Here is a 109,854-nt window from a genome sequence, read left to right as displayed (position 1 = left end):
AAATAAATGCACTGTTATTCACACATTTTCCGAATAGCTTAAACTAATATTTTTTGTATCATCCATTCGAATATATAGGTACTCATCATATAGAAAATATACTAATTACACAGTTCCTTTTCATAAATGGAATAAGTTATGCCTTCAAAATTGAATTATCTACAAATATCTTTTCTTATATATTCTAAGAAATAACGATTCATAAAGTTCTAGTTTGATTTATAAATTCATTGAAATTGAATATATAGATAGTGAGAAAGGGCTGCATATCATATATTTGTCACGTATAGGACGGCCTGACGGACTGATCAGAATCGAATTTGAGGACGGATTCGTCATCGGTGAGTCAAACACTATCGTTGGAGACCATTCCCGTCACAAAATTCGAAAAGTACGGCCATTGTGGCGAAGTGATATCTCGGAAACTATCAACATTTAAGAAATCTAAAGAAACGAAAAATGTAATGTGTGAATTTTTTTCAATTCAATATGTTATGAACCTTCCTTCATCTATTAACTCGAGAAAAAAATGGAATATTTCAATACTGTTAGAATTTCATATTATTGAAATTCAATTACACAAATGGCGGATTTTTTTTGGATTAAAAGATGTCATTCGCTGATGGAGAAACGGTATATGATGATGAAAAAGAAAAAACGCACATCACTTTACATTGCATTACATAATTTTTTCATTTTTTGTTAACGAAAAAAATTATTTATAAAAAAATTTTGCAATTTCTTAAACTTTTATAACATGAAATTTTCAAGGAGGTATGTATACAAGAATGGCTTCACGAAGCGAAAAATGTTTACTATAAATTTTTTCAAGTTAATATTAATGAAGGAAGTACGAGAAAATTTTCTTAATCAAGAATTGCCTATTTTTAGGGTTAAATTTAATGACAAATATTGTAGATAGAGTTTCGGGAATAGGGAGTTTTTCAAAAGAAATTTTTTTTTTTTGAGAATTTTTTTTCAGATTTCTCAAATATTAATAATTTTACATATTTCGGCAAAAATCCAGATACCTTTTTTTCATCTTAATTTCTTTATGACTTTTGAAATTTTCTTTATGATACTAAGCGCTCAAAATGTACTTCTCCAGACATCATTACGAATAAAATCAGCTAGCATATATATTTGAGGAACAGTATCGTTTGTAATTCTAACAATGATTTCATAACAAGTTTTCTACCTATCCCTATTCTTCAGTGCAATATTGTCATAAACTAGTAATGTACACAATTTTAGCCAATCAGAGAAACCCTACCCTCGTAAATCATAAGAGTGTCATTCATCTCGAGCCATAAAATACAGTCCAAGATTCTATTGGCGTTCATGTTGCAAAAAGGCGTAAACCTTTGGGAGGCGTTCCAAAAAGCATAATTCTATTTGAAAAACATCTACAATTAGAGCAAATCAAGCAATTTTAAAAAAATGCTTGCACCAATTCAAAACTCATAATATCACTGAACATTTGTGGATGAGTTACTTGAAATGAGAAGTCTCTCTAAAGCTGAATAGTCATTTAAAGAAAGTGTTTAATTTCAAAGTTCAATTTTCAGAATACTATCGATTTTTTTTTGAAAATCGAGACGAGACCTTCAAGTTCACTATCACGTCATTGTTCACTCAAAAAATGATATGAATCCGACCTGTACTTTGGAATTGGAATGCACTGAAATTAGCACTGAAATAGCAGTGGTATGAACAAGGTATTGAACACCCTTAACCGAGATGCTTATTTGATAAAACGTATTTTATATTTAATTAGACTTGTCAATAAATATATCACATATGGGTTGCCTAACAAATTTTAGTCCAGATTAGGTTTAATTAATAATTAAAAAATTTTTTTTTTTTCAAACATTTCACTGGTTTGATTATTAGATAAATTCTTTACCAATCGAAAGTATGAAGCTCATAGAATGTGCAAACGTTAGGTTGCCTATTTTTTTCCGGTCACAACTCTCGGGTAGCCAGGTATGAACAGGTAAATCTATACTAGCATTTTGCAACGGTCTGATTATTGAATCAAAATCAATAAAAATAAAGATTATTTTATTATGAACACGGTGGTATAAGGTTGCCTGCGAAAAATCAGTCCCGAATCCCGGTTGTCGAATTTTAAAAAGTTAAATATTGCTGCGAGTGAATGTGAATCATTTTGGAGTAAATAATCATTAAAATAGAGGAATAGTTATTTAATTTTTTTTTTAATCAATTAATTATTTATGTGTGTATATTTTTTATGTGACACTAAGGTATATATACATTTTCACTAAAAAAGAAGGTTAAAGTGATTCATATATAATATTAATCTTGCAAATATTATCTTTATTATTAGACGACAAAATAAAAAACAATTGAAAAAATACTTCTGTTTATTATGAAAAATTATAAATACAAAAATTTTTTAAAATTATTCAGGTTCCGAGTCATCGGACATATAACTATGAATCAACTCCTGAATCTTCTTCGTCATCATCACTCTCCATTTCAGTTCTTTCGACAATGTATTCTATCGTTAAAGGTGTATGATCCCCAATGAATCCTACTGGTTTTAAATATTCATCTAAGAACCAACCACAGTTCCCAGGCTGAAGTTTCACGCATATTGGATCCGTTGCATTAAGCCACATGGAGTTTACAAAAATAGTTCGTGAAATTTTCTGAATAAATGATATCCAGCGTGGTATGGTATAGAGTTGGAGTCGAAGCCTTTTATTTTTTTTTTAAGAAGTGCTCGCTGTCTTCTTTAGCAGAGTAATTTTTCATAAAAATGCGATATCTCGCATCATTCACACATGGAAATGTATTTCTAAGGATATTCATTTCTATCTCTGTTTTCCTCATCTGTAAGTCCCATGGATCGTACTTTCAATGTCTTAAGAATGCCGTTCAATTGAGAAGGGTGGTGGTGTGAATTCGCATGTAAGTAACGGTTTGTGTGTGTTGGTTTCCGATATACAGTATGTCCAATTTTTATGTTCGAATTTTTATTTATCAGAATATCCAAAAATGGTAAACTTCCATTCTGTTCCTGTTCCATAGTGAATTTTATCCTGTCATTAACTGAATTGAGACGAAGAAAAAAATCCTGTAGTTCCTCATCCCCATGCTGCCAAAAGAGAAGAATATCGTCTATGAATCGCAGCCAGCGATTGGGTTTCAAATGGTTTGTTGCCACTGCCCGCTTTTCCAAACTGTTCATGAACCAAGTCGCTAATGAGGGTGAAACTGGTGAACCCATTGAAGCCCCATCTGTTTGCCTGTATTTAATTCCATTATATATGAAATAGGTGTTCTTTACAGCATGTTCAGTGAGGTCGACTATATATGGTTCGAAGTTATAATCGGTAGCAATAATATCCACAGATTCATATAATGGCAACATTGAAGAGTTACGACATCAAAACTCACGAAAATATCCCCTTCACAAATTATCTGGTTTTTGAGTATTTGCAAGAGATGTTCAGAGTTTTCTATATAAAAATCCATTTTTTCAATTTCAGGTTGTGATTGCTGCGCCAGAAATCTTGCTAACTTCTTCAAAGTTGAGCCGATAGATCTTACAATTGGACGTAGTGGTTTGTTTTATGGATTTTAGGTAGACCGTACATTTTTGGACATCTGGATGTTTTTTCTCTGGGTATAAGTTGTTCCTTCACCTCTTCATCCATATTCAAGTTTTCAATTTTTTTTTCATAATATATTTTATATTTTCAGTGCATCCACTTCAAGTCTTCTCAGGAAACTGAAGAACGAGAGTGCAAAAAAAACTTTGGTACATAAATGAATTGAATTGAATTTGGTAGCTCAGCAGACCTCAAGTGCAAGTGTAGCAGATGCATTGGAATTTCTATCAGAGGACATGCAACATCCTGATTTCAAAGATGCTGGCCCTTCTATAGAATTCATTAGAATTATTGATAGGCTTTTTGACTTTCTCAACTCCAGGAATCCTTTTGCGAAAGGATACAAAGTCCCTTTGAAAAAATCGAATGAAGTAAAGTAAAAAAAATTTCTAGAGGTATGTTGAACCAAAAAAAAACACATATACGTCTCAGGTAGATTTAGGGGTGAATCGGTTGCTTCGCGTCGACCCCTTTAAATACGCCGGGGCCGATGTTGTGTGGCGCATTATGACCATTGAGCAAACCGAATCACTACATTATGATTGAGTTTTAGTTCACAAACTTGGTCTATCTGGACCGCACCATAATTTTAAATTTCGTTTGAGGGTAGGTATTGGTGTTTTAACTCAGGCTAGCTCGATTGCAATCTCACTACTTTTCCATTGAAGCAGGTAAAACACATTGAGCATTAAACTTGATATCAGTTACAACTTACTTCTGACAGACAGAGCATATATGTATAGAAAAATAGTTGAAAACCATGTGATTTCAAATATGCTTGAAAATATTTCAACTATATATTATATAATTCGATCTATTTTAAAATGTTACCCATTTCAAATAAAAATAATGTGAATGAACATAATTCAGCTAAGTTAGGAACAATTCGCGGATCATAAGATTATCTTGTGATCGAAATGCCTACTCAAAGGTACCCTTGAATGAAAAATAGTTATATACGATTTTTGTGAGAAATTAGTGAAATTTTGAACTAAATTTTTGTTTGAAATTTTGGATGAGTTGAATGACATGCGAGATATTGAAATCTACTGATCCCCATTGAAAAATTTCTGCTCTTTCCGAATATTTCCATCCAATTCCAATTCTTTACTTTATAGGATGTTGAATCTCAGCTTGTGAAAATTCGCATATTTTTCTAATACGGACCTGATTTTTTTATTCAGTTCAAAGATTAATCTATGGATCTAGTCGAGTGAATTGTGCATTCCAACTATCAATCAAATAATCTGTGTGGTTCAAAAGTTATAAGGAATTGAAAATATTAGTGAATTCATAAACCACCCTGTATCTCGGCTATGGGGATGATTATACCTATCATATATAGGTTTTTTGGACTCGACTAGGGTAGCTCTACCTCAGTTTAATGTATGAAACACTCTGTAGTTAGGTACAGTTGAATTTGTTATTAGAAAATAGTTTGTATATAAGTCAGAGCAATGAAAAGAATTCTTATTGCCAGCAAAGAAGTCCTTTATTAGCACGAATTAAAGCGTACAACATGGTACAACAAGAAGCAGCTTCTAATCTCGGAATTAGAGATACCCAAAGTGCCAGAGTGAGATTTATTATACAGGGTGTCCCGTAAAGACCACGTCAAACCGAGGCAGAATGTAGATCAAAGGATAACCCACCTGCTATGACAAAATTCCCCTTATAAAAGTCTTACCGTTTTCGAGATATTTTTTTTTTTTTGAAAATAATGAATTTTTGCCCCTTTCAATAGTTTTGCCCTTACAGTTGGTACAATTTTACATCTTTCGGGTTAATTTTTTCTGTAAAATATTGCTGAAGAATGATTTTAACGTTTACATTAAAAACATCCTCCGAAAATTTTAAAGGGGGGCTATGAGAAATATTTTTATTGGAAATTTTGGTAGTGGATTATTTTGTTCATGAAGTTTAGCACATCGTAGTGGCAAAAAATGTACCGAGCTACTGCTACACATTACACCAATAAATTGTCTATTTTATAGTGATTTCAAAGAGGTATCACACAAGTCATTTGTTATTCAAAGAAAAAAGATATGGCTGTTTTTTAACCAAATGTTTCTGACAAAATCGAGTTTGTCAATTCTGTTGAGAAATCTTCGATGTTGCATTACTTAGTGAATAATGGCAATTGTTTACGTGAGAAAATATTACTCGCATAATTATTCACCTCAACGAAATTCAATTTTGCCGGCAAATTTTGAAACATCATGCAGATCCAGGTTTTTTTAATATGATCATTTGGAGCGACGAGTCTTTCTGTACCAAGGATGGGTACATGAATCGCCACAATTCGCATAGCTGGAATATCATGAATCCACTCGAGGTGAGAGAAGATAGATCACAATATCGATTCAAGATCAATTTATGGAATGGAATATTTAATGGTGCAATTTTGGGCCCGATCGAACTGCCGCCATCACTGAACGCAAACAATTATTTGGAATTTTTAATCAACCAGCTGCCCATTTTATTGGAAGATGTGCCACTAGCGCTGCGACGTAGTCTGTGGTTTCAACATGATGGATGCCCAGCACATTACGGACTCGAACTTACCGCACATTTGAATAGAACTTATCCCCACCGGTGGATTGGAACAGAAGGTGAAATTTCGTTGCCTCCTCGGTCACCTGACCTAAATCCTATGGACTTTTATCATTGGGGCTTCCTAAAAGACAAAGTATACGCAACACCCATACGTGATGAAGCCGAATTGAGAGAACGCATCCGCAATTCGGCTTCATCACGTTTGGGTGTTGCGTATACTTTGTCTTTTAGGCAGCCCCAATATTAAAAGTCCAGAGGATTTAGGTCTTCATGTACCCATCCTTGGTACAGGAAGACTCGGATCTGCATGATGTTTTCCAAAAATTGCCGGCAAAATTGAATTTCGTTGAGGTGAATAATTATGCGAGTAATATTTTCGCACGTAAACAATTGCCATTGTTCACTAAGTAATGCAATATCGAAGATTTCTTAACAGAATTGACAAACTTGATTTTGTCAGAAACGTACTCATTTGGATAAAAACAGCCATATCTTTTTTCTTTGAATAACAAATGACTTGTGTGATCCCTCTTTGAAATCACTATAAAATAGACAATTTATTGGTGTAATGTGCAGCAGTAGCTCGGTAATTTTTTTTCCACAACGATGGGCTGAACTTCAAGAAAAAAATTATCCACTACCAAAATTTCCGATAAAAATATTTCTCATAGCCCCTCTCTAAAATTTTCGGGGGATGTTTTCAATGTAAACGTTAAAATCATTCTTCAGCAATATTTTACTGAAAAAATTAACCAGAAAGATGTAAAATTGTACCAACCGTAAGGGCAAAACTATGGAAAGGGGCAAAAATTCATTATTTTCAAAAAAAAAAAATATCTCGAAAACGGTAAGACTTTTATGATGGGAATTTTGTCATAGCAGGTGGGTTATCCTTTGATCTACATTCTGCCTCGGTTTGACGTGGTGTTTACGGGACACCCTGTATATTTATCAAAGTTGTCTATACAAATGAAGTATATTGGCATGGATCAAGGGTTCACATAACATTAACTGACATATTTGTATGCGTAATATGGCGTGTGTATAAAGTATGATAATAAGTTGTGGGTCTAGTGCTGTGAGATAAAGCGTAGCCTACGAGGGGTCTACGGACATTTCAATTATCTCTCCATGTTTTGCTCTCATTCCATGATTTCTTTCTATGTTTTACCGGTGAAGGTGTGATCTCTATTATTTCTTTTATTGTATATATTTAGATGTGTTAAGTCTTATTTATGCCGTATGAAGAGAGATAAGGATTCAAATATCATTTGAAGAGCAAGGTAAACATACTGAACATTTCCCCGGGACGTCCAGAAATGGACATTTTCAAAACATCCTTGAAAGGTCCAGGACCTTCAGATCTAAACTGGACCTGAAATGGATATCCCTGAGACGTCCAGTAAAGGACATTTCCAGAACATCCCGAAAATGTCCAGGACGTTCAGACCTAAACTAAACCTGAAGTGGACATCCCCGGAAGTCGGGTGCCATATGGGAGAAGACGTACCATCGAAGTGGAGAACGCCTCGTCAAAAAGATATAAAAAATGGATGAATATTTTTTATAAGTTCCAGGGAAATGCCATCAGGACCAGATGTACAATTGGTTTTCAGTTTGGATATTATTTCTATGAGCTCATTTGCTGAAAACGAAAATTTTCAATTCCAATCGAAAAGTCATCAGAATTTTAACAATTGAACGAATAACATACAATAAAAATTATTCAAAAGAACATTCATACATATGCTGTTATGTAGTCTCCATGGGCACATTCGATGAATGAAATTGACTCTTCAAATTCAAATACTTTCTATTCGTGAAAAAAGACTCTCCTTAGACAATTGTTGCATAAACAATTCTATTATGGATATATTCGTGTCTGCAATTTAATTCTGCTTTACATTTGATTCTGCCAGCGAAATGACTTGTGGAAATAAAATATCAAAGCAAATTATGTTTCGAAAGCCATGTTTATGATAAACCTACTTTTGAGAGAAATGCTTTGCAATATCTGAAAGAATTCTTTAAGGTATTCGCTTATTTTTTGTAATAACCGTGTAGAAGGTAGAAGGGTCGTAGTATTAAAATACGATCCAAATGATAAATTTAATGTACATTGAGAAGAAAAAATGATATCTAACTTTAATATTTTACATTATACAATTGTCTAGTTTCAAAAAATTACTGCAGCTTGACATCCAGCCTAAGTCGAGCCCCAGTTTTCTTGAAAGTTACATCACCGTCTTCTCGAATAAGTTTTCTGCTGTTGGTATTATCAGTAGGAATCGGCAAAGTCTTCTTCCTCTCCTTCTCGATCTCTCCTGTAATATGCATTAGTATAAAAATCTGTATAGAATAAACAGAATGATTATTCAATTATTACAGAAAAAAGTAGGTATATTATTTTATTGGGAGTATAAGTATTACGTTTTGTGATAAGACTAAATGTTTGATGTAAGGGAACAGGAAATTTTATACGAGTGTGATGGGAATAGGATTTGAGGGCAACAATAGACCAATACATCTTTCATGCTTGGAGCTAAAATCCGCTGAATTGAAAAGCTTCGAACTGTGTCCTAATATTGAGTATAGGATCCAATGTATCTGTTATGAGTGTGAACAGAGACTAAATCAGATTCCTGAAATACTCAATCAATGACCTACACATTTACCTATTGGTAAATATGTAGGTTGGCTGTTGTATTTGATTTGAAGTTGACTTTCACACCCCACGTGCATCTGGTTATGTCCTGTGGATTCCAGGCGCTTGGCTTTCTGTTGAGGGGTTCCAAGTAGTTAATCGATTCCGGGACGCATTTTCCGTTTCCTATAGGGCTAGCGCAACCAGGTGCTCTAATCTAATAGGGAATGGAACCGCGCGAGACAACTCCATTCCCTATGTGGTTTGCGCAAATTAAACACTAGTTGCCTACTCCAAACAGTAAGAGACCTTCCATAATTTCCATTGCAATAAGACTTGATCACAACACAATCAAAATAACAAAAAGACAAACGTATGGATTGAAGAAACGAACTGCGCAGACGCAACATTTAGCTGGTTTTAGGCTGGTCACGCTGACCGTCAGCGCTGAAGACTACGCGCGTAGCAACTAGAAACTCGTTTCAGAGTCACGCTGAACGTCGTGAGGTACAGTCATGCCCAACCACAACTTCAATCAAAAAACCAGTATCAATATCGCGATTCATTGTTGCGTTGACTGTCCCCGTCAGTCTTTTTGTTACTTTGATTGTGTTGTGATCAAGTCTTATTACAATGGAAATTATGGAAGGTCTCATGAAAGAGTTTGATGATGAATACCGAATTCTGAAATGTCATATGACCAATGAAAGGATTGCAACAGCCAGTGCTTGATTGGGTCAATAAATTTTCTGCTGTGACTAAAACATAATGGATTGTGCATCAAACCTATAATGATTTGAAACTGCGTTGAAAAAATATAGATGTCAAATTTAAAAACACTAACTCTCCTCTATATCTCTAACGGTAATTGATTTCTATTATCTATTTTAATGAATCATAAAAAAAAAATTTCTAATATCTCGAACAGGAACTGAGATATCTATCAATGATCTGCTTTCTGATATCTTATCATTTCTAAAAAAGGAGATCGGGCGTTCTTGAAGGTTTTTTCTTTATGGGCCGATTTTTCGCATGCGGTAATCAATATTAAACACCAAAAATGTCGTTAATTCCAGAAATGATCATAATACATCCTTTACCTTCGTTAAAATCGCAATTGCCTGTTTTACTCTTTAAAATATTCCTAAATTTGTCGCGCGTAATCAATAAGTTAATTCTACACTAGTATCATTATACAGGGTGGCCACTTTTTCAATGGGATTGTATTGGTAACTTTTAAACCATAAGAGTTAGAAGGTCGATCAAATGAAGAAAAAGTTGCATTCATAGGAGCATTGTCAAGCAGTTCAAACAAATCGAGATTATCAGGGCCGGTTATTGAGATATCATAGGAAAAGTAAATTCTGTCATTTTGATTTTTCTTTCTTTCCCACTTTATTTCAAATATTATCAAAAACTGTTTCAGGAATTTTTTATTCGACAGTAAATTATCCTCAGTTTGACGTAATCAGATTTCATATCCAACGTTTCGTACTCCCTGGGCCACCCTCAACCTCATTATTTTCAATACGGACCTGCATATTTTATGACACTTTTCTAAATAATTTTTAACGTTGAATTCAACGATATATCATACGATGTCATTCAAAGTTGATTTTCTGGTGATTTTAACCCTTATCCAAATTTCTTTGGGCCTGATCTGTATTACATTTAGGTTCTTTTAGTTTAATTAACAACATGCAATACATTTCGATAAGAAAATCAACTAACTCATCTTGAACTGAATGGAATATATTAGAATCAAAGCAAGAAACAAGTAAAAATTATTTACATATTTCAATTCATACTAATTAAACGGAACTATCATTTAATCAAAGATGAATCAAATTTTTATTCGAGGGTAACTAACTAAATGAAAATTAATGATATCTCAAAAATAAAATTTATGATACTACGAATCCGAGATTCTTCGCGAGAAGATTGAGAATGTATTGGAAGGTATTCATGGAGATGAAATAAACAAATGTATAAGAAGTATGGGTTCCAGAACCTTAAAGTGCATTTTACAAAATGATGGGCATTCCGAACAATTACTTCATTCATTTTCATTTACTTCCGAATAATCATTTAATTTTGCTTTGATTAAATGATAGTTCCGTTTAATTAGTATGAACTGAAATATGTAAATAATTTTTACTTGTTTCTTGCTTTGATCCTAATATGTTCTATTTAGTTCAAGATGAATTAGTTGATTTTCTTATCGAAATGTATTGCATGTTGTTAATTAAACTAAAAGTACCTAAATGTAATACAGATCCGACCCAAAGAAATTTGGATAAGGGCCAAAATCACCAGAAAATCAACTTTGAATGACATCGTATGATATATCGTTGAATTCAGCGTTAAAAGTTATTTCGAAAAGTGTCATAAAATATGCAGATCCGTATTGAAAATAATGAGGTTGAGAGTGGCCCAGGGAGTATGAAACGTTGGATACGAAATCTGATTACGTCAAATTGAGGATAATTTATTGTCGAATAAAAAATTCCTGAAACATTTTCTGATATTATTTGAAATAAAGTGCGAAAAAAAGAAAAATTAAAAGAACAGAATTTACTTTTCCTATGATATCTCAATAACCGGCCCTTATAATCTCGATTTGTTTGAACTACTTGACAATGCTCCTATAAATGCAACTTTTTCTCCATTTGACCGACCTTCTAACTCTTATGGTTTAAAAGTTACCAATACAATCCCATTGAAAAAGTGGCCACCCTGTATACTTAGGTACTTTACTAAATTTCCATAATAAAAATAATTAAGTAACTCTCACTGAAAAGTCTTTCGATATTTGTGGTACTATCGACAGAACGTAGGTATTGAATTGAATCATCTAGTTCATCTGTTAGTGTCACATTCGTTTGAGACCCTTTTTAAGTCCAGAAAAGTAGACGATCATTTCCCAATCATCTTTGAATTTTTCAATTCAAGCTACGTAAAAGTTTCTCGATTTCTAGGTGAAAAAGTTTAATGAAAAATTGAAAACCCCATGAACCTGGAATAAACAGCTTTATTGTTTTCTATCTCGAAGTCCTGAATTTGACGGATTATGATATCTGATATTTTTAATCTCGTTTTCAACAAACAGGATTTGAAGGTAAACTTGCATTAGAGCTCAGTTTAGTACGTGAAAAACGGTAACTGCCATGGATTTTTCTGTTTATGAACTAATGGATCATGCGAATGTGAAAAATTCAGACACAACATTTGAAAAACGATTCATGCGCTAGCTCATACCAATTTCATCAGAATACATTTCGGGAATTTTATCGATGACTAGAGAAGATATTCGTGATTGAATTCTTCTTGAAAATTGACAGAAGTTAATTTAACGCATAATCACAATCAAGTTATTCATGTCTTATTATTGAAAATAAAAATGGTAGTTAAATTATGATTACCGATTTCGATAATCCTTGATGCTTAAAATTCTTCATAAGTATTTCAGAATTTCTCATAAAATCATAGCATATTGTCGAATAATAGTATACTTATTGCTTCATTCCTTCATTGGGACTAAAAATATCAGTTTTTATGGCCAAACTAATTGTTCTGTAAGTACTGAAACTTTGGACATATAGCGGAATACTTTAACAAAAACACACCAACTACCCTTCACGTTGCCAGTATCCCAGAAATATCTGAAAAACGAATGTATTGTAACGTTCTTGGTTAAATAAATCGATTAATTTTCAAGCACACCTGCATGCGAGAGTATTTATTTGAACAGAATTTATTTCAACTGAATAGCACACGGCCCTGGTCGATGACTAACCGCCATTGAGTTGTCTTTTTTTTGTAATCACCATTAAGGGTTTCTGCTACTAACCAGGTTAAACTTGATCAAAATTCTTCTAAGTCTTTATGCAGAACATTCTCACTAACATAGAAGTCCAAATCGGTAATTTCTTCTGCGCCATGCTAATGAGCTCCAAATCAAGTTCTAGCAATTTGGTATTATCGTTGGGTTAGTTGAATATCTTATGAACTACAGAAGCTATGAGAAGATAATTCGAAAAAAAAATCAAACTTTAACGCACTGTATCTCGGAAACAAAGCTTTCGCGGGTCCATATTCATGTTCAACTTTTTTTGTATCCCCAATTAAGGAACATCCTGCATCTAGAGGGGCTGAGCTAGGTACCTAAAATTGCCGGGCCCACTCTAGAGGGGCGGTAAATAATAGAGGGCGGCATTATCTACTTTTTCTGGGAAATCTGGATTACTGGAAGAAATGTTAAAATTTTTTTTTTGATTTGAACGAATTTCACTAATGATTTACGAAATACGAAATTCCAATTCATTGTCTCAAATGTTTAAACTGTCTTCCACCTTGTTGCACACAATATTCTTATGACAGGGGAAATTATTGATATTGTTTTTTCATAAGTTTTTTTATTATATTGGAATTGTCTTATCTTAAGTCAAACTCGATCACTATTGGGATATCTAGATCGCTGGAGTCTGAACATAATATGGTGAGGCATTATAAATCATTAGATTAGAAGAATTTAACACAATATTAGACAAATGACATCAATTGAAGATCGTTTTATCCGATAATTTGATTATCTGATAATGCCACACCATATGTTCAGACTCCAGCGATCTAGATATCCCACCTGTGATCGATTTTGACTTAAGAAAGGACTATTCGAATATAATAAAAAAAATTATAAAAAAAAATATAAATAATTTCTCCTGAGATAGGAACATTGTGTGCAACAAGTCGGAAGACAGTTTGAACATTTCAGACAATGAATTGGTATTTTGTATTCGTTTTTCTTGAATTTTGGGATGAGTGGTCATAGAACCTAAAACGACATTTGGTTTTTCAGTGCATCTGTTGAAGAATATTTTCTCTCGGCCATAACTCCAGAATGCCTGAAGCTATCGCTGTGCGAACTCCAGGTTTTTCATGCAAATTATATGAAATTTCTTTCTCTGTTAAGAAAATTCGATCATTACATTTGACTTCTGACTTAGCGCCTCCTATAGGAAGCATCTAAAACAAATTTATTGTGAGTATATTTTATCTTAATCAACAAGATGTTCTCTCAAACGAGATCTAATTTGCTCGAAAATGTTGAGCAAAACTGAAGTTACAGATATTTCAATCTGTCAGATTTTTCCCTTTCCCCTACCCTTATTTGAAGTCATAAAATCGAAAGTGATAATTTTAAAAGATACAGAATTTCCCAAGGATTACAGTGATGATATTTGTTCATCAACTTGATATCAAACATTTTCGAGTAAAATTGATATTTCTACTCGACAATAGCTATTACGCTCCCTAGTGGTAGAGGTATGAACTTCAAAACAATTTCGAGTGTGGTTTCTTGTACACTTGGTATCTCTACGATGAGTGGATCCTCAGATATAGCCGCTCACCTCGCTTATTTACCCACCCTGTACAATTCATTCGGATCGAAAGCATTCCTTCACAAAACGGAAAGCATTTGCTTTGTAACAAATATCCCACACAAAAATTTTGATTTGCATCTCTTAGTTCAATATTCATCCTCGAAGTCGTAATTACGAAAATGTATTCAACGGATGATAGATAATTTAAGTCGCCAGAGCCAACATTGTTAGATTTTTTTTTGGTCACATTCAAAGAACAATATTTATAAATTTGAAAATGTTGAAAAAATCTGACGATGTTTAATCCGGTCACCTCGGTGACCACCGAATATTTTTATTATCTGAAGTTCACAGATTATTATAGATAATCACTAGGTTGATTTGTTTGTGTGTATGAAACTGAAACCTTTGATGGTTTTTATAAATTAATGAGAAATTTATATATCATGTTATGATTTTTCGAAAGGATTTTATTGCGATTTTATTTGATATAGAAATTGTTGGTTTACATTTAGAAAACACAAGTTTGTATCAAAATTTCAAAACTAATGTCAATAAAAAATAAATTATTACACCAGCGGGTTCTCCTCAAAAAAGGGCCTGTTAGATATTTTTGTTTCATGTTAATAGCTGCAATAAGGAAGAAGTTGAGAACTTTTCATTTCAAGCAATTTTCAAATTCTCTCCGATAGCTTGCGAAAACAGTTGAATTTATGAGCTAACGGTTTTAACTGAATGAAATCTCTCGAAAATCGAGCCATATATTTTTTGGAAATTTCAAAGGTGTTCTGAGATCCCCTTACTAGACAACGAATTTTGGACGCCCGATACATGGTAAGAATGCGTACAAAAATCCGCAAATTTCAAACCGGAGTTATCACGTTTCACTTTCTTGTTACAGATCTTACACAAATGCTACTGACGTCAATAACCGAAAATTTCAACATTGAAATAACAGAAACAATCTCCACTTCAACTGAAAACTATAATTTTTCTCAACTTTAAACTGCAAATATCAAAGAAAATACTGGGGATCACAAATTGACTTCAATAAATGATCAGCAAGATTGAAAAAATTATGAAGAATCATAAATAATAAAGAATACTGTAAATTCTACTCAATTTTTAAATTCAACCAAAACGTGAACAGGGAGGATCATACTTTTTAAGGACGAGTCTCAAGATTCATCTATGGGAAATAATGAATCACAAGAAAATGCCACTTTTTCATACCAACAATGATTAATGATCATATGATTATTCATTGAAAATTGAGAGTTCATTCTGAGTGTATTTGTAATCAAAAACATCTAAACATTACCCAAATCAAAAATAATTTCATCATTTTATCATTCAATTTATGAGAATATTCGTTGAATTTCTCAAATCTAAAATCATATCAGAGAATTCAAATTGATCGAGTATATCATAATTCGAATCAGTAAAACAGAACCTAAAAATAATAATTCTAACCCAAGAGTAGTTTCATAAGAATTTTAGAATTTTGATTGTAATTTGATGATATAAGGGTTCTAGTCAATTCTGAATATCGATATACCAAAAAATAACAATAACGGCATGATATATCATAGTAATCAATTCAACATTTCTATAACCGCACTCCAAATAGTAGGTATTCTGAAACTCCAAATATTTTGAATGAGTATTCGTAGATTCATATCCTAAAAGACATAATTAATCAGTATATTTTTTCTTCATCAGTTGAAATCGTCTATCAGAAAAAAGGGAATAAACAACCTGTTCGTGCAAAAGCATTGATTTTTCTGTCAAATGAGCGAATCTTTTTGGCAATAATAGAGTTCGTTTATCTGTAGGTACTTTTTCCGGAGGTTAACACAAAAATGAGAAAAAAAGATAACAAATGAATATTTCCATTAAACAGATGAGTTTCGGCGTGATTTCGAATAATAAAAGATCAACATTAACAAAAAATCCCTCTCACATCGAATGGGACAAAAAGATTGGGAGATGAATGAGTTCACTATGGAAGGCATCAGATTGTCTACGTATTTTCTGATGAAACATTACAATTGATAACGTATCGACATATATAATTAAAATGAATTGTCAGATCGGATGGTTCGTGGAAGTTATGTTGACATTGAGGTTCCAACCATTTATTCTATGAAAATAAATGATCCGTTCGAGCGCAATCCACAAATTATGAAATGTTCACAGGTTACGTACGTTTAGACCATCATGAATCGAATACCCAAAGGGAACTTGTGATAAAATTTGATTCAGAAGTTTTAAAATATCCCTGAATTAATTTTTCATCGAATAAAACATTTCGAACTCAACTTCTCTATGTTGTACAATACTATAGGTAATATATCTGAGCGTGGTTTTCAACCAATCATTCTGAGAAACTGTTTTTCTATTTTGTTTTTTCGCAAATTTAGAAAACTATGGACCGACTGTTATTCTGAACATCTTCAGTAGAGTATTCAAAATATTACTCTATAATATTGTTCACGCTCACGTGAAATGTCGAATCTCGGATTTTCAGCATGAGTTCATTAAGTGTCGGTCGACCATCACGAACTTGACGTTCGTAACTCAGTACATCACTCTCTAGAGCGTTTGACTGACTGGACCATGGTATACTTCTCGGAAAACTGTCCTCCTTTGGATTGATAACTTCACTCGTTTTTTGGACCTTACGAATAGGCGACTTTGGGTTCGATGTTTGGGTTATAGATCGGCTGAATTCATTGCGTCATTGCGTATTCTGGTGTTCCCCAGGGATCCATATTGGGTCCACTTCTATTTATAGTCTTCATAAATGATATTTGTTCACATTTGTTATCCCAAACATTGCTTTATGTTGATGATTGCAAGTTGTTTCGTCGAATTCAGTTTGTTGAGGTTTGCTGGGATCTCCAGAGTGACATAGATGGGCATTATGATTGGTGTTGCAAAAACCTGCTTCCTCTTAACATTCATAAGTGTAGCCGTAAGAAATCAATAGTGAAGTTCTCATATAACGTAGATGGTCACGTTCTCAACAGAGTCGTTCAGTAAAGAGAAACTTTGCTTCACTCCCCATATGCGTTTCATTGTTTCGATTGGCATCAGCAGAGGAGGAAATTGTTGACGGCTTCAATATTTGGAAACATATGTAAAATGCCTCCTATGTCAAGTTATTGCTCAACAGTTGAAAGCATTTTATATAAACATTTTTCTGCAAAAGCTATAGATTGGGAAAAAATAATGGAGATCGAGCGAAGCGTCTATTAGAGAATGAACAGTGGCCTTTTTATTAATAAAAAAAGGTCTAGGTCCTTCCCCAGATGGCATTTTTGAAAAAGGTAATCATTCAATTAAAATCAAATGCCCTTTTTCAGCAAGAAATAATATGATAAAGGACGCTATTGAAAGGAAACAAATCACATATTTAGAAAAAATGATGATCAGGAATATCGATTGAAACAAAGTCAGAATTATTATTTTCAAGTTCAGGGACAATTAAATATAGCTGAAAGAGAAAAATGCTTTTGTCGTGTGAACTTTGAAGGACACTTTATTCATCGAAGTCAACATCGATGAAGAGTTTTTCGAAGGAAAATTTCATTAGAACTGTGTTTTACCTGAAATAATTGACCTAAGACATAGAGGCTTAAAAATAAGGATCCTCAATACAAACTAGATCTTCACTTTGAGAAAAATTGAAGAAAACAGAAGGCAATTAGAAATATATCATTATGAACCAAGCTGATTTTTTTAATTATAAAAAAGTACTATTCCTTAAAACTGTAGATATTTATGGAATGAGTTCATCAAAATTCTCAATGAAACTTTTTCATTTCGGATAAGATATTTCAAAATTCATTCCATTTAATTCATAATTCTCAATTCGATATCAAGTAATTATGGAAAGTAGAGTCTTTTTCAAAACCTAAAAAACAGTTCTTGTTTCTCAACTCTGTTCTTATTATAAAGAAACCGTCTTTACAAACATAATCATAGATGACCATTTGACAATCATTTCATTTCATCAAAATGTCGAAAATGCGGCTGCATATTCCGACACGCACTAGTAGAACTCGAGAAAGAAACGAGATCATCCCAATGCGTTACAAATTCATTCTATCTGGGCTGAGGGCCTAATACGGTCTCGATATTTTTACTACGATAGTCGACGCCCACCCGCTCTTGCCCCTTCACGTTGCGACCCCTGTGCTTCCCAAGCAGTGTGGTGTAAACAGACTCTTAAGACTCTAGGTTTCATCATGAGAAATTCAGGATGGTTCCGGGATACAGGGACATATTTTGTTTTATTCAATGCGCTTGTGAGGTCAAAGATGGAGTATGGATGCGTAGTCTGGAGCCCTGGGTATAATATAAACATCAGAGAAAACATTAGAAAATATACAGAGACGATTCTTGACGTTAGCTTTAGAATCATTGGTGTTTATCCAAACCGTAGTGTACCACATGATCAGTTGTTGAGTATATTCCAAGTTGATTATCTAGAGCGGCGTCGTACCTACTTAGGTATACTATTTCTTAGGAATATATTTCACTATTTGCTATCACTAGATGATTTTCCTAGACTGCCTGTACGCAGTCCAACCACATTTCATCTGCCTTTTCCACGCTCTAACGTCCTTCTTTTTTCGTATGTCATGACAACATGACCATCCAGGATATTGTTGATATTTTTAATTGTAATCAATCTGATATATTAATAATTCATTTTATTTGATCCATTATATCTTCACAGATGTAGATCACGTTACAATAAAAAAATACATATATAAGGAAGGCTGTTCTGGGATCACGGCTTCACTGTGAGTAGTTAGGCGTGAGCTTTTTTTCAATAAGTTTTTTTTCGCTCAAGCCTAACTCCTGATTTGTTTTGGCTTTTATTATGTTCTTCGTTTTCAGTGTATAACTTTTCTTGTATATTTATTTTCTCATTCTGTAATTGGACTAGGCTGTCGAATGGTGTAATTATTAAATCAAATTTAAAAATTTAAAAAAACAATCAGTACCTACCTGAAATGAAATACTTTTTTAAACGGTTAGAGTATAGAGGAAGATGTATACTTTTGGAACGTAAGGCTGAATTTGTCCTTTGATAGGAAAAATATGGCACTTTTATTCCCAATAACACTTACTATTTTTTCTGAAGACAAAAGATATAAAATTTTAAAAATTTCATCAATTTTCTTTTGTGTTTTTACTTATCACAAATTTTTTGAATTTTAGGAAATTTTAATTTCCTAAAGCCCAATTACACTTGCAGCTACATTATATCGAATATAAATTTAATTATCTATAATATTATTGATATACTGAACTATCTGAAAACTCTGGAATAGAAATTAAAAAATATTTTCTTTCAGGTAGCACTCAATAAAATTCATCTTTTCCTGAAAGAAATTTTAGATAACATGAAAATCTGTACCATACAATTCCTAAATGTGATTCATTAAGCTATTTCAATACTATTCCAATCCGAATATCTCAATATTTTTCCTAAAAAAAAATTGAGAGCGCGTTATTCCCATAGCCATATCAAGCTATTTAAATTCTATTTCCATCCGAATAACTCAATATTTCTCATTAAAAAAATTAAAAACGCTTTATTCCCATAGCCATTTAGCTATTTCAATAATCAACTCATGCGAAAAACTCAATATTTCTCCAAAAAAAAAATTAAAAACGCGCTATATTCCCTTAGTAAATTCGCATTTTCTGCCTTTCTACTTCCATCCTTCACAACACCTCTCTCTCTTCGATAGTCTGCAGAGCGAAGCGAGTAGAAGCCACGTGAGGGCCAGTCCATGTTATTATAGGTCTATGATGACACCGCATTCAAGCTCCAGGGTCGACTTATCAATAAGTCTGCACGTCATATCTCTAAAGATTGAGATTTTAATTTCATAGTGGACACGTACTTTATTGGGTAGCATCGCGCTTAGTTTTCGATACATTTACATAGAGTTCATATCCTTTTTTATATTTTTTTCACATATAGCCATTGTCCTATTGCTTCTATTGCCTTGTTATGAGGATGCTGTTCAAACAACTTTTTTTTGCATTTTTAGCATAAAAGTCTTGGCAACTGCGCTTCTACTACAAGTAAGTTCACAAAGTACTCAGGCCAGCAAGAATTGGCATCAATGGCAATATGGCCAATAAGCCACCTAACATGAATGAAATAATGCGAGGTATTCTGTTTCCTTATTACCTGCTTTTTCGATGGCAGCTTCAGCTGCCCTTGATGATATCAATGATGATTTTTTTTAATTATCACTGTGAGGAGATTTGTGCCACACCTTTGCTAAAGGAGTTACGAAGCTCGTCTTGAAAGTCTTTTTCATTTTACAGTCCATTCATAATTTGCGTTCAGCTTTGTACAGGTAACTATAAGTGTAGCAGTTTTTACACCAAATGAAGGGTCTTTCGATTTCTCCTAGTGTCAATCTGTTTAATTTGACAACTTTATTTCTTTCCATCAGGTTCTTATACTTTGAATAGAAAATATCATGTTCTTAAGAACTTCCGTCGACAGGTTTGAAACCTCTCTGATCTTTCCTTAGACGTTTTTCTGAATTTGTACCATGTTCGCAGAATCTGTTACCACAAGTTAAATGTAATTCAACAGGTAACTTATTGATAAGTGCATCCATTAGACCTCCTCTTTCTTTGAACGACAACATACTATAATGAGTTCAATGAGTTTACTAAGTGTCAGGGACACTGGAAGAATCATTCAAAGATACAATATTTTATCACTTGGTTTTCATTCAGTACTTACACTTTTATATTTGAGGATTATTGACTTCCTGATAATATTGAAAAATATCCTGTGTTTGAGCAGCAAATTTTATTCGATAAAGATTACATGAAATGCTAAATGTTTTCTGCATGGAAAGTATAATATAACCAACCTACTGTGTAGCAAAATGAATGAGAATAGAGATGTCTACATCTTACATGAATGAAGATATTGCTGCCCTGTCGTAGACGTTCTATTTTTTACTCGTAGTATAAACAGGGTGTAGCTGTAAAAGAAGGCGATTTTAATAAAAGAAAAGAATTCTGCCAATTCATCCTGAGATGAACACGAGCAAATAGAGATTTTCAACGTCTAATTTTATTTACCAAAGAGATGGATTCTTTGATAGAAAAAAAAATTATGGCAAAGAGAGAATCCACATGCCACGGTATCAATGAAAAGCCATAAGAGGTTTTCAGTCAATGTTTGGGCGGGTATGAAGGACATATTTATTATTGGACCTTACATTCTTCCTGAAACATTGACTGGAAATGATTATCAATTCTTGCAAGAGACACTCCCCGATCTTATGGAAGATATTCCATTGAGTCAGTTTCAAGGAATTTGGTAACAGCATGATGGTTGCCCTGCCCGCACAGAAGTGTAGGAGAATATCTAGACTCGAAATACCCCCGGCGCTGGATTGATAGATTAGGACCTGTCGCATAGCCTCCCCGTTCTCCGGATCTTGCACTTTCAGAATTTTATTTTTGGGGTCATACGAAAAGTATTATCATGACAAGCGACCTCCGGTAAATTCAAAAGAAAAACTTATTCAGAGGATAAAATCGGCAGCCAAAGAAATCCTTCGAAACCCAGAAATGATTTGTTCAGCGGTGGATAGTGTGGCGAAAAGAGCTAGACTGTGTATTCATAAAAATGGGAATGTTTTCGAAAACGCATTATTCTAAGTAAATTTTCTTTCACAATTATTAAATAATTTTTCAATTCTTCTGCTGATGCTGTTACTTCTCAGGTTTGTGAAATTTGTCATTATTTTCAAAAAATTCTCCAATAATACGTTACCATTAATATCTGGAAAATTATTGAAATACCCAACAGCTGCAAATTTTCCTCAATTTCCTACCTGAGGAATTCGCTTCTATTTCAAATTCGTTTCAAGGAACTTGCAAAATGAAATTCACTGAAATGCAATTACACTGTCAAATTCTCTGAATTACCCTTGCTTATAACGAAAATTAATATTGTTGGATCTGTTCAAACTTACAGTCTAAGTAATACCTCGAGAGGTCGAAAGTTTGACTCCCCACAGAAATTCATTGAAATTAGAGCGAATTTTTTGTATGTGATAATTTTAAACTATCATCTGGAATGTTTCTACAGTGCAATTTCCAAATTTTGGCTCTCATAGCCCAACCAGTTGTTTTTTTCAATTATGTAAGAGGACCAAAGGGGAAATTTGGATGGCAGTTATGAAGGAATCGTTTGATATTTTTCGATTCTGTTGTCATATTCGTGTTAGGTATAAAAAAAGTATAATCGTGAGAGTTATCAGGTGAAATTTTTTTTTCGCTGTAAACACGCAAAAAAAATTTTTTGTTCGATATTTGGAAAAATTATTTCACAGAAATTCTTAGAAAAATCAGCTGATTCAGAAAATAAAATTCAATTTGACAACCGAGGAAAGAAAAATTCAAACGTTGCAGGTTTTCCGGCGTTTTGAATTGAGCACTCAAAAGTTCTCTGATTTGACCAAAAATCGTAACTTCAAAGGTTATACATAACTGACCACACTCAATAGAATATTGCTAAAAAATGACGTTGCACACCCTGTATCTCGCTTATACTTCGAAAACGGGGTAAATGTCATAAGGCAAAAATGATTCACCCAATGTCATCTACATGACTATATAGGTTTGTCCGGTATAAAATGAAACACCCTGTATAGTATAATTACTTCGAGGAAATTATCAGTAAAGGACATAATGTTTTGATCCCCTGTTTATTTTAATCACCTATCTGCCAAGTGATCTTTCACCGTGAACGACAGAGTTGGTAATCCACTACTTCGAAATTTCAAGCATCTAGATTAGGGCTGCCATACGTCCCGGTACGCCGGGACATGTCCCGGTCAATAAATTGACCGTTATGAGATTCATTTCCTTATATAGATTAGGTGAGAAAAAATTTGTTTTCATGGAATCTCAAAGGATGTCAGTAATCATATATCTGAAAATCTGTTTCCGTTGTTCAAACATTATTTTTCAGAAACTGAAGGATTAAAAATAAAACTATTAAAATTAGACACATGGCTGAATAAATCGTATTATAATATCACTTCATTTTGTATTGAATCCTTAGAGGACCTTGATATTTCCATATAAAATATTTACGTTTTCAGCGCGGATAATACAAATAGGTACTTACTTTGAAGTACAATAAAGGCGAGTTTTCTTTAATTAGAAGAGATTTTTTCCGAAGACATCAAAACTATCGGTTGTCCAGCGCACATACTTCACAATACTGCTTCCAATTCCGCCGATATAATTTCAATTTCTGTGCAGTATATTGATCTTAAAATTAAAAAATATTTTTCGATATTTTCTGTATGAGTCAACCGATAAAAGGTTTTTATGAGTATGCAGAAACAACTTACAGCAATGTACTTTCTCATTCTAAAATTCGATGGCTTTTACTACTTCTAGCTATTGAACGCTTGCTGAAGCTATATGGGTGTCATTGAAAAAAAAATTCTTCGCAGAAAAAAAAGGCCTCGAAAGCTGTAATTAATTTTTTTTCGCCTCTTTATTAGAACTTTATATTCTATTTCTACAGAGTCAAGCATTCATGATTGACAATTCCATTAAAAGGATTGAAGAATCATCAATTACAGTTATTAAAGTAAAAATTAATTGAGAGGACACTAAGAAAGAGAATGGAAGATTACTTAATAAATATTTTGGGAACCAAACAATTAAGTCGACTCGGCCAATGACAAAATTCGATTTTTTTGCATGAATGGTTTTGAATGATGTTCCTTAATGAAATCTAGTAGAAGAAACTGTTGGATATTTGAATGGGAAAGGTTTCACACTTGAAGATTCCCTTTATGAAAAATTTATGTACCTATTTGAATTCTTTCATTAATACAGAAATATCAGATGAGTGGAAAGCTAAAAACATACACAATAAATGGATGTCATTCCTTCCTCAATAAAACAAGAGAACATGAAAAAAAACGAATCTCATCAAAATGTGCCAATTAATTTTCGCAATTCTGGCACAAAATATTCATGTGGAACGGGTGTTTTCTTTTCTATGAGATCTTGACAGTGGTTTAAGAACGAAATGCATCAAGCGCAGTGGCGAGCATAATTCAAGTTGTTTATAGGTTATTATGAAATGACATGAATACGTAGAATTTCATAATTATGTAAGAATAAAAATTAGTTGAAAAGGCCTAAAAATTGAAATATACAAACAGGCTACGGAAAATGGCACCGAGGATCAAACCTAAAAAAAAGGGTACCTACCTACTTGTTTATTATTGCGACTTTATGTTGTTTTTATTGCGAGTTGATATTGTTTTTGTTCTTTATGAATTATTTGAGTGGATTTAATAATCAACCAAAAGAAAATTCAAAATGACTAAAACCGAGACTAAAACTGTACAAATTGAGTAAACGGTTAATAAATTGAACAACTAAATTAACATAAAGACAGACATTCGAAATTTTTGTTTTTAATAATACAATTTTTCCTCATCAGTGCCTTATAGTTCAACGAAATTATTGAATTTACAAACTTACCACGTGTATATCCACTTCACCAAAATTGCAAGTAAGAAACTACAAACTAACTAAACGTATCGGTTGCTCTGGTGAAGATTAACAGAACAAGCCATTACTGAAGGTAGTCATAGATTTCTTCCTTGTTATTCTTTTGAAATACATATACAAATCGACATTTACAATTGAATAAACAATTTTAAATTTATCAATAGGTTGATACTGACTCTCTAATCAATAAATGAGAACATCGAATTATAATAGTTTAATGAGTCTTCTTGATAAAGGATATTTAATATAAATCAAATAATTACTACCTTCAGTAATGGCTTGTTCTGTGAATCCTCACCAGAGCAACCGATACGTTTAGTTAGTTTGTAGTTTCTCACTTGCAATTTTGGTGAAGTGGATATACACGTGGTAAGTTTGTAAATTCAATAATTTCGTTGAACTATAAGGCACTGATGAGGAAAAATTGTATTATTAAATACAAAAATTCCGAAACGTACGTCTTTATGTTAATTTAGTTGTTCAATTTATTAACCGTTTACTCAATTTGTACAGTTTTAGTCATTTTGAATTTTCTTTTGGTTGATTATTAAATTTGTCATTTTTAGAATTGGAATATATTTCAAGATAAAAATAAACTAAATATATCATACAGATATATTATTGTGAAGGATTAGACACAAAGTTGTCAAATTATTTGATTTATATTAAATATCCTTTATCAAGAAGACTCATTAAACTTTTATAATTTCAGTGGATATGTCTGAATAAATGAGTCCTATTTTATTGGGGAATGTGTTATAATTCAACTAAGTACGAAGTGCCAAAAAGTTAATAGTCCTAGAAACCCCGGATTATTATTAAAAAATACCTCTCAGATGAGGTTTTAATTTTTGTATGGTATTTTAACCTATTTTTATGCCACTTGTCCCGGTCGATGTTCCAACATTTATGGCAGCCCTAATCTAGATATACCTATGCAGTTTGATAAGAAATACATAATCGATACCTATGTCAGTTTAATTCGACCAAATTTTATGTGGTAGAAAAGGATGATAAATCAGAGGAAGGTTTGAGATTCCTTCACTCATCCTGAAAAAGGGGGCGAAAATGTTGGTAACTTTTCGTTTTTCGCAAAATAAAGGATATGTACATTTTCTTTCTAAGAGTGTGACTACAAGTCTACAAACGTGGAGAGAATTAGGAATGCATACATAAAGTTAATGATATTGGAATGATATTTTTGGTGCAATAAAGCTGAATGAGTTCCCAGTACTTCAGTTAAATGAGTATTTATTTGTTGAATTCATTTTTTTTTCATATGAGTGAATTATTATGTATTTCCTTAAGCTATAATGAAAATATTCAATTGCTTGAAATATCTAACGGATTGTGTTATTTCATTTTCATTATTCCTATCAAAAAATGTTTGAATTCGCCGTTTCTATCATTCTGTGAAATGTCTTTTGAATTTCTTCCCACTATTCAATATTTTTTATTTACATCTCTTTTTCTATAAACTTCCTCGAGCTCCTTGCAAATTTTGGTTTGGATAGCGTAATCAGACTTATAGAAAATTCAAGCAAAATATCTGATCGAATCTTATCGTTTGGGACTAAAACCGACAGATAATTCGAAAAATATAGATGTGAGGAAATCTTATATGAAGAACTCCATAAGCAACGAGCGTCTGAGCGTATGAGAACTGTCTCTTCAGACTTTATATTCTCATTTTTCCATACTTCGAAGAAAAGGCTGAATTTTTCCAACAACTGATTCATTATCCGAGTAAGCTGTTTTTCTACAATGTCTTGCAAAATGGTTATAGCCATATAATGTTATCTAAAATTTTTACGCGTTATGATCAAGCACTTCGAACGGATTGCAACATATCCATAACACTGTTTAATGTACTCAGAACGTTTCCATTGATCCCTAGGGGGAATTAAATAGCGAAGAGATCCTCTCTGTTACAAGGAGTTTTCCCATATGACTCCTAAAAGCATATAAAATTCTGTTTTGCAGAACCTAGATATTTTTGTTAGATATAAAGGGTAAATATTACGTAAATGTATCGAAAGCGTGGTAGAAAATTCTGGATTTTCAAGTAACTTGCTTGAATGGCACCGAAATACTGAATAAATATTATTCGCATAGTTGCGATTGATAGTTTTATTATTATCTCTTACTTATTTCTGAATTGTAAGTCCACAATCCATATTTTCATTATTTCATTCATGTTATCATATCATATTTCTGTTTTATTTGTATTCATGCGAATAATCAAATGGATCAATCAAAAAAACTTCTTAAAAAGATATCCTACATTGAAATGACAACTTCCAATGATCTGCGAACCCTAGATCGGCTTAAATCATATTAAACTCAGCACTCAGCAGTACATTTGTATCACATTGCATTTTTTTATTATGAATCAAACGCTGTAAACTTCATCATCATTCTACTTTCCGTCAATTACTTGATGAAGCGAACAAATCAAACGAAAACATTCAAACTGTAATAATCTGAAATAATATGCAACGAAAAATAAAACTCAACTAAAGAAAAATTCAAAGTGATATTTTGTAGGTACACATGTATGTGTCCCAAATTAGTTGTGTAGTGAAGGGATCTCAGAATTTCTTCGAGATAAATAATTGGCTCGATTTTTGGGAGAATAAATTTGGCAAAAACAACAACCTTATAAATTCAACTGTTCTCTATCTATAAGAGAAAATTGAAAAATGGCGTGAAATGAGAAGTTGTCATAACTTCTTTATTACTGGTGCTAAAAACATGGAACAAAAACATTCTACATGCACTTTTTTCAGTATTCTTGGGTTCAATTCCCTTTCATGGCTAGGATTATTTTCTATCTTTCGAACCAGTTGTTTTGATGATTTGAAGTAATGAATGAGATAGTGTTTTATACTGTATATATTACCCGCATGATATTAAATATATCTTCTCCATATGTTCTCGCATATGTTACTTTAGTCTTGTCAATACGAATTATACTTTTAAGTTAAATGAAAATGGTACAAAGGTTTACACTGTTTTGATAGACATGACGGATAGCAAGAATATTCAATGGATTCGGCCCTTACTTGATGGAAATTCATTTTCAAATAAAATGAAACAATAGGTAGTGGGTTTTTCACCATAGCCTTCCATTTGAAAACTGATTACTTAGCTTGCCAGTTGGTACTCAGAATAAAAGAGATAGGCCAAACATATGTTATATATTCGAAATCAGGGGGAAAAAAGCTAGTCAAATATAGAAAAATATAATACAGGCACAGGGTGAAGCTGCAATCAATATGTTGCCCACTCTGTATATATTTCATTTTGTGAAATCATTTTGAAAAATACTAGGCGATTTCGTGAAACTCTTGTTGAAAACATTTTTTTGTACCTCTTTTAGTAACAAAGTTAAAGGGGGGGGGGGGTCAAATTATGGTGAAAAACCCGGTACATTTAGACTGATGTCGTTCGAAATGTAATCTAAAAATGGCCCAGTGTTGGCTAAACCATTGCTATAAATATTAATTCATGTCGACCATAGATGGTCGATATCGAAGTGCCACCTCAAATATTTGTCAACTTGCAGTCCACGAATGCTGATGCAGTCAACAGCCTTCAGACTACCAAGAAGAATAATTGGCACAATTGAAACCGAATCACGAATACTAAATTCAAGTTCTTATTTCATTTGTATTCACAATAAGGGATTTTTTTCAACCGTCTTGAAAAACCTGCATAAGTAGTTCACACTTCGTCTTCAATTCATCCGGACTATCAGTTTCAACAGCCAATGAAGTATCATCCGCAAACAACATTACAAAACACTCAACAAGACACTCTGGCAAGTCATTGACGAACAATATAAAAAGTATAGTGGTCCAAGTACGGATCTCTGGGGGACGCCTATTTTATTATAATATTTCATGGGGACGCAGTCACTATTTTGCACGGATAAGGAGCGATCAGAGAGGTAGCTCAGAATCCACTAAAGAAATAGAGTTGTTTTGTTTGATCAACTGAGAATATTCTATTTTGGCTCGTTCATATAAATCAGAGTGTTTGGTGATGTTACATTTCATACGCTCTCTGTCTCAAGAATGTTGGAGTTAATCCATGTTGCTCAGTTTCTGAAAGGAAAGTGTATTTTCCTTATTGGACAAAATAAATTGATAAGCGACTTAAGCATATCGACAAATTTTTTAAATTTTTCATCGATTCAATTATAGCTATGAACAAGAGATGAAAGATATTGTAAATTTTCAGATGATACAATCTTTGAAACTTGAATACGATTATTTTCAATATACAAATCATTTTGAGAAATATATTCAAGAACCACTGCTTTGTGACACTTAGGTATGGTTCACAAAAAGATAAATTGACACAATCATAAAACATTTGAAATTGAGACACAGTAGTTAAGAACATATTCTAAAGTAGCCAAAAATAAAAAATAAACACCTTAAGGTAGGCTATATACAATTAGTACACCAAAGGAGACTTTCTGGTTTTATTGACATTAAAGTCTGGTGGTGTTTCTTCGATCTTTTTATTTTTAAAATATGATTTGGATTTCCTCCGATTTTCCACTATGTTCAGCATTAGTAAGGGATCGGGCTGTTCCACTTTCATCAACGGTAATCAATGCAGAAATTGGTTTAGTTCAGATGAACCTGGTAGATCAATAGGTACTCTATCCATAAAATTTGGAAGAACCATAATCAGTTGATCTGTAGAATAACCTGTATTTGGATTCGCTATCTCCTCAACGGAATTCCCAACAGCTGTTTTAATCATTGAATTTGTCATTACATCTCCCTTCAATGTGTTAATTTCTGCGGTAAGATTATTTATTTGTTTATTTTGGGAAAGAAACAATTTCTTCAATTCAATTACTTCGCTACGCAAAGGGGACACAATTCTTTTCATGGGCCTAAGAAGAGCAATTTCAATCGGAGCATCATTATCCTTTACTTCTCGAGACAAATCAACAAAGGTCTCACGTACGGGGATAAACAGTTTTTGCAATGCAAATTACTAATATCTTCACGCATTTTACTGAAATTTTCAATGGAAATGCATATACACTTTATATGAAAGCCATTTTCAGAGATAATATACTCAATTGAATCTTCTTATCGATTAATTTTTATCGAACAATGAGAACAACTCAAACTGCTTAAGTCTGTTATGTTGTCTACAATCGTTCTAACCAAACAACTCTTTCCTGATGATATGTAAATTAATTAAACATTGGAAAGAATATTTGTTGGAATTTCAAGTGAAATATGACTTGGCATAGTGAATTATGTGAACAGTGATTGAAAGCTAACAAAATTAAGATGGGAGTTGACAAAACCCAATATCTTTTATTGAGAAAGAGCTCAGATATTTTCAATTTATTAGACTATCACTTAATAACATAGCACATTCAGCCATCATTTCATCCTATCAAGTTTCAGCTTCGAAATAAATAATTATATACTTCAGGAAATAAACAAGGTAATATGAAGACTTATATGTACCGGGTTTTTCACCATAATTTGACCCCCCCCTTCAACTTTGTTACTGAAAGAGGTACAAAAAAATGTTTTCCACGAAAGTTTCACGAAATCGACTAGTGTTTTCAAAAATGATTTCACAAAACGAAAAATATACAGAGTGGGCAACATATTGGTAGCAACTTCATTTTTTCGAATGGAACACCCTGTATTTCTGTATATTTGACTAGCTCTTTTTTCCCTGATTTCGAATATAGAACATATGTTTGGCCTATATTTCTTATTCTGAGTACCACAGAGTTTCAAATTTTAAGAATCAACTGGCAAACTAAGTAATCTGTTTTCAATTGGAAGTCTGCGATTATTCAGAATACCCTCATTTGAGTGATCTCGTTGGCAACGATATATAATATACGTTTTAAATAAAACTATTCATCGAATATGCACTACACAGAAGCGGAAAAATTTGAAATATTTCCACTTTATGTGAAGAACATTAAAAATAAGAAAGCTACAAGGGGAGATTATATGGAGTTGCATCCAAATCATCCAATCCCAATTTATAGTGAAAAACGTATATCATATCGTTGCCAACGATATAACTAAAAAAAAAGCATTTTGAGTTATCTCAGCCTACCACTTGAAAACTGATTACTGAGCATGCCAGGTGGTTCTTGAAAATTTGCAACTCTGTGGTACTCAGAATAAGAGAGATTGACCAAACATATGTTATATATTCGAAATCAGGGGAAAAAGAGCTAGTCAAATATAGAAGAATATACAGGGTGTTCCATTTGAAAAAAAGAAGTTGCTATCAATATGTTGCCCACCCTGTATATATTTCATTTTTTGAAATCATTTTAAAAAACACTAGTCGATTTCGTGAAACTTTTGTGAAAAACATTTTTTGTACCTCTTTTAGTAACAAAGTTAAAGGGGGGGGTCAAATTATGGTGAAAAACCCGGTACATGAAACGATTTTCCCGCATACTAATGTATTGTTTTTATGAGTTTGTTCTGCATAACCTTAATATTTTTTCTGAATAAATGTTTTTCTAGATAGCTGAATCGCACAAGAATCTGTTTTATTTTAGTTCCCTTAAGTTTATGTCAATTGAAGAAAACTGCTTTTTCTTACCGCAAGGAACATCGATAATAATTTGAATATCCAGTATAATCACAGCTCAAATCTCCGTATGTTGTACAAGGATGCGGCGATGGAAGTTGATCTTCTCGGGTACTCCACGTCATCCTTTTACCGTATCTGCAATCATATATTATCTGAATTGAGATTAATTGTAACCGAATTACAAAAAAAAAAAAAAAAAATTATCATCAAGAACTACACAATTGGTCAAGAAAGTACCCGAAGTTGATCATTTAAGAAGTCCTCTCAGAGACAAGGTTGGCACTTTTCACAATTTTTTTAATAGATAAAAATGTCGAATGGAAAGTCTATCTTGAATCCTAGGTGAACATGAAATTTCCAATACCAAAGTACTGTATTTGATATTCAATTTCAGCAGTAGATTCTCTAGGTCAAAATAAACATTTTTTCATTTAAAATTTTTTCCGATTCGGCTTGAATAAAAATATGGCCATTTTGAATTTTCATAATGAGCTATGCAACACAAGTTTTTCCAACCAAAAGATATACCGTTTTAACCTTGCAAATGGACTACCAGTATCAACCTCCTTTTTCATTCCATTTGATGAACGAAGTAGTATTCATTTTAGAAAGGTGTTATCAAGCTAATTTCGAAGGTGAGCCCTCTCTCTCTGAGGATTGGGGTATGCCCTTATGAAGAGTGACATGAAGCCTGCATTTAGCCAAAGTACCCAATTTCATGAAGTTCCCAGAAAACGGATCATTATTCGAGAAAATATGAAGAATACTTCTATTTTTCGAAATGATCGAATATTTATTGATGAACGTTCAACTTCATTTAACTTTAAATTTCTGGTATTTTTATGGAATGTAATGGTCATTATGGAAGATCTGGATGAAATTTGTGTTCGGAAACAAGAACTTCAATAAAAAACTGCATTACAAAAATTATTTCTTTCGATAGAATCAATTGCAAGATATAACTTATAAATATATTTTTCATGGATTTTCAACAGCCTGTATATTTTCAACTGAGCCTAATCGGAAAAAATGATGAAGCAAATTAGTGTTTTTTTTTCAACCACAGGATTTTTCCGTTGAAATATACAATATGTACAGGGTGGGCAAATTTCGATGTTTTAGCACTACAACTTTTAAACCAGAGGAGATAGACAAAATCTGATACCCCATTCTCGGTCTCTTTTTCTGAAAAACTAACAAGGGTAGTATTCATTTCTGGCCACTTTCTTTTGTTTTCGAGTTATAAGCGAAAATTGGAAAAATTGCGATATCGAAAAACATTTATATCTCCGCTAAAACTGATGATAGAGCTCTGAAATTGAAACATTATACAGGCACTTTTTTACGTAGAATCCAGTGGCGTGCTTGTATTTTCAAAAGGTCTTTAATTACGAAGCTATGACCCAGAGTTATGTTTTTTCAAATGGGAACACTAGATTTCTGTGCCATTTTTTTGAAGTTTATTTTTTCCTGATTTCAAAAATATATAATATCGTATAGTTTGTATTGAAATAAATAGTAGAAAATGGTCGAAAACCATTTTTTACTTGAGAGTCTCAATATTTCTATGGTTTCAACTGTTGATGAGCAAAAAAAAATTGAGCTTTCTATAATAGGAACAGTGTCCTTCCGTCAATCTGATTATTTCTATGCTATTTACTAATTTATAAAAAATTCTAATCTCGATATACTTATTTTATGAAAATAGTTTCGAAAATATAAATGAACTCGGAGAAAATTTCCTAGGTTGCTTGAACGCAGTTTCAAATATTCATCTATGGCATTCGGTGCGAAATATCGAGAAGATGTGTCGACTGTGGATTGTCATTATTAGGTTGAATATTATTTCTTGCTTGTTCTTTTCGTAATTAAATTGTTGAGTTCAATCATGTAGGTATGAGTTGTTTCATATGCTATTTAAAATGGATTGGTACTTGTGCGTATTCATTCTGGAGACTATGAAAATAATCTTCTGATACATCCATCTCATTACAACTCTTTCGATTGAAACATTCGATCGTGTAGATTTCCAAATCAATTTTTGGATGAAAAATTTATAAAATATAGATTCGAATTTTGTAGAAATTAGTAAAAAGCATAGAAATAATCAGATTGACGGAAGGACACTACTCTTGTTATAGAAAGCTCAGTTTTTTTGTGCTCATCAAAAGTTGAAACCATAGAAATATTGAGACTCACAGGTAAAAGATGGTTTTCGACCATTTTCTGCTATTTAGTTTGATACAAACCATACAATGTTATATATTTTTAAAAACAGGAAAAAATAAGCTTTCAAAAAATGGCACAGAAATCTAGTGTTCATTTGAAAAAACATTGGGTCATATCTTCGTAATTGAAGACCCTTTTGAAAAAACAAGCACGCCACTGGATTCTACGTAAAAAAGTGCCTGTATAATGTTTTAATTTCAGAGCTCTATCATTAGTTTTAGCGGAGATATAAATGTTTTTCGATATCGCCATTTTTCCAATTTTCGCTTATAACTCGAAAACAAAAGAAGGTGGCCAAAAATGAATAATTCCCTTGTTAGTTTCTCAGAAAAAGCTACCGAGAATGGGGTATCAGATTTTGTCTATCTCTTCTGGTTTAAAAGTTGTAGTGCTAAAACATCGAAATTTGCCCACTCTGTACATATATATGTATAAATGATCTCTGGTACTTTTTTGACATCTTAGTTCGAAGAAATGGAATACCTCGGTCCAACGAAGAAGGACGGTATATTTTTCACACTTCTTGGCCTTATGTCATCCGTGTTGATATTTTTCTTGCCATATCTGGTAGTGAGTAGAGCTGAAGCATGATTCCAAATATGAAAATAAATAATTTGAATAAATATTATTAGCTACCTCGGTCGATGTCCTATTGATTCTTATCAATAAAGAACTTGTTGTTGTTGTTATTAATAGCTACTCTGATATTATCATCGTCTTATGGAGCAACACTTTATGTTTTATTCATGTATGTATTCATTTCACATAATATACATTTGTCCATTTATATCAGGCATGAAATATTTTTTCTCAAACTGCTAAGAAAATTCAATTAAAAAAAAAATTCAGTGTGAATGAAGGACAATTCAAATAATTCAAATTGAATCATTCTTATTTTAAGTCTATTCGTGTATGAGATACAGTTTGTTTTATTTATTTCGTCGAAAGTTTCACCTCGATGCTGTGGAGTTTTTCATATAATATCAAGGATTAAATATTCAATAACTAGGTACCCACTAAATATTGAGTAAATTGAGTTCTAATTATTGATTAGCAGACCCGAATTAGGCAAATTATAAAATGAAAATGAAATGTTATATCTAGTGAATCATCATGTACCGGCTTTTTCACCATAATTTGACACCCTCTTTAACTTTGTTACTAGAAGAGGTACAAAAAAATGTTTTCTACAAAAGTTTCACGAAATCGACTAGTGTTTTTTTAAAATGATTTCACAGATCAAAATATATACAGAGTGAGCAACATATTGATAATAATAATAATAATAATAATATTATTTATTTTCCTCAGCGACAATATTACAAATCATTGTATAAGGAATGGTCAATTTAAACAATATAACAAGAACAGAACATTATTCTAATAATGAAACAAAACAGAAGAAACAAAATATCCCTAAAGTTACCCTAAAAAATCATTTAAACTATAAATACATTTTGACACAAGGAAATCTTTAAGTTTTTTCTTGAATCGAGGCAATGGCAGATTTTTAATCTCATTCGGTATCTTATTATAAAAACGAGGTCCTGCAAAATTAGGAGATCTATATGCTAATGAATGCTTTGCAAAAGGTTGATGTAATATATCCTTATTTCTTTGTCTGGTATTGACCTCATGATAGGAATGAATTTGGACAAAATTATTCAAATTTATATGCACATATACACACATCTCAAAAATATACAGGCCATACAAGGTCAGGATACCATATTTTAGAAAATATTGTCTACAAGATGTTCTATTGCCTATTCCAGCAATCCTTCTTATTACACGCTTTTGGGCCAGGAACACTTCCCCCACATTGGCAGACCAACCCCACAAGCATATTCCATATGTCAACCGAGACTGCACCTCCGCGTAATATATCGTGATGAGTTGTTCCGTAGTCAGGACATATCGCAAATTTTTGAATTTATAGCATATTGAATGTAATTTCGAGATCAATATTTCGCAGTGATATTTGTAATTCATATTCTCATCAATATATATTCCTAAAAATTTAGTGTGGTCAACCTGGCTGCACAGTTCCCGATCAACCTCCACACTCAAAGGACGAAAGCCTTATTTACGACATTAATTACGTCGCTGACGTCTGCGTGAAAGTTGAAGCACAATACAGAAGCTCCGGACTGGGAGGTGCCATAGGTTCCACAAGTGTTGGCATGCTGCAAATACGCACCGAAAAGTGCGTTGCCTGCGCAGAATACCACAATAGGATTACAAAATGCCCCATTGACAAAAAGCGCCCGCCGAAATGGACGCTTTGTAATGGCCTCCATCCCGCTAATTACGAGAGATGTTCCAATCATCCTTCTGAGGAAAACCTACGAAGAACGCAGCAAAGAAATCGCAAGAGAATAAATATCCTAAAACATATGGAAAAGCAAACTGATGGCCACAATTCAGAACATGATGACCCAGACGATTAAAATTATGGATTAAAAATGGCGTGAAAAAGAAAATCTGAATCCCTTGAGATGCCGTCTGGAACGCAGACGACATCACGAATAAGAAATACGAGTTTGAGCACTTCCTGAATAGGCATGAAGTAGACTTAGGACTGGTGTGTGAAATCCACCCCTCAAACCATGCCTTTCTCAAAAAATCCGCAACTTCCAGACCTATCTTAAGGACCAGATGGAACAGCCATCTTGATCTCGAAGTTCATTGCTCACTCTAAAATAGATTTACCCGATCTTGAGCGTTTACAGACCAGGTCGAAAACTACTAAGTGAGGACCTGAGACATGTTTTCGATCCCAGAACACCGACCATGATAGTCTGATACCCGGAGATCCAAACGCCAAACATCTAATATGGTATAGCAGAATCACCAACCAAATGGAAGAAGTCTGAACACTCAAGGAATTAGGTATTATAGACGCATCGAATCAGCCAATTTACTATGGGCCGATAGGTCTCCTAGACGTAATGAACATCGTGATGTTGAAGACATACCTCTAGTTCAACGGATCACTACCTCATCTGAGCTTAGTTTCGATCACAATCCTCTTATGGCAAATTAAGGGGACGAATTCTATGAGGATCCACCGAAAAATTGCGCCAATTTTGGTGTTTTTGATCTTCTATGATAAAAGTGACTTCAACTGGTGCGATTGTGACTTTCAACTATTCATTGTGGATTCCATTCGGTTTCCGATTTATGCAGCGATTATAATTGACATAACTTATTGTTTCGGACTGGTTTATTCACCTGTGTATGGCGGAAAAAATGTTTTGACTATATTCTATTTATATGCTTATCTCTGTGTGATTGAACATCTTGTATACCGTTCTCGATTCTGCTAAGGCTGCCAGGAGAAAACATGGAGGGTACCCTCCAAGTTTTCGACGAAAGCATGAATTCGGCTGATATTTCACTTGCTGCGTTTAAGTTGATAAGTAGAGATAGGGCAGGTGGAGGTGTTGATGTTTGCATGTATATACAGGAGCGTTTTAGTTTTGAGGTAATTGATTTTGATTTCGAATTTGAGAGTTGAATGTCCTTGGATAAGGCTGCGTATCATAAAGTCATATCTTATGGCTTCTAGTTCCAATGGAAATGAATCTACTAGGAAGGCTTTGAGGTCTCTGAACGTAAGCAAAATAAAGGCTGGGGCTATACCTGATAATTTAAAGGACGCGAATTCGTTCAGTGATTTTTTCTCGACAGTCAATGGTATTATCATAGAAATGAGCTATTATTTCATTTCAAAATTGCAACGCTGGAACATTTAGGGTCCATCATAACTGGTTTTCGAACTAGAGCCGTAGGTGACGATGGTGTAAGCTGGATGTAATCGTTCATCCTGTTATCGATTCGTATGTTCAGCATCTGGTCAATAGCTGCATATTATCCAGTGTATTCTCTGAGCAGTGGAAGTGCACTATTGGTATTCCGCTTCCGAAAATAGTGGAGCATCCTTTTCTGATTTGAGGTATATAGTATTCTGCTACTCTTGACTTAGGTTTTGGAGGAAGTGTTGTCTGACCATATTTCACAACACTGCAATGATTTCGATTTGCTGCCATCGTACCAATCCGGCTTTCGCAAGAATAACAGTACTGCCACTACGCTGGCATCGGTCACAAATAAAATATTCCCTGACCTTGATATAAGTTACTCTGTACTTCATGTTTTCCTTGATTTTTCGAAAGCATTTAACACGATGAATCTTTCTCTCCTGTGTGCCAAGTTGAAGTATTTTCAATGATAAGGTCATTCCTGACTTTCCGAAGTTTTAAAGTAGTGATGGACGGCGAATGTGCGACACCGAAATCCATCCGGGCTGGCATTCCACAGGGTTCCATATTGAGGGCCATTATTATTCATTATTTATGTGGCTGATTTGTTTTCGCTCTTGATTGACTGGATTGTTGAGGCATTTGCTGACAATGTTCGGTTTGTGTAGTCGTTGAACTGAGCCAATGAATTCAATTTATTATTATTATTGTGTTCACTCATATTCCTTATAGCATATCTCATAAATAAAACGTTATTATTACATTTGGTATTTCTTTATCTTCGTATTATCGCAACTCGTCTATAAAATCTAGAACGTCAGTTAAATTAAATCTTTTCAAACTTTAAAAAAGGGTATTTTCTGATTATGAATGAATATTTTTAGGAATAAAACCAATAAAAATTACTTGAAGGAGAAAAAAATTCAAAATTCGTGGCTATGTACCTAATTGATTTCGGGGAGTGTTCAAAAAGTTTCCTAATTCCAAAATTGATTTTTTATAATTCCATTGAATTTAACTGATACTTAACGCATTTGTGGATCATATGTAACAGTTGCGATATTCGACTAAATGCTATGGTGCACGTTACATATGGAGAAACATTTGGGATAGCCGAATGGATATCTTGGTAGTTATAACTGATTATGCTGCCCGGCTTGGGGATATGCCGCAGAAACTTCAAATCAAGCAGAATACGATCCTGAGACGAACTGTACACACCATGCCTTGTCATTGTCAACAACTTACGAACACATGAAGAACTGCAAATATCATTCTCCGATGATCATTCCAAAAATGTGGAGATTTTCAACAAAGTGAAAAATCACCCAAACCCCCTTATAAGGAAGGCTTGCCCCGGGGAAACACAAAAGACCGAAGATGGCATTTCCTTTATTTCCTTATAGGAAGTGCGTTTATGTCAAATATCGACTAGCACAGAGACTGTGTAAATAGTAATTACACAAATATGTTTCATTGATATATTGCCATCTCCTCATTACTTCACTAGAGGTAAATTACACTGAGATGAATTAAAAGGTTAATGGTGTGGATACGCACCAATTTTTGCATATCCGATTGAAAACTATCGCGGCGTCTCGATTACATTGCAGGTGATATGCGCCAGGTGCCTTGTATATATTTTTTATCAGATATAACTGAATCAAAGTTAAATTTGCTTTGCAAACAATAACATTATGTCTTTTATTGTATGATTCTACATATATTTATGTGCATCTATATAAGAACTCACCTTCTTTGGTATCCAGAAGAAAAATCGAAACACCAATAATTGAGAGTAAAATATTCATCTGAAATGAAAAGACACAATTAGTATTATGATAATTGGTTCATCAGCAAGAAAAAAATAATATGAAAATATTTCTTCACCATTTATTTCACAGTTATATCTGAATATTTTATAAGAGGAATAAAAAAGATTCTTTTCAAGTTTATGTTGGAATTATATAGATTGTGAAATATGATCAAGATAATGCGGTTATTCGATTTATCAGTAAATAGTTTCAATTTTCAGTAAATTCATTGTTAAATGTTTTTCGATGTTATGACATGTATTTGTCTTCCGTATGGTGGTGTTTGGTATTTGTTGTAGTCTAGAAATACCAATAATAATGATAATAATCAGATGAATCAACACCTTTACAACTGCACAAGGAACAATTGAAGCGTCGAACTATTGGCTCACATCAGAAACGGAAGGATTTCTTTTAGCCATCCAAGATGATCACAACGAGAAATTTCTGAAAGGATATCATAAAGTATCGAACTATTACTGACGATCGATGCCGTTATGGGTGTCCAACGAATGAGACAATCCAACATATCACGGGAGGATGTCAATGTTAGGAAATGAATATAAAGAGAGACAATATGCAGTGGGAAAGATACTACACCAATAAGTGGCAACCATATTAGAACTGATTCATTATGAAACGAACTCTATAAACTGTACTATAAATTAATTCATTCAGAAAAGTACCATACTACAAGTATCAACCGGAAAACATCCTGGAAAACGAAAGCTATAAACTGTTCTGGGATCGTACAGTTTTGACTGATAAAACAGTCCCTCACAACAAGCCAGATATACTGCTACTTGATAAACATCAAAAGACATCAATACTCATCAACGTAACAATATCGAATAACAACATACGTCAAAAGGAGGTCGACAAAATTTCGCAATATAGGGACCTCTAATTTCAGATAAAGCGGCAGTGGGGAATGATATCAACGAGAACTTCCAATTATCATCTCAACAGCAGGAATAGTACTCAAAAATCTCAGGAGAAATATCAAGCAATTGGATTTAGTGAAAATATATGTAATATAATTCTTTTAGGTACTGCAAGGACGGTGAGAAAATTCCTAGGAAGCGACGGTCAGATCCAAGGATCGCCTGTGAGTGGATCACAAGAGGACCACAAGGACCGGACACGACCGAACTCTTCTCTTCTGATATTTTAAATATTTGGAATTGAGTGAAAGTTCCTCTTAGCGGGGAGTGAGAAAGCTACAAAGGCTCTAATGATTCGTTTACTTTTTGTTCGGCCGTTGTGTGTGATTTTGGTTCCTAAGAACGTATATTGGATACTAGTCGATATTTTTCGGCCATCTTGTAATTGAAAACATCTGTACCTGACCCTAATGCATCTGTCTTTTGAATGGTGATATGTATTTAATCCCCCATTTTGCGTGGAAAACCGAAGTCGACATGGAGGCAGGGGGTTACCAAAGCAATGTGAAAGAGATACCTTATTCCAGGAGATTGGGAAATTAGAGAAGGATTGAGACTGGGAAGGAGTAGAACACTGTAGAGTGGATATACTCCATTTTTCTTCGTAGGTACTACATAATAAATTAAAAAATAGTAATTTACGTAACAAGTCCGGAAAATAGGGTTTTTTTGGACGAATAGACAAAATTCCAGGACGAGCGTAAGCGAGTCCTGGAAGTCTGTGAGTCCAAAAAAACCATTTTCGGGCGTGTTGTGTACAATCTTTTTTCGGCAACCATGTAAAATAACTCTATCGCTGCTGCTTTCCATATTTTATTGCGATTGCGATCAAAAAACATGCAAATTTTTGACAACTAATTTCATATGAACTGTCAGCCGTTATCTCGGTTGCTATGGATTCTATGATTCTTTTCCGGCCTAGTCCGGGAAGTACGTACTTTCCGGACTAGGCCGGGAAATGCTACTTTCTCAGAGAGAAAGCGTCCGGGAAGTGAGCACTTCCCGGACGGTTGCCGAAAAATACTTTTTCATTTAAAAATTGAGTTTTGACATTTTTGTCATGGCTGACTTTGACACTGAAATCAAAGCCTTGAATTTTTAATTAAAAGAGAAGAAGCATTGGATATGTCTTCTGTTAGAAGCTAGGATATAGAAGTTATTATTATTGGAATGAAGCCCTATATGAGAAAATTTTAATTTTTTTTTTATTTCAAATTGATTTTTTCGGCAACCGTCTGGGAACTGCTTACTTTCCGGACGCTTTTTCTCTGAGAAAGTAGCATTTTCCGGCCTAGTCCGGAAAGTACGTACTTCCTGGACTAGGCCGGAAAAGAATCACGTCATTTGTGTCATTGTGAATATGAAAATCTTGGTAGGTATATTTTTAATAATTATTGCAGTTGATCATTACCATAGCAACCGAGAAAACGGCTGACAAATCATATGAAATTAGTTGTCAACAATTTGAATGTTTTTTGAAATAAGAATTAAAATGTATATTAAAGAAATGTGTCGTCTCATTGATCTATTAGTCGATACGGTTGCCGAAAAAATATTGTGCACAACACGCCCGAAAATGGGTTTTTGGACTCACACCTCCAGGACGAGCGTAAGCGATTTTGTCTATTCGTCCAAAAAGAAAAAACCCTATTTTCCGGACTTGTTACGTAAATTACTATTCTGGGAAAAATATGCAAATGATAAATTAAAATAATGTGAAATTCAATGAGTAATCCGATATAGTTAAGATGGCGGATAATGATGACGTGTCAGAACGGTACTCCGAAGAAAGTGCCGATTTTGAATCAAAAACTACACACAAATGTAGCAGATATTTCAAATGTTGCGTTAAAAAGCAATATACAACGTATATATGTAAAAATTGCGGAGGTGCTTACCACGAAGCATGTGCAAAAAGGCTTATGGACAAAAGTGGCTTATCATTTTTGGACGAAACCTTTATAAAGTGCTGTGAAATGAATGAATCTACAAAAACCACAATCGAAAAATCAGGAGTGGTGAAAAATGGGTCAGGTGAGAGTGAAATTGGACTACTGAATCAGGAAAATACTGCAATGAAGTATGAGAATCAAATGTTACGAGCGGAAATACCGCATCTTAAGTCTATGCTAGATGAGTATAAGGAGAGTAGAGAACGGCTCATTAGTGAAATAAATGATAAAAACCTGATTTTGAAGCAAAATAATCAACTATTATTTGAAAAGATTGAAAGGTTAGAACATGATGATCCTAAAAAATTGGCGTCCAAACATGAAAAATTGTCAAATCATAAACAATAAAAACAATGAAAGCAATGACAATTTAACAGTCACAGACATACCCATGTCTCGTATAACCTCGAAATGGAAACCACAGAACACATTGACATCAAAGAATAAACAAAACCCCAAAATGCATGAGAGAGATTTCAGCAAAAATCAAAAATTAACGACAACTTCTACGGGAAGAGGTCATGATGTGGAAGGTAAAGGTAAACAATCAACAAAAACCTAATATTACAAGAATGCAAGAAAATAGAATAAACCCACTTGATCATGGTACTGTGGATGTCACTGTACTTAAGGACAGAATTCAGATTTCAGGAAAAGACGGTCAGCAAATGGGAGAATGGAATCTAGTAGGACATAAAAGGAAAACTTCAAAACAGTCAAGACCAGCTCCAATTAAAGGAGAATTAGAAAAATTCAACTTGACAATAGCTGAAAACGAATGTTGTCTGTTCGTGTCAGTTTTGAATCCAGATGTAGATGCTCAAAAAGTGAAGGATTACATAGATGAGACCTTCAACATAAAATGCAAATGTGAAAAAATGAACACTAAAAAGGATAAATTCAAAAGTTCTTTTAAAATATATATCCCAGTTGATTCAAAGGACAAAGTTATGAATGGAAGTATGTGGGGAAAGGGGATTATTGTTAACCATTTTTTGCACCTCAGAAGAAACATCGACAGAGAATTGAATCAAGTGATTGCTTGAATATATTACATCAGAATATACAATGCTTGAGAAACAAACTGCCCGAAATAGAACTCTTTGTAGAAGAACTCGAAAAGCCTCCTGATATTATGTGTTTCACTGAACACTGGATGGATGGGCAAGAAATTGAGTTTTTGAAAATCCCAAAATATAATGTTATATCAAATTTCTCCAGGGAACAGTATATCCATGGGGAACATGTATTTTAATCAGGAATAATATTCATGATTTTGAAGACATTCCAGACATCACCAACTTAAGTGTGGAAAAGCAGATTGAGGTATCTTGTGTGTACAGCAAATCAAGGAAATTAATGGTCTTGTCTGTATATAGAATTTGTCTGGGAAGTATACAGGTATTTATGACTAAAATCAATCAATTACTCAATGTAGTAAATAAAAAATTTGCTAAAAGCAAAGTGGTACTATGTGGTGACTTTAACATCAATTTAATGGAAGAAAGTGAATCAAAATATAATGTCCTGGATATGCTTGATAGCTATGATTCACAGCCAACAATATATGAACCAACCAGAATAACAAAAACATCAAAAACTTTGTTAGATAATATCTTTGTCAACACTCATGATTTTGGAAATAACAGCAATATAATTTCTCTTTTGTCTGATCACATGGCTCAGTTCTTAACCATAGAAAGTAATAATGTTATACATAAAAAGACTACTGAGAAGAAAAGACTCTTCACTAACACCAAAATTCAACAGTTTGTTTACAGCTTACAGGATGTATCTTGGCAGGATATGATGGACGAAATGGATCCAGAAAGAGCATATAACGGCTTCTCAGAGATAATGAAGATTCACTTAAACCTTATCTTCCCACAGAAAAAATGCACTGCCAGAGGGAACACTAAATCACGGATTACTACTGGGATAAGAACATCAAGTAAGCGAAAAAGAGTAGTTTGGAATGGAGTACAGGAAGGAAAAATAACACTTGATTACTATAGAAAATACTGTCGAATACTCCAGCAAGTTACTAGACAGGCTAAATGGATGAGCAACAGGAAGTATATAATGGAAGCTGAAAACAAAAGCAGCGCCACTTGGAATCTGGTAAACAACATCACAAATAAAAAACATAGTGGATGTAACTCTATTCTGAATTCATTTCCTCATGAAAATGAAGGCGATATACTAAATAGGGTCAACTCATATTTTATTGACTCAATAAAGAAAAAAAGTTATGTAAATACTAATGTTGATAACATAAAATCTTGCAGTAAGAGTATATTTCTGAGTCCAGTTGTACCTAGAGCATGTATCACTACATGCAAAATCTAAAAAATAAAAAATCTGTTGGTCATGATGAATAACCTGTAGAACCTCTTAAAAAGTGTGCATCAATAATAATATCACCTTTGACACATATATTCAACCAGATTTTACAAACAGGGAAGTATCCTCAGATGCTAAAGGAAGCACTTGTGATAACAATATTCAAAAAAGGCAGTAGAGAAAGATTTGACAACTACAGACCCATATCACTACTATCTAATGTGATAAACTCATTAAGTTTTTTGAGGATAATAACATATTGATTAAACAGCAATGCGGTTTCAGAAGGGGTAAATCTACCATAAATGCGATATACCAAGCACTCAAAACCATCATAAAATCACTGAACCAACAGCACACCACAGCTGCTCTATGTTTGGACCTGTCAAAGGCCTTTGATAGGGTTGATCATGAGAAGCTATTAGCCAAGTTGGAGAAATATGGTATAAGAGGTGTAGCACTGAATCTGATAAGGTCATATCTCACAAACAGAATGCAAAAAACAACCAGCAAGAGGAAAGATGGCAACATAAAAACTTCAAAGTGGAAACAAGTAAGGAGCGGGGTTCCCCAGGGATCTATCCTAGGTCCATTGCTCTACATACTTTATACGAATAATTTGATACAGTGCACTGACAATAATGCTGTTATGTTTGCAGATGATACAACTATAATTACTGAAGCTGATAATTTAAATGATTGTAGATCTAGTCTCGAAAAACATATGAAAAAAATGAATAAATGGTTTAATGAAAACAACCTAATGCTTAATATAGACAAAACTCAAGTCCTATTGTTCAGAGGTGAAGAAACAGATGAGTTGAATTTAAAACACCAAGATACAAAAATCAAAACAACACAAAGTCTATCATTCTTAGGATTAAATATTGACTCTAAGCTAAACTGGAAGAGTCAAATTGGAAAACTTGCTCCAAATATAGCACGATATTGCTATGCTTTAAGGGTCATCCGAGATACAGTAGGGGTGGATGCTGCATTATCTACCTATCATGCTTACGTTCACTCAAGAATAAGATATGGGATAATCTTCTGGGCAAGATCTCCTTTAGTTGAAAGAATTTTTTACTACAAAAAAATGTTTAAGAGTAATTTTTGGAATGAAACAAACTGAAACCTGTAAAACTATATTCAAAAACTTTAGTATATTAACCCTTTACAATTTGTATATATATGAGTGTGTAATGTTTGTCATTAATAATCCTTCTGAGTTCAAAAATATAGAACATCCCTATAACACCAGAGGGAAAAATTGTTTAATTGAGGATAAGCCAAACTTCTCATACTTGCAGAGAAATGTTATACAGGGTGGCCATTTGAAAACGAAACAGACGAGATTACAGACGAAATAAAGTTTTTCGATAGAAATGCTCGGACAGGTCGATTTCTGTTTCGAGGGGGACAACTTAAGATGTAGGTTACGGACGCATAGCGCTTCAACCCTTGCTACTACAACCCTCGCCCCCAAATTTTGAATAGGGAAGATGGGGTGAGTGATACCTCATTTGGAAGGTATTTTTATACTGATTTCAGCACAGTAATTGTTTTTTCATTTTATGCATTAGTTCTCGAAATATTCTTAACTAAGTATTTGAAAATGAAGTGGTGTTTTCATGGCACTTGTAGTGTTTTGTGAAAAATCGACATTTTGAGATTCAAAACAACCATGACTGTGGCTTCCTTCCTAACTAACTAACGCATGAATATTTCGAGAACTAATGCATAAAATGAAAAAACAATTACTGTGCTGAAATCAGTATAAAAATACCTTTAAATTGAGGTATCACTCACCCCATCTTCCCTATTCAAAAATTGGGGGTGGTGGTTGTAGCAGCAAGGGTTGAAGCGCTATGCGTCCGTAACCTACATCTCAAGTTGTCCCCCTCGAAACAGAAATCGACCTGTCCGAGCATTTCTATCGAAAAACTTTATTTCGTCTGTAATCTCGTCTGTTTCGTTTTCAAATGGCCACCCTGTATATAGTTTGTTGTCAATATGGAATAATTCACCTGAAAAATTCAAAAATCGATCTCTCAGGGTACAGAAAAGTACCCTTAAAAGTTTTCTTGTAAAGAAATGCTATTATAGTTTAAACGAGTTCCTAAATGAAAGAAATTTTGAGGAACTGTAGAATTTATTTTTCTTACTCTTTTGTTTTTTTGCTTTACCTTTTGTAAATGAATTGTGATTGACAAGATCAACAACTGTATTGGTTACATGATTGAATAAATGTATCTCTCTCTCTCTAAATAGAAAGAAAACTAGTTGTTATATTTAAAAACGTAAGTTGGTATAATTTATTGTGAAACTGGAAATTGAACGATGTTTGTTTCTAAGAATTCAACAGAGCTTTACTTTAAAATTTCAAGTGCGTATCTCTAGTTTTTTTTTGAAATATTATAGCCAACGGTCTTCGTGAAGCACCTGTAAATATGCGGATTCTATATGTTCCTATTTACGATAAATCTTCAACTGGTATAATAAGACTATGTAAAGATTTTCTTTTATTCCATAGAAATTCAGCAATATTAACACAAGAATTGGACCGCTGAAAATAACTACGGAGTTGTACTGTGTGTAAACCGATAAAAACAAACGCTTCATAAGATGAAATCGATTTGAGGTGTTATTTCAAGCCTAATAGTAGAACGCTTAATGAAGTCGTGGAGCTACTGAAAAGGTTACGAGTGGAATTTTTGCCGACTCTTGAAGGAAATTCCATATAGTCTATTTACCATTCTTGCAAAACGAATATTTCTTCGTTTTCTTGAAAAACTATTAGGCTTTCTATATTACATATTCTCGTTGGCTCATAAAGAATATTTTCCAGTTACGACTGGTGAAAATTTTCTTATCATTATGATTATTATAAGTTTATGGAGTGATGAAGTGTTTTATTTCTTTTTAAGTAGAAAAATTTGCATTTAATTAACTACTTAGGTATATACTTCAATAATCCATTTCATCAAAATTCAACAAATTGTTATTATACCTTGAAGGTTTGCCGGAATAACGGATGTGTTCATCCAATCCACCTCACTTCAGACAACTCCTATTAGCCATCTTCATTTAAATTTTCAGTTGTGATATGATATAATTATTACCCTCGCACAATGTATTTAAGCCTTTGATTATCTGATATTTTTTATTTAACAAACCGAACCCAAAAAGTTAAAATCGATGATTATTACAGCAAACCCGAAAAAATTTCAATTGGTATACCACAGGGAACGGTTTTGGGTCCTTTCTTGTTCCTCATATATATAAATGAAATAGGAAGAATTTTGGATAGAGCTGTCGTAATTTCCTATGCGGATGACACTGTTGTTGTCTTTGGTGGTTCGAGTTGGGATGTTGTTTTCAGGAGGGCGGAGGAGGAGCTTAGAGAACTGTATAGTTGGCTAAATTATAGTCTCCTAAGTTTAAACCTAAAAAAGACAAAGTATATCGCTTTTTCTGTCTCCGATGTTGGTAGGCCGCTTACTATGGTTTTAAAAATTCATAACGAATACTGTGTCGACCATGTTAACTGTCAATGCGAAATAATAAAAAATGTAGAAAATATTAAATATCTAGGTGTTATTGTCGATAATCATCTGAGATGGAACGAACACGCCTATTACATCAATAAAAAAATAAGAAACTTGCTTTATCGGTTCTATCAACTGAGGGAGATTTTAAATACTAAAATGATTAGAATTGTTTATATATCATTGGTCGAATCTATACTAAGAAATTGTTTGATAGTCTGGGGGGGTTGCTTCAGGAACGCTCTGAATAATGTCTTCGTCACTCAAAATTATGTTCTCAAAGTTATATATAAAAAAAACGGACATATTCCACAGAGTCTCTATACAAAGAAGCAAATATTCTTCCCCTGAGAGCGCTTTTCATCCACAGCTGCCTCATCTATCTACCAAAAATTAGATTTATGCTTCCGGACTACACTGTAGATTATAATCTAAGAATAGGGTCATTGCGAACTAGACTATATACCAAAGCTCATACTCAGAGATTCGTAACTTACTTTGCTCCAAGATTTTTCAATAGACTTCCTCCTACCATAAAATCAACAGTAAATAACAAGAGAAACTTTAATGTAATAACGAAGAAATATATTCAGGAACACTATGGGACGTTTCTTGACTTATTATAAATAAGGATGGTGAGATGTTCATGTGAATTTCTCACGGATTTTTTTCATGAGATTTCCTCCCGTGAATGCTTTTCCCGCTGGCCGCCGGCTGGGTCGCCTTTGGCTCTTCTTTTCTCCACGGCTCCATTTCTCTTTTGCGTTCAACAGTTAAAGGTTGGGCAGAAGTTTCGCAACACGGACCTGGAATTTACTTCCTGGTTTAGCGTGAAACAGCTGTCATTCATATTTTTTTTGTTTTTTTTTTTTGTTTTGAATTTATGTATGTGAATTTTAATTGTAATTATTGTTATGATAATGATGAATAAAGATTGATTTGATTGATTTGATTTTAGCTCTAGTGCTTCTGGTACATTTTGGAACAAATCTCAGCTCTTCACTACAGAAGCGATGAATGATGCGAATATTTCAAGAGCGTAAATCTAGATAATAATCAGGAAAGTCAATAGAATATTTAGGAAAAATCGAGCAAATTTCAGCGAAGTACGAATCTATATCAAAACAACGATTTTATCAACGATTTTAGAATAAAAAAAGTCGATACATTGTACTAAATGATATGAATGAAACTATCAGATTCTTTGTATGAATAACATCATTCCATAATTAAAGTAAACCCGAGAGTAAACCCATCACAACATCTAGAGTGTAGCCAAATATTTCAAGGAATTTTCAATCGCTATCAATTCAACATCACATTTGAGTTCATAGTTTTTAGTGAAACCTAAGAAATAACGAATATAGAAGTTTTCAATATTATAAATATAAAAATATCATTTTTAAATGAAGAGATATAAGACCTTATAAAGTAAGAGCAACTTGAATCGAAATATTGGAGTTGTAATGTGATATTTGTCAAATCTGACCATCAGTCATTACCACTAGATATCATACTTAAGATGTCTAAAAACATGGTGAATGCACTCGTCAAATTTTGAATGCAATGACATTCGACCAAATTGAAAATATTAGTTTTAGTTCGTGGCGGCGCCCCAATGTCATACTTGTCATTTCGATCTTTTTTCCGTTGATTTTAATTGGATACATCAATTAAAACCCGATACTGACCAATCAAAAGCGACGTGTAACCGAGTATGATCGTGCAAAGTCGTGAAACAAAACACGAAACGTTTACTGGAATGAATTCAAATATTTGTAATAGAGAGAGTTTATTGGTATTTCAATTACAAGAATTACTTCCATAGATCATAACTATAATGAAAGATATACATATAGGTACATAATGGCACAAAACTCGTAAATAATAAATAACAAGAATCTTAATTTGTTGATAGCGCTACCTACAGTTGACATAACGAAGTTTAACTAATATTCTCAAACTTGGCAAAACAAAAGCTAATCAGTTCATACACCTGGTTTTTAGACATCTTAATCATAGATACTCTATTGAAGTAGTTTGTAACCTCAACATTCATATCCTAAAAAAAATATAACAATGAAGTAAACGAATACCTAGATAATTTGGGTAAATATGGTTTTTTGATTCGCACTGAATGCAGTTGGGCGGTATCAGATTATTGTATAAGTTGTATTGATCATATTTATATCAAAATTAAAACTGATATCGATTTGTTGAACCAGAAGTTTATTGACCGGGTTGTCTATAAATGCTAATTTCTTACGTATCGAACGAAAGAGAACAAATAAAAAAATTCAGAATATTATTTTGCTTTAATGCTTCACGAAATATGAATAATTGAATTAGAAAACCTGAGAAACATAAAACACAAAATTTTTGCATAAAAGAGCACTAAAAGACACATCTGGTTTAAGAAAACGAACCGGCACAAAAAGAAAGAACAACGCTGTAGCCACTCGAGCTCTTTTAACAAGAAGACTAGAAAGCTCATCAATATTTTAGTACGTAGTCAAGTCACATAGTCGATAGATCAACACCTACCTAGTATTTCCACAGTGACGGTATTTATTTTTTTTTTTTGTGAAATGAATAATATGTATCTTGTCTTCACGTTTCCACGTTCTATATTTACTCATCAATCTTCATTCTCTTCGTTCTCTTAGATAAGAACATTTTACATATTTAGTTATACGATTGACATCTCTGATTTTATTGTGGATATTAAGCGAAATGTTGACATAATATATATATTGAATTATGATTTAAAATCAACCAGACTTTTCCAATTTAAATCTAAATGAGTAATTAATATGCGTAGGGTTGTAGAGAAATCGAAAACTCAGATTTGCATGCAATAATATTCATCTGGGTTGAGGAAATGAGCTTTTGATATGATAATTTTGTTATTAAACCATTAAGCACTCGAACCAGAAGCTGAAGATATGCTATGCTCAGTTGTATATATGTACAGCGGACTCTCGTTAACTCGAACCTCCTTAACTCGCAATCCTCGATATCTCGAATTATTATCAGTCCCCTTGAAAAAAGCTGTCTAAGCCGAAACAATTTCCATGCATAACTGGAAATGATTTTACCATTTAGACACACAAAAATTACTCGAAATCGGTAGTATTTCCAAACTCCGCCGTACAATTCGATACGTGTCGATGAATCATTAAATATAATGATGCAATACATAATTGAATCGTGAGGTTTAGTTTTGTTTGTTGTTTAGTTTTGTAAAGGCTGTAGGAAATACAATGTTTTATATTTTTTTCTATCCCGGCTCTCCCGAGCCTCTGAGAGACCTCTCAGGATATTGGAATTTTTACGAAAAACTTATGGAAACAAGCTTAAAAAAATTGAATAAAATGCTCCTGCGCATATAATTACAAAAATTTGTCAGGAGTTGTCAGGTTGAAAATAATGTTGCCTAAAACGAAACGAACTATAAAACTTTGAACTAATCTTTTTTGACGTTTTGAATTTTAAATCAGACTTCTTCATCAGACAAACACTTAAAATATTCAGAATTCGCCAATTGGCATTTGTCAACAAAGAGAAACGTTGGTCTATATAATTACGTTAAAATTTTCTATTGTCAATTCATTTTTCAGTAAATTCATCAAAGATGTACGATTCACTTCAAAAATAAATAAATTTTTTTTTAAATAACCCTTTTATGCGCGATTTCTTCTGGAACTTCGACAAAATATCTACTGATTTCTAGTTTCGTGAAGGCTGATTTGAACAAAGGAAAATGTTTAAAAATTTCCAATTTTTTTTTTAATAATTTATCATTTTATTTTGCTAGTGCAAACATCCTCGTCTCCGACGATTTTTGTTGCCACCCATGCTCATGCTTCTAGTTGAAAAATTACTTAGCAACGTGTTTTTTCGATTTTTTGCGTTATAATTTCCAACATTCAGGTTACTGTATAAACTCTGTCTCTGTTCATGATAATTCCAAACTGAAGAAATAATGAATCTAATTAGCATGTGTTCACTTGCTAAAAATATTATCCGGCAGGAATACTTCTGCTCTTCTCTTTTTACCACTATTGATATATGGGTATCCTCAAAGCTACCATTAAGCCAATAATTTAATATAGTGTCATATCCACAACATGGAAAGTATATTATGAATCTCAATATATCTAATTTCATCTAAATGAACATATTCAAAGCAAAATATAATGTGAAAAACTGTCGAGATTTTCTGAGGAATACTCAGGAGATTTTCAGTAGTGGTAAACCTAATAATGTACCCACCTACGTGTTCATATAACATAAATATTTTTTAATATTACGAGGATTAAATTATTTTCTGTAATTATATTTTGTCTCTATCAGTTGTAACATGTATTTTAACGAAAAAGGTAGTTATTATAATGTTTTTCTTATCCATTTGATGATATTTGGTGATAATGCATATTTAAAACTCGATATACCTGCCAATATTTCGCATATCCCACTTCAAATCTTCTCCTTGTATGTTTCCATCTTTTCAACAGTCTTCTTTGAGTTTGTTAATATACCTGGAAAGGATTTTTAGAATTTTTGAATGCCAGTGCTGTTTTTCCAACTGATTGTTCCTCATTGAAACTGCGCGGACACCGCTTGCAACATAAGATCTTACGGTGTTTTGGCCTCTTTTTGTTTTCCTTTTATAGGTAAGGCATGCCATAAAGATCCAGAAATTCAACATATCAAACAACAACTAGATATTATATTTATTGCTTTAAGTAAGAGGCCAGAACTGATAGAGGATTATAAGAAAATAAAGAAAACATATGACAGAGCAATCAGGGAATTTAACAAAACTACTACTCTAAAATAATAAAATCATCCAACAATAAAACAAAAACAACATGGCAAATCATTAACAGTTTGAAAGGTAGTTCCAGTAAAGAAACTACACCCACTGTTCCAACTGGCAATCCTCAAAATATTGTAGAAAGGTTCAATCATTATTATGTCAATATGGCCCCCAATCTAAGTAAAAATCTCCCCAAAGTTGAAAATTACACAAAAATCCAGAGAAACGAAAAGTCAATGTTTATTTTCCCAGTCACATCTGAAGAAATAATAAAAACAGTGATTTCAATGAAAAACAACTCGTCAAGAGGATATGATGAAATTTCCATGGGCATAATAAAGAAATCCATCAAACCGGTCGCAGATATACTTGCTCACATGATTTACAGATCACTCACAGAAGGAATATTTCTAGAACCCTTGAAGATGGCATTGGTGAAACCAATTTACAAAAATGGCTGCATTGAACAAATAGAAAACTACCGTCCAATAAATATGTTAACATCATGGTCTAAAATATCCGAGAAAACACTGGCAAACCGCCTAATATCCTTCTTCAAGAAAACTAGAGTGCTATCTGCTCATCAACATGGATTTATAAATGGGAAAAGTACAGAAACTGCAATATACGAACTACTGCCACAAATCTTAGAGGCAATTGATGATGGACAAATTCCTCTGGCATTGTTCCTGGACTTAATAAAGGCGTTTGACTGTGTTGACCACACAATACTACTAGGGAAATTAGAACTATATGGTATCAGAGACAACCAACTGAAATTATTACGAAGTTACCTAGAGAATAGAACACAAAAAGTCAAAATAACGATCAATGATATAACATATATGTCCTCAGAAGAAGAAGTCACGATGGGAGTCATACAAGGAAGTATCCTGGGACCCTTTCTCTTCATAGCCTATATCAATGACCTTCCAGCTATATTGGTAACTATCCAAGAGATAATAAAAGATATCATAAAGCAATGCAAAACCAACATAACAATTTATGCAGACGATACTAACATCCAAGCATCTGCAGACAAGGTACATACAGTAACACAAAATGCTGATATCATATTTGGCCAAATCGAAAACTGGTGTACAAAAAATGGACTCAAATTGAACACAAAGAAAACAGAATGCACCTTCTTCCACACAGAGAGAACAAAATACACCATTTCTAACAGCGTAACATTGAGTAACATAAACACAGTACCAGCTGAAAAAGTCAAATTTCTAGGAATCTGGCTGAATAATAACATGAAATGGAAGGTACATATTGAAAATTTGAATGAAAAATTAAATACAGTAATTTATACACTCAATGTTATGAAACATCATGTTCGAGAAAAGGAGTTGAAAATACTGTACTTTGCCAATTTTCAATCACTTATCTTATGGAATCATATTCTGGGGAAATAGCATACTACATAACAGAATATTCTTGACTCAAAAGCGGGCCACCAGAGCTATGTACCATATGAAATATCGAGATACATGCAGAGGTGTTTTTAAAAATGCAGGTATCCTAACATTCTCAGCAATTTATGTCCTTCGATGCTCATTTTTCCTTCTCAGCAACCAGAAATTGTTTGAGCCATTCAAAAATCACAACACCTCTAGGAGAACATACCCATACATGTGCCCTAGAAGACATTTATCTCTCACCCAAAGCAGCACAGAATATATCTTCATGAAGATCTACAACAACCTACCCAAGAACTTCCATGTTATAAGCAACATCAAAATATTCAAAAAAGAATTAATCAATTTCCTTCTAAACAGTGAACCATATAGCCTAGATGAACATTTCCAAAATTGCAGCATCATCTTATCAAGTTGAAATCTCTTTTTTTCAGATTAAATTGCATTTGACCTGTCTTCTTTTCTTTGTATATTACAATGACTGTAGAGGAATCAATAAATCTTTTTTTTTTTAACGTCCGTGTGAGGGGAAAAGCCTTTATGGGCGCCGAGAGGGTCCGCACTCTCGGTAGTGTGAGACTCCAAGATCTTGTTTGGATACTCACTACAAACCCCTCACACAATCCATGGAGGAGATCTTCATCCTGCCCTTGTAGCATCTCTTGACAAAATAGAGGAGATGCAAGTGGCTTCTAGAGTTCATGGGACCTGATGATATGAAGTGACCCGAGCAACACTGCTTTCTGCATTCTGTGCGCCAATACCTCGGCCAGAGATCTGCAGACCGGATATTCTTCAGTTCATCTACGTAATTTGCTCTCATTCCACCGAGACATCCTATGATTAGTACGACCATCCTAATTTTATGACCTGGATATAAAGTTCTAAGCTCGAACATAAGTTCTTTGTATTTTTGCCTCTTCTGTTCTTCTTTCATCCCAACATTATTTTCAGCAGGGGAGGAGAATTCCACGACAAATAACTCCTTCAGCTCCTTGTCCAGCAGAAGCAAGTCTGGCTTATTAGCATTGATCTTCCGTGTTGTTGAGACAGGATAGTTCCAGTATATGCGAGCTCTGTCGTTCTGGACCACCACTTCAATCTACAGAGGTACATATGGTAGCCGCAACAAATCATCAATAAGAGTCTGCGTGAAATTCAGAAAACACGCATGCAAAGAACAAGCAGTAGATAGTTATATGGACTGTTTGGATGGTTGAAAAAATCGCAATTTTCAAGTCAAATTTCCATGCCCACGATATTCATAATTGTTTTTTGTTTGTTGATTGACGAGAAGCCAACAAATGTGTAAAAAAATGAATTCTTCGGGTTTTCATTTTTCACAGTTCGATTTTTGGAAATTTTGATAAAAAAAAAGGTTCAACATTGCAGAGGAACAAAAATAAATTTAAAATGAACAGGGAATATTTGATTAAATATGTCATTTAATGAGAAATAATTATGGTCTAGGATCGTAGACCGAAAAATTTTGAGGAGAGAACCACTATTAGTAGGAATTCATCAAGACAAGTAGCTTGTCATTGACCAACTACTTGACTTGAAAATCAAGCTCGTGAAAAATTACATACTCGACATTACTTGATTTTAGATATTTATTGCTTGACTTGATATTAATCACTTGATATGCACGAGTCGCATGGCATACATTTCTGCAATCTCGTGCGCGTTTAGACTAAATAAGGGGATTTCTCGCGCGCCGAGAGACTGAAGCATTCGCCAGTATGACTTTATTAGAAGTTTCCTCACATTTCTATGAAATATATTGTTATATTTTGGTAGATTCAGAAATATCTTTCCAAACTTGGCCAAAATAGCCAAGGATTTTTTATCAACGCCAGCATCTTCAGCTCCTGTTGAAAGACAATTTTCCAGAGCTGCTCTTTCAGTTACAAAAACCCACAATAGGTTAGGCGACAAATCTATAAGATGCCTCATGTGTCTTAGATCTTGGATGGAAAATTATGAAATCAAACAAAGCCTGAAGGTTTCTCAACATTAGGAAACTTTATTTTTTGATTATTTTTCATTTTGTTATAATTTATAGTGATTTAATTCATGTTTCTATAAAAAAATATATATTTTGGGTTTTTTTATAAAATAAGTTTAATAAATTAAAGTGTTTTTACAAAGTTTCTTCTCATCTCATCATTTTTTTATTGATGTGACACTACACAATAAATTTGCTGAAAATCAAGTAGCTTGATATGATTCAAGTACATACTTGATAAATAAATATGTAATTGACTTGATTGAAAAACTGCTACTTGACCTGATTTCAATTCAAGCTCAAGACAAGTTGCTTGAAAATCAAGCCAAGTCGTGAATCCCTAATTATTATTGTCATTGATACCTATTTCTCAATTGCACGTAGAAAAATCATTTCAACTTAACCGTCATCGTGGATAATCTTTTCATTTATTTAGCGTTTGGGTCTCTCTACACAGAAACAAAATACAACATATCAAGTGACGAAAAAACATCTAATTCATTCATAAAATATACTAACTGATACTTTCGTCACTTGATTTGTTGTATTTTGTTTCTGTGTCGAGAGACCCAAACGCTAAATAAATAAAATAGTTTTTCATAGTTTCATTTATTCATATAGTAATGACTATTTGTCTTTTCAAAAAGAAATTGAATGGAAATATTTTTTGATATTCATATTTCGCGAATATTCGCGAAGTATGAATATTCAGCAGGAATAAAAAAAGATGACATTATCAGATTTTGAATGTATTGGCTCCATTCTGAAATCAGTTGTTCTCGATCAATTCTAGTGATCAATAGTTTTTCTTTCGTTTGATTTTCTACACTCGATCGCTATGCAACGCGAAACACGCAATTTGACCCAAGAGGAATGTGCCCAAGCGGTAGTTTTGCGAGAAGAAGGGTGGACATACACAAGAATTGCAGAAAGGTTTGGAGTTTCCCATACAAGTGTGTCCAGAATGTTGCAGCGATTCAGGGAGACAGGTGTCCGAAGACCAGGACAGGGTAGACCACGGGTAACAACTGCCATTCAAGAACGTTACTTGAGAGTTTCTTCGTTGAGATAACGGTTTGCAACCGCTCGCCTCTTTCAAAATCAGCTTGAGCAAACTCATGGGGTGCAAATTAGCACTCAGACAATAAGAAATCGCCTCAGAGAATATGATTTAAGGCCTCGTGTCGCAGCAAGAGGCCCAGCTCTTACCCCAGCCCATCGAAGGGCGCGTTTGGATTTTGCGAGAGAGCATATCCAATGGGAAGAGACTGATTGGGAAAGAGTTCTCTTCACAGATGAGTTTAGATTCTGCCTCTACCATTGTGGTCGACGTTCCCTTGTATACAGACGTCCACATGAAAGATATGCTCAGTGCAATTTCCTGAATACTACTGGTTTCGGGGGAGGATCGATTATGGTATGGGGTGGAATATCTTTGACTGCTCGCACAGACCTAGTGGTCGTTGATAATGGAGCTATGAATGCTGAAAGGTACATAAGGAACATTCTTGAAGAGCATGTATTGCCATTTGCCTCATACATTGGTGAACATTTCATTTTTATGGACGATAATGCCAGACCCCATCGTGCGCGCATCGTTCAGGAGTACCTTGAAGAGGTTGAAGTCTCTCGAATGGAATGGCCAGAAATCTGGGAAGGATGAGATCAGAACATTTTAAGATCACTCATTTTGAGTATGGACCGTCGTTGCCGAGCTGTAATTAACGCAAGGGGTGGAATTACCAAGTATTAAATCACTTATCAGCATTCCAGCATTTTGAAAATTGTTTATTTCTCTTCTTTCACATAAGATTCGGTGAAATCCTGAATTTTTCTTCCATTTAATGAGAGGCCATAAAAAATAAGTTATAAAGTCAATGTAGAGTTAACTTTCATTACAATTGAGATTTTCAGAATGTGCGTTCATTTTTTTGCGCAGTGTATTTTTAAATTATGGACATCAGAACGAAATGTCATTTCATTATACAGGGTGTTTCCTAAACATGCGGCAAAAATTCAGGGGGTTGTTCCTTGGACTATTCTAAGAATATTTTGCCCTTTGATGATTTTTGAAAAACCTATTTGTTTCGAAGATATAGGGGAAACAAAATTTCAGATAATAACATTTTATTATGAAAAATTACATGAAAATTCAACTCAACCTACAAAAACTGTTGAAAATGACCACCTCTAGCCAGCATACAAGCATCCAATCTTCTCCTCATTGACTGCCGAACCCTTTCAAAAACACCAGGATCATTTCTTATTAAGTTACACCCAGCAATGATCCGATTTCGCAAGTCTTCCACATTTTCTACTGGAGTGGTATAAACTAATGATTTTAGTCAAAAAACTGGCCGTTTTTAGTAATTGGAATGTTGTTAAACAAATTTAAAAATAAATTGTACCTACTTAGTAAACACAGTGCGGTACGCATTTTTATTTAAACTATTATTAATTTTAAAAATATGAAAAATGTTGTTCGCCCTGTATCTTCGAAACAAAGAGGTTTTTCAAAAATCATCCAAGGACAAAACATGCTTAAAATAGTCCAAGGAACAACCCCCTGAATTTTTGCCGCATGTTTAGGAAACACCCTGTATAGGTGCGGAGTTTGGTTGATTAATACTTTCATGAACAACAATGTGATGTACCATGAAGAGTTCTTCTTTTTTCATGTAAAGCCAATCCACACGCGTAGGGTATGACTTATTCTATCACATTTTCTGATAAATCGATGACATTACACTTCACTAAGCTCTTAGCATACTTGTCCATAAAGCCAGCTACGAAATTAAACTGCTGAATAGTGAAGCTTTACTTTATTGGAGTTTCAAGTATTCTGATCCGAAATTATTAATCATAAACGCAATTTTGATGGTTGCAGCAAGAATATTGATATAAAAGTAAAAGGGGGAGATTAAACATGGGTCTTGAAACTGTTCAATTAGAAGATAGAGAATAAGCTATACAGATATAGATGTTAAATTACAGTTCCACGAATTATTCCACCTATCAGTCGTAGATGATGTGACGACCTAGATCCAATTGATTTAATATCATATAGTAACCGCTTATTGTGATGCTGGTAATTTTGAGCAATATCTATAATAACTAGCTGACCCGGCGAACTTCGTACCACCCTATAATCAAGAAATATCTGTTACTTTTTTATCTGAATCAAGTTAATTTCTTTATTAAGTATTGCTGTTGGAATATTAATAAATCAAAATTATTCCAAGAACAAAGTGTTTATTATTCTTATGCTTTATGATGCACAATATTCTTAGTTTTATTTTCTGGAGCGTATATAAATAGTGTTGTTGGTATTTCGACACGGGAACAGGCGACATATAACTGGCCATGTGAAAAACATGAATTTTCAAGATTTCATTTTTAAAAAATGCCTTGCAATATTGAAAAACCACGTTCATTGTTCCAATAGCAACGATATGCAGTGTACTGTAGTCAATTTCTTTGTTATAATTAAATGCAGCTCTATAGGGGTTGAACACAACACTTCTATTTTGTTTTTTAATTTTTATTTTTTCTCAAAGATTTGAACAACCACTAAACATCCATGCCCTACCACAGATCAACCCCGACCGATATTCATTCATTAATTTTTTCTCGCTTGTTAGGCTCAACCTTTTGTTATGTACCCAGTCTCAAATTTGTTGGGTGTCTCCTAATTTTCCCACATGTATTACATTTAATTCACACTCGCTCATCCTTATGTCCACATACAATTTTTATTTTTTCTCAAAGACTTGAACAACAACTAAACATCCATGCGCTACCACAGATCAACTCTGTCCGATATTCATTCATTCATCTTTCTCGCTTGTTGGGCGCAACTTTTGGTTATGTGTACCCAGTCACAAATTTGTTCTATTTCTCCTAATTTTTCCACATGTATTACATATAATTCACACTCGCATTCATGCTTATGTCAACATACAATTTTTATTTTTTCTCAAAGACTTGAACAACCACTAAACATCTATGCCCTCACTGAGATTCGAACCCGGACCTTCGGTGCCGCAGTCAAGTTCTCTGCCGACCACGCCACGGAAGCGGCTCTGACCGATTTAGTTGCAAAGAGCATATAAACATTATAAACTACGTTTCTTTGTTTCAATGTCAACTACGTGAATTATGCAACTTTCGTATTTTTTTCTTACATAAGAACATTCTCCTAATAATAACAAATACAACAAAAAAAGAATCAGTGAAATCGGTCCAGCCATTCACGCGTGATGACGTGACCAAGGGAAAAAGGATTCAAAACTTTTTAATTACCAAATAAAAAATAAGGGTTGATCGTAGAGGGGTGAAAATATAGGGTTGCATGTATTTTTGTATGATGTATCATAAAAAAATAAAAACAAAAAATTTTGTCTGAAAAATAAAAAAAAAAATTAAGGGGTGGACCACCCTTAACATTTAGGGGGATGAAAAATAGATGTTGTTCGATTCTCCCCCCTGACTTATATCCTCGCTAAGGATCACGAAAATCGGTCGAGCCGTTTCGGAGGAGTTCGATTACGCACCCCGTGACAGAAGAATTTTATATATTAGACTCGCTCTGCTCGCCGAAGGGGCTCCGCCCCTTGGACCCCGTCACTATGCCGGTAGATCCTTCACTGGGTATCCCTCTAGAAAATAAAAGATTTTTTTCGGAAACCTTGTATCGTTAGCTGATTTTAGACGATTCACTCGGTATCCTATGCTGATTCTAGGGTATGACTTCTTTCCTAGAACATACCGTTTCGCCCTTGCTCACATGAAAATATTTGATGCAAATAACTTTCCATGACGACAAATCAAGGGCGGTCCTAGCCTTAAATTTTGAGGGGGTTCGCCGTTATGTGCTTCGAGTATTTCTATGGGACCAAATCCCAGATTATACCGATATCAAGCCTTACCTCTCAAAAATATTTATATTTAGATATTCATTTGAATATTTATATAAGGCGTACAACTTTGCGTCCGCTGTTTTGAAATAGATGGCTGTAACGGTAAGTGGTAGTAGAAATAAATATATCGTAGATGTCATACAATAAGTTTAGGTATTTGTGAACATAACGCCATTGACATGTTAGTCGATTTGTGTCTGCATCATAAAGTTATTCACGATTAACCATGTTAGCTTACGAGCCAAATTCTCGTCATTTGCGGGAGGTTTCAATTTTCCATTAAAATATGAAAAAATCCGCGGCTGAGGTTCATCGAATGCTTTCAAATACCTATAGTGAGAACGATATTGGTGGAAGAACGTACCAACGATATTGTTTATGTCTAGGTTTAGTTATTTTCTGGTACATCTGTAAAATGGCTTGTTCCGTTTGATTAAATAAATAAAGATATAGATGAGTGGTTTCAACGCTTCAAGAATGGTGATTTTGATGTCGAAGACCAGCATCGCGGTGGAAGAGAGAAGTTTTTTGAAGATGCAGAATTGGAGGCAATAATTGATCAAGACTCATGTCAAACGCAACAATAATTGTAGGATCAATAGGAGTGACACTAAAAGCCATTTCAAAACGCCTGAAAGTCATAGGAATGACTCAGAAACAAGGAAATTGGGTGCGGTACGAGTTGAAGCCGCGAGGTGTTTGAACGACGTTTATTTACTTGTGAACAGCTGCTTGCAAGAAAAAGACGGAAGGGGTTTCTGCATCGGATTGGGACTGGAGACGAAAAATGGGTTCATTACGATAATCCCAAGCGCATAAAATCATGAGGATATCCTGACAATGCTTCCACATCGACGGCCAAACCGAATATTCACGGTTCTAAGGTCATGCTCAGTATTTGGTGGGACCAGCTCGGCGTAGTGTATTATGACTGAAAGAATCACAGGCGATCGTTATCGAACGCAATTAATGCGTTTGTACCGAGCATTGAAAAACAAACCGTCGCAATACAACGAGAGAGAAGATGAATTGATTTTACTGCATGACAATGCTCGACCCCATGTTGCGAAAGTAGTCAAGATATACTTGGAAACGTTAAAATGGGAATTCCTACCCCACAACCCTACCCGACGTATTCTCCAGACGTTGCTCCCACGGACTATCACTTGTTCCAATTAATAGCACACGGCCTGGCTGACCAACACTTCCGATCTTATGAAGAAGTAAAAACTTGAATCGATTCGTGGATCGCTTCAAAAGATGACCAGTTTTTTCAATTCGTAAGCTGTCCGAAAGATGGGAGAAAGTAGTGACCAGCGATGGGCAATACTTTGAATGATAAATGTATAACCAGTTTTTTACAATAAAGCCTCGAATTTCGCAAAAAAAGTTGTACCCTTATGTATTTGTTGTATTATAATGCCATTATTTACTTATCAGGGTTTTAACCATTCAGGTAGAAATTTAAAAAAAATTAGATTGTTAAATATGAAAAAAAGAAGACAATTGGCAACTACATCACAAAATCTAATTTGGTCTTTAAAACTTTGAACCCTTTGAAAACCTTGTAATCACAGCGTCCTCGTCAACATCAATGTCCCTATAAATGTTCAGGAGGACAAAATACTCCATAAAAATGGAAGCAAACTACTAAATATGTCGTTTTCCACTGAATCTTGTCATCTGAATCTTATTATCCTCTATGATAGAAAAACTTTATTCAAATCAACAGAATTTTCTCACACCAAAATATCACAGCGATATATATCGATATTTTACTCTTACATATTTCGATACATTTCGATAGTGTCAGAAATTATCGATACAATATACAGGGTCTTTCACGAGGAACCTCACCCATGTTTATACGGGAAACTACTAAACGTATTTTCATGAAATTCAGCACTTATAAGTATTTCACGATGCTGATGAAATCTAAAATATTTTCAAGGCATGAACACCTCCGGTTTTTCCGGAAATGACGTCAACTTCCGTTTTTCAAATTAGAACACCATTTTTTTATTGCAGAAATAGATTCCTTAGAAAATTTCAAGTTATTTTGGTGTAACATTTTTCAGTTTTGGTTGGAAAATTCTCTCTGAGCGGGAAAATTCGAAAAAAAAATCTAAAATAGAGCTCCGCTGAAACAAGAATAACTTCGAGGTTTTTGGATGGAAAATTTTCATTTTTGGGATTTTTCAAGATGTAAGATTGATGTATCCACTTTAAGAATCGAAATCGCGATTCATGATACAGGGGGTGAAAAAATCGCTTTCAAAGTTAGGGATGACAAAATCGTGAAAAATCAATTTTTTCAAAGTAGAACCCCATTTTTTTATGGCAGATATTGAATCTACGTTAAAAAATAATGTGAGTGTATGCATCACACCTTTGCCCTAAAGTGGATATTTTCTGAGTTATTCACAAAAAACTGTTTTTCGTCTTGAATTTTCAGCTATTTCTTTTCCCTTCACGCCAAAAAGATGAAATTTTCAGGAACTGTTACTTAAACCATGTTTTAGATTTTACTACCCTAATATGCAAGAGAAAAAAGTTACAGGTTGTTCCTAAATAGATGGCGAATTTTGATTCGAATTTGTATCGGAAACCTCTTTATTTCAACTAATCGGCCATCGGTTTTCTCTCCAGTGATAAATAAATAATTCCTTATGAACCATATGCAAAAACTTACCATGTTTTACATTCTTTTTTTTTAATAATAGATATCATTAATTACATCTGCCAAATTCCTCTTTATTCAGTAGCATTTTGTGTTTACTATTAATTTGGTGATAATTCGTATTAAGTTATAAAATCAATCACTATGCCTAATTTTACCAATGAAGATTATTTAAATCTCATTCTACTTCATGGAGAATGTAATAAAGTTGTAGATAGAACGATTCGACTGTTCATTGAGAGGTTTCCTGACCGACCCAGACCAACGAGAGATACCATTAACAGAACCATGACAAACTTGAGAAATTCTCTAGTTATAACTGCGAGAGTTTGCCATGGTTCTCCTAATAGTAACTTGAAGTCGGTTTCAAGAAGGGGTGAAAAATCTACAGCATGGTTCAGATAACAGTTCCTGAAAATTTCATCTTTTTGGCGTGAAGGGAAAAGAAATAGCTGAAAATTCAAGACGAAAAACAGTTTTTTGTGAATAACTCAGAAAATATCCATTTTAGGGCAAGGGTGTGATGCATACACTCACATTATTTTTTAACGTAGATTCAATATCGGCCATAAAAAAATTGGGTTCTAATTTGAAAAAATTGATTTTTCACGATTTTGTCATCCCTAACTTTGAAAGCGATTTTTTCATCCCCTGTATCATGAATCGCGATTTCGATTTTTAAAGTGGATACATCAATCTTACATCCTGAAAAATCCCAAAAATGAAAATTTTCCATCCAAAAACCTCGAAGTTATTCTTGTTTCAGCGGAGCTCTATTTTCGATTTTTTTTTCGAATTTTCCCGCTCAGAGAGAATTTTCCAACCAAAACTGAAAAATGTTACATCAAAATAACTTGAAATTTTCTAAGGAATCTATTTCTGCAATAAAAAAATGGTGTTCTAATTTGAAAAACGGAAGTTGACGTCATTTTCGGAAAAACCGGAGGTGCTCATGCCTTGAAAATATTTTAGATTTCATCAGCATCGTGAAATATTTATAAGTGCTGAATTTCATGAAAATACGTTCAGTAGTTTCCCGTATAAATATGGGAGAGGTTCCTCGTGAAAGACCCTGTATAGATATCGATAGTTTTCTGACCTTTGCCCATCCCTAGTGTGGATTTGCCGAACGCAGTCATAACCATAAACAAAGATTTCTCTATGATCATAATGTCAGTCATACGCATGTCTTAAAATTTTGTTGAAATATAAATAGTATATTGTATTCTTTAATAATGAATAAAAAATAACCGATATCAACCAAATTCTCAGATCTCATTTTTCCAGAAATGGCAATTTCTTTCTTTGAAGAATTTGGGAGAAATGAATAATCAAAATGTGAGCGTCAGTCTTTCAAGAAAGTTATTCATGCTTATAGGTTTGTAAAAAATTTTTAGAGAATATTGAATAATAATATAATCCCAACATTAAGATTTTAAATTAGCACATTTCTTCTTTATAGAGACATGTATGATGCATAAGTCCAAATTTAATTGATGATTGGGTGGGAAAAATTGACAAAAAAAGTTTATGTTTGTTAGTTAAGTTGTAATCCTTTTTATGGTCCTTTTTTTGTTTATTTAATAGTTACAATAGACAATTATTAGCATATTTTTCTCTGAATTTCAACTTTGAAAGAAAATTTGTCGTTTTATGTCTTGCCGATGAAAATATTGATATTCTTGTAAGTCAATTCAAAATGAATAATAGATATATTTTAAGGGCTATCATTCCATTGGATATTTACTTGTGAGCCCTAAAATGAAGTTACATTTATTCAATTGACTCATTAATAGAAATATTACCTGAAATAAAGAAATTGCATTCAATGTTTATTTTCAGTTTTGACAAATATTGAATTTACATAATCGTTCGATAAGATCTATGAAAAGACCTACAGTGAGATTTTTGTTTTAGGAATATTCAGTATAGCTGTAATAAACAAACTGAAAAGAGGCAGAATGAATAATAGATCTACCTTTCGGATACCCATATCTGAGAAATCAGGTTATAAGAAGTCCCTCATTTCCAAGGTTTATCAATACATTTTTCAGTTGAGCAGCAAATTATTCTTCTATTCCATATTTTGTGAAGAAATACAATATAATTGCAACAATTTGAAGGACCTATTGGAAATTCCTGACGAACTGAGGAGTTTTTTAGTATCTGAAGATTGTATTGATGCTATGTTATAGAACGAGACTTGTGGCTCTGGGTTTTACTCAGAAGTGAATTACACAGGGCAATTTATGTCCTATATAGTAAATAAAATTTTGATAGATATAAGTTTCAAAAGATCAACAATTGATCATAGTATTTACATAAATCAAAAAATAATTGGCTTACTATTGTTGCATTGTACGTGGATGACTTTTTGTTTCAACTAATGTTAATTCTGAATTAATTTTCTGATAGAAAATTTTATGATTAAGAAATTAGGGGAAGCTAAAAAATGATTAGGGATGAATATTACTAGAAATTATGGAAAAGGTAGTAAAGCTATCGATTATATTCTTCAAATATGTATTGCAATAATTCAACATGTCTGATTGTGAACATGTGAAAACTAAATTGAATTTTGATTCAACAAAAGAGAGTTGTAATGATAAACCATATAAGAAATCAATAGGTTTATTAACATCTTTAGCAGTATTAACTAGTCCTGATATAGCATACTCTGTTAATTTCTTGAGTCAATTTGATAATTATCTCATTGTTGAACACTGGAAAAATGCAAAACTCATTTCAAGATACAAAGATCATTGTTCAATTTTTACTTCAGTCAAAAGGAACTGAGTATTTGAAATCGGTACTAAAATTGTATCGGCCAATACTATTGACCCATATTAGTGGGTTTGACTTGATTTTTTCAAATGTTAACTTTGGATCTGAATCAATGAAAATTTTAATTCTGACCAAAATGAAAAGCAATGAATAAATCAGTAGGATAGCATTTTTGAAATGGCCATATAGCACCTATTCCTATAACGATTAAAAGATTGGAAACTTTAGTGAACAAATAGGTAGGTATCTACATTTGTATACAAATTTGATCATTCATGACATGGAAATTTTCAATAAATAGTTGCTTTTTAAAGTATTTTATACCTTCATTGAATTGCTGCAAAATTGATACCAATTTCGAAAGTGACTGCCATGTTAAAATTCTTCATATACTGAATGATCCTTCAAAATTTATTTCTGTCGTAACATTTTGACTAGTATTTCAACTGATATATTCCATACGTTATTGAAATCAATATCTTCAAAGTACTATTCAAAAGACTTAATAATTTAGAAGAATATGTCTTTCTCAATTTCATAGTCATATATGATATGATGCATAAGTCCAAATTTAATTAATTCACATCTAAAGTGAATGTTATTTTTAGAAATATTCAGTATAGCTATAATAAACCAACTAAAAAGAGACATAATGAATAGACTTGCCTTTCAAATACCCATGGCCTATGTTACCTCATAAGCAATTACCTACAATATCTTATCTTGGTGAAACCTTTTTGAGAAATCAGGTGATAAGTTTGAGAGTCTCTAATTTCCAAGGCTTATTAATACATGTTTCAGTTGAGCGGAATATAATATAACAGGGTATATATAGTTGAAATTATTAGTATGAAAGATTTGACTTATTCATTATAAATTCAACAGCACTGCACTCAAATTCTTCAAAAACGGAGTGGTCACTTATATTTTTGCACTCCTCTGTCGTAAAAGTGTATATTTTAGATATTCAAAAAACACATGGAAACTTTCGACTGTTATCTGACTAACTTGGCTCTTTTTTTCCAGTAATAAAGCCAATTGTGAATTATCTATAAGGAGTTTTTCTATCTGTTTAATACTGTTTCATAGTAGCATAACTTTTACTCCAATCCAAGACTGAATTGATGAATGAAGCTTCTGTTCTCTTTGGTACTTCCATCTTCTGTCGCAATAAATTCAAATTCTCACGAAAGGGAATGTAGTTTTATAGTTTGTGGAAAATAAACGAAAAATTCCTGAAATAAAGTAACATTCATCCAAATAATACAAACCCTTCAAACGAACCTGAGTTGAGGAAAATGCATTCGATGGTGATATCAATGTTCATTTCCAAATTTTGACAAATATCTATCGAATTTTCGATTCGCCGAAGACTTTGCATTTTATCTGTCGGCATTTATTTAAATATTGAATAACAATTTTGGAAACTGCAAACTTTTTCAAGAACTTTCATATATCGAAATGGAGTATTTATTATTAACATGACACTGACAGCCAAATTGTCCACAGATACCACAGAAATATTGGACTTGAAATGTCAAAATGATCCGAAACACCCCGTATACTCGAAAACCGCGGGGAGAATCGAAGGTTTGGGATTTTTCCCGGGATCTCCAGACGATTTTGAGGGGGGTCTTATTCTTGTCATTTTTGCTCTAGATGGTCCCGTTTGGGCTGTGATTTTACGTTTAAAGTTTGACGTATATGTGCAAGCGGTTTTATATATACTTAGATAAAAATAATAATTAGCCTGCTCATAGCAGCTTACAATTGATTTTTGAACCTGTAACCTGTCAAAGCGTCCCTGTTCAGAGTTACGAACGAAGCCGTGTGGAACGCATTCAATAATTCTTTTATTGCTCTGTGGAACGTGAGAAAGTGATCGGAGGCCGTCTCCTTTACGTCACAGAGAGACCCATGAATGATGGTTGATTCAAAAATTATGGATATAGAATCACTTCATGAGGTTCGTCAAGCCATGTCGTCAAGCCAGACGGCGTTGGACATGACAAAATGTCAAAATGTTGGATATCGATGAAAGAGTGCTAAGGGGACGGACGTTTGGGAAATAAAATGCTGCGTTTCCACAAGTTCAAGATTCTAGGAGGAGCATATTATGAATTTCTTAGACTGGTCAAATTGCACCTAAGTATTCTCCACCAGCAATCACTTGGAGGCCTACAATGATAACACATAAAATGAACCAAATCTATAAAAAAATAATTGCAATTTGAGGATAAACATAACTATTTCCACGTTTCGAAGTGCGATGGCAGTTAAGGAATGCAAACAAAAGAAGAAGCTTGCGTTCTGGCGGACAATCAATAGTCAAAGACAGGCCAAATCACATATCTCCTACTCGATGAGTTGAACTAACACTGTCTTGTGAGGTTATATTTGAAGAACATAACGGGCCAATGGAGAAGTCCCCAGTCTACCATAGTAAACCACATTTTTTTTGGCAAAATTCGATTTTATTATTTAACATACTCGTAGTTGCCTTCAAGGGTTATACAGCGATTATAGCGATCTTCCAACTTTTCGATACTTTTCGAGTACTTCTTCATGGGCGCTGAATTTCTTTCCAGCGAGCATTTTTTTGAGGTCTGAGAACAGAAAAAAGTCGGTGGGAACCAGATCTGGTGAATATGGTGGATGCAGAAGCAATTCGAAGCCCAATTCAAGCAATTTTGCTATTGTTTTCATTGATTTGTGACACGGTGCATTGTCTTGATGGAGCAGCACCTTCCTTTCAAATCGTTTTTGAACGATTTCATCCTTTCAACGACCGAATAAAACTAGTAATCGATGTTCATGGTCTGGCCCTTTTGGAGGTAATCAATAAATATTATACCTTGCGGATCCCAGAATACTGATGCCATAACGTTGCCAGCTGACTGTTGTGTTTGTCCTCGCTTTGGATTCGGCTAATGGTGTGCAGTCTACTAGCTGACTGTCATTTGGACTCCAGAGTGAAATGATGGAGCCATGTTTTATCCATTGTCACATATCGACGCAAAAATTCAGGTTTATTGCACTTAAACAGCTTTAAACACTGCTCAGAATCATTAACACTTTGTTACTTTTTATCGATTGTGAGCTGTCGCGGCACCCATTTTGCACACAGCTTTCTCATGTACAAATATTCGTGAATGATATGATATGTACACGTTCAGATGATATCTTCACAATATATAATCCTCACGAAAATTTGCATAAACAATCGTTTTTCTATTTGGCAACTGATTTATCAGTTGCAGCTTAATCCGATTGGTATTACTTCAATCCTCGAAAAACAAATTCTCAGAAGTATGTATATAACTCCGTGACCTACGCTTGAAATTCCGTAAGAGAATTATTGAGATTCAATTTTGAATCAAATCATCTTGTTCTAAAATTCGTAAATTACATTCATTTGGGTGAATTCATTATGGAACAAGTGTGTGAAAAAAGTAGGCCAAGATACGTCACAAAGGCATAATTTATACTTCATATGGTTACATTTACTCTGCTAATACTGAGATTCATCGACACATATGCTTGATTGCAGGAATAAAAAAAGATGAGATTATCAGATTTTGAATGTATTGGCTCCATTCTGAAATCAATTGTTCTCGATCAATTCTAGTGATCAATAGTTTTTCTTTCGTTTGATTTTCTACACTCGATCGCTATGCAACGCGAAACACGCAATTTGACCCAAGAGGAATGTGCCCAAGCGGTAGTTTTGCGAGAAGAAGGGTGGACATACACAAGAATTGCAGAAAGGTTTGGAGTTTCCCATACAAGTGTGTCCAGAATGTTGCAGCGATTCAGGGAGACAGGTATGAATGTCCGAAGACCAGGACAGGGTAGACCACGGGTAACAACTGCCATTCAAGAACGTTACTTGAGAGTTTCTTCGTTGAGACAACGGTTTGCAACCGCTCGCCTCCTTCAAAATCAGCTTGAGCAAACTCATGGGGTGCAAATTAGCACTCAGACAATAAGAAATCGCCTCAGAGGATATGATTTAAGGACTCGTGTCGCGGCAAGAGGCCCAGCTCTTACCCCAGCCCATCGAAGAGCGCGTTTGGATTTTGCGAGAGAGCATATCCATTGGGAAGAGGCTGATTGGGAAAGAGTTGTCTTCAGAGATGAGTCTAGATTCTGCCTCTACCATTGTGATCGACGTTCCCTTGTATACAGACGTCCACATGAAAGATATGCTCAGTGCACTCTTTCCCAATCAGCCTCTTTCCAATGGATATGCTCTCTCGCAAAATCCAAACACACCCTTCGATGGGCTGGAGTAAGAGCTGGGCCTCTTGCCGCGACACGAGGCCTTAAATCATATTCTCTGAGGCGATTTCTTATTGTCTGAGTGCTAATTTGCACCCCATGAGTTTGCTCAAGCTGATTTTGAAGGTGGCGAGCGGTTGCAAACTGTTGTCTCAACGAAGAAACTCTCAAGTAACGTTCTTGAATTACCCGTGGTCTACCCTGTCTTGGTCTTCGGACATTCATACCTGTCTCCCTGAATCGCTGCAACATTCTGGACACACCTGTATGGGAAACTCCAAACCTTTCTGCAATTCTTGGGTATGTATGTCCACCCTTCTTCTCGCAAAACTACCGCTTGGGCACATTCCTCTTGGGTCAAATTGCGTGTTTCGCGTTGCATAGCGATCGAGTGTAGAAAATCAAACGAAAGAAAAACTATTGATCACTAGAATTGATCGAGAACAATTGATTTCAGAATGGAGCCAATACATTCAAAATCTGATAATCTCATCTTTTTTTATTCCTGCTGGGAAAAAACATCTGTATTGAAGAAAAACGTTGAAAGTGGATAACAGATGCATGCATAATTCTGATAAAAATAATTATCATTGAGAACACATTCAGTTGTAGAATAAATTTGAGATTTCCATAATGTGCGTTAATTCTTTTGCGCAGTGTATATGGTTTCCAGAATTCGAAACATTTATGTTTAAATTCATTAAACATCTTCATTTTTGAGAATTCATTGCATTAATTTCGAACATTTTCCTATATCGAACTCAAAAATTCTTTGTTGCCTGTAAACTTTGTGTCTCTTGAGTCTTGTGCCACCGGTTATTCTGGAGTTAGGGCCACGTAGATGCAAACTCTAACTCAATATTTTCCTTATCGATGTAGTAAATTGTATTTAGTTGATCGAATAATTCCATCCTTTCATTGAATGAAATTTTCACGGAGACGAGCCGTGATGGTAAGGAAGAACGGTTGCTGAATATTTTGCTTTCCTCACAATTTCTTACTGAAAATATGGAATGCGAATATTTGTATCTGAAAAATGCTCATAATTTTCATTGCATAATTTGGATTGTGCATTAAATTAGAGATTTATATTCCCCAGAAATTCATTTCTTCCCATAAGAATATTTTGGAGGTAGCAAATTGGTGAAATTTATTATCAAAATACGAGTTCCAATACTTTTATTGAAAATAATTTAATTACCTAATATGAAAATGAGCCTTATTTTTTCTTATGAGCATAATATGAACGATTCTGTATTCTTTGATTTCATATATGCATTTTGTATTCAAATTTGGAATATATTTATGTACCTTGCTTGAGCATGACTCAATTTAAAAATTTGCTTTTTGGAAAATTATATACATATATGTACAGGGTTATTCATAAGCATTGCGAATGAATTCACGATATTAATCGCTGAAATGGTTGGAGTCAGAAAGTTCCTGTAGGTCATTGTCCAGAAATACTTTGTTTTCAAGAAACAGGGTGTTACTTGTTTTCCAAATAAAAACAAATTCCTCGTTTTGAAAATATCGTTGTAATTGTTATTTATTCAGTATACATTCAACGTCTGTATCTTGAAAACATCACTCATTTATCAACTTTATATGTGTGATCATTCAATTTTATGCTACTTGGGTTCTCTATGCCTGATCTGATGTAGTGAAACATTAAAACATTGGTCTTTTCTTTATTTAGTATCAGATTATTATTGCTGTACCAGGAATTGGCAAGTGCCAGTACGTCTGAAGCTGTTTCCTTTAATTCTGGCCATTGGTTTTCAATAATTAAAATGCTGGTATCATCAGCATAATTGACCATTCTTCCCTTGTAGTTAACTCCTTCTATTTCTTCTCCAAACTCACTGATATATATGATGGAGAACATTGCGCCTGCTACACTTCCTTGTCCAATTCCAAATTTAATGATCATCTATGTTTATCTGAATGTTTCTCCATTCGCTTGTATCTCAACCATTTGTGTCCTATTCTCAAAATATGATTTTACCCATTCTAGAGCTTGTCCTCTAATCACGCTTCTTTCCAGTTTTTCAAGAAGTTTGTCAGCATGAATGCGGTCAAAAGCTTTGGATAAGTCCAGAAATAAACCCAAAGACAATTCATCACCCTCAAAAGCATCTAATATTTTTTTGATGAACTGGTATACTGCTGTTTGTCATGATCTTCCCTTTAGATAACCATGCTGATTTTTGGATATTACATTTATATCCAGCATAAAGTTCACTAGTTGTCTACAGAAAGCCATCTCATATATTTTAGAAAAAGATGGTAGTATGCTTATAGGACGGTAATTTTCATAATTAATTGGGTGTCCTTTTTTGTAAATGGGTTTTATTATTGCCGTTTTTAATTTATCCGGGAAAATTCCAAGTTTCAATGATTTATTGACTATGTATTCTAATGGATCTTCAATTTCATCTACGGTTTGTTTTATTAGCTTATTTGAGATACCATGCTTATTTTTCATGCATTTCATATCCCATAGTTGCTCTCTGATTATTTGTTTATGATACATAGATTTATCTAGTTTTCTTTGACTGGGATAAGCGTTGTTCATTTTTATGTTGGCAGTTAAATTTGAAGCTATTTCGATGAAGTATTCATTCAGTTCATTAGCAGTTTGCATAGGATCTTTCTTTATGGGTAATTCTCTGTCTGCTTCATTTGCTTTTATGGATTTGACGACTGACCATAATGCTTCATTTTTTTTGTCGGATGCTGCTATTTTTGGCTCATATATTTGATTTTTTTGTTCAACTAATTCCCTATCATATTGTGACTTAATTTCTTTGTATATATTTTTCAATGATGGATTATACTGAGTAAGAACCAACAGCAGATCTAATTTGTCTTTGTCTTTGGTTGGATTTTGCTTAAACTTGATAAATCTGAACCATTCCACCACCGTTGTTGATCAGCTTGGAGGCCGTTGTACCTTCCTCTCGTTGTCGAATCAGCGGGATTATTCTCTGTTGCATTGGAAGATCGTGGAAGTATATGAAACGATGCATTTGTTATGAATGAACTCTGAAATATTGGCCTGACCTGAGTATACTATATTATGTTGCGATGAGCCCGATTGAGACTGATCTGTTCCAATGTTTTATGCTTCGTTCTTCTATTTCGGCCACTTGGGTAGTTCCACGGCTTTTGTACATATGAACGAGGCATCGGATACTGAGTCAAGGGAGTTTGTATTCCATTTTCGGAAATTCAATATTATCTATGGCGATAGATGTATTGTTTACGTGTATTTTTATCGATTTTTTATCGATTAATTTTGTATTATTGGGTTGGTTCTGTCGATCATTGTTGTTGCTCCCTTGTATTGTATACACTGAGAGAAGTGTTTATTTGATATTGTCGAAAATACATTATAGTTAATAAATCATATATTGGATATATGGACAAAGAAATATTAGTTTAATGGAAATAAATAATTCATTTGAAATCCCACCAATAATCATCATTTATTATTGCACTCCATTTATTTACGCATAACTTATATTAATAATGCTGAAGAAATATCCATTTGAAGGAAATAAATATAGTTGAGGTTAATATATCATTGAGTAATAATTATGTTTATATGTAATATCTATCCATGCTGAATTAAAAAATTTTTTCAATTCAGTAATGGTTAACGTATTTCTTAGATAATTATGTTTTTGTTGTTTCTATTATCCGATTGTTAGGGTCTGAGAAAAATCGTTTGCTAAACTAGGTAATTTATTAGAGTTCATATTGAGGGTATCCGGGTTTGAAACCCTGGTCATCTTGATCGCATCTGTTCCCTCTAACCACTGTTCTGCCAACATCACTAATAACTAAGCAGGTACAAACGATCTTAACACAGAATTCGGTACAAATGTGCTAAGCGGCGTTCAAGCCCATAGTAACACAAATTTTATGTTTAAAAAGGAAATTCAAATCAAAGGAAAAGTTCAAAGAGATGCGCTCCTCTTTGGAGGAACTTTTCCATAGATTGGATCGCTAGAATTATGTCAGTTTGTTTATTATTAATAAATCCTATATTTTGAATGAATAAATTATTGAATTCTTGTAAGTGTTTAATTTATAATTATAAATAGCAAATGTTCGTTAACTACCTGTTGAAAATTTGTTGATAATGAATTTATGTTATTTGTGGAGATAACGTGAGTTCAAATAAATTATTTATAACCGAAATATATTAAATATTATCAAATATCTTGTAAACAAATATTTTATTCTCTATCGATAAACTTTTTTGAATGCATAATTTAACTATCAATGAATATATTGCTGTAATAGTTGTGAATAAATAACCTCCAAATAATTGCTTTATTGATTAAAAAATATGGATTTCTCTCAGTGCAGAGATTTAGAATTGGAGAATAGTGTGAGTGATGATATTTCTACTTATAGACAATTGGTCTCATTTTTGGAGAGACAATGTTCAGCATTGAAGTCAGTCCAGCTCGGTACTTTTCTTATGGGAAATGAAAGGATTCGTCAACAATCTTTTCAATCATTTAATCGAAAAAAATTTATTTCTAGTTTCCTTACAAGCCAGTAATCAATTTGATGAATCGAACCAGATTACAAAATGCATTTTGTGTTCTTCTTTATATCTCTTGTACAAATGTCAACTATTTCTGGCCAAAAAGCCACATGATCGCTTCTCTTTGGCCAAACAGCACAATTTATGTGTGAATTGTTTGATTTCACCTCATTCCGTTAGAAATTGTAGCTCTTCCCATAAACTCTTCTCTACACTATTCTACATTTCAATCAATCTACAAATAAATCAGTAGGGCTTCACCACCAACTTCAAATTATCACGAACAACATTATAATTCAAAATCTAATTAGTACTCTCAATCAACCTACCTCTTATAAGTACCAATTCTCGTTCAATCTTAAATTCAATCTACTATTTTATTGTCAACATATGATGAACATGTTAAAGATTTCTATGGTCATTTCCAGAAAATTCAAGTACTTTTAGACACTGGTTCTATGGTGAACTTTATATCAGATTCGTGTGTCCGACATTTGAGACTTCGATAGAAACTATTAATACCTGTGGAAGGTCTTAATGGAATGACAACATTCACCACGCATGGTATAACTTCCTGCCGTGATAGTGCTGGTCCAAGCTTCATTATTAAAGATGAAGTGTGCTCAACTCAACCAAGAACTGATATGAAACCTCAGGACTTGATTCATATTCATAACTTGAAATTGGCCGATCACAAATTCTACCAACCAGGTCCTATAGATATGCTTATTTATAGGTGCCGAATTAGTACCCTTCATTTTGAAATCTGGTAGAGTTTGAAGTAGATCGAATCAACCGGTCGCATTGAAGACTTCTTTTCGATATGTTCTACAAGGACGTGTCTCTACTACACTACAAGTTGTAATTTTACTTCTTTACTCGCCTTAGCCGATTCAAATTCACATCTATTCTTGCAAAAATTCTGGGAGATCGAACAGATTTTTAAGCCAACAATCATGTCTTAAGAAGACAAAACACAAACTTGCGAGGAAATATATTCGACTTCAACATTTCATTAACCATCAGGTAGATTTTTTGTACCACTTCCTTTTCGATAGACTTTTCCAATTTTTTATGATACTTACTCTCAGTCTTATCGACGGTTCTGCATGTTTGAGAATTATTTCCTTAAAAATCCTACTTTCAAAGAAAAGTAAATTCAACTCATGAAAGACTATTTTGACAATCGTCATATTCCAGTTTCAATGGAAGATTTCAAGTCACTCATTTCTTGTTATATCGTCTATCATGCAGTGTTCAAAGAATAAATTATTAATTCATCTCTCGTTTCTGAAATTCTTAATGACGTATACTGGTCCAAAATAACAAAAGGATATGGCTTCTCTTCGATTAAATATTTGCTATTTTCGTTACTGCTTCACATGTGATATCAAACAATGTATCATCAAATCAACGTGAACACAGAATATTGGCATTATCAAATATGGAGACCGGATCCATCTGAACCTTTCCAAAAGTATAATTTACGATGGTCACTTATGACGTTTCTGCATCGCCTTATCCTGCACTAAGGACATAACAAGAATTAACCAATTCTGAAAAATCTAGATTTCCTAAACCTTATTTATTTAAAAAAATAAATAAATGAATGAAGACTAGCCTTAAGCCATCTTGATGGGCTGTGTACCCCAATCAATTGGTTCTTATAAACTCCACACCATACGTACTTTGAAAATTTGTGTTGGGATATGGTGTACCTGATTTCATGAGAATTTTCTTCATCCCACATATCCGAATTCCTCAAATTGAAGACGCCATCCCTCATGAAAATGGCATCATCAGTGAATAAAATTCTATTCATTATTCTCTCATTTCTTAAAATCCATCGACTCCAATCGTATTTTCTGGACATGAAAAGGGTAAAGGTTATGTTTCTTCAATCTGAGCCATACAGTCACATTCCGTACGTTGAGCAATCCTCCTAGTGCTATTTTCTGGAAGAATCTTTTTCATTTCAAAAATGTCTTCATCGATATTTAAGTGACTACTTACTTGATAATCATTCAATTTTGATGTTGGAAACTGACCTTTTTCACGAATATAATCGAAAACTGAATGAAAAGTTTCGTGGTGTGCCAATTTTCTATTAGGGAATCTCGGTTGGAATTCTACCATTACCGTCACAAAACCATACATTAACAACATATTCTTGATTCGAGAATTTATGTTCGTTATTATGTTCGTTTTCAATAACAAGAACAAACCACAATAACAAAAAAATGTCTGTACCAGTTCCATCAGTTATAAAATTTTATGTCATAGATTTTGTTGTAGCCTACTCGAATAAACTCTTGTGGAATTTGACACAAAATAATTTCTAACATTTCATTATTTTGTGAGATATAATTGTCAGAATATCAAAACATACCACTGAATTAATGTATCCAATCAGCGGAACAAGAAAATTTTCTATTTTAATCTCAATTTACGATTTTTCTGAGAAGTTAGTGAAATTCCTCTAATGAACTAAATTTTTGGCCGAAATTTTCCATGAGTTGAGTGACGTGCGGGATATTAACATCTACTGATCCCTATTGAAAAATGTCTGCTCTTTCCGAATATTTCCATTAAATTCCAATATTCCACTTTACAGGGTGTTAAATCGCAGCTTGTGAATAGTCCCATATTTTTCTAATACGGACCTGATTTTTTCAATTAGTTTTAAGATCAGTCGAACGACCTAATGGAGTGAATTGTGAGTTCCAATTATCAATCAATGGTTCAAATGTTATAAGGAATTGAAAATATTGGTGAATTCATAAACCATCCTTTATCTCGGCTGTGGGAAAGATTAGACCTATCATATATGGGTTTTTTGGACTCGTCTAGGGTAGCTCTACCCTACGTATGTCCATTTACCAATAAAACACCCTGTATATTATATTGTACGGTCAATTACATTTCCAGTACCGACCTGAATTTCGCAAATCATAATTTTACTGATTGGGCCATTGCCATAGAAATAACAAATAACCTTCGAGAAGAAGTCCGACTCCCATGATAAAACTTGTTGACACTGTTTCTAAATATTAGCGATAGCGCTGAACCACTATTGGCGGGCGGTAAAAAACTTCATATTCGTCGTTCATTGAGATTGTGAACCTCAGTAGATTTTGATTCGTCGTACTTTTAATTTAAAAGAACGACGACGAAGAATCTACTGAGAGCCACAATCTCATATTTGATTTGTTAATATCTCGATATTCAAGGTTTGATGTTTTCTTTGATGATAGAATTATTGAAACTTTTTCTTTAAACCATTTGTCGTAATGAAAAGATATTTGCATAAAATAGCTTGTGTGGGCTGATGTCAAATGTTGCGTCCTGGGTTAAAAGTCACCTAGAATCAACCGAGTATACCGGGTGGATCGTCTAATGGATACCCAGTCAGAGATCTACCGCCATAGTAACGCGGCGTTCTAAGCGAATATTTATAAATATTGCTGATTCGATTCGGAAGGCCTTATCCAATCTCGAATTCGACAAGAGAAATATGTATAAACGAATGGTTTTCATTTCGGACAACTCTTGAAACAAGGTTCAGGCATTCCAATATAAGGAATTCATTTTTTCTCTTTTTATTACTTATTAAGACATTTCGGTGTTTCTCATTTTGTGATTGCTTCATTATTGAATTAGTTCATTGAAGCTCCTTGCTCTCTTGATAACCTTTTTTGAAGAGTTTTACGTTTCGTATTCAATCACGAGATATCTCATTCCAGTTTATGTGAATAAATCGAAAATTTCCAACTTCGTCTATTTTCGAAAATTCATATATGTATACCGTGTATATATTTTCTTTTTTCATTTTTTCAACACATAAGTGGTCTCTACATGTTCGGCCGCTCAAGCATCAATGTCAATTCTGTGTAAATGAGGAGGAAAGAGGGTAAATGATATGACGAATAATGTTAACTATAGATCAGATAGGTGTTTTATGGTCCTAAGATACACAACACATTATAATTTATTATTGAAGGCTCTATGTCGACTCTACCATATGTCTTTCAGATGTCGCGCTATGTTCGTACATATTTGGCAATTTCTTCTCTATCTTTGTATCTAATCTAATGATGACAGTGATTTTTTTCCACCTTATTCTTCATCGCCATATCAGGTGTTCAATCATATGATCAATCGGACTGTCAAGTCCCAATATATGTTAATACGTTTGTTTTCTGTCCTTGTTTGAGTTTCGTATATGGGGTTTCATGCCTACATGTTATCAGTTCTAATCCAGGACAATTTGAATAGTCTAAAACTGTTGAAAATGACCCCTATCATATATATTTTTGGAATAGCCGTTATTATAAAAAAAGTTAAATTCAATAACTTGTAAGATTGAGACAATATAATTCAGATTACGGGTGAAATAGCAATTTTGAACCGATTCTAGTTCTTGAAGTATATCTATACTGAGATAAGTCTAATCTCCATCGAGATGTGATTTATATTGCTTTGATGGATAAGCTGGAGGAAGATAATCCAGATGAGGTGTAACTAGAAGCATATTTAAGAATCTTGGATGAATGAATTGAACAAAGAGATGTTTGATAGTCTATTGAAAGCTGATTGTAATACTGATGAGTTATAATCCGAGATTACAGATATAGATGATTACACTCGGAAATATATCAGAGTTAGCAAAGTTAATTGAGAGAAAGTATGTGTGACTTCCCGAAGAAAATTGAAACTTCCCTTCATAGAATTTCGTGAATTTGAAGACGAAATAAAAAGTATGAATGTTTTGGTGGATGAATTTCGGAAGAAATTGACGAATCTGACAGCGACCAGGCTTTTGAGGGAGATCCTACTGCGATAGAAAAAGTTAATGCCACCCAAAAAGAAGAAGCCGAAGCTGAAAAAGGTATATATGAAGTCAAGATGCCTTGGACGGGAGGTCATCCACTATTGCCAAGTTATTCAGAGTTGGTGAAGAAACGTCTTGAAAATTTACCTACCAAATTCAAAGAAAAAAGATACATAAATCCTATCAAGAAGTTTTCCGATAGTAATCCTGCTGATAGTCCTTCCCGTGGATGTACTCCGAAAAAAATATCAGAGCTAAGATGGTGGAAAGGACTTCTTCAATTCGAGAACTAAGACATTTCAAGAACATTTTGCGACCCAAAAGAATCAGTTGAGGCGCTCTTCAAAATTTCTCGTGACTCAAGGAGGGAAAATGTTGAAGATAACCTCTTTCATATATATTCTTAGATTAGATTAGCCTGTATTATAATAAAAGTGAAATGGTGAAACTTGTAAGATTGAGATAGTATAATTCAGATTTCGAGTGAAATAGTAATTTTGATCCGATTCTTGTTCTTAGAAATTATCTATTCATTTAAGTCTAACCTCCATCGAGAGGTGATATATATTTTCAACGGGTAAATGACCTTATACAGGGTGTGTCTGAATAACACCGAAAAATTGTAAGAGGTGATTTTGTGATGAAAATGAAGGTAGGAATTTGGCATGAATATGTAATTTTATTGACAAATAATATTTATCAGAATTCGTGTTTTTAGCTCAATAAACATGGAAAATTTTAAAAAAAATATGATCTTCGGAGGAGTGTAACTTTTCCGGGGGAGGTTCTTCAAAAAAATTTCATACCAAATATACACCTCAATTACTCAATCACTCCTTACATTTTTTCGGTGTTATTCAGATACATCACCGTGTATGAACAAATTCTTTCAGAAGCAGTTTTGGCATTCTCAAGCCAATTACGAAAGTGCGTCTGCTCTCATGGAATTGCGGTGTTTCATCCCGGGATCACTGATTGAATCAAAATTCTTCCTCAGCGGCAATCGGGATTTCGCAAGGGTTACAGCTGTGGTACTACACTCCTGGATGTAGTTGATTCAGGTAAAACGTGCATCCTTATTCTGTTGGATTATTCGAAGGCGTTCGATCAAATTGATCACGTTCTCTTATTGGCAATTCTTGTGCATATTGGGTTTGCACCTTCGGCGGTTGAGCTCATTCGAAGCTATTTGATTGGTCGCACTCAATACGTCGAAACAGATAAGGGTTCCTCGACACCGGATTCGGTTCATTGTGGTGTACCGCAGGGGTCCGTGCTTGGCCCCCTGCTCTTTAGCATTTATACTTTCTTCCTCACGAACGGCTTGAAATACTGTATTGACTTCCGTTATGCAGATGACACCCAGATACTCCATACTTTTTCGTCATCAGAGGTGAAAAGCGCATGTAAGAAAGTAAATGATGATCTGAGAGCTCTCGCTTGCTTTTCTCGTCGGCATCACTTGAACTTGAACTCGTCTAAAACTAAGATGATTGTATTTGGCAAACATAAGGAACAGGTTCAATCGCGACTGAATGTTGTATTGGATGATGTTAAGCTGACAAGCATCAGTTCTGCGAGGATCTTGGGACTTTTGATGGACTTGAAGCTTGAGCTTGTGACTGACGGGTTCGAACTTCCGGATCCCATATATAAACCTCAGACATGATCTCTGTACCTTCTGTATCTTCTTACTGTACTCTCCAGTCAAACATGGACCATAAACTGCGTCGCAAAATTTGAAATGACTAAGAACCAGAGACTCCGTCAGCAAAATTTTTAATTTTGTAGTCAGATAATGCCTGTGAGGGTATAATCTTTTTAGGTTTGCATAAGCCCCTTGAATGCACATTGTTACATGTTTCTTGAATCTCAATAGATTCAAGGAACATGTAACAATGTGCATTCAAAGGGCTTATGCAAACCTAAAAATCTCCTACTGAGATCATAATCTTGAAATCATATTGTGTAAGTAGTATTCTCGCGAACTCCAAGAAATTCTACTTTGGCCAAAACGTCTTCAACTTCAATGATGTTCTCATCATTAATTTTTATTTTATAGCTGGGTATTACTTAGATATGAGGTTCTTCGTTAAACATCGAATAATTTCAAATTTTGAAGTCTAGTCACCATTTGCTAGCCCCTTCCTTCAATATTTCTAAAATCGAACAGGTCACAGATCCGGAATGAATATTGGATCACCCTGTACGTGAATATTATTTCCTGGTTTGTTGGAAAACATTCCAATGGAAACATTGTGGTTGCAACATGATGGAGCTCCTGCGCACTACTCAAGAGAAGTGAAGAAGGGAATCTTTGACAAACATTTTTGAAAACAAATGAATTGGCAGAGATAGACATATGGCTTGACCTCCTCAAAGAATTATTATGCTTTCGATATTATTAAATCTCAACCAGATACGAAGGCGAAATCTATTAAGCTACTACATCAAAGTTCTCAAAAATGTATTGAAATGGAGGGATACCATTTCGAAAAATTCCTGAACTGCAAATTCAATTCAGTTTGTTTTTGATTCATTGTTTTAAAGTTCAAATATTCTCAATTCAGTTGCTGGTTTCTGTTCTATTCATTCAGTTTGTTGATTATAATTCTCAAATAAATTCATTGCATTTAAGAACATTTTTTATGATTTGATATCTTAATCTGAACTCTCTACTTGAATACTTATATTCTTTTTGAGTCATAAAAATCATAATGTTCACATACAGGATGATCCGATATCACCGGATATATAGTCTGAAATTTTGCTAGTCTGACTCTGTTTTTTCAATTCGAGGAAGGCATAAGTGAAGGGTGACAAAAACTTCGAAATGATTCTACCGATAAGTTCAAGATTTGTTGAAGTATCAAATTTTACTAATGAGGAAATATTTATTGATCACCCTGTATGACGGTGTCAAGCAGAGATTTTGAATTTTTTTATGAATTAATCCTTTGTGGAAACGAAATCACAATGTTCACGTAGGAGGTGATTTTATATTCACGAAAATAGAGAAAGTCTAAAATTTTCCTAGTCCGGATCTGATTTCTTCAATTTAAGAAATATTGAAGAAAGGCAATGGTAAAGGGTGACTAGACTAGAAAAAATTTGAAATTATTCGGTCGATTAGATAAAGAGTTATTAATATGTGAAATTTCACTATTAAGATGAGTATCACCCTGTTTATCCCAAACGAAGGAACTCAGCTGAGGCGATTGAAACCTCTCGATACGAGTTCTCCTGATAACCTTCGTTCAAGGTATCCGTTTGTTGCATCTTCCCGGGACGCCATGATAAACAAGGAGAGAATTTACCGATTTAGCGGAAATTCAACCGCCTTATACAAAACCGTTGGTAATCACTATAAACTCAAAGTATTTTTTTTATATTTTGACATTTAATGATATAGATTTAACTCTATCAAGAGTGTTTTTTATGAATTCAGAAGATTTTAGGGACCTAGATCTCAAATTAAAGGACATATTAAAAGTATGCCTACCTATTCGAACAGAAATCAAATCTCTGGAGCTTGAAGGGTGAGTGTTATTTTTTTGCTTTTTTTTGTTACTCCTTAATGAAAGAATATAAAATGCTTATTACCATCAACTCATGCTGATGATATTTTTTGTAGTGGTTTTATTATATCTGATAGTGTCCATTTCTAATTAGACTTGAGTAGACTTATTGTAATGATGTAGATATCGACATCAACGTTTCAAGCACATAGCCAGAAATTCGATTTCATGCGGGCAAGAGATTTGATCCAGAGATATATTGATTATTTGATCTATGAATGAAATAGTATACATATTCTGACACAAGTTGCAGAATGGACCCATATTCCAACACGAATGCGAAATTCGAAAACGTGCGACAAAGGAGCGAGTTTTCGAACGCAAGAGTGTTGGAATTGCCTTCTGCAACGAGTATTATACGATATTTTCTTTATTTCATCAAGTTGTGAAATATTGAAGAAATTCAATGAAAAATTCAGATTATATGTAGGATCCAATTATTGTTCCCTGTAAATAATTGCGATGGTCAACCGAATGCTTGGAGACCTATTAGTTTCTTTTAGTGTCGAGGGCATGACAGTTTCAATTGATTTACAGGGAACGAATTATTATTGTACATATAATGTAAAAAGGATGTGTAATTCTTCGGGGTGTCGAAGAATGTGTCATGTCGGTTGTAAAACTTAAGAGATATACTGGGGTTGGGAAAGTTCCAGAACAAGACGGTTGTACCAGATGTGTTACATCTGTTTTTCAGGTTCTAGTCCTTCTGGAATATTCGATTTCCAGGAATCCGCGAAGATCTTTGGGGGGGTACGGCATAAGCCCTTATTGGACTAGGGGATGGTACCTTCCCCTAAGGGTGTGGTCAAACCGAGAGAAGGGAGGTCGATATTCGAGAGAGGGTAGTTCCAATCGGCAGAGAGGACAGTTCAAATTGAACCGAAGACGGGTACAGACGAGACAGTTCATCTGAGAAGTAGAAGTAAGAATAAGTTCGGTCGGTCAACTTAAGACGTAAGACGAAAAGACGGTTCGCGGACTAGATTAAGACGAGTCGCGAACAAATTAAAGACGAGACGACCGAAAACTTGGAGTACGACGAGGACGTGATAAACGAAGACGTTTCGAGTAATCAACAAACGAGTTAAAGACGGAATTCAGTACCGTAGTGAGAAACTTGTTAATTAAGACGTAATTAGGATCTTCTCAATACTGAGTTTGTACCGTATAATTGTGGCTTTGTAAATATATGTAAATAATTCAAAAGAGTTTAATTATTACAAATCCAACAAAGTCACGGAGAAAAAGACGAAAGCCAAGGTAATCGAATCATACCTCTAGACGATCGATTAACCAAGCCAACATATACAGGGTGTCTGGTGAGGAATGGGACAACGTTTAGGTGGTGATGAGGGATGTCTCAAGGAGTGAGAAAATGCCATTTGAAATCATCTGAGGTATATGGTTCCTGATATACAGGGGGTTTTAGAAAAAAAGGGGAAATTTCAAATGACCATAATTCAGGAAATATGAGAGCTAATCCGATGATTTTTCGTATGAACAATGATAGAGTCAGTACGAATCTGTTTGAACGAAAAATTCGAAATAAAATCAGATCCGGACTCAGAAATTTCAGTTTTTCTGAAATTAGGTAAAAACAACACCCTGTATGCGGTTTTCAATTTTTTTGACTTCAGATTCTAAGAGAGCAGGAAAAATACTTTCGAACTCAACTTTCATCCCGAATGGCACAAATTTTTCCTGCTTTCTATGACCCTTCGAATGTCAATCTTCCGATTTTCGCTCCTTACATATTATTATTTTCTCGACATTTCAGAATAATGAGATCTCAGATAGTTACTCATAAGAAAAAAAAAGGGTCATAAACGAATCAAAAATTTCATAAAAATTATCAAAAAAGCGAAAAACAGTTAACATTTGGAAACTTTACGAACTATTTCTGAAGTACTAATTGATGATTCAGTAGGAACAAGATTAATGATTAATTCTTCAAATATTGTTCAAAATGAAAACCGTCAACTTCTTTTCTCTTAGTCGATCTTTCAGATGAATTTGGATCATTTTTTCCTGTAATATCCAAAGTTTCATTCGTCATGTACATATTTCGATCATTAGTCTTGAATCTAGTTGCCAGTTATGTCAATTCTATGGTGTGCTATCATTTATGATGAGAAAAGATAGAGCATTTAGTTATCTGTCAAACAAGTGATTTAATTGTTGATACAATCTTACTTCAATTTGTTGAAAATCATGCCGCACACATTTTTTAATGAAGAGTATGTTGACATGCTTTTGGTGTATGGTAAATGTGATATGAACGGAAGAGCAGCTGAAAGGGAGTATCGTAGACGTTTTCCCAATCGTCGGGTTCCAAATCACAAAATTTTTGCCCGCCTTGTTGCGCATACGAAACAACATGGTACTTTTCACAGCATAACAGTTTCTGAAAGACCACATACAATAGAAGAGAATATCCGTGAAAATATTTTAGAAACTGTGCAAAACGATCCGGGAGTAAGTATCAGACGATTGGCTTCAATTCATGAAGTATCGAAATGGTACTTTTGGAATACTCTGAAGAGTGAAAAATATCACCCATATCACCCTCAAGTTGTCCAGCAGTTGGAACCTGGCGATGAGATCGCACGGCTTCAATTTTCCAGGTGGATAAGAAGTCATAGAAGAAATGTCCAAAGAATATTATTCACAGATGAAGCTCAATTTACTCGCGATGGAATAAGACTCAGTCGGGTTCTGGCCGCCGAACATCCAAATTCCATCAAAACCAGAAATGAGAGCTCCCCGATTGATGAGCAAAAACCCCGAAAATTGCAAAAAATCCATTTTCAAAGCTCCATATCTCGAAAACTGTCCATTTTTGAGCTTTGTGGCTAAGGACTTTTCTGATCAGTTCATCAAGAACTACAACATATCAAAAATTCAGCCAATTTCACGGAAAGCCATTTTCCATACTAAACGTGCGGGGTCCTTTATAGAGATTTCCTCATGAATGTTCTTCCTAATTTATTAGGGAATATTAATCAGAGAGGACTTATCTTCCAGCATGATGGAGCACCCCCACATTTCTCAATTTTAGTGAGAAATCATTTGAACGAGGTATATCCAAATAGATGGATAGGTCGTGGTGGTCCAAGAGCATGGCCACCTCGGTCCCCCGACATGACACCATTAGATTATTTCCTTTGGGGACACCTTAAAACTATGGTGTACGGGCGAGAAATAAATACAAGGGAACAATTAATTCAGCGAATAATAGACGCATGTGACGAGATACGAAACAACCCGAATGTGATAAGGAAAGCAGTTTTGAACTTAATGAAAAGAGCAGATAAATGTGTAGAAGTTGGCGGTTTTCATTTCGAACAATATTTGAAGAATTAGTCATTAATTTTCCAAATGTTAACTGTTTTTCGCATTTTTGATAGTTTTTATAAAAGTTTTGATTCGTTTATGATCTTTTTTTTTACTTATGAGTAACTATCTAAGATCTCATGTTTCTGAAATGTCGAGAAAATAATATGTAAGGAGCGAAAATCGGAAGATTGACATTCGAAGGGTCATAGAAAGAAGGAAAAATTTGTGCCATTCGGGATGACAGTTGAGTTCGAAAGTATTTTTCCTGCTCTCTCAGAATCTGAAGTCAAAAAAATTGAAAACCGCATACAGGGTGTTGTTTTTACCTAATTTCAGAAAAACTAAAATTTCTGAGTCCGGATCTGATTTCATTTCGAATTTTTCGTTCAAACAGATTCGTACTGACTCTATCATTGTTCATACGAAAAATCATCGGATTAGCTCTCATATTTCCTGAATTATGGTCATTTGAAATTTCCCCTTTTTTTCTAAAACCCCCTGTATATCAGGAACCATATACCTCAGATGATTTCAAATGGCATTTTCTCACTCCTTGAGACATCCCTCATCACCACCTAAACGTTGTCCCATTCCTCACCAGACACCCTGTATATCTCAGTGGCTTTTGTATTGTATCTTGGCAGTTGGTTTGATTGTTACAAAAATTGACAGATTACGGAATTTGAATATGAATGGTACGTTTAGAATTTTGAAATAATTGACAATTACGCATTAAATTTGTGAATTATGTCTGACGAAATCGATTTAACACCACATAATTGAGAGAAATTGCGAATAATGTACAAATCATTTCACTATATCCAAATTTTATTATATTTACAATTATTGACGTTTGTTGAAATTTGATAGGATTGGAAGTCAGTATAGACAACCACAAAACGAAAAATATAGCTGAAAACGATGCTGTAATGAATTCATTACAGCACTCTTTTTAGAACTTTAATGAACTCATTACGATACTGAAATAGAGAAAGTAATTTAGATATTAAAAATGATTTTTTGATTGTTATAATATGTTTCCATATAATGGATTATTTTCATAACTAGGTTTTTATTAATCATCTCTTCAGGGAATTATTGCATGGCGAAGAAATACCTTCATGTTCATCAACTGAGTCAAATATCCTAATTTTGTCTGCTGATTCTCATCAATCAACATCAGACTCGTGTGCTGGATCATCCTATTTAGAGAGAAAGGGTAATATCTCGTTTATACATTATATTATAATTATATTATACGTTCATAAATTATTGTTATTCTGATATACAGGGTGAGTCAACAAAGCAGCACATATCTATTTAGATTCTAAAGGCATCAGAAATTAGCTGTTAACTGAAAATTAGTGATTAACACTTCACAAAGTTTATAAATTTTTCATGAGACGAAAGCAATTCCAGTCTTTGTCTGATTAATTTTTTCATGGAACTAGCAGTGGCGGTTTTTCTTTGATTCCTTCTTCGAATCAAGACTGATTTTCATATTATTTCATTCATCGAGTTTTGTGTAACATTTGTTTTTTAGAAAATTATTTTTTTTTTATCTTCAATGTAGTTTAGTGAAATCAATAGTTGTCAACTGTCTTTATTCGTTCAATATTCCTTTTAAAAATGCTTTTGGTTTTTCATGTACATATTTTGTAATAATTTCGCTGTTCAAGACTTTTTGTTACATTTATTTTAGTCATTTTTTTTACTGAATTCAATGTAGCTTGTTTTGGTTACTATTTTATTTTTTCATTTGTATCACCTATTTTATTATAAATATATTTTGTTGGGTTTAGGTATACATTTCCTTCTGAAGTTTTCAATAAATATTTCAAGTTAAATCTTATTACTGATTTTTAATAAATTAAAACCAAGGTATTTATTTTCTTTAATTAGATATTGAAAAAAAGAATCAGTTACTAAACGTACCAAATATCATGAAAATATATAGGGTGGTTCGAAAGTTATGGGTAATTGAGGAAATTTGTATATGAAGAAATTTACAAAATTCATAAAACACTCCGTATCTTGATTATTGAAAGAGATAGACCCTTCAAATATAGGTTATTCTGACTCGCCCCAGTGTCCTCTATCTACCCTTAGCTTCCGCCCATTTACCAATGAATCACCCTGTATAATAAGATATTCTGTTTGAATTTTCTATGATTCGATCAACATAAAATTGATTACGAATCTTGAAATTGTTATTTCACATCTGAAGGCAATATTTCATTTCGATCGAATTGGTAGTTTCGAAATTATGAGTAAAAAAATTCGTACAGTCATATTAATGGAACTCCTTGTCGTATTTTGACAACTCAACAACTACATTCGGAAGCACAGAATCAAATTTGTGGACGTATTCATCATCAGTAATCTAACCTTATCGTTTGATACCATTTCCGGCTCAAATTTCGTAAATTACAAACATTATGACGAAATAATAGAGCGTCTTCAGGGTACGAGAGTTCGAAAATAAATAGTCATAGAATTTCAAGTATGGAATAATAATTCTTCACATTCGTCCTATCCATTTGCAGGTTTCCGCTATCAGGAGTATTTGAAATTTGTTTATTCTTTCCCCGTTTTGTCCATACATTCGAATTTTTTTATTTCACAGATTGTTAACTTCAACATGCAATATCCTTTTTTTATTTACAAAATTTTACTACTTTGAATCAGTTCGTTAAAGTTCTGCTGTATTTCTTCTCTTACCTGTCAATAATTTTACATGTGTTGAATGGTTACAATATTTATTCAGATTAAAAGAATTCACTTTCAACAGTTCCTCATAGAGTACTCAGTGCTTAGTCCTCGAAATATCGAATTACTTTTACAAAGTGCTTAGTATTCGCGAATACTTTTGTGTGAATTGTTGTTTAGTGCTCGAAGCACTTTTATATAGTGCTCGTCACAGCTCTGAGTTTAGGTGAGCTTGAATAACTAAACTAAGTCGGCTAGTGCTTCAATTCTAAAGGTGACAACATGGCAAATATTCATATTTGTGGGTTTTTTCAGCAGAGTTGCTTTCAGCCAAAGTATCCATTCATTTTAGTTTCACAGATATATATATATATTTTTTATCAAATTTATCAAATTATTCGAAAACAGCGCATTATAAAAGAAAATATGAGAAATACTTTTATTTTTCGAAATGATCGAATATTCTTTAATATGCGTTGTAATTACTTTCATAATTCGTTGGGTTCTGCGAATTTTTGGTATTTCAATGGAATATAATTATTCTAATGAAGAAACTGGAAGATTTGGATGGAATTTTGTGTTGGAACAAGATTCATCATATCAATGAAAAACTATATTCCAAAAAAACTTTTCCTTTGATAGAACCATTCAATTAGATTTGATAGATATAACTGAGAAATAAATATTCTTATGAATTTTAAACAGTCTGCATCTTTCGAACCGAGTCGAATAGGAAAATGGAAAAGAAAAAGTGTTTTTTTTTAACTCAGCAAACTACTTTTAAAATATATGTACAAGCCATAATTGTCTTCTTCGAGTTCTTATATTGAATTAGGATGAGTTTGTGGCTTGAGCACAGGGCAAATCAAACTAAATCTTATTAAATTGTTGACGTTTCGATCCCAAATTTGGATCCTTATCAAGACTGATGCATTTATTCGTGTATTAATATTAGCTCTGACATAAACATTACAAACAATACATTAGTGAATAAAAATTTTTTCTAGCAATATAAAATATGATATTCAAACATATTTAATCAAGAATTTTGTTGACATTGATTAGTTATATCAAATGACCTATGGATTTCAAGTTCCCCCACCTCAGAAATCCATTTCAAAAGGTAAATTCAATTTGAGAATCATGCAGGATCATGACGTATAAGGCTACTTCTAAGAAATATTTCAATGTTGGAATATGTTTGAATAATATATTTTAAATTGCTAGAGAAAATTACACTGATCTATTGTCTGTAATTAGAGCTGATATTTATACACAAATGAATGTTTAAGTCTTGAAAAGATCCAAACTTGGGATCGAAACGTCGACAATTCAAGGATTTATGTGATTTGTTCTGTCCTCAAGCCAAAAACCCATTATTCCAATATATGAACAAGTCAAAGCTCCACAATGTATATTTTTCCTATATGTTTTTTCAGTTTATACCCGAAAAAATTAGGGGAACGGACATAATCTCAACAAAGTTTGTAGTTAATTCTCACTTAAACCCTTTTAGCCGATTCAAGCAAATACTATTCATTGTAGTTTGATACCTCGGGAAAATAACTATTCAGATGCTACTTTATTTACTACGCTTCCTGTTACATACAAGGGAACAAAAAAAATTAAAAGTAAGGTTTCACAGCAATTCATATGGTACCGTTGTTGAACCAGAAATTAATGTTTTGAATCGCAAAACTATTAAAAGTCAATATCAATTGATATACTGAATCAAAAGTTCAAATAAATTCCATGAAAAAGTTAATTGTTTTGATAAACAGATACATTAATACAATGAAAAGTCTTTCATCATATTGATGAATTCATTTTATCGAGTCAAGGAACAAATTCTACCAAACCAATGAAATGTTTATTACCTATTACAATATTCGGTTCATTATTGGATTGCTTTTAGTTTGTATAAATGATTTACTACTGTTCATTAAAAAATTGTCCGAAGTAGTTAGTGTACGACTGTATACATCTAATAAACAATCAATTCACTGAATATTTCGTCGAACAACGAACATTCAACATCAATTTTAGAATCGTGATATTAACAGGGATTCATAATGACAATGAATATACGTTAAAAAATGAAATTTCATTATATTTATGGAAAAGTACATTGCACCATTAATATCAAGTAAATTATAATTGACTTATAAATTTTGTGAATTGTATGAATCAGGTACTTCGAAAACTATAATAAGTATATGATTTCATATTTCCTTGAAAATCAGTATACCTATAGGCATGCTTTATGATCTTAGCAATCTCAACTAGAAATAAAAATTTGGGAAAAATTATATTATTTGAAGTGTACACCTACTAGATAGTTTTTCATGCTAGCATATTGAATATAATACAATGCAAAAAATGTCTTCATTTTTGAAGATTTTGCATTAAGAATATATATCAATCCTATTTTATATATTATATTTCGATTTTTCATTGAAAATTCAAATTGCCCTCGAAAAATAAAAATCGCAGACGTTCAAACCAATGGAAACGGTTAAAAAACAGAACCGCGAGTTAATCGCGAATCCTCGAAAAATAACTGTATATCACTCACCTGTATGGTTAAACCATGCGGGAAACCGAAGGTATTGGGGAATGTCTTCTGTGTTCAACAACTAAACCAAGAACATGAGGAGACATCGGTTGAATTTTGTGTTTTATATATTTACCTGTTGAAAGCCACGCGCAGAATCTTAGCTCATCTGGACCGCCCCAACTCTTATGCGGGGGATGAAGGGGTATATTTTCCGTTAATGTGTAGATTTAAGGACAATTTGAATTGTTTTAAAACTCTTCTTCTTGATGCTGAAAAATATCCCATCAAATACGCCCACTCTTCTCTTTAAATATTCTCCTCGTACAAAAACACTGCAATATTGTACACAATATCTATCTCATCGGATTTCTAAAAATTTATTTGAAATTCGTAGATGAGCTTCATAGCTTGCTATGAAGCTCATCTACGTTCATCTACATCTACGTTCATCTACATCTAAATTTGGAGCAAAAATCGCCTTCAATATCTTGATATTGAAGGCGATTTTTGCTCCAAATTTTATGCGAGTAAATCTCATACGTTTTCAATTGAATTGTGTGTAGCCCTTGAAGAAACGTTTTGGTTATTATTTAAAATAATGAACGTTAAAACTCAAGACAAAAATACTTTTGACCCCTGAAATTTATAAGGCTTATATTTTAAAATGCTTAGAATATAAAAATTATGCCAATTTATGCCGTATATTATGAATTTTGTACCTATTCACTTTTCAAAATATTTAATTGATTCAGTCCTTACTTGGTGAAAAATCATATTGATTTGGTAAAAAAATATAAATGTAAACACTTACTACTTGCCACAGATTTTATTATTTACGACAATTGTTTCGCCGTCTAGCTATTGTATATACACAAAAATGCTGCATAGGCACTCTCATTTTTGTGTATATATATAGCTGAAATTGTATTTCAAAATTCAACACTTCGCAATGTAACCCTGATGAAGCCGCTTAGACGGCGAAACAATTGTCGTAAATAATAAAATCTGTGGAAAGTAGTAAGTGTTTACATTTATATCTTTTTTACCAAATTTTCAAAATATGTTGAGTTTTTCCTGTGAGTCACTCACTTGACGCTGTGATTCATATATAGGATTTTGGAAATTTTCTTCTTTCGATTAATTGTATTCATTTTGTGCCGTATGGTATAGATCTTGTGCCTCAACAGTTTTCTATATATTTGAAATTATTTCAGTGAGATGGATAAATATAGTAAAATTCATCGATGAGCGTTATTTGTATGTTATGATGTAATATAGAGGGAGTTCCATCTCAGACGGGCCACCCCATATATTTCTTATCCCATAGTGATTGGAATAATTTCCCGAAATACGTCGCATGATTTTGTTTGGGCGACATCTTTTGACGTATATTAGCGGCTTGAACGAGCTCCCTAAAAGGGGGCGCTTCAATCCCTCAGAATTGAATAGGGAAGAGAGGTGTAGTGATACTTCATTTGAAATGTCTTGGAAGCCTATCGACAACGGTATATGGAAAACGTGATTTTGTTTTCGCCAAAAATCAATTTTTTAGCTCGAATGGACCACCTTGAATATTTTGGTTATTTTTACAATGTATATGCCCATTTTTATCAGGCCCTTTTCACAAACTTAAAAAATATTAAAAGAGGAGTTATTTGACGACACTCATTTACAATTCATTTGCGTAGTTTGTCCAAATTTTCAGGCTGAATCACAAAAATCTTGGACTTGAGATGTCCCCACAAAAAGAAGTCCAGAGGGTTCATCTCGGGAGATCGGGCAGACGACTCCATAGGACCGCTTCTTCCAATCCAACGACTAAGATATTGCAAATTGAGGTATTGGCGAACTGGTACGGCGTAGTGAGGTGGAGCTCCGTCTTGTTGTAGAGGATTTAATTCTAATTATTTTATTATTAAAGGATCAATCGTATTTTCCAGCATTTCAAGATAAAACTCCCCATTCAAATTATCAGGAATAAACAGACGTCCAATTAGTTGGTCTCCCAAATTCATACCCAAACGTTCCGGATGTTGAGTGTGAGCTTCTCGAAATACTTGGGGATTTGTATCGCTCCAAAATCTGCAGTTATGCTGGCAAACTCTTTCTCTATCAAGTGTAAAAGTGCAAACGTCGTACAAAAATTTTAGTTATTGTTAATGCGCTCGGCCATAATTTCGCAAAACTGTTGCCTTCGATCCAAATCATCATCATTCAATTCATAAATTAATTTAATTTTGTACGGATGGGACTTGGTTCAAATGTCAAATTCTGAAAACTTTAGATTGGGTAATTTCCGAAGCTGCAGAAACTCGTCGTACAGATTGCGTGTTTGGCATCAGTTGGACCTGTCTCAATACCGCCATAGCTACTCCTTCATCATTCACAATTCCAATGGGTGCCCCTTTTTTTATCCATTACTGAACCCGTCTCAACTTTTTTTTTAAATCAATTCCATTACGTTCTTATGGCGAACGCTACGTTCAGGATGGTTTGGTTAAATATTCTTGCAGCCGCTCGGACATAATTTTAAATTTGGTAATACAGGCTAACTAGCTCAACATTCTCTTGCAAAACTCAATAGATTGATTTATAATGCATCAAATGATCGATGAAACGTATTATAACACCCACTAAGAACAATAAATGAAAGCAAAATAGGGAAATGATTTTTTTATTCATAGTTTGAAAGAATTTTTCCTATAACTTGAGAAAAAATTGCAATCTAATTTTTTTGAGTTTGAAAAAAGGACTTAATAAAATGGGCTCGTACATTGTAAAAATGAACAAAATATTCAAAGAAGCTCATTACAGCTAAAAAAATAATTTGGACGAAAACAGTTCATCAAAATTATGTTTTTCATACACCGTTGTAAAGAGGCAATTTCATCTTCAGACACTCTATTTTCAACACCCAATTAGTAGTGAAAACTCAGTAAAAAAAATTGTTTTAATTGAAAAACTACCAAGTAGTAACGGAAACAGCTTATTTTTCCATTATTGTTTTCTGAATATGTGTATATGAATGTTTCACCTGAATACTATACTGAATTTTTTATCGTTTTTATTATGCTGACACCATATAACGGACCTAATTGACCGCCGACATTTCGAGAAAAAAAGTATTATGTGTCTTTGTACTTGACTTTCCATACAAACTTCTTATTCTACACATTATTTCAAGGTGAACAGTTCATATTGTATGTCCTGAAGTGCGACCCGTTTCAGATATAAGCTGTAGAACGTATGAAAAAAAGTTCATCTGTGAATTGCGCATCCCCCCCTGTATTATACACTGGCCTATCATCACCTAAAATATTTTTGAATTCTGAGGAATATCGTTCGACGTCACGTGGTATAATAGGAGCAAATGATAGATCCATTTTATCATTATGTCCGTATAGGATTCAAATTAATAGCAACATCAACAACAACAGTTTCCCGATTTTGTAAGATCTTACAAATGAAAAAAAATTGATATGCAATATTTTCATCTAAAACTGAAGACATTTTTTTGCAAAACTTCTATTTAATTTACTCTAATTTAATTTTCCCAACCTATCAAAAACATCTTCAACAAATTTGTGTGCCGTGATCACCCTCATACTGAATTTTATCTTCAGTATGAGGGTGATCACGCCTCTCAAATGTTGTGAAAAGCTGCATGCAGCTTTTGGGATGGTAGTCAGGGAGATCGCAAATGGACGGAAAGATCTAACTGGAATCTTTGAATTTGCACTTTAATTATAAAAAATGAACTACTAAATTACATTTTAGTTAGAAAACCGATTTGTGAATCTTTCTTTGTTCTCCTTAATAAAAGATCTTATTGATCTCTTAATCGCTCCTACTGTTATAAACAACCTTTTCAATGAGTTCGGAGCACGTTATAGAACTTCGGCAAAAAGAAAGAATCAAACCTGGAGCACAAAGAATTATTTATTCCACGCATATTATATGAGCGTTTACTTACTTACTTACCTCTGTTCTGGTAGAATTGTGGTGTGAAACAACATGGAAACAATCATAGGTATATTCTCGGCAAAGAGGAAATAATATATAGATTCCTAATTTTAAGATATCTAGTTCTTCATATAGGAATTTCAACGTTGGGTATCTCCGTGTTCAATTGGGCAATATCGTTAGTATGCTTTTTTTATGCGTTGACAAAGTTTTTAGCGTCATATAGACCGTCCAAACAACAATACAATATCTTAAGATTAACTCAACCATAGATCCATACAACAGAAGGATTAATTTTCTGTTCAATAGCTCCCTGAGTTGAAAAAATTTTTATATTATTTTTCGAATTTTTGATGTAATATATATTGCATATTCACTCCATTTTGAATTGAGATCCAAAATTATTAGTTATTTTTAATTCAGTTACAGGTTTTTCTACTAGTGCAAGTTGAAACTAAATAATTCAGATATTCAGTTTAAGGTTGATCGGCTCTAGTTGGAGATATTATATGAATATAGTTTTCTCAAAATTTAAATCTAACCTAGCCATTCCTAGCCATTGGTATAAATGTGTTTTTTTGATATTCTCATCTTTAGCTTTTTTGGAGCTTTTATATTGTGGCATCACACAGGGTGAATCAAATAGTGCTCGATCAGTTGATAACTCTCGTGAAGTACTCAACGCATAAGTTAAAATTCTTTTTGACTCCACAGGATGTTCTGGAAGTAGTGAAACACGATACCACGTTGTAGTTTTAAATGGGAATGCCCATTTTTTATATCATATTCAGAATCTCCATGAAATTATGATTTAGAAATACCCCACTTGTCATCATTTATCTGTGGTACGTACCTACCCCATTTTTGTAAAAAAATGTCATGGATATAATGAAAGGCTTAAACTAGAGATCATATCTTGTAAACCGTTCGAGATAACTGTATGATTTTTGTCTTATGCATATTTACCGATCACTTTACAGGTGGTCTAAAAGAGACAGCAATTTTTAAAAATAAACTTTAAAAAATGTCAAGATGGCCATTTATTCAAATGGCATGCTCTTAATTTTTTTTGCTTGTCGAATAGCCTTGTGAATTGTTTTCATTGTTTGTTGAGGCATGTTGTGCCTTAAATGCATATTGAAATGAAAACTTAAAATGTTTAGCATTTCATGTTTAGTACAGGGGCTGGCAGTTTACTTTCCACGCGTACAGATAAAAAGGGATAAGATTTCTCAACTCTACTTGATACCTATCTCATCAATATCATTTAATGATGAGTCAAAGCAGAATAATCATCAAAATATTTGAAAACATTGAAATGGAAACCACCTGAAAAAAACAGAAAGTCTGAATTCTCTGGGAGTTGGAAATGACCAAGGGAGTAGAAATGGGTGGGGTTCTGGGGGTAATTACCCCCCAAGATTTTCAAAATATAAAATTTTATAAATCTCGCAAGACGAAGAACGGGAATTTCTCCATAAAATTAACTAATAATAATCATTTTACTTTCCTTTGAAATCGACACGTCAGTAAAAAATCGGACCCCTTCACGGTTTTTGAGTTTATTATCGAATTCAAGATAATTACTTTTATTGCACTACGAGCTCGTCTTTGTCCGAGGTTTATTATTTTCCTTTTTCTATCCGCTTTCTCGGCATCGCCCCTCATTGCCATCTATATGAATTTCGCATTCGTCATCGGTATACACTTTTCCGTTGTTTTCGTTTTTTGTATCATTCCCGTCACACAATTTCAATACTATACTTATCAAAGAACTGAACTGAGTAATTCACGTCGAAAAAATGTCTGAGCTGTGTTGTACAATTTATTGTGTTTCATTCAAATTGCAATTTATTTGTAAAGATTTGAATAGACTATATCTACAGGGTATTTCTGAATTGGAGGTACAAATGAAAATGACAGATTTCTCGGATCATTTGAAGGAAAAAGTCCTACAACATGAGTCTGCAAACGCTTTGTTTTTGAGATACAGGTGTTTTTCTCTCATAGCACCTTCCCTTCACAAGTTATTTAACTCGAATTGACATAGATATTCCACAGAAACTATGGTTCAGAACTACAATTTTTGGTTTGTTGAAGTTTTGTCGTATCGGTAATCGATTTCGAGAAAAAAAATTCAAGCAGCTCTCTATAGTAGTTCTCAGGAAAATCTAAATTATTATAAAGATCCAGTTTGGTAGCTGTGATAAATAAATTGATTATATTATTATTATTATTATTATTATTTGAACTGGGGTCGTTTTGCTTCGGTAAGCTTTCCGGGAACTGCGACCATGCAGATCTTTTGTTCACTACCCTACTCATTCATAGAAACCCAGGGAGGTCGTCAACGACGTTAATAAAATTGACAACCTCCCTAGGGGCCTTGGCCATTACCTCTCTGGTATCCAGGACCGGCTTGCCCATGTGAATGGTTCTTAGGCCAGCCAGCTCTGGACACTTGCATATCAAGTGTTCAGCCGTTTCTACTTCCGATCCACAGAGTCTGAAAATCTCGTCTGCTGACTTACCCATACGGTACAAATGATGTTTGTACCGACAGTGCCCCGTCAGCAGTCCCACCATCACCCGAAGCTCCGCTCATGACAGCTTCAGGAGTTTTCTGGTGTGAGTAGGTGAAATCTTCACGAATTTGTTTGCCTGAGCAAGTCTAGGAGTGTTAGTCCAGTGGATTGTCCTACTGTTCAAATGTCTTCAATATGCAAGAAGTATTTATCAGATACCTAATTAAGTATATCATACAAATAATGCTTGACAATGAATTATGTACGCTGCGCTCCTCGTCGTGAACGTTTAGTCGGCCAGCAGAAAATTCTCTACACCATTTTCGAACGTTTTTCACGTCTATACATTACTCGCCATACACTTCTTCCAATTGACGATGAATTTCTATAGGTGGAGTTTTTTTTTAGTGCAAAAACTTAATGACTGAACATAACTCGACCCTGGCGGGAGCGACAACAGGAACTTCCATTGCAAATGGCTGCTACGTCAAGACTGAGCGTCCTAGTGAGCTCCACCAGGTGTCGATTGGTTGAGGGGAGCCTAACGTATACAACAGTGTTGCCGGATTTCATCTAGCGCTACTTGCGGCGATACAATGGCCTTGAAGACTTTACTTTGAATACACGCCTCGTATTTATCCGTCCCACTAGAATAATTCCAAATATCTCTAAAAAGATAGGGGTGCAAAATCCATACCATACGACATAAATTGGCACGAAATGAGCATACTTCATCGGAAAAAGAAAATTTTCAAATTTCCAACTATGAGTCGCAGTGTCACAGGAAAACTTGTTTAGTATCGAAAACAGGATTATGATGGTTCTTAATTTGCGTTTATATTTCTGAGAAAAATTTATGGCATAAATAAGTGAAGTTTTTATAGCAAGAAATATTTAATTGATTCTTGATAATTATTATACGTAGATTCATGATAGATAAAATAATAAAACAAAATCATTTCCACTATTCTTCTAGTTATTGCGACAAATCTGTCGAAATGTAACCTGATGATGATGCCAAAGTTCTTGCGAAACAATTGTCGCTAACATTGAAAGATTTATGGAAATTACTTTGTTTTATTAGTTTAGCAAGAAATATGATGTTCGTATTGGAAAATAATTTTATTTGTGTTCACTGCGAAAATATTTTCGCATAAAGTTGTTGTTGACAACTGTTGTGAAAAACGAAATACATCAATGCATCATAAGAAGTTTAACGTTCCTTATATAGATAAAAGCAATTTTCTGGAGAGGACATTCGAAGTGAGCATTGTCAGTTCTCCGAAATATCCACCATTAGAATTATATAGCGTCTAGTGAAGGAATTCTATGAGCTTCATAAAGAAATGTCTCCAGAGGTTCATTGGAATTTGCACAATTTATCTCATATTTCAAACAAATTATTCACTTAAATCAAATTTGTTATGGACTGTAGGTACCTAATATCAATAATAACTGCAGTTAGCTAGGTAGGTACTCTAAGAAATTAAAGAGCAACAAAAATAATGAAAACGCTCCTTTTTGAACACAAATTCTAAAAAACTTGATTGCAGATATCAATGTTATATTTGCACTATTGCACTACAAACTCACTCTCCTTTGAAAAACGTCGTAAACTCACAACATCTATGTGGTAATTTCCGAATTGTCTTAGTTAATTGGTTATTTCATTCCAAACTTTTCACATTTCTCATCAAAGCGACAAGAACCGGACAAGACCGATCTCAATCCTTCTGATATTTTAGGTATAAATATAGTGTGTGAGAAAGCCGATTGCGATGTGATTATTTCTCTTCGACACTGATAGGCTGAAGTCGTATTCTACATAGGCGTACAACTTTGCTTCCGCTGTTGTTTTCAAAATAGAGGCTTTATTTAAAAAAAAAACCATCTTTGGGGCGTTGTATGAATCCCGCGTTGAAAAGACTGGTCATCTTTTGAAGCGTTCTATGAATCGATCCAATTTTTTACTTATTCTTTATAAGACTGGATGTGCTGGTCAGCCAGGCCGTGTGCAATTGATCGAAACAAGTGATAGTCCGAAGGAGCAATGTCTGGAGAATACGGCGGGTGGGCAAAGACTTACCATTTCAGCGTTTTCAAGTATGTCTTGACCACTTTCGCAACATGGGCTCGAGCATTGTCATGCTGTAATAGTATATTATAAAACAAGTTGCAGAATGGGCTCCTATTCCAACACGAATGCGAAATTCGAAAACGAGCGACGAAGAAGCGAGTTTTGGAACGCATGAGTGTTGGAATCGCCTTCTGCAACGAGAATTAGACGATATTTTCTCTATTTCAGTCAAGTTGCAAATCATTTCACTATATCCAAATTATATTTTATTGACAATTTGATGTGTGTTGAATTTTGATAGGATTGGAAGTCTGTGTAGACAACCACAGAACGAAATTTATAACTGAAAACGATGCTGTAATGAGTTCATTACAGCACTGTTTTTAGAACTGTAATGAACTCATTACGATACTGAAATAGAGAAAAACACTTTATTAAGTCTCTTCTTGTATTGAGGCCGTTTGTTTTTCATGCTCGGCTCATTCGCATTAATTGTATTCGATAACGATCGCCTGTGAATAGCAAGGCACACGATAAGAATTTCTGAGCGATCTGATCCGCAGTCCAGATATGTCATTCTGCTACCGCGGTCACCGATCATATATTTCATTCAGCAATAACGTACATATCTCGTCTTTTATAATATCAACATATCTGATATTTGACAGAGCTGATGTGTTAATTAGTGGCAAATTCTCTCAAAGTTCGAGGGGATTGGACGGAGGGTTAGATATTTTATACGTGTATAAAATTCTGACGAGAGGTTTCCAAATGCCTTGCAAAAGGAAACGTCTGCGGAGGGAGAGAACTGTGACAGTCCGGATAGTTCAACGACTTGGACTGCCATTGCGCATTAATTGCCAGATAATTAGAGCGATCTGATCGGCGCCAGACCAAAACTTCCAAAAGTCCCTTTCGTGTGTTCCTTGCTATTATTTCAGTCGGTTTCAACAATTCATAATACACTACGACGAGCTGGTCCCACAAAATACTCAGCATGACCTTGAAACCGTTAATATTCGGTTTGTCCATCCACGAGGACGCATGACCGGGATATCCCCCAAGATTTTGTGCGCTTGGAATTATCGTAATGAACCTATTTTCGTCTCCAGTTATAATGCGATGCAGAAATCCCTTCCGTTTATGCTTCGTCAGTGTCATCCTCTCAATGATGCTTTTCGGATAGTGCTTTTATACGTTTATCATCAAAGTCTCATATGTTTTGTTCATGGGATTATATCAAAAGAATATGTTAAGATTGAACATTTATATGTCTTCATGGGTCTCGTTATGCTTTTGTTGTTCAGGTTTGTTTTTAAAATTTTTCCAATTCTCCTATTGAACTCAGTTGTGAGGTCGTCCTTCATTCTTGGATAGTTAATTCGTCGGTAATGTTCAATTCAGTACCTATTTGTAAAGATCGTCCGATTTTATGCGGTTTCTATTTCTTGTCCACTTGACGACATCGAATTTTATTTTTGACAGGTCACTGTAATTGCGTTTTTCCAAAGATAGATGGTAGGAAAATTTGATCCAACATACAGTGACTCAATAAATCACAGTGACGACGAGCGTGGTCTCGTTTTTGATCGGCTGGGCCTAAATATGGCGGATTTGTTTACCTGATTTTGGGGATTCATTCAAAATGTAAGGCCCATTCAGGTCACTGTAGTATTTTTCAGTTGAATAAATTTGTTCTATATAACGAGTGTCATTTTAATTCGCGGTCAAGAGTGCTGTGGAGAAATTAGAATTAATTTTCTGTGATTATAAGTAGCACTTTACTTGTACCATGAGTATGATCCGTATATCGCCGAGAATTAAAGAGCGGTTTCTATAATCTACTTATCTATGGTTTCTAGTGGTTTTCAATGATTCAGGTAGCCTCCTTCGTATTTACCACCGCTTGACACTTATCAATGGTCAACTAAATTTTTCATTGACAGAATTTTAGAGGGTTGATCTCTTTTAATTTGTAAATAACTAATAGTTCTTAATGGGTCTAAAGGGCATTTGTTTCATAATAAAAATAATAAAGTTTTTAAGTGTAAGATGCGTCATGGAAAATATTCATAAACAATAATCCGAAAAACTGCCAACCGGAGTGGGCATGGTTACCGAACCTAAACAGAATAAAAGTAGGGTGGGTGACAGATAACTCACCGAAGTTTGAGGAAATAGTCACCGGTTTTTGAGGAATTTGACATATACGGACCACCAAATTGTTAACCATAGTAACCAAGGTGATATACTGACCATACCCCATATGTGGTATTCGAAGTATGTAAACTAATGTTAGTGATATGGTACAAGCTAAGCGCTACTAATCACAGAGAATCAATTCTAATTTTTCCACAGCACTCTTGAAAAATTAGAAAATTATATTAACCAAAGATCATATAAGTTGAATCAGTAAAAAATCAAGAAAAGGAAACATCCTACTGAACAATGTTTCAAATAAAAAGTTGATGGTTTTGAGTCTATTCATGCCAGAACCTCTTCCATTTAATTCCCCCTTGTAGGGGGTATGGGGTCAACTTTGGAATTTCAAAAAGAAATCCCTGCTTTTGATTGCAGATTCGTATTGTTCGACAAAAAATACAAAAGTTTTATACGAACAATGTTCTATTATGTTGAACATACCCACCTGCTAATTCTATGGTCAACATAGTATATGACATTTCAATAAATGTCTGTGACTTAACCAAGTTGTAGCAGTTGTACAAGTTGTCGTAATACGTAATAAAAGAGTTTCATTTTCAAACCAAGTTCTTTACTGAAATTATAACAAAATATTCCGAATCCTAAATATAATTTAACAGGTTATGGGACCAGACATGCAGATTGATATTTAGGTTTGGAGAAAAACAAGATTTTTTAAGAATAAAAAAATCTACCGGAAAATTGGAGGTTATAACGGAAGAGTAAAAGTAAGAAAAAGGCAAGAAAATGTCGTCAGTATCACTGCCATTTCCTCAATTGACGAATACGAATTATTCAAATTGGAGATTTCGTGTAGACATCCTGCTGGACAAGGAAGGAGTGAGTCACGTGCTAAGAACCACTCAGGATGAATATAACGAACTCAGTCAGAAAGATATGTTAGCATTCGATAGATCAGACTCAAAAGCCAAAGGTACAATAGTTCAATGTATGTCTGATCAACACTTGGAATACATCAAGGATGCCAAAACTGCTCTTGAGATGTTACAATCTTTGAAGAACATATTTGAACGGAAAAGTCCACTAGCAAAGTTGTACATTATGAAAAGACTTCTGAAAATGAAATGTACAGTTGATGAACTACAGGAACATTTCATGAAGGTTGAAAGTTTGCTGAGAGAACTTGAAGGAGCGGGTGCAAATCTAGATGAAAGTGATAAGGTCTGTAACGAAGTGAAATTCGTTACTAGAATCACCCGGTATCATTCACCCCAGATTTAGAATTCAATAATAATTTTACTTGAGTCACCTAGTGTAATTCGCCCCAGGTTTGAAATTTAATAATTATTTTACTAGAATCACCCAGTATAATCTGCCCCAAGTTTAGAATTCCATCATTATTCTATCTATTCATATGAGTAGGTGAAAATAAAATTTTAATTGAGAGCAGTGAAGGTATTTTTCGTCCAATTCAGAAATTTTCATTTGGAATAATTTCTGATTTATTTATTTCATGAAAATATAACGATGCAATTTAAAATATCAGCCTATGTATAAAAACTTCCGTGCGACACCGCTTCAGACGTTATCTCTTCAATATGTTCTTTTTTACATGTTGTCGTTTATTTTTCATATTCACACCGCCGATTTTGAGACTCGAAATTTTCCCCTTCCAACCGAGATTACAAGTGAAGTATTTCGGAAAAGGAGAAGGATTCTTGCCGGTGTCTTCGAAGTATCAAGATATTTTCCGATTTACTCCTGTCGGCGTCTTCGAGCTATATATTTTCATAGTTATTGAGCGGATTTTCTTGAGTAACAATTTAGAGTTTAATTTTTAGTTTGCAATTTTTCTTTTGAACGTTGGACGTTCTAGTGCCGTATTTTATATTCGTGAATTTGACACTTAGCCCGTACACGAAAAGAATTTGAGTTCGTGTAGTGAAGTGGGAAATTCTTAGGATAGGTAAGAACCGTTTTATTCCTGTCTGTATTATCGGTGACTTTCCTGTGTTCCATCGATACTTTCCGAGTGTGATTTATTTGTAATTTATTTTATTTCTTAGATCTTTCTTTCTCAAGTGGAGTTTGTCTGTCCGGTTCCTTATTGCGAGCAACTCTTATTTGGAACTACCAGGCAAAACTCCTTATCTTGGGGAGAGGGGTCGTTTATTTCCGATCTCCGGATCACTGCGGTCTTCAAGGTTAATTACCCTGTCCGGTCCGACTCGAGTCGTTAATTGGTGGATGCGCCGAGGTATACCGTAAGTGAAATTTATTTCTTTGATCTTTCTGTCTCAGGTGGAGTTTGTCTGTTCGGTTCCTTATTGCGAGCAACTCTTATTTGGAACTACCAAGCAAAACTCCTTATCTTGAGGAGAGGGGTCGCTAATTTCCGATCTCTGGATCACCGTGGTCTTTTGGGCTAATTACCCTGTCCGGTCTGACTCGAGTCGTGAATTGGTGAATGCGCCGGAGTAGACCCTGAGCGAAATTTATTTCTTAGATCTTTCTTTCTCAGGTGGAGTTTGTCTGTCCGGTTCCTTATTGCGAGCAACTCTTATTTGGAACTACCAGGCAGAACTCCTTATCTTGAGGAGAGGGGTCGCTAATTTCCGATCTCCGGATCACCGCGGTGTTTAGGGCTAATTACCCTGTCCGGTCTGACTCGAGTCGTGAATTGGTGGATGCGCCGAAGTATACCCTGAGCGAAATTTATTTCTTAGATCTTTCTTTCTCAAGTGGAGTTTGTCTGTCCGGTTCCTTATTGCGAGCAACTCTTATTTGGAACTACCAGGCAGAACTCCTTATCTTGAGGAGAGGGGTCGCTAATTTCCGATCTCCGGATCACAGCAGTGTTTTGGGCTAATTACCCTGTCCGGTCTGACTTGAGTCTAGAATTGGTGGATGCGCCAGAGTATACCCTGAACGAAATTTATTTCTTAGATCTTTCTTTCTCAAGTGGAGTTTGTCTGTCCGGTTCCTTATTGCGAGCAACTCTTATTTGGAACTACCAGGCAGAACTCCTTATCTTGAGGAGAGGGGTCGCTAATTTCCGATCTCCGGATCGCCGCGGTGTTTTGGGCTAATTACCCTGTCCGGTCTGACTCGAGTCGTGAATTGGTGGATGCGCCGAAGTATACCCTGAGTGAAATTTATTTCTTAGATCCTTCTTTCTCAAGTGGAGTTTGTCTGTCCGGTTCCTTATTGCGAGCAACTCTTATTTGGAACTACCAGGCATAACTCCTTATCTTGGGGAGAGGGGTCGCTTAATTCCGATCTCCGGATCACAGCAGCCTTTTCGGCGAATTACCCTGTCCGGTCTGACTCGAGTCTAGAATTGGTGGATGCGCCAGAGTATATCCCGAACGAAATTTATTTCTTGGATTTATTTTGGTGGATGCGCCGACAAATACCCTGATTGAAATCCGTTTCTAAGACCCAACTTTCTCAGGTGGAATCTGTGTTGTGGGTCCCTTATTGCGAGCAACTCTTATTTGGGACCACCAGGCAGAATTCCTTATCTTGTGGAGCGGGGTCGCTTATTTCCGATTCACGGATCACCGTGGTCATTTCGGTGAGTCACCCTGCCCGGTCCGACCTGAGATTTATTTTGGTGGATGCGCCGACAAATACCCTGATTGAAATCTGTTTCTAAGACCCAACTTTCTCAAGTGGAATCCGTGTGTCGGGTCCCTTATTGCGAGCAACTCTTATTTGGGACCACCAGACGGAATTCCTTATCTTGTGGAGAGGGGTCGCGTATTTCCGATTCACTGATCACCGTGGTCATTTCGGTGAGTCACCCTGCCCAGTCTGACTTAATACCAATGTTTGGTGGATGCGCCGATACAAGACCTGATTCGAAGATATTGTTCAGGCTTGCTGTTTCTAATAAAGAGGTATCGAACCGGACCGTACGGAACACAGGATAGGTAGTCACATCTGACTTATTAGACTGCATTTCACACGCCAATCTGCATGCTTTCCACGCTTGTCCGCACTTAACCGTTTTTATCATCGCTCAATTTGCTCGCTCACTGTTTACTCATTTCTGCTGCTTGATATACGCCACCTGCTCACCTCGCTTATTTCTCGTTCCGTACCGTGTGGCATTGTAAATATTTGCTTTTGGTGTTTAATAGCCTTTTTCATTATTGTATATATAGGATAGTATTGTATATAATTTGGTGTTGTACATAAAGGAACGGATATTGTTAAATATAGTGTTTCGTCAGGGTGTCTTTTATTTATCTCATAGACATTTACTGCCATTTAGCGAAATAAATCACCACTGGTCAATCGCTCTTACCTTAGATTGAATCGAACCCTTCTCCAACTGTTTAAAAGCTACCCAGGGTCGATAATAGTGAGCGACGTAAGGAATTGCGACCTTATAAAACCTATCGCAATTGGCGCCCGAGGTAATATAGAAGGGAAATAGTAAATAATCAACAATCCGAAGAAAGTCGCCGTCACAGGTCTGTCATTTATTGTTAACAATGCCCGAAAAATATGACACAGTCATAACAGCCATAGAAACTGTTAACACAGGCATAACGTTGGAATTTGTGAAAAATAGACTTTTGGATGCAGAACTGAAGCTCACTGAAAGAAACACAGTATTTTTAACAAAGAAGAATCAAAAAGACTACAAATGTTATGGTTGTGGAGGAGATCATTTTCTGAGAGATTGTCCGGAGAAGAACAAAAATGAGGTATCAAGTTTAAGTAGAGGTAGAAGAAATTACACACAGAGAAAAGGAGGTAAATTCAACAGAAATGTCAATAGACGAGCTTACACAAGTGAGGAAAACACAGATGAGAAAGAAATAGTCTTCATTTCAGAAATTCTCAATTCAGGAGAGGTGAATATAACATATTCTGATATGAAAATAAATTTTGTTTTAGATAGTGGAGCCACTGACCATCTTGTCACTGAAAAAATAGAAGAATTGATGACAGATATAAGAAATCTAGACAATGAAGTGAAAATCAGGGTTGCAAATGGAAATTTTTTGATTGCGAAGAAAATGGGTACACTAAAAGTTATATATAAAAACAGGAACATACGATTTGATGCTCTTATTGTACAAAATTTGACAAATAATTTGTTGTCTGTGAAAAGGTTAAATGAAAGAGGACAAAAAGTGATTTTTGATAAAAACAAAACTTTCATAGAAAGTATGGATGGTACAATAATAAATTGCAAGTCTATGGGCAAATTATACATAGCATCATTCGAATTACAAGAAGTATGTAACCTAGTAGCAACAGGAGATATATGGCATAGAAGGTTGGGACATATTTCGGAATTTTATATGAAGAAGATGAATTTGCCAACTCCAAAAACCACATGCAGTCCATGTAGAGAAGCCAAAGGAACAAGAGAACCTTTTGAGAGTAAACAACTACCGAGATCCAAATCTGTTGGGGAACTTTTGCATTCAGATATTGGAGGGCCAATACGAACCCCTACATTGAATGATGAAAGGTATTATCAAACTATAATTGATGATCATTCACATTTTGTTACAGTATACCTGTTGAGGAACAAAAGCGAAGCACCTTTCAATCTAATGCAGTACATCAGAGAAATGAAAGCCAAAGGATTTGTGTGTTCGAGAATAAGAATGGATCAAGGAGGTGAATATACAAGTACCGAACTGAAAAATTTTTGTAAACAAAAAGGAATTAAAACTGAGTATACACTGGCCTACACACCACAACAGGACGGAGTTAGTGAGAGAGCCAATCGGACATTATTAGACAAGGTAAGAGCTATGTTTACAGAAACAAACCTACCTAGAAGTTTATGGGGTGAAGCTATTCAATGTGCCGCATACCAGTTGAACAGATCACCAACAGCTGCTCTGCAAGGAAAGATACCAGTCAGTATTTTCTACTCCAAGACTGACTTGAGCAAGCTAAGAGTATTTGGAAGTAAAGTTTGGGTTGTGAAAATACCAAATTCAGGAGACAAACTCTAAAGCAGGGCAACACCAATGAGAATGGTGGGATATAGCGCAAATGGATACAGATTGTGGAATCCACAAAAACGAATAAAATCATTATTTCCAGAGATGTCAAGTTTGATGAGAATGACACATCATATCAAGAATCTGATAACCACATGAAAAATGAAGAAAACTATGTAATTGGAGAACCGCAAGAAGACAAGCTATGTGACACAGAAACAACATCACGAAGACAAACAAAAATACCGTCAAGATTCAACGATTATGAATTATACCATGTTTATTGTCTTTTGACAGAAGCCGAAAATCCAAAAGACTATAAAGAGGCCATGAAAATTGGATATGGATGGCAAGATGCAATAAGCAAAGAACTTATGGCACACGAAAATTATGGAACATGGGAACCAGCTATTTTACCAGAAGGAAAAACTGCCATTGATACACGTTGGGTATTTAGAACCAAGCAATGTGGAGTTAAGAAAGCTAGATTAGTAGCTAAGGGATATCAAGAAGAATATCATTATAATGCATATGCACCTGTAGCAAGATATCAAACAATAAGATTCTTTATTTCTCATGCTCTAGAAAAGAACTGGGATATAAAACAATT

The 109,854-nt window shown here is 34.1% G+C and overlaps 2 protein-coding genes across 2 annotated transcripts; both read right to left on the bottom strand.

Moving 5' to 3' along the window:
• Positions 1-2,824: 2,824 nt before the first annotated feature.
• Positions 2,825-3,400, bottom strand: LOC123670569. Its single transcript, XM_045604069.1, has one exon. The coding sequence runs from the start codon at positions 3,398-3,400 to the stop codon at positions 2,825-2,827; it is 576 nt and encodes a 191-aa protein (XP_045460025.1).
• Positions 3,401-8,292: 4,892 nt separating this feature from the next.
• LOC123688887 (RYamide neuropeptides-like) lies at positions 8,293-92,695 on the bottom strand. Its single transcript, XM_045627624.1, has 5 exons — positions 92,557-92,695; positions 39,195-39,252; positions 34,161-34,257; positions 31,458-31,583; positions 8,293-8,521 (listed from the first exon to the last, which is right to left on the bottom strand). Exons 2-5 carry the CDS (start codon positions 39,250-39,252, stop codon positions 8,476-8,478), a joined length of 327 nt encoding a protein of 108 aa, XP_045483580.1. The 5' UTR covers positions 92,557-92,695; the 3' UTR covers positions 8,293-8,475.
• Between the last annotated feature and the right edge of the window lie 17,159 nt (positions 92,696-109,854).

The sequence above is a fragment of the Harmonia axyridis genome, chromosome 1 (genome assembly GCF_914767665.1).
Source record: "Harmonia axyridis chromosome 1, icHarAxyr1.1, whole genome shotgun sequence".
NCBI classification, from domain to species: Eukaryota; Metazoa; Arthropoda; class Insecta; order Coleoptera; family Coccinellidae; genus Harmonia; species Harmonia axyridis.
This window is presented reverse-complemented; position numbering and strand designations above follow the sequence as displayed.

Bases quoted from the DNA above. Each gene is read 5' to 3' on its own strand.
- LOC123670569 (XM_045604069.1), bottom strand. From the start codon at position 3,400: ATGTTGCCATTATATGAATCTGTGGATATTATTGCTACCGATTATAAC.
- LOC123688887 (XM_045627624.1), bottom strand. From the start codon at position 39,252: ATGAATATTTTACTCTCAATTATTGGTGTTTCGATTTTTCTTCTGGAT. The intron at 31,584-34,160 runs GTATTCCATTTC...ATATGATTGCAG, and splicing joins TCCTTCTTCGTTGGACCGAG to ATACGGTAAAAGGATGACGT. The intron at 8,522-31,457 runs GTAAGAAAAAGC...TGCATATTACAG, and splicing joins TATTATCGATGTTCCTTGCG to GAGAGATCGAGAAGGAGAGG.